The sequence below is a fragment of the Hesperophylax consimilis genome, chromosome 4 (assembly GCF_061612785.1).
Source record: "Hesperophylax consimilis isolate HC1 chromosome 4, BYU_Hcon_1.0, whole genome shotgun sequence".
Classification (NCBI taxonomy): Eukaryota; Metazoa; Arthropoda; class Insecta; order Trichoptera; family Limnephilidae; genus Hesperophylax; species Hesperophylax consimilis.
The window spans coordinates 2,767,319-2,911,497 of NC_142839.1; the positions used below are offsets into that span (position 1 = coordinate 2,767,319).

The 144,179-nt window shown below is 33.7% G+C and overlaps 1 protein-coding gene across 1 annotated transcript; it reads left to right on the forward strand.

The window, feature by feature from the left end:
- The first annotated feature begins 3,938 nt into the window (after window positions 1-3,938).
- On the forward strand, window positions 3,939-101,737 carry Wnt6 (Wnt oncogene analog 6). Its single transcript, XM_089651220.1, has 5 exons — window positions 3,939-4,209; window positions 9,877-10,020; window positions 54,539-54,759; window positions 98,576-98,928; window positions 99,394-101,737. Exons 2-5 carry the CDS (start codon window positions 9,959-9,961, stop codon window positions 99,853-99,855), a joined length of 1,098 nt encoding a protein of 365 aa, XP_089507346.1. The 5' UTR covers window positions 3,939-4,209; window positions 9,877-9,958; the 3' UTR covers window positions 99,856-101,737.
- The last annotated feature ends 42,442 nt before the right edge of the window (window positions 101,738-144,179 follow it).

Here is a 144,179-nt window from a genome sequence, read left to right on the forward strand (position 1 = left end):
AGGTATGGAATTACAGCTTACCTGTAAAACAAATATCAATCATATTCATTCAGTTGATAATTCGTTTGTTAAATAGTTCATAAAAGTGTATACGACCAAAGGCATAGTGAAAATTTCAATCGAAGACGAAATGCGAAAATATTAAGATTTTTATGAACACGTGTTCCGAAATATTAATAAATTAGCAATATTCCCAACAATTTTTATAATATTTATTTTACTTCTAATAATTTATTTATCATTAACTGAATCTATTTTAAGTATGGAATTACAGCTTACCTGTAAAACAAATATCAATCATATTCATTCAGTTGATAATTCGTTTGTTAAATAGCTCATAAAAGTGTATACGACCAAAGGCATAGTATTCCTTACTTATATCAAAATCTCAAAACTATCTCAGTAAGATATACATGAATAGGCCGGACCACACTTACAATACTCGTTTTAGGTTAAATGAAGGACTAATCTTACCTAAGTTAAAAAAAATTTGGGCAAAGAATATATGATACCTAATTGCTTAAATGTTAACTGACGAAATTTAAAAAAATATATAAATGTAAAACCAACCGTTATATTGAAGACTTGGCCCATAGAAATAAATGTACAAATTTAAAACCGACTGTTATGTTGAAGACTTGGCACACAGAAAAAAATGTACAAATGTAAAACCAACTGTTATGTTGAAGACTTGGCCCGCAGAAAGAATTGTACAAATGTAAAATCAACTATTATGTTGAAGACTTGGCCCATATAAAGAAATGTACAAATGTAAAATCAATTGCTATGTTGAAGATTTGGTCCACAGAAAGAAATGTACAAATGTAAAGCCAAATGTTATGTTGAAAGCTTGGCCCGCACAAAAAATTGTACTAATGTAAAACCAACTGTTATGTTGAAGACTTGACCCATATAAAGAAATGTAAAATCAACTGTTATGTTGAAGACTTGGCCCACAGAAAGAAATGTACAAATGTAAAACCAACTGTTATGTTGAAGACTTAGCGCGCCGAAAAAGATGGTTTGTATTAAACTATTATCTCTAATGCAAACAACTTCTAACTGAATATACATATATTTTTATAGTTTCTACATATTATGTTACATATCTTTATGCTATACCTTTTATGTCATTAAATAGAGTTATATTTTTGTTAGATATTATCACTGATGACCACCACATGCATGCTATATAAAATGTTTTCCTTTTGTTATCTCTGTTTTCATATAAGCATTATTTGTACATTTACTCGAAAGTAGGACCTAATAATAATTGGATTATTTGTATAGCGCCGTTTTCGTGAGAAAATCACCTCAACGGTGCTTAACAACTTAATTTATTCCTATAACTTAGACTTATAACTAATTATTTTTGGATTATAACTAAGTTTCATATCTAAAGACTTATAACTAGTGGCTTATAACTAAAATTAATGTCGAGTGATTTACAACTAAGACTTTTAACTAATGACCTAAAAATATACATATTTTTATGACCGAGTGGGTATTTACTCAATACCGCTGTAATACGACTTAATTTATACCTACGATACATGTACATATCTCCCCTGAGACCCAACGTTAAAGCACCGTTGAAAAACTACTATAAAGTGGTTAAATGGTACTTCTCTATTCATATATCATTATTTCTTATTATACTGTGTTATTTTTCTTTTTAAAATAAATAAATAACAAATTTACTCGGCTCATAAGTAAATAAAACGTATTGTTGCAAATTCTCATTGAAATTAACATTTAATTAGCTTTCTTTGAACGGTGATAGCACGTTTATATCATTTTTTCAATAATTGAAATTCACTACGTTGAATAATAGTATTTAAATTATAATAAAAATCATACTTTCAATAAAAAATATAAACAAACTCTGTTAACACCACCATTACATTTATTTATTTATTTATATAGCATATACACTTTTTTTAAAGAGGAGGAGTTCCAATTGCAATTGTTCCAATTTAATATAGGCATGCACTAAAAATCTAAATGTCTAAAATTTTGTATCGGCATGCACTAAAAATCTAAATATCTAAAATTTAATATAGGCATGCACTAAAAATCTAAATGTCTAAAATTTTGTATCGGCATGCACTAAAAATCTAAATATCTAAAATTTAATATAGGCATGCACTAAAAATCTAAATGTCTAAAATTTTGTATCGGCATGCACTAAAAATCTAAATATCTAAAATTTAATATAGGTATGCACTAAAAATCTAAATATCTAAAATTTAATATAGGTATGCACTAAAAATCTAAATATCTAAAATTTAATATAGGCATGCACTAAAAATCTAAATGTCTAAAATTTTGTATCGGCATGCACTAAAAATCTAAATATCTAAAATTTAATATAGGTATGCACTAAAAATCTAAATATCTAAAATTTAATATAGGTATGCACTAAAAATCTAAATATCTAAAATTTAATATAGGTATGCACTAAAAATCTAAATGTCTAATATTTAATATAGGTATGCACTAAAACGCAGTTTTTAATAAAAAGCTTATCAACCCAAGTAATTCTGGATTATCAAATTCATTACCTAATTAGAATTTAATATAGAAATACCAGTAATAGGTCAGTGAAAATCTTTCCGTCTGATGATTTACGCATGTTCAGATCGTGTAAAATTGTGTCGTAGTTCAACAAAATTTATGCAATACACAAATAATTTTTATATACTTTTGTATACTTTCAAAAGCTTGTACCAACACGTAATTTGGGTGGGGAGAATTGTTCTCAAGTTGACTAAGTGTGCAATATTCGATGGGTAGCGACGAGATATAATTGTCTGAAAGAGATTAATGAAAAAACACTGAAAAAAACATTAAAAACGACATAGAAAACTAATATAGAAATGAATAAATAACTCTAGTTCGCTTCAGCACCCAGTCACCCCAGTGAGGAGGACTAAGAAATACAATTTACTATACATAAATTTAATATCATATTTTGTATGTACAATGTTTAAATAGTCGCTATAGTAAAATACAAAAAATTGCCCCCGGTATCTCCTAATGACACAATTTATAAAACGCTTACACGGAGAAAAATTATTATTGCTAATTTATAAAGAATCTCTTCAAATTATTGGTAATTTCGATTAAAAGGGTTTAAAAAATTTAATTAAAAATTGCTGGCCGTAATAATGAATTAACAGGTCTCCTAAAAAACTTAGTAAATTACGAAAACATTATATAGTGACAATCGGAATATTTTTGCATTGCAACGACAATTCTTTGTGTCGTAATAATATATTATCAAGGTAAATCGAGAAAAGCAAAAGTACTGTTAATTTATCGCTAGGCTGAAAATCGATTCCTCTCCGTGTAGGGCTTTTCTAATAAACGTGTAATAAACAACCAGCAACGTATCTTAAATGGTTGTTTATCAGTGGTGTAAAAGTTGAAGCACGTTTATTAGTAAGGATTATAGTCTGCAGAAAGACATTTGCGCGACTCTGCTACTTGTGACGTTTTAACGCTTGTGGAACTTGCCGACAATTCTTACCATTTCTCCTGACACAAACAAATAACATGAAAGGATTTCATTTTCGTGAAATCCTTGTCTAACATTTTTTCTAGGAAAGTTCCGTAATATCAGGAACACATTTAAAATCAAACAATTTGTAGTGAAGCGTTCAAACAAATTGGCATTAAAGCCCGCGCGCTGATTGATTCCGACCTGTTTAGATAAAATATTTGTTTATGTTAGCATTATTTAATCCCCATTACCAGGCGTGCAGATTATCCAGGAGGTGTCTGGATTTCCCGGGAGAAAATTCAGAGTTCGAATTGGCGAGAAGAAAATGCCGCTCGTTGCCGCGATTACTGATGATGTTATGTTGGTTTGTTGGGGGGCAGGGGGAAGGGGGGCGCGGCGGACAGCCCAGCCCGTTCAGTCCGCGCCAGCTCGCACGCCGCGCCACTCGCAGCATCTGCAGTGCCGCGCCGACCCGCGACCGAGTGCCAATTGACCGCAAAACACCGCCAAAAGGCCATTCCGGTTGCTAGTGAGGAAGCCAGGAGTCTCCTGATTGTTATGTGACCCGGGTGCTGCGACCGAGTTCCGCCGGGATCGCGTCACGCCGCGCCGACCGCAGCAAACCTATCAGCCTACCGACCCGTCGCCTAGCACCAACTCCACTCACCAACTACCACGTGGACCGGTGATATCACCTTTGAAAGGTATGTGCCGCCATTAACTTCGAGTTCACTTTTACTTTCATACCGTAATGTTTGTATTCTATGATACCGTATGTGATTGAAATGCACTCAATATACCCTCCGGTGAAGACCAAACAAGGGACTCGCTGCAATATAAATATTTCACTAAATTAATGCCGGTACTTTGATTAAAAATCTAACGAAACTCCGAATATTTGACTGGTTGGTATGTATTCTAGTATTTCAAATATAACACAGTACTTTCTTTCAAATGACATACAAAAACCTATATTACGAAATACTGAGATAAATATGACTTTTTATGCGCGTTTATATCAGCAATCTTGAAAGCTAAATTTCATTTGAAAATGTTATGTTTGTAAGAACAAAATACAACTGTTTACATTGGGGGAAATTGAAAAATATACACAAAGTAGGTTATTAGGTAGCTGGGGTTATTTAACTTAATTTTAATTTAATAAGTCGGCAAACGTCACTTCAAAATAATAAAACATGGCGGACAAACATTCATTGACACGGGAAATTTTGTACTTCGATTGAAAAAATTGTACTATAATACGTCTTTTGCCATTTCCTCCGACGTAAATAGTTGCAATAGTTTTAAACAAGTTAACTAAGTATATCATTTGTGCGTATTAAAGCTCCGTAGTAAACGTTCAAAAAGAAGAAGAAGATTATTCAAAATGGTCGCTTAAATTAAATTACGATTATAATTAATTGGCGTAAGAGAAAAGATTTAATAAAGCATGACTTATTTAAAATAGAGCAATAATCTCTCCACAAATGACTTGATTAACATTAAAAGAAACAATTTTTTTTCATACTTATAACATATTAAATAACAGATAATTTGCCAAGCATGCTCTGTTTTTTCATCGAGCAAATTTCATATAATTATTTATTCAAGTCAATACATGTTAAGGCGATGCACTACGTCGTGGAATATTTTAAATTGAGCCGCTATCAATAACAACCCTTACGTAGATGGCGATAAGGTTTAAATTCCCGCTTAACACCATCCGCCTGTTTTGATTTATGCAAGAAAAAAACATGGCCAAAAAGTGCTTTTTATTATATTTTGTGGATGTTCAGGAATAAATATTTTATTTTTTTTCGATCATTTTATAAATAACTTAATTTGCCACATTATACAATAAAATCATAACCGAAAATGGGTTCGTAAGAAGGAGATTTTAAACTTAAAAGTAGTTTTCATAGGACTTATACATTATTTTTTTCTGGGCTTGTAAAAAAACTTATTTAAAAAATACTCGATTATTTCAAAGTCCAAGATGTATTCTACTCGCAGTATTTAATTAAAGCATCTGAAACATTTCTAGGTGATCAAATTTTCAAACATCGCCTTAAATAGATTTTATCTTAAAACAATAACATTTATTTTTTTAAGAGCTTTAATTTAAGGATAAAAGAAACGTACGTAATAATGTACGCATTCAAAGGGGAACTCTTGGACGAAGAGGGATTGTTTTGAAGAATTATGTCTTTGTTTACATTGGGCCACGTGACTGATTGATAACGCCAAAGCTGCATTAACTCGTTATGATGATAAAACAGTTTGTAGCAGCACCACGATTATGTAGATTAGTTCAAAACATCTCGTGATTAGAATTTTATTGTCTTATCTCGTAAATTAAATTATTTTATGAAAATACACTTTTTGCAAGTTATGATTTAAATAATTAAGATGAATTAATTATTTGTTTGCGCCCGTACATACGTAATATGAATATGAATAAATAGTTTTGTCAAATACAGCATGGGATGGAATCACCGATAAAATAATTTATATTAATTTTTCCAAGCATAGCTTGCAAAAAGTGTATTTTCATAAAATAATTAAATTAACGCCGTCGCATAGATTGTAACATACGTTACGTTTCCCAAGAAGTACGCAGAGTACGAAAAATCTACCTTTAAAAGTGTCATGACTTATTTCTTCCAATTCTTCACAATTTAAAAGACAGTAAAATTCTAATCACGAGATATCTCAAACTAATCTACGTATTCTTGGTACAATTAAAAATTGTCTTATCATCTCACAAGTTAAATGCACCTTTGGCGTTATAAATCAGTCACGTGACGCAATATAAACAAAGACATTCGTCTCCAGAACAATCCTTCTTCGTCCGAGAGTTCCCCTCTCCTTATATATCTAACCCACCTGTAATTCTGTTATCTAATCAGTTCCCCTATCTCCTCTCATATAACTTTCCGTGTCAGTTCCTCCACAGAATGGGCTACTTGTGGTATAGTTTTTTTTATGCTTTCACTATCGCTAGGTTTTCCGGTTTCACAAAATGAAACCCAGTTTTTCGATTGTAGCTTACATTTTGTTAAAGAACACTGAAAACTTTTAAAATGGTCTGACGGACTCCAAAGTAGAAGTGGAAGGTCCTCGATCATATACGTTAATCACAGTTATTTCAGAAACCATTAGAATTTAACTGTGTATAAAATTAAAGATTTTAATCATAATTGTCTGATTCAAACATCGAATAAAAAAGAAAACTAGAAGTGCCTTTCTCCCTGACATCGTAGACTTTGAATTTTAAATTTAAGCACCAATTGGGTAAATATTTTGATCACGAAACACGCAAGGCATTTCTTGTGCTATTTATTCTATGGATTCATAGCTTCTTAATTTAACAAGTAAAATCTATATACATTTTAATCGTGAATTTAACCGAATAAAAATCTGAGATAAATCATGAAGAAGAATAGTACTAAGCTTACCTTAATTGTTATCATACTTTGATATGTAATTAAAGCCTTCTTGTAACTATATTCCGTGCAGTTAAACACATAAACCTAGGCATGCAATCTAAATACAATCGAGTATCTAAACGATTCCTTCCTGATAATATAATAGTTCTAGTTGGTGTGTTGAAGGTGATTAAACTCAGTAAATCAGGGCTGTATATAATTCCATGAATAATTTTAAAATTCCATAATAATAATAACAGTAATACAGATACATTCTTCAAATATCTACTAACTAGTTTACAAACTGAAAACTATGCTTTGAATCTATGTATGTGACAAAAAATACTACTAACATAATTAAAACAAAAAAACCTGAAAACAACTGTAAAAGTACACACTATACTGTTCGAGAGATTAGCTGAGACTGAATCATAGGAAGATATATATCGCCAAGCTACGACCAAACTGTACCTACTACCAAAGCTGCTGAGCCAATAAAAATGTGTGTTTGGTGTCTAGATGAAAGAAAGGCTGCGCGCGCACCGCGGCTGTGCGAAGTTGCGATTTGCGGCAGTACACGCAGAAAAATGACTGTCGTAAATTATCGGTAATTCCGATTGAAAACGGGATTACAGGTCTTACGATAAATTAAGGCGATGCACTAGGTCGTGTAATATTTTAAATTGAGCCGCTATCAATAACAACCCTAACGTAGATGGCGATAAGGTTTAAATTCCCGCTTAACACCATCCGCTTGTTTTGATTTATGCAAGAAAAAAACATGGCCAAAAAGTGCCTTTTATTTTATTTTGTGGATGTTCAGGCATAAATATTTAAATGTTTTTCGATTATTTTATAAATAACTTAATTTGCAACATTATACAATAAAATCATAACCGAAAATGGGTTCGTAAGTAGGAGATTGTGAACTTCAAAGCAGTTTCCTTAGGCCTTATCCATAATTTTTTCTGGGCTTATAAAAAGACTTATATAAAAAAATACTCGATTATTTCAAAGGCCAAGATATATTCTACTCGCAGTATTTAATTAAAGCATGTGAAACATTTCTAGGCGACCAAATTTTCAAACCAAAAACACATGATTTTGCGTTACTACGTATGGCATTGCCTTAACCAGTTTCCTGTAAAGCTTTTTAATAAATTACTAATATATTATCACGATGTCAGAACACTTGTTCATGAAAAGCCGAATATTTTTCGTCAAAGTCATTATATATATATATCAAGACGAAAATATTCAGTTCGACATCGTAATTTACCAAAAGTTTTTCAGGAAACCTGTTGCTCTATTCGTTAAGGCCTGCAATCTCGTTTTCAACAGGATTACAAATAATTCATAAAATAATAAGATTCTTAATAAATTGATCAACAGCAATTTTTGTCCGAGTATGTGTGAACGATGTTGGCGACACTTTTGTGCGCCTGGTTTCAGGTAAATTAATAACGGGCCATTGTCGATCTTCCCTGTTTTGATATTTTGAAGTTGAATATATAAAATCCAGCTTTGAAAAAATCGGTCGCTTCTCCTCCCCCCACCCCTCTCCTTCCCGCTAGAGCCATAAGCAGGTACTTAGTCGGAGTAACAGTGACCGATTAAGAAAACACCGTTAAATATTCAAATTGACTTTAATTGGACCACGATAAAGATATTTCGAGTTTTTAATTAGTTTTGTCCGCAAACTACGTGGGAGGTTGGACAGAAAAATATTAAAATCCAGTTTTAAATGATTGTTTTTAAGGCTTACGAAATGCTTTCGATCGTTGCTTGATCAATATGGCTTCTCGTGAACGTGTTTTACCGTTTATTTTTTCGTATTTTTGTTTCTCTGTGTAATTTCTTGAATCAGTTAAATATTTAAAAAATAATCAAGTTATCTCTGTATTATTTAGTGTTGTATTTTAGTATTTTTGAGAGAAATTATGAATAAATCCTCATATTTAAACTATATTTATATTTATCCTCACTGGGATCTCCCGTGCTGAGGATTTTATTTAAATATTAATGAAATTTAGTAGCATGGATAATATTTAGTAATTTTAAATGATTTAATTCAGTGTTTTTTAGAAATAATTATAAATATATTACATGGAAAGACCAGTCTCCGTATTTAGGTTTAAAAACTTCCAATTCTGTATTTATTGACTGAGCCTTGCTATTTCCCGTTTTAAATCGAACGTGTTTGTAAATTAGTTTGTACTTTCCATTTCCGGTTCAAGATGATGGCCGTTTTAATGGCCGGTTAAGTTTTTTTTCTAATTTGCAATCGTCATGTTTATTAGGGCTTTATTATTAGCACTTTTCATTATTATGGCTCTTAGAAAAATGAGTACTGCTAATTGATTAAGAATCTCTTCAAATTAATGTTAATCCGGTTAAAAACCTGATTGCAAGCCTGTGACGAATGGATTAACAGGCTTCCTGATAAAATTTTAGTAAATATCGAATACACTATCACGGCCTATAAAGGCCTGCAATCTCGTTTTTAACCGGATTATCAATAATTTAATGAGATATCAATACTCATTTTTCTTCGTGTAAAGAGAGTTCAAAAAAATAATTGGCATGGAGATAGTGAAGTTTATTAGGACAAATTGTATAAATAAATTTAATCGTAGGAAAAAAAAAGAAGATTGTAATTTATTACTAACCGATGTAGCAAAGTCCGTTTTCGTTTATCCGTCTGCAAATTTATTTGTTACGTTTCGGTTCCGTTTTCAAAGTGGTGGCTCTTTTCAAAACTGTGAAATCTTCATGTAGGTATTTTAGGACCTACTTAAACATATTAATTTTCAGAGGAAATATACTTTTTTTGACACGAGATCTAGGTACTGTTCACAGAATTACTTTGTAGTAGATATGAAATCGCTTGTAGTCAAATTTTATTTTGTTTGTTCTGTATTTGAATGTAAATTTTTGTTCCAGCTCTTGGACGTAGTGGTATGGGGCGGGGGCGGGGGCGGGATTGTTCGGGGGTGCCTCAGTGAGTGGTGCGGGGGGCGGGAGGATGAGGGCCGCCCTCGTAGCCGCCTGCCTGTTGCTGCTGGCTCCCATCACCGGATCCTACCAGTAAGTAACCACTAACTTTTCAATAATTTTTCCAACGCTTCATGTTCTCCTGATACTTTTTAATGGTTAAACGCCTGAAAATTTATTTGTTCAATTTGTTGAGATATTATTTTTATGTTTATTACGTTACCGTTTATTGACTAGAAAGCCGAAAGTCGCGGATTCTTATCCCGGCGTGCGCAAGTAAATTTTATTTGAATAATTTGTGTTATTTCATAATATATTAATGAATAATCATATATAGTGTACTTGCGGTACGTTCCAGGATGGAAGATACTCTCAGTATCGCCCTAGTTTAAGACTATCAATCAGAATTGAAACGTTGCTTGAAATGGCTTTATCCGTGTTTGGTGACAAGATCTGAATAGCCAAGTACTCCCCCACCTACCTCTTCCCCTTCTCCTTTCCCTCCCCACCTTCAGCCTAACAACATACCCCACTTGGGGATGCCATGGTCTCACTGGCTCCAAGCGGTTGGGAGCAGTTGGGAATCTAGTGCGGTATTCATATAAAAAAACCTAAGGCTACTCGCCTCATTAGACGATATCTGTTCTGATGTTCCAAAGTTTCATGCTTTCTTTGACAGACTATCCTACCAGGAATCGTACTGACATCAAGCGTTCCAGGCTCTCTATGATAGTGAAATCGATAATTTTACAAAACAGGCGTAACTACCGACGATTTTATACCGATTTGCCAAGCACGTTCGCGCCGTTGATAGCCAGTAATAAGATAATAAGATAATGCAATATCTAATAAATCGATATACGCTGGCAACACTGGCGAATCTGTTTACGAATTGACATTCCTAAAAATCAGACTTCTACGTAAAAGTTGAAAATTTTGATTTGAAATAATAACTTAATTAAAGATAGGCAGTCCGTACATACTTTTGACTGTAAAAAGAGGAGTTAATTAGTGCACGAGGTCTTTAACCATAACAAATAACATTTGTTTCTCCTAGTTGGTACGGAATCAATTGATTGCGTCTAAGATGAATTAATTGAGTCTATCGGGTATATTTCTTTCAATTTTAAGAGCTTAGTTAGTTCACCTACATTTATTAATAAGCCAGTTATTTCGCAACGAACGACGTTATTTGACAGTTCATCTGACATCTTGGAAGATATTTCACAACGAACGATATTATTTGACAGTTCATCTGACATCTTGGAAAATATTTCACAACGAACGACATTATTTGACGGCTCATCTGACACCTCGGGAGTCGCGTTGAAAGCAGCGGCTTCATATTCTGACCATGCTCGCAAATATCGCTTACTGACCATAGATATCGTATTTCGTCAAAATCGTATTGATGAGGTTTTACTGATCTACCGTGCTAGATACCCAGATCCTCATAAGGTTTTTTTCATCCTATTCGAAAAATGAACAGAGGAAATTTAACAAGGATATAAAACTGGTTGTTAGCACTATTTAAAATCCCCATTGCTGCAAAATGAAAAACGTTAAAAAATGCTACGACTGTTACCTTTCAAATGTGGTCTACGTGACCATCTTATATCATAAGATTAACGTCTTGAATACTTCAACATTAATACACTTAGGACAGGTTGTTTTGGAGAATTTGAATAATTCATCAAATATCAACGTTCATTTTTGGGTTCTGTCAAAGTCCTATTCAAGTTCTGTTATTATATCAGTATAGGCTAGTTGCTTGACAGAACTGAAATAAGAACAGAACTTTAAAAAATCTTTCACTAAACTTAAAATTTATTTTGAAATTTGAATCAATTTGTTCAAATTCTCCGAAACCACCCGTCCTTAAAATTAGAAGTCAATTGATTGATTTAATATTTTTACATAAAATAATTCACGGTAATCTGGATATTATGTCTTAGCAATATTGAAGTAAATATTCCAAGTTCCTATTATTTAAGGCGCCATAGAACGTGCCACCTGAATACATTTGTAAATGATATTGACCACTTTAGCCCACTGCCCCAAATTACCGACCATACATAGATATTGTGTGCTGAAGTAGACATTTTGGTCGATAGTTATTTATATAGATAAAAAAAACGTTCTGCCATTGCTTAAAAATGTCTAGCAATTGTTGAGCTAGTTACATTGTGCATCAATCGTGTCACTTTTTGTGTTTCTCGTGCTTCTCCTCTCTTGCCTCTCTTTGTAATATTTCACATTTTAGTGAGTTTAAATATAATTTAATGGCTTTATAATTTTATATAACTTAGTTTTTAGAACTAGATTCTCGTGTAAGTAAGGGCATCTGTAAAAACCTTGCATAAATAAATACATTTGTATACAAATCCACCTAAATTTTTTAATTAATTATAGGTAACATATAATACCTTTTTGATACGGTTTTCAAGGTTGTTCCGATGCGTCTTTTGCATATAATTGAAGAAATTTACAGACCTGGAGTTCTGCAAGAGAAAAAAGTCGGTGACCAATTCTGTCTGTGCGCTTAGTTCTTCTAAACTACGGAAGGTTAAAATATATAATACATGCATATTATATTTATAGAAAAGTCTCGGAGCAACGCTGGGTACACATCAGCTTGTTTAGAACAGAAGACGGCCAATAACTAAAATGCTCTCTGGAAATTAAGCAATTCTACATAACTTTCAAGTACTTACCTAATAATAATTTCAATACTTTGACTTCAAAGCAGTAAGTTTTCTGCATGTAGGCATAAATCATAATATTTATTGTTAAGCGCATGACTATACACTATTCCAAGTTAGTTAGTATTCAGCTAAGAACAGAGCCATAACAAATGTTAATAATACCAGGACCGATGAAAACGTTTACTAATAAACTAATACGTACCTAAGTAGTGAGTGATAAGGAAAGAATAATATCGTGATGAAATTCTAGAAGAACGACCGGAGTCGAGAGATCAACTTTACTTTAAAGAGGTCGCAGTCTTTATTTATAAAGTATCTTATTGTATTTCAATCATGCTACCTCTACTGCATACAATATACCGAACAAATCAACATTCATCTCAGTTTTCTATTCAAAACAAATATATGAACGTGACAGTCGTTTATTTGTGATATTTCCATGACTATGGAATAGTGTGGATGTCGCAAGGCAAGAGGCAAAGAGGCAAAACATTTCCATCTGCAGTTACGCAGTTCTTCTATTGTACGTCTCGTGTTCTCTTTATGCTGACAATTATCGTGGCTACTTGCTACTTGTTGATTGTGACATTGTCACATACGCGGGACGAGCTTTTAAGATATTTTGACAGCCATTGTCGCGCGGTACCGTACGAGGCTTTACCGCCTTCCGTACCGAGGAAGATTATTCACATCGCGTGAGGTCTAGTAGGACCCGTAACGTAACTAATAACTACATGCATTTCGCTTTCAATTTTTTGTTATGTTCTTTATATGCTCACATTCTTTAGTTAATGTTACACTTACGCAACACATTTTCAACAGCAATACATCGAAATGGTTTTAGTGGTGTTTGGTTTGAATAGATCTGTAAAGGCAATTATTTCCCAATCTTCCTATTCCTCTCACCCCTCCCTTCAGCCTCACAAATACCTCAATTCGGGATGCTATAGTCTCACTGGTTCTTGTGCAGTACTCGTATAGTAAAGAAAATACATTGTACCACCAGGAAAACATATCGAGTGGTAAACAATTCGGCAGGTAAGTACCTACTGTAACCGCGGTGGGCCAAACACTTTAGACTATGCACTCCTCTCGCTTCCTCCTTTCCTCTCCCAATATTATGTTGTAGAGGATGTGGGTTACATGCATTAACATTGCTTCGATAATTCAATTATCAGCGTTTAGAAGCCTATCACGGTTTTTATTATACTTCAAATACAAATGTAAACCTCGACAGACCGCTAATTAATTTTTGACTCCTACATTTAACCAAATAGTTTTACAATATTAAGAGGTTGAGATTTTTTTCAGAAAGTGTTGCTTCTACATATCTACACGCGAGTGTAACAGTAATCTGATGAAATCAGAATTTATAATGTGAATAAGACGAAATCACTGCATACATCAGGAATATTTTTTTATGTAAGTAAATGGTCATTTTTGATACTTAAAAATATAACATCAAAACGGGTTGAACCTCGTTTTAATTATTATTAAATTAAAGAGCAGTTTTTAAATTTTTATTTATGAAAAACAACCATTTGTAGATGAACACTCATTTGGCCTGGAACTAAAATTTTCAATCTCTCGCTGGAACATTGCTCTCAGAATTGCATTAATTTCTTCTGTGATTCTTCGCAAAATATTAAAGTTGGGTAGTATAGGGTTACGAAGTATAAAGTACAACTTAACCTTTTCAGTAGCTCCTCCGTAGCAAAAAATCAGCAGACGTTAAATCTGGACTCCTCGGTGGCCATTTGATGTTACCTCGGCGACTAATTATTCTTTCAGGGAATAAATCTTGAAGAGCATCTAACGAGTCATTTGTTACGTGGGAAGTGGTTTAATCTTGCTGAAATAATGTGTTGCGGTTGTAGCCAATCTGGTTTCTGGGGCCAAAAAATCCCGGATCATATGGCAATATCGATCGGAACGATATTCTGAGACACCCAATATTACCAATAACGTCTTTTGCATCTACGCAAATCGGATGAGGAAATTAAATTAAGTAAATAGGAAAGTATTTACCTGTGTTTCAGGTAAATTTTGATCAAACGAAATTACGTATAGATACAGCAAATATTAATGTAAGATATTCACAGAAGTTTAAAATAACTTTTAGGTAAATAAATACACGTAGGAACTAGGAACATAGGAATACTACTTGAAACCTGGTTGTTTATTTATTGTACATATTATGAGGAACATAAACACCTCGATACACGGTTCAAAGTGGCCTGTAAAGATCTTTACTGCTCATCTTTGCTATAGCAGCTTTATGCGTAATCGAGCAAATCGGGCTGACAGGAAAATAATCCTTGTCACCTCTGGCAAGGTAATTAGCAATTAGTAATGTCTCGACTAAACCTGCAATGCTGGTAGCAGTAGGCACTGAAAATCCTCTAATGGTCACAACATTGTCATAGATTAAGTCTCATTAATTTACAAGACAAGCGGTTGGTAAATGAGCTACAAGTTGATATGATCGTTGTTTTGTTAAATTGAGCCACTGCGCTTAGTACGCGACGCTTAATTTATTTAATGATCCGCTGTCGCATTAATCGGCTGTAAAATGCAGCGCTGCATAATAATGCACATTGTCTCGGCAGCCAGTCGTTGATTGATGTTTTGATTTGCATGGGATAAATGGTAGTAATTTATCGTCTTTACAAGTCTCGCAGAGTCTTTTGAAATATAATTATGCAAATAGAAATCTTGCGCGCATTAATTTGGCGTGAATAGCCATTTAAGATATCTTACAAAGTGTAATTACTGGAAGATGGAACCAGACGCACTTTGGATAAAATTGCCAACTTTGGAAATCATTTATTATTTATTACATAAAGTTACATACTGTCTTTCAAATTTCTCACTATATTACGTTTATGTATTACCTATGTGAAATCTTGCGTAACTCATCGCCTTGGGAATTTTAATTATAGAACTTTCTGAAAACCACATATATCCAGGTGTAGGTACAAACTACGCGTGAAATGTAGGGGAATCAATTAGAATGGAGAAGTTATTACTGGTGCATAATAAAATTCTACATGATTCGAAAACACTACCAAACCAGTTGTGCTGCTCGTGGGAATTGGGGATTAAATGAGTATAGAGAAGCAATTATTCTTAGAAAAAATAAATTTGTCTTAGTTATTCTGAAACGGTAAAAATCAAGATTTTATTCTCTTATTATTAATATATATTCATTAATACTCGTAATAAAGAAAATGTTTTCTGATTCAATCACAGCTCTAAAAGTGCATTTTGTTTGTATTGAATGTATTTAAAGAAGTTTTTTAGGTGAATATGCTTTTTCTACTTGATTCGAAAACGGCATAAACAAAGTAGGTATGTAATTAAGGATTTGATGAGTAATTTATTCTTATTAAAGACTAGCTGACGTGTACCTATCGTCGCTCAACTTTTTTATAATGTAATATGCATGTAAGATATATATAAACCTTCCCTAAATGTACTTCTTCTTCTGGAAATACTCTAAGTGTTGGTGAAACCCCTATCAAAATTCGTTGCGTAGTTTATAAGAATTAAGCACACAAACAGACAGACGCGAATAGCGACTTTGTTTCATTCTATTTAGAGATTAATTAGTAATTAATTCTTTGTTTATTAAAGATAATGTATCTTATTCTGCCTATAACGGTGTTCTTACATTCCAAGATTAAAAATTTACTAATATATTTCTTCTTTATTCGAAAACAATACAAATCTAGCTGTGTTGCTAGGAAGAAAGAGTTATAATCTTATTAAATACAATTCATCTCGTTTCGTCGGTACGGTGTTCTTATTTTATAAGATGCATGAGTTATTGCGTAACCATTTGACTCTATATATTTATGTGTATTAATATTAACTGCATTGCAACGACCAATAAAATATAAATTGCAGTTCAGTGCCCGGTCCCCGTTTCCACTCGACACCAGTGCAATAAATTATCTTGGGATCTCCTAGAGATGAGACACTGTAGATGCGGCGTAGAGAGAAGACAGTATAGTAGGTCCAGTAAGTTCCTGGTATTCTTCTTCGTTCGCTTTATTTAAGTATTGCGACTAGCTTATTCCTTTGCTGGATGCGAATATATCTGGCACTTGGCCGAGGACAGGGACAGACTGACCACTGAAATAGGCTTAGGAATATTTAAAAACTTTCCTTAGTACGAGGCAATGGGGTATTGCCATAAACTAATGTACAGAAGATTTAAAGTTAATTGTTATTTATTTATTTATTTATACGCCCATTGAGCTTTTACATACATAGGTAATAAAAAAATAATATTCTGAAGATTGCAAGTTCACAAAAGTAATAGTAAAAATACATATAACCATATCCATTTGACATATTATAACAGCAAGTAAATAGTACAAAAATAAGAATATTCCTACTCCTAAGTTATACAGACTTAAATTATTATTATTATTTTTTTTTATTATTTTAATATAGATCATAGTTACATTAATACATACATTTTTTTGCAAAATATAATATTTAGGTACATAATTGGTCATGTATACCTTATCAGAAAAGAGGAGCTCTTGTGCCTGATAAGGGAGCCACGATTCTTACTTCAGTGATTCAATGTTATGTGTAAAATATAAATATAATATATCCATATATTTTTTAATATGAGTTTTTTTTGAAAAAAAGTTTGATTTTATTGATTTGTTCTTGTTGGTTCGTAATACAGCGCAATTCGGAAGTTAATAAGAAATTAGTTAATAAGAAATGTAAAGTTTATATGTAAATGCTATGTAGTGGCAGCAGTAACATGATACAATACGACACATAGTGTATGAGGCCTGTGAGTAAGAAAGCTAACGAAATAATTATTATTGGCAGTATTGTTAACAAATATACTGCGTTTGACTGGTTGTAGTGGCCTGCTAAATCGAGGGCGATCGGTCAGCCATTTTACATAGTTTATATAAAAATATATTGTGCAGATTATAAATAAAGAATAGCAAATCAATAATATAACATTCACCGTTAGACATATAAAACCAAACAAAAAGCAAATATAAACATGATAGTTTGTAGGTATAAGCCTGTTTTGCCTGTTTTATAATTGTTCTATATTTTATTTTGTAACCGTTCTGAAACTATGCGATTTTAATATTTTCATTCCATTATTGATTTTAAAACCGATCTAAAATTACACATTTCTGAACTGTTCACACTGGCTGCAACGTCATTATGACAAAGAAAACGTTACCGGCTGCTAAGACCGCTGTCACCGACTTCGGCCGGTGTAACGTCAACAACGTTATATACGTTTTGGCGGCAAATCAAAAATGGTGCATTTTAAATAGTCATGGAAAATTTATATGTCAACATAAAAATAAAATAAATGTATCGTTATCGTTTTTTATCTTAATTTTTTTAAACTATGTACAAAACAGTTTTATCATTTCAGGAACTATGTACTTAATTATTTAACTGAAAATGAATGAAACCTTTTGCAAAATTGTATTTTTCTACGATATTTATTTTTAATTTTATATCAAATCCGTACTGTAGGCCCTAAGGTTAAGCTAAAAGCCTTTTTGGGGATGCTGTGTAGGGGGTCTTCTTAAGGCGGTGTGTAACGGAAAATACATATTATACCGATCGAATAAAATAAATCCTTCGATACAGCAGAATAAAGACCACGAATTCAGCTTTTTTTGTGAAAAAAGGACAAGAGTCCCAACTGCTCCGAACCAAGCCAGCGAGACTATGACATTCCCAATTGGGGTAAGGTTAGAGGTTGAAGGTAGCAGAGAGGGGAAGGAGATAGGGGAAGCGGAATATGGGCAAGTACCTGACTATCCAGACATGGTTTCTAAATACGAATAAAGCAATTTCGAGCATCGATTGAATTCTGAATGGTGGTCGTACATCAGGGCGGTACTGAAAGTATATTACACTTTGGAACGTGCAGCAAATATACTATATATTATTTTAAATGAATATATTTTGAAATGTTAATAATTTTGAAAGCAACGTTTTTTGGAAAATGACCTTTAATATCCCAAATCCTGGTAGGTACCTATCCGTTAGCCTACCACGCCATTACATCCCTGTTGAAATGAACTTAGCTTTATGCAGCAACCAATTAATATGAAAATGACTTTGCATGATCCTAATTAAATGGTTTCAAACGTAAGTCAACAAATGGTTCCATGATAACTCAACACAGTGACAATTCAACACACTTTTAAAAAGTGATATAAAGTCATTAGAAACGATGAAAAATATTTTTTTTAACCTAACCTACTTAACACAGTTAAAAAAGTTTTTGTTTCATCACTTTCCATGACTTTATATACCTTTTTAAAGATGTGATGAATTATCATTGTGATGATTTATCCGGTCATCGCAACAAATACCTCCAATTTTTCATTTGAACTACACATTAGACTATATGTTTCCAATAATTGTACCTACCCACCTTACTTCGAGTTATAGTAATTCCTTACATCATTCATGTTCATTTCGTGTCTGAAACATACCAATGCTTCAGTTATTCGGACACGAAGAAAAATTAGTAATGCTAATTAATTAAGAATCAGACCTTTAACAAATGAATTACTCACTGAAATGGGTAGGTACTCGGATCACTTGACGGTGCCATGTCTTCAATAGGCATCACCACTGTACTTAATACTTTATTCAGTTATTAAATATGTAGATAACTATTTACTGCCAGAACTCAAAAATACCAAGATATGTTTATCTGCTTTGTTTTGAACACAAAATTTAAATCCATTATTATTTCCTAACGTTCATATCAGTTTCAGCCAAACCATGTTAAAAGTGGAAGATACTCTCAGTATCGCCCAGGTGAAATCTATTAAGGTTCGAAACGTTGCTTGAGATGGCTTTGGCCGTTTTGGTACCAGATCTGAATAACCACTTAGGGTTAGGTACATACCCACCTTTTCATCATCTTTCTATCCCCATTTTCTTCATCCTCATAACATCCCCCATATGTGAAGTCCTATTGGCTCCAGATAGTCAGGAACAGTTAGGACTCTTGTTTGGCATTTACATAAAAAAAACTACCCACAATTCAATTTTAACAATGAAAAACATGAATACATTTTGTCATCTGGCATCATTCATAAATTTCCGAGAAAAGAACAACCGTATTATCAAATAAAAAATCTCATTAATAAACTACCGTTTACGACTGCGAAGTTTCGTTTCCCACGCAAAAACCGCAGACACGTGACCTCTTTGTTTTGCCTTTGTTATCTGACATTTGTATGACATAATAATACATCGGACATTTTAAACATTTTCTAAACAATTTTATACATTAAGTACCTACCTGCTTCACATCATATTAAGTCCAAGGATAAGTTTATTACATAAGATAAGTATTATGTTTTAAGATTAGAGTAATTAGAATAAATACTATTGTCTCGGTTTTATTTCAAAAATAATATGCATTAGCGTTGCGAAATGTCCGAGTAGAAGATTTATTATTTATTAAAATTACTATTTAAATAGTACACAACAATTTTGCATCATTATAGTGATTTATAGCGATATTAAATTAATTAATTATGTCATAAATCAGCGATGAAAACATTTTTTTAAAAATTTGATTAGTGTTAATGATCCATTCGGGAGTGTAATTCAATAAATTTAAAATATCACAAGGCTATGTTTGATTTTATAAAACCGTAGTATAAAAATACATACGAATTTTTATGTACTTGCACATACACATATATAGAAATGGTTATCGTAATAAACAAAAAATTCTGTAATCATCGTTGTTTAATACCCTTCCAAAAAAATTCAAAATAAATCGCCTGCGGCGCGTTTTTACACTTTAGTGCATTTAATAAACATACGGATAAAAACGAGTGTCGCTAATTTATTAAGAACCTTTTCAAATTATTGCAGTTCTTTAACGGATGACCTAACGGGTTTCCCGATAAACTTTTAGTAAATTATCTAGTTCTAGTAGTTTACTAAAAGTTTATCAGGAAACCTGTTTATTAATTCATAAGGCTTGCAATCCAGTTTTGAGCCAGATTACCAATAATTTGAAGAGATTCTTAGTAAATTAGCAACACCCCTTTTTGTTCCGCTTATCTTCCAGTGGTAAAAAATATTGATTCCGGTCGCATGCATGTTAAATTAATTGTCATATTATTATTGATGGTCAGTAAAAAAAATCAAAATAAATCGCCTCTGGAGCACTCTCATTTGGTATTATTACTGAGAAGCAACAAGTTGTAAGTGCCAATTGTTAAAATTATCACTTCAGGACACTGACTCTGACAGTATGTTCAATTTACTGTTAAACTACATTCAAGAATCGTCACTGTTTGATATCTTCAAAATACTTTCTGAAGTGAGCCTGCGGCACGTTTCTGTGGTCAGGTTAACAAGTTGGGTTGGTTAAATTATTATTGATTCCAGAAAATTACCTCACCGATTAAAAATTTATGTGTGCACCCAATAAGTAAAACTGATTTTACGATTGATTTAATAAATTCGCTGAGAATTGAGATGAAAGGAGAGATAGAAAAAGGGGGTACTGGTATCAGAACCAGAAGGTGTCTCGCCATAGTTGTCAGCTTCACCGTTCCCCGAGCGTGCAATATAAATCAGAGACAGAAGCAATCCACGACTGCTCAACGTGGTAAGGACGGGAAGAATTACAGTTTTCAATGTATTGAATTCAAGAAAAACTCGTCGCGTACATCTTCGAGCGGATCGTAATTTCTGATTAGGGCACGCGCAATAAATTTATCAATGTTCCCCGTCTTTGTTACATTTAAAATGTTTAAGATTAGCTGCAGAATTCCAGTCCGCTGTGACTTTTCAACAACATGGTTAAAAGAAAGGAAATTCCTGATTCAGGTAAAGCTTTACTATTGATCAATTGAATGGGTGACAAGGAACAATTTGGATACACAGGAACTGTAGTGATATAAAAATAGCCTTCAAGGATCGGAAAATTTCTCAATCTTCAGCCCTTTATGAGATGGCATTTATTGTATTCATTTCATTTGACATTAATGATAGGTATCTTGCTTTTCAGTGTTTGCTATGTCCACCTACGCGAAGCTGAAAACAAAACTCTTCAAATAAAATAAATACCTAATTTCGATCAAATATTAAATAAATGTTTATCTAGCATCTAAGTGAACCTATAGTTTATATAATTATCTCTAAATTTCTGTGCTTTTTATTCTTATTATGTTGTCTTATTAGAAGTGCAGTCACAAGGAGGATATCTATAATTGGTTTTATTTTTGCCATACTACACATGTACAAACTGATCAAATATAAATTGTCGATTATAAATTATATTTCATATTGTATCTCGTTTTTTTACTATAATTGTTAACATTTGTATGCACTTCTTTTCTGATGGCAAAACTCAAAAGGCAATATTTTTCTTTGATTATTGTATTCTTAATCAAAAATTTATTTACAAAGATAATATTTGAAATGAAAATTAACTTGTCGACATGCATTTTTGTTACATCTTTTAAATATTATTATTTTTAGAAATTTTGCATCATCGTAAAAAAATAGTGTACATCAGTTTTGACTAGTCATTGGTTTTGACATTTCAATCAAAAATTGTAAAGAACGCGTTCTTTGTTTATTTACAAAAAATTATTTGATAAAATACAGTAAAAAAATATTTGAAATCCATTTTCAAATGATTTGAAGTGGCCCAAGGAACATTCTCATAGCTTTAAAATATTTGCACGTAAGTAGCCAACACTTGACAAGTTGCGTATAGGTACATAAGTGGCGGGTAATTATCGTGACTTTGCGATTACAGTGTAAGATCTAACTGGTGACTAGTGCCATCTGCAGAGTGGCCAATTAGTCATTGTTAACCTGAACCGGGTTCATCCCTAATTATTTATCACGCAAAGCAGTGCTCCAGGGCGTTGCGTCTTCTTTATAACTCGCAGTACCTACCTTGTTGGGTACACGAAACAATGTTAGTTGGGTACCTTCCATCTGCTACTGGACGCTAATGAAAATACTGCATTAACTAACTAACTAACTAACCATCACGCCGTTTACTCGTAGGTGTAGGCAGAGAGGACGGACCGCCAAACAACTTGGTTTTGGCACATACTCCTTGCCTCATTGACATTCATACATCGCCTCATACATACTCTTCTATTATTCTGACTCTTGACATGACCCGACTCAAGTATCTGATTCGCTTCGTCGTGCCATGTCTTCCTCGGGCGTCCCCGACTTCTGCTACCAATCACATTTGCATCGTATATTCTCCTTACACTCCTTTTTTCGATAATTCGCTCTACAAGCTCAAACCATCTAAGCGTCCCTTTCTTGATCTTACTCATTACGCTAACATAATCCTTGCACTATACATACATTGTTTTAACACACATACGCCTCAGGGATCTCATTTCTAGAGCATTCAGTCTACTTTCATCCTTTCTCTACCAGTTCCATGCCTCACTTCCTTACATCAGGGTAGGCGCCAGCACTCCATTGTGGACTGTTAGCTTCGGACAATTTATTGTTAGCGCCAACTGCGTTCAGTTCTCCATTAATGGAGTTACCTGCATTTACCCTACTTTCAATATCTCTTGTTAGCCTTCCCATCTCTCGTAAACATACTCCTTAAATACACAAACTCATCCACCTGCTCCAAGTATTAAAATTATAATAAATCAATTTTAACCGGATTACCAATAATTTGTTATCAACTCGTAGATACCAAAACGATAACGAAAAACCTAAAATCTTTTTAATAAAAGATGTATAGTTTTAATTAAAGCAGATATTTCAGTAATTGTCTGATAGATTCACACTAGTGGTTGATACTCCAGTTAGTTCACTTTAGGTTTAATGTTGGCTTAATAAAAGTTTCCCCTCGGTTATCGTTTCGACATAGATGTAAATAACCACAATTATTATTATTTCTGGAAATAATCTCTAAGCGTCTCGCGTTGGGAGCGATATTAATATTTGTAGGCAAGTTTAATTAGTGCGAAACGCGTGTTTGCGGACATGGAAACATAGGAAATATCTATAAATCATATTGACATACCAAATCTAAATATGTCTTTCGGAACTGATGTTAACATACCTACATCGGTCGTTTGGAATATTAAATTATTTGCAGATTATTATTACTCTTACACTCAGCAAAGTTTCCTTCACAACTTGGGATAAGATTTATACCGTCTTCTGCCGAGTGCGAGGATGTTATTAAGTTTAACATAGAGAAAATAATAAAAAAATATATATAAATTGGTGAAAAAGATGCTGACCTTGAACGCGATGATATTTATGAGTAAATATAATATACAGCCTACCACCCAAATACAATAAAAAAATATATACTACAAGGACATTCACAGACATAACACAAGAAAGTGCGATGAAATTAGACAACCAATAGAGAACAAACCAAATATACAAAATAGTTGACAATACAGTGTATCCGGGAGTAAAGTGCGCTAACTTCGGGAGGCGATTATACGTGATTGTAGGAGTAACAAATATAAATAACTTCAAAATTACAACTTTTTTTCACATATGTGAGGTACAAACTTACCCTTATAAATTCGCTGTGAGCTTGCCGAGAACGCGGTGGCAACATTTTGATCAGCCCGTAACCATTGAAACCGCATGAAAACAATAACATTAGGCCGAGAGTTTGACGTTTACAATTACGCTACAATATCGTATGTTTTGAAACAAATTCGAGTTTCAGAGAATTTAAACAGTTTATCAAATTTAAAATAAAGTTTTCTGAAAGTTCTATTCAAGTTCTGTTATTATTTCAGTTCTGTGAAGCAACTGGTCCCTAACTAAATAACAACAGAACTTAAATAGGACTTTCACAGAACCTGAAAATTAACATTGAGTTTTGATGAATTGTTCAAATTCTATGAAACAACCCATCATAACAAAATGTAGTTATACTTTGGATGATAAAAATATTAATCTATTAACCATTTAAATAATTTAACTTTTGATCAATTCAATTTAACGAATTTTCAAAATTTCCATTTTTCATGTGTATTTACATCATATAACCCGTAAACTTAATGAATGTCTACCATTGATATATTATAAATTAGCAATGATGTCTACCCATCCTTCGTGGTTGAAACCGGACATTCTCACAGTAATTAAAATTATGCCCAAATAAACAATGTTAAAAGTGACTTTTTGGAGAAAACACTTACTGAATAAAGATGTTATTTTAAGTAAGTCTTAATAAATGCACGCTAAGGACGGGTTGTTTCGGAGTATTTGAATAATTCATCAAATTTCAACGTTCATTATCGGGTTCTGTGGAAGTCCTATTTAAATTCTGTTATTATGTCATTATAGGCTAGCTACTTTAAAGAACTGAAATAATAACAGAACTTTAAAAAATCTTTCATGAAACTTGTAAATGAACTTTGAAATTTGAAGAATTCCATCATAAGATAAAGACAACTACATCAACAAGTATACAAGTATTCTATCAAAAAAATCATTCTTATATAAAAAACAATATGGCTTTAGGAAAAAATCAAACACACTTGCGGCAATAAATGACTTAATCAGTAAACTTAGAAGCAGCATTGATGGTGGAAATTATATTTTATCCATACTAATTGACCTTCAAAAAGCCTTCGATACAGTAAGCCATGACATACTTCTCAAGAAACTCGAGAAAATTGGTGTAGTTGGTCCTGCTCTTAATCTATTCAAATCATATCTTAGCAACAGAAAGCAATTCGTTAGCATCAATAATCAAAATAGCAACCACCTACCAATAAACTACGGAGTTCCGCAAGGATCCATATTAGGACCACTTCTGTTCCAAATTTATATTAATGATATCTCCCAATTAGATTTAAACGGTGATATTTTTTTATATGCAGATGATACTGCAATTTTCTACTGGGGTAAAGATTTAAACATCTTACTAAAAAATGCACAGAGTGACTTAGACAAAATTAACAGTTGGCTCCAATCAAATATATTAACAATGAATGTTAAAAAAACAGGATACATGATTTTAAGCTCAACTCGTAAAATAATTCCTCCTCATTTACCCTTAAAAATTGAAAATAACAACCTGCAAATCCTGATACAGGAGAAATATCTTGGACTGTGCATTGATAAACACCTAACTTTTAAACAGCATATTCAAGATATTAAAGATAAAATCACCCCCTTAATTAGCGTATTCAGCCGGATATCATTTCTGTTACCAAATAAAATTAAAAAAGGTCTATATTATAGCCTCGTACACTCACATTTAAACTACTTGGTTGAAATCTGGGGAAATACGTGTGAAACATATATAAACGAACTACAGGTAACACAAAACAAAGTAATCAAAAAACTATTTCACTTCAAACCTAGAACATCAACAAAAAAATTATATTTAGAAACAAAACTATTAAAATTAAGAAAATTATATGAATATAATACATGTCTCCTTATTTACAAAATAAATAATAAACTCATACATTCAAATACAGAACTCATTAAAACGTCCCAAGTACACACACACTTTACACGGCAACACAATAAAATACATTTAAACACGATACATACTCATTATGGCAAGCAATCCATTGGTTACGAGGGAAGCAACATATATAATTGCCTCCCAGACGAAATTAAAAATGAAAAAAGTATAGGTATATTTAAAAAAAAATTGCTCAGTTTCATGCTCAATCAACAAAACAATGAAAGTGAATAATATCGGTGTGTAATATATTTATATTTATGTGTAATATATATGTTATTTCTAGTTAAATAAGTGAAAAATGTAATTTTCTTTTATCTAGAATAAAAATATTAGAAAAAAAAATTTTTTTTTGATTAAAACAAGTTTTTAAATTTAAACACTGCTAGTTACATACAATTATCAGATCATTTGCGAAAAAATGAAAGTTATCGACACGAAGGGCGGCAATTGAATAGACTGACGAAACGGCAGCTTTTGGACGCGGGACGGTAGATTTAGCTACAGCGCAAAATAATAATGCCAGCCCCACACAGCGGACAAATTTTACGTTTTCACATAGAATTTTTCTTCCGAATAATCTTAACATAATAATCCTGACATCCTGTATAAAGGAATGCAATATTATAAAGCGCTGTCATCAGTAATCACATGAAAATGTAATGATGTATGTTTGTAAGTAATAATAATTTAGAGTTTTATAAACTTTGATAATATTAAAAAATAAAAAATCTTTATTGTAATAAATTAGCAACTATAACTAATACTTGATGTGAAATATAGTGTACAGTGATACGATATATAAGTGGATATTAAATTAAATACATAAATTAGATACATAAAGTGAACAATAGAAAAATAATAACGCTAGGTAATATGTAGAGAATAGAAATGCATAGTTATAAGTAGAAATTTTGCATTGATCGCCAGGCTGTCTGTCTCGAGGCAGTAATTTTGCAAATTATTTTAACCTATCATTACTTTAGATCCAAATTTTAACATTGTTTGAAATTTTTTTGTGGATCACTAAATAAATAAATAAATACTGTTATTTTTATAAGCAATAATTGTTCGCCTGAAACACTCATCCACATTGAAAAAATCTCCTGATAAAAAATACATGACGCCAACGGGACTCGAACCCGTGTCCATTCGATTTCCGGTGGTGATTTGCTCAGTGGTCAGAGCTTTCGACCGGAAATCGAATGGACACGGGTTCGAGTCCCGTTGGCGTCATGTATTTTTTATCAGGAGATTTTTTCAATGTGGATGAGTGTTTCAGGCGAACAATTATTGCTTATAAAAATAATTGTTATCCTTTGTGCTATGCATAAATAAAATCTTGTCTTAAAAACATTAATTTATCAAAAAAATAATAATAAATACTGTTAATTATTAATGACAATATTAGCTATTTTCAAACGAACACTTTAAAGAGCAAAATATACGGTCACATCTAGTCCCTGAATATGAACCCTGGACCTTCGCCTTGTCGGGGCGTTACTCTACCAACTGAGCTAATGGGACCCTATTTCTTTAGATCATATATTAATGTAAGATATTTAGAATTACTACCAACATTTTCTTCATTTTCTGTTTTAAATGTTGCGTTTAAAAATCGCTAATATTGTCTATACTGTGTTATCGTGTAACTCACTTGGCAGGAACTACTGCAATTGACATAAGTATATGTGTTCGTGAGTTGAGAGTTGATGCATTATGCACATTGAGTAAGAAAGTAATTTGTATAGTGTTGATCATATTTTTTAGTTGAATGTAAATAAATATTCACGCAGTAGGTACGTGATGGCTGGCCCACTTTCCCGGCATCACGGAATGTAGGACGGCAATATGGGGGAGATGACGTTGATTAAATAAAGTCATCTGTGATTATAGTCCAGTCAGCCTGTGTCGTAGAACACCATTTAGACCAACTAAATAGTATAAAGCTAATTTTTTCCCCATCGACTACTACTATTTAGACAAGTGTTTAGAAAAAAGTCCCCGCCCCTACCCCCCTTGCTTCCCCCCCTATGCCCCCCCAAACATGAAAAGTGTAAGGGTTTCGTAAATCGCGTCTATCTCAATTATTAAACAACATATCGGATTGAAATTTTTTTTATTCTCTTTGCTGTAACATTTTCTGCAAAAAAAGTTCAGTTAACTTTCGTCGTAACTTTTACCGTTTGTTTGTAATTCGTATGATAAGGTAAAAATTTGTATTTTTTTTGGCACATAATTTTATATTTTGTCACAGAACTTTTCAGGCCGACATTTTATGAAAAAATATTTCCTACAAAAGTTGTAGCCCCTGTTATTACCTTTAAAATAATATATTTTAATGTGTACTTTATGGCTAGGAAACGCCAAATATCAACCGTGAAAGTCGGGATGTGACATCAGAGTGTACTGGCCTTGAGGAGGGGGTTTCGGGTTGTTGCATGCAGAGTGACTGATGTCAAGGCCATAAATAGGTCAGTTACGGAAACCCGCCAGACAGAAAGGGTCGCGTCGCGAGAGTCCGTGTTTCGCAGTGACCAACCACTTTTCCTGAAAGCAGTAGACATTGTTGCAAGTTCTTCTACAGAAAGTGAAATATCTGGAGTAATCGTCAGACTAGGCGGATTCCATCTTCTAATGAGTTTCCTTGGTTGCTTAGGAAAGTTTATGGAAGGTAGTGGAATCGAAGAAATGTGGACCTCTGTTTATGGAAAATCAACGATTCCTCACCTTATGTCAGGACATGCTTACGCAAGGTCTTATAGAGCTCACACGATGACCCAGGCAGCTTTGATGTTACTGCTATTCGAGGAATGTTCATCTCTTAAAGAAATGATTACAAACGACTTTAATGATATTCATATCCAAACAATTAACAAACAAACAACTGTTGAAGACGCCATGAGAGAGTGTAAAACAAATGAAATAATGACAAGACTAGAAGAAGTGTATGAAGATTTGGTTAAAACTAGTAGAACTTCAAAACTGTGGCTACAAGAGTTTAAATTAGTGAATTTGGCTCTAGACTTTATTCTGGCAGAGAGAATCGGCGATTGGAATTTGCACATTAATACAGTCAAGCAAATGATACCCTATTTCCATGCTGCTGGACATTTGCTCTACGCCAAATCCGCACACATATACTTACAACAAATGTTGAGTCTACAATCGAAGATGTCAAATGAAGACTTCGAAAGGTTCGTCAATAAAGGTTTTTTTACAGTTCGGCGTACAGATGGATTTTTTATCGGTATCTGGACGGACATGACCATAGAGTAGACATTAATGCGATCATCAAAATCCATAGGTGGCCTTACTCATGGACGATGATTAAGCGAGAGGACGCTAACCAAGTTCATTGCTTGCGCTCCTGCATCCCTACAAATTTGTGAGGCTTTCGAGAAGTTCTCTGGCTGCTTGACTCAGTTTAACGAACAGCACACTGAACTTAGATGCAGTAGAAGAGAAAGGGACTTGCAAGATATTAATAAATTTCTCGGGTGGCTGCGTATCCATAATCCTTTCCGACAGAGCAACGATTTAATTTCTTTATCCCCTGGTCTAGTAGTGACAAGTTCGAGTGTAAACTGTGATGAAGCGTATGATGTAGGAATGAAATGCTTGAAAGACATCGAAGGAAATAATTTTGCAGATGTTAAATTGAAAAGAAAAAATAAAGTTTAAACTATAGGCTCCGTAGTAAGTGGTATAAATGTGAGATCTGAAGAAGTGCCAATTAATCCTGATCAGCTGTTTAATAGGGTTATATGTATGTCTCAAGGAACAAATAATCTCAAACAATACTTCAACTATGAACTTAGCCCATACCCTTTGTCTTTATTTGAAAACAATAAAATGAAAAGAAAGGGAACTAAATCCAGTCTTATGAAAATATTTGAAAAGTGGACAGTTAGCAACAAAGTTTTTAAAAATTTGCCCCCAAAAATATATGTAGTAGATGGAGGGTATCTTTTGCAAAGTGTTATTTGGCCTGACAAAGTAACATATAGCAGCATCATAGAGAAGTATGTTGATACTGTAATGAAACGGTATGGGAAAGATTGTCATGTTGTGTTCGATGGGTATCCTGACTATCCCACCACAAAAGGGGTCGAAAATATGCGGAGAAGTAAAAAAACATCTCTAGAAATGAAATTCAACGTTAATATGGAATGCTCTGTGAAGCAAAATGAATTTTTGGCAAATCCAAAAAACAAAAGCCAGCTTATTGAACAGCTCTCTCAGAAGCTTAATGAAGCAAACATTCCAACCATTGTGGCGGAGGAAGATGCAGATACTAAAGTGGTCGGAAGAGCAATAGATGTCTCCCAGATTCAAAGTGGGAGGCCTGTAGTTGTTGTCGGACAAGATACTGATCTTTTCGTTCTATTGTTAGGGCTACCACAGTGTCAAAATGTGCAACTATTCTTTCACAAACCCTCTGGCACACCATCAACGTATGACATCAGCAAGATTCGTGAAGAGATTGGTGATATGAAGGATGTGGTATTATTTTTGCATGCTATCACAGGATGTGATACCACATCTTATTTATTCGGCAAAGGCAAAATTAACGCGTACAAATTGCTAAGTTCATCAAATGATCTCCGCACAAAAGTTTTACAGTTTTATGAAAAACAGGCAGACAAAAATATTCTCAAAGAGGTAGGAGAGGCTTTTGTCTTGAAACTATATGGATGCACAAGGTCTGCAAGTCTGAATGACAGTAGATATTCAATGTACCTTAAAGCTGTTGCAAAAATGTCATTAAAATCCAAATTTAAAATGGCGTCCCTCCCTCCAACATCTGATGCTGCTGAACAACACGCCTATCGAACATACTATCAGATTCAAAAATGGATTGGAGATAAGGAAATCAGCGCTACGGACTGGGGATGGATTTTAACAGACAACATGCTGTACCCAGAGCACTCAAAAAAACCACCGGCACCTGAAGAAGTTATAAACTTAGTTTCCTGCAACTGCAAAAAGGCTTGCAAAAATAATTGTAGCTGCTTTAAAGCATCACTTGATTGCACAGAAATGTGCGGGAGCTGTGGTGGATCATGCAGCAATGTAACTTTGGTTGAAGTCGAGGAAAATGAAGAACCTCTCATGGAAGTTTAGGATATGATCAAATTAAGATACCGCAATTATTTTGTTCTAAAATAACATCTTTAAAAAATATTACATGCATTTTCAAACCAAAAACTATTTAAAATACCTATTTTCGCTGTATACAAGGACTTATTATTATTTGAAACAAATTTAAAAAGTGGGGAATTTAGGTTTCACCGAGACTCGATTAGTTTTATTTATGGAAAATGCAATAGTGTACCTTGAAGATAAAAAAAACACTATCACTATACAACAATATCTGCATTGCAACGCCGCGCCGGCCGGCCCCACCTCGACCGAACCCGCCATGATAATCTCGCTGGATCTCCAACAAAGTAAGTACTATTTTATATCATTTTAAAGGTAATAATAGGGGCTACAACTTTTGTAGGAAATATTTTTTCATAAAATGTCGGCCTGAAAAGTTCTGTGACAAAATGTAAAATTATGTGCCAAAAAATATACAAATTTTTACCTTATCATATGAATTACAAACAAACGGTAAAAGTTACAACGAAAGTTAACTGAACTTTTTTTGTAGAAAACGTTACAGCAAAGAGAATAAAAAAAATTGCAATCCGATATGTTGTTTGGTAATTGAGATAGACGCGATTTACGAAACCCTTACACTTTTCATCTTTGGGGGGGCACAGGGGGGGAGGCAAGAGGGGTAGGGGCGGGGACTTTTTGCTAAACACTTGTCTAGATGATAGTAGTCGATGGGGAAAAAATTAGCTTTATACTATTTAGTTACATATAAAAACACAGGCTGACTGGACTATTATTTGAAGCGCCCAGTGGCGGTAAGTCTATGGTTTAACGAATTAAAAGGACAAAAAAAATCATTTTCATTCCTTTTCCGCAACAATAATAATGTTTTTTCGACCATTTCTATAGCTCTGTTTTCGTTAGAAAATCACCAAGGGCGCTTAAGAAATTAATGGGTAGATACAATATATACCCTACCGCTTACTAAAATGACTTTTATTGATTATACTAGTGGCTTATAACTAAGATTATTAGCTAGAGACTTACAATTAATAAGACTTAAAACTAGTGACTTAAAACTATACATATTTTCATGAAGGATTTTTTTCACCATAGCTCCACACAGGCCTGAGTAAACTAATTTACCTCTAGGCCCACTTAATATTTGAGGATGCTGTGTGGAGGGAAGGATGGAGAGAAAGATCTGCGAAAGAAAAATGTATGAGGGGTGGGTAGGAATCTGGGGGTCAGTGTGTTCAGGAGTTTCAGAGTGTTTCAGACGTTTGAATTCATCCCTCCCACCGTGCTAAAAGGCGATGATTCGAGAGAGTCCCGCTGGAGAGGTAAAAAGACCTCCCTCAGACAAACCTCACCCCATGAAACCGAGAACCCGCATGAGTGTTGGTTATCCAATAAATGGTTGCCAGGGCAGCGGTATCTAATCGTAGATGTGAAATATTCCAGTGGCGTGCCCCTGAAAATTATCCGTGAGCCTCTGCCCCTTCCCGCGGGCTTTATCAGACCAAAACATCTCTTAATTTTTACCGTTTTCAATTTGGGTCTTACACGAACACTCGACATTAATGTTCGCCATTAAAGCTGTGTGGATGTTTAAATGTTTACACACGAATCAGGCAGGAATTAACGGGACAGGCTGCAATGGCAATACTGACTAGAGTGGCCAGTAGCTGCACTGACAATAATGATACACAGGTACATATCTACACGTGGTGAGATGCTGTAATCTGGTAGTCGCATCTGTGATGGATCAGTGATCTTGTATTAGGTTAGAAAGAATTAAATGGTTTTAAATATTCGAGCAAATAATAGGGTATTTTCACTGTTTATTTATGTTATAAATTAAATTTTTCGACATCCGTGGTCTAGCAATTCAAAGGTCGCGGGTTCAAATCCCGGTGTGTAGAAGTAAATTACAACTTGGGAGGAGGGTTTGCGTACCGCCGCCCCGGGAACCATTTATTGGAAAACTAACAGCTCTGCCATAGGTCACCCCAAGTGGTTCGCTACGTTTTGTGATTTAGCAGGGGTGCTCGGGTTCATCGGGTGAGGTGTTATGTGCCTGCCCACCAACTGCGTGGTGTGCCAGATTGGGGAGGCTGGTTTGTGGAGACCGTTTGACCTCTCCAACTGGTCTCTTGACCCATCGCCTTGCTCGGTAGCGGGAGGGATATATTTATGTCACTCCTGGACACACTGATGCCTAAATTCGTACCAACCCCTCCTACCTCTTTCCTTGCCGGAACTTTTTCTCCTTAAAAAGACCCACCACACAGAATCCTCAAAGATGACATGGGCCTTGATGGAAATCGTTTCCTTCAAGGCCTCCTGTGTAAATGTAAAAAAAAAATATTTGTAGAATTTGTCACAATTCATTCATTAAAAAAATATGTATAGTTCCAGGTTCCACTTTCCAGAGCTGAAGATACCTACTCTTAGTATCGCCCTGGTGTAATACGGTTAGTGTATTTCGGTTGTCTGTGCGTTGGTCTGTTAGTCCTGCGTTATCGTGAAATCTGGTTACATGAACTGTGTAATTTACTGTGAATTTAAATTTAAATTTAAAATATTAAACAGATTTTTTTAGAAATAATTTGGCAGTAATAAATTAGTTACCTACCAACAGTATAATATTTAAAAAAAATATCCTGTTTAAAATTGGAACGCCAATATCGTAAAATGACGACAGAAAATATAAAATTTAAATAACCTCTATATATATAAAAAAAGTAGGGGATACAAGCATAATAAATATATATACAAAATATTATTCACAAGTTGTAGACTAAGTTTAAAATAAATATTGATTGAAAAGATATGAAAGTATAGCTTTCTTTTACCTACATTCTGTGCAGTTAAAAATATCCGCCACATCTGTTTATCTATCAATAACTTCGTGTAATGAAATGCTCAGTCCTGTTATTTTGATTTTGGAACGAGTAGCTCTCGTAGGCATATGAAATTCAACCAAGTTAATTTAATCAGGGCTGTCTATACTACCATTTACAATTTTGAACATAAATATTGTAATAATTATTTTAATCTAGGTATTGATTTTTTGTAAAAACTTGCAACTTTGACGTTATAACACTTTCCCATCCTTTGAATTTATGGCTTAGTACGTAATATATAAACAAGAAAATATTTAAATTTTACGTCTTGTCTTGATACATTCATCAAACAAAAAAACATTATCGTACTGCTATCACTATTCTAACCCGCGCGTTACTCGCTACCGCCCAAACCGAATAAACCCACACAGCGTTATAATACGTGCGTTATTATACCGCGGGTTATCGGTATCGGCTATATTGACATTAAGGAGGAGGCGACAATGCGACATTACGCGACGATTATTGGCAATGGAGCTGCCGTGTGCGGTACCGCGAGCCAACCATATCCCATACTGGCCGGACGACCGCCCGCCCTCGCCTCTTGATATGATAATGTATCGAGACTGAATACTAACTTGGCTAGTTACCGCGCCTTGCCTGCTTACCATACAATTAAGACATAGAATAAAGAACACAAGAAATGTGGGCGTGTTTTGTGAGACAAAAGTTTGACAATTTTTTGGGTAAATTTCAAAACATTCGTTTCATCATTCATTAGGCATTATGAAATTTTCATTTCCATCAAATATCGCCTATACGATGTCAGGCAGTGCACGGCGAAAAATGGGTATTGTTCATTTATTAAGATTCTCTTCAAATTATTTGTAATCCGGTTAAAAATTGGATTGTATTCTTAATCTAATCTATTTATCGTTATTGAGTTGTGTTATCTTTTTGAGTTTTTTTCCACTGTGCAACTATTAAGGTTCCGTATTAAGAATTAAAAAAAAGAAAAAATTGTTTTGAAAGGGAGATATGTAGATATGAATGTTAGTTATTGCTTATAATTATTTGTTACCCTTTATAGTATGCATAAAACCTTGTCTTATAAACATTAGTTTATCATTAAAAAATAATAATATATTACAAGTCAAAAATATTTCACCAATAAATGAAGATATCATGTGTCTCGACGCCATCTAGTGAGAAATTTAGCACTAACAAAGCCTTTCCTACAAAAATAAAGTTGGTTGTTTACAGGTGGAAAAAATACACGGTGTCCGGAAACTCGTAGTACAAGCGGGAAACTGGAGAATCTACACCACATGGGGAACCCAAAAAAACATAAAGTTTTTTGATTTGAGCATTTTCAAAAAAAAAAAAAAAAACCAAAAAAAAATATTTTTCGGCTATTTTAGGGTTAAAGTTTTTTCTGGTGTTTAGGGTTGAATAACAGATGTTTTAACCCTGCAGAGCAGAAATATTTTATGATTACACCGGGTTAAATGAAGGGTGATTTCAAAATAATGCTTCAAATCCGAGTTTCTTCATTTGTTTTACTTTCAAATAGTTTTAATTAGTTGGGTACTTTGATCTTCAGTAATAATTTATAAGAATTTGATTAAAAAAAAAAAAAATTTAAAAAAAAAAAATCAACTTCAAACTCGATTTACTCGATAACGAAAGCTCAAATAAAAAAAATATATACTACAAAATCGACTCCAAATGTGATGTAGATTCACCAGTTTCCCGCTTGTACTACGAGTTTCCGGACACCCTGTATAATAAGCAGTAATTATTGTTGATTGAGGTACTAGTACTCTATTGAATCATTTGGCGGATTGGAAATAAGCCGACATAGCCCAGTGGATACAGAGCACCTGACCAGACATCAGAAGGCACGGGTTCAATTCCCGTTGGCGGCATTTATTTTTACTCGGGAGATGTTTTCAATTTGTATTTCGGGCGACTGATTATTGCTATAATTATTTGTTATTAATGTTAGAGGTAGCGCGTTGATATTTAAAAAGAAAACGATTCTAATTAATAGGCGTAAGCGAAAATATTCCAGAAAGTCTATTTAAAATAGATCAAATATTTCTCGTCAAATGTCTAAAGTAACCTTTAAAGAATCACAGAGACAATTTTTGCATACGTAAAACATCGTAAATAACAGAACCCAAAATATTGTAATTAGTCTTTCGACTCGGCAAATGTATAAGGGTTATCTTAAAAAAATAACACTTATTTTTCAAGAGTTAAAGTGTTCAAGGGAGGTATGTACACAAATCGGTGGAAATCCGGAATGCATCTTGAAGATTGGGGCAAGGAACGTTTTGGCTGGTGCCGTTTTGGTAGGGAACATTAATCGATACAAAATCATATGTCTGTGCAGCCCCCCATTACAATAACCTTCAACCAAATAGAGATATTGCGAAAAACGTCATGTACCCAAACGAAAAGTTGTCTTTTTATGATACACTTATTTCTTATAATAGTAATACTCAACGAAATCTGAAGATTATGTAAAATTAGATTCATTAAATGTTTAGTTTCTCCTACAAACCTCTCGTTTCCTCCCAGGAATGCAGGTATAATATAGGAATGAACTGAAGATCATCGTATCGCGATCTGGCCGCGCCAGGAATCCGTACTCGTTTTACTCGAATAAACAATCTGATGGGAGATAAGGCTGTATGCATTTATTCATCTGCCGGAGTGCAAGCGGGATTAATTTCAATACAGCCACCGGTGGACGGACCCAGGACCGAGGAAAACACGTCCGACCAGGGATGCCTGGGACCAGAGACGAAGGTACTCGTGGTTTATATTCTGTAATACCCACACCTACCTCGGGGCTTAGGATCACAGGGGCCTAACTACAAAAACTATTATTTTGAGTTTCTTTAGTTTCGGTAATGCCATAATCATTTTTATTGTAGTTTAAAAAATACTGTTTGGCACAACAATTGGGCATACAGTTGGGCATATGACATAGACATATGAATATTAGTAGACCTGCCCTAAGTGATTAAAAGCGTATTATCCCCACTCCCCATACCGGTTCCATTGGAGCCGGCTGTGCTCGCGTATGGCCTCAAGTGAAATTTGAAAACGTGACGTCATCATTCTTGTGCGAACTATGGTCGAGGCATCATCGGTTCATTTTACGAAATAACATGGCAAAATGTTGACTTGTACTATGAAAACTTGTAAAAATACATGTGAAAAAGAGAATAAACCCAATTGTCGTATTACATTCCATATATAAGCATTATTTTACTTCATTTTAAGCATATTCACATCGTATAATATAGATCAGTTTTAGAAACATATACTATCACATCGAGAAACGTCTGGACGCGAAACACAAAGCTGGTTGGTTGCTGGGAAGTAAATTATGAACATTTATAAAAGTGTCTTAACTAAATACTTAAACGAAATATTCGACTCTGAAAATAGAACCGAATTTTTTTGCCGAATTTGGACTTCGCAAATTTGTTCATAACGTGGCGAGTAATTTGCGCTGCCATGTAAAAATGTCTATTCATTCAAAAGCAGATTTTACTTTTAAGAAGTAAATGGTGATATTATAATGCGAGATGCCTATTTACTGTCAGATTGATTTATTGACGAATCACAGTCAGCCTTACTCCCTTCGTTCTTCAACAGTTGATTTTACTCCTCGCCATTATCTTCTCGTCTATTAATTCCTATGTCTGTGGCATATGAGCATTTCAATCGGGCTTATCGTGGTTTGCGTTTATCTAAAAACGATGTTTTTGCAGATACGCCCCTGTTATCCTAAACCCCCGACCTGATACTGGAGAGATCATAATATTATTCAAAGTTTCTTTAAAATGGGGTGACTATTATTCAAACTATCGAAATCTATTTAAAATAAATTGCGTATTTGTTTGGGGAGTCAAACAAATTGCTGGGGGACTTATGAATGGTTTGTGAAAAAGTTTTGAGAATGTGAGTATCTGATAATTTTTTGCATTTTTAAGGTGGAAATATAATTGTTGTATTGTAATAAGCATTTGTTTTACTTGATCGTTGATCGAATAGGATGTATTTGTCTAAAGTACTTACTAGATTGCAGTGATTTCGAGAAAAAAAATGCGATCATAAATAAATATAGCATCCAAAAAAAAAATGCGTTAAGAAAGTGAAGATAATGTTGGTAGTTGGTATCCTTATTCGAACAGGAGCTTGAACTACCGGCCACATGTAAAACAGTGGGTAAAAAACTATGACAAGGCTTAACTTAGTTAATAAGCTAGCTGGAACAAGCTGGGGATGTGACGCAAACACGCTCAGAACAGCATCCATTGCTCTGGTTTTCTCAACGGCTGAATACTGTGCTCCAGTATGGGCTAGAAGCGCCCACACTTCCATGGTAGACGTTCAGCTTAATGCCACAATGCAACCATCAGCGGTATTTTAAAATCTACTCCTCTCTCTTGGCTCCCAGAACTTGCAAACATAACCCCGCCAAACATCAGGCGAGAAATTGCAACACTGAGGGAATACAAGAAGCCGCTGCATAAAAGCGCAATACCGTTGCACGAAGATATCGTCTCCCACCCGGCATGCCGCTTGAAGTTCCGAAAGCCCTTCTGGGCGGAAGGAGAGAGGCTCCTCCGATTACCTCTCACTCCAGAAGATAGGTGGAAACTTGAGAACCCCACCGAGAGACAGCCTGGGTTCTCATTGCCTCGCAAAACCTGGTCCGCCATCAATAGGTATTCTCATAGCCGCTGTGCGTACATGATGCACAGATGGGGCCTTAAAGAGTCGGCGATGTGTGAATGTGGTGAGGTGCAGATCACCGAACATGTGGTCAACGAATACCCGCTCCATTCATCCCCTGGCGGAATTGACGATGTCCACATGGCGACGCCTGAGGCCCTAGGCTGCCTCGCAGACCTAGATGTTCCCCTCTGACCCCCCCACCATACGAAAGAAGAAGAAGAAGAATTCGAAGTATAATACAGTTAAATATGACCGAAGGAAAAAGGGTTGGATTATAGAGCAGCGCCCTGGCAAGCCTAAGGTCCTGGGTTCATTTCCTAGATGCAACCGTATCACTAATATTGGCTTCTATGATTAAATATTACAATTTGAGGTTCTACTCATTAAGCTTTTTTTTCTAGTTCATTTTATATATGTATCTACATATATTATCACGGACACTACTTAATTTTTTGCAAACTTGTAAAGATGCTTGTAAACCTAAAAAAATAAAACAATATACCTAGTATAAAAATATTCACATATGACATATACGTTCGGTGCTCTGATACTAGTAATATATAAGTATCGTAAATTTCCTCCAGCGGTTGTCAGAAGCGTCTGAAAGCGAAAAGAAAATCACATAACTTACTGTTCACTGCAATGATGATAATAAAATCTCATCACGAAGCAGATAAATAATATAATAACGGCTTTACAAATCTTTTCGCACATAATTCAAAGCAAAATTTATCATTATTATGCGGAGTTCATTTCATTCATTTCTCGAGTTGATACTTTCAAGCAATAACGATCAAGAATTTCTGGTTTGAGTCTCGGCTATGCCCGTAGAAATCAATATTATTAATAATTATTTCTCTCTTAGTTTGTAGAAATGGCAATGGGTAAGAAGAAATGAGACTCCCTGCTGATGGGAGACGCGTCGTATAATAATATCATCGTACAGTTGACGCAACGGTGGCTTTTTCTACCACCAGAAGAAGTGCACACAGTCCATAGTGATTTGTCAGCCGTTGTATGATGGCCACAGGGAAGCTGTGTGGCGAGACTTAATCTAATAAACTATGGAAATTTAACCTCCTGCGCGCGTACTGTTTCTACCGGGGCGAACCGGAACTTTGCGCTAGTTCATCTATCCAATCTATGGACCCAGTGGAGCCAGTGAGACTATGGCATCTCCAATTGGAGTATGTTGTGAGGCTGAAGGTGGTGGGGAAGAGGAAGGAGGGGAAGTACCTGGCTAATCAGAGCTGATCGCCAAACACGGCAAAACCATACTAAGCAATGTTTTAATTCTGAATGGTGGTCTTACACCAGGACGATACTGAGAGCGTCTTTGAACCTGCGACCCCGGCTTGCTAGTCGATAGTCTTAGCCCTCGTCCACGAAGGCCATCAAATTTAATATGTTTGACATAATATAGTATCTTAATTGTCAGATTTAAAAATAAAAACATTTTCTAATTAACACTCTTCAGACATCGCATTCCTGATTTGGCTGTCGAGGGAAGATAGAAGTTTCATGAAGGAATAGAGTAAATTATCAAATATTGTGCCTACACGGAGAAAGATTTGTATTGCTAATTTATTAAGAATTTCTTCAAATTATCGGTAATCCGGTTAAAAACGGGATTGCATGTATGTACTTACTCCTCCCATCAACACAAGCTCCTGGAGCTCACTTTACAGAGTACTAGAATAATTAGGAAAAAAATATTTTGCATACTGTTATAATTTAAAATCTTGTATTATTTTGTAATAAATATATTATCAAGGCAAATGCAAGTGAGAGAACACGTATTTCGATATATAAGGAATTTACTAAAAGTTTATCAGGAAACGGCCTGCAATCCCGTTTTTAACCGGATTAAAAATAATTTGAAGATTCATAATAAATAAACAAAAGGAAAATATCAAATATCTTGGTATTTACTTCAACCGTTATTTAAAATGGGACAGACATATAGAGTCGGTAAAAGGAAAGCTAAACAAGTTGATTTACTTTTTCAAAAAACGTAAGAAATATACCAAACATATATGATATAAAGAATATGTACCTCGCAATAGCACAATCCATAATGGAATACGGCATTATTGCCTGGGGCTATGCCAGTAAAAATACAAAGACACACTGTATAAAGCTCAGAAAACCTTAATAAAAGTAATACTAAAGAACCTATACTAACAACCACTTCAACCATATTCAAAAATTCCCAGTGTTAAAGATTAAAAAATTATATTCAAAACAAATACTTACTTTCCTTTAAACACATTTAAAACTTCACAAATTTCTTGCAATACTAGAACAAGACATGCACACCAACTACTAATACCAAAAACCAACACATCCTTTGGACAAAAAGACTACAGATTCCAGGCTATAAAACTATACAATTCACTTCCAACACAATATAAAACATCTAATCTTACAGAATACAAAAAACACATATGGAACTGGCTACATTCCTTTTAAATATTTAATTTTGTTATATTTCGCATTTGTTTTTGTTAAAACTATGTAGAAATCGATATAATATTTTAATTTTTATTGTTTCTCTGTGTAACTAATCTCCAATGTATTGTTTATTATTATATAACTTTACAATTGAAAAAGTCCTCCACAACACAGGTGAACTCTTAGCGTGGAGGACAATGTACTATACCTCTGTAATACTAATTTATTTAAGAATAAATAAATAAAAATACTCCTTTTTTCCGTGTAAATTAATGTTTATGAATTATGATAAACATTCGATGCTTCTTGCATTGAAAGGGTTAATATAGGCGCTGCATCACCCAGCGAGCTGATCATGCGAGGAGGTCCATGACAAACCAGTTCCAGACGGTCGGTTAGCATTCAATATTATCCTTAATTTTCCTTCGAATAAATATTTTAAGTTCCGAAGTAAAGTCCTTAATTTTATATCTCAAATTACTTTCATTCTCGTAAAACAATAGTTTAAAATGTGCATTCAAGTATTCAATAGAAAAGGTACCTGCCTTACCGTGGCGGATCAGATGAACAACGCTGAATTTTTGTTAATTTATTTAAAAAAAAGTTTTTTTAACGTACTTGTCGAAAGAAATTAAATTATGAAATTAGTGTTTGAGCTCGCCCATAGCATAGATGGCAATAGATTAGCCCATAAGATTATCCATTGATGGCGTTAGCTGTGGAGAATAGTAAATTAAGTGAGAACCTCGTGTTCGAGGTACATATTATACCAATTGCGTGCTAATTAAGATATCAGAACTATTGTCAATCAATCACAATAAAAGTCCAAGAGTTTTATTGAAGCCGGAGTTTTATTAATTGAGAGTTTGTGAGAATACCCCGAAGATACAAAAATTGTAAAGAGCACATTTCGTTACATCGTAGATGATACTGTCAATATAACCCTGCCTAAATTCGACCATTCGATAGGGGTGATTTTTCACAAAAACGGCGCTATATAAATTATCCAATTACTATTTTAATTATTTTACAGAAATGTAACGAAACTAGAAATGGCTGTAACTATGTTCATTAACTAGCTATATATATTTAGATATTTACCAACCGTCCTATGCCCCACCCTTCTCTTCCACTTCTACTCCTATGGAAATTCCACAATTTCACAACTCGAAACAGTTGAGAAAATACAATTAAAATACCGTGATTTTCGAAGGTACGAAATATTTTTACAAATTACATAACTTTTGGTAATCGATAAAATGACGCGAAAAGTGATAAAATCTCCAACGAATATAAACCACACTTACTCAAAATTGAAAAACAAATATCGTTAAAGAGAATTATCACCGACCGTATAACGAGTGGCGTATACTGCACGAGATCAACATTGCCTCGAACAGCAGAGAGAATAATTTTCCTTTTCAAAAATTCAAAATAATTCAACAACTGTTCGGTGACAGTCCGTCAAGCGGAGCGGGCAATAAATCGTCGCAGCAAACAGTTGCAGGCGCGTCCCCGAGGCCCCCAAGACATCTCCTGACATCTGTGGATGTCCTGTGAGACAGCGCCGGCCACTTTGACCAGCTCAGGTCCAGCAGGCCTGAGGCTTGAGACCTCTATCGCCTCAGATCTGCCAGCAATCTCGCCAGGAATTTATTAACAAGTGAATTTCGAAACCAGAGAATCACGCATTTAAAAATGTTAAGAATTGGCAAGGCAAAGAAATATCTTTGAAAAGACGGAAATGAGCTGAGATAAGGTTTTGATATACGTACTTGTACTTGCAGTGCGTGTACTTATTCAATCTAATACTGATTTATTCTCAGTGTTTGTTAGGTAATCCCTCATTTTTGAAGGAAATAAACAAATTTTACATGACACAACGCATCATTCTTTCACGAGTTTAATTATTATCCACAATTCGAATGAAAACAAGTAAATATTATTAATTATAGCAACATATTTTAAATACTTGTAAATTTATAGGAAAAAGACAAATTAGCCTTTTTATTTGTCTTGTATTCGTCTCACTATACCACTATAAAAAAATCGGCCATCATCATTCTAATATCCACATGAACTCGGTTTTCGCTTCATTAATTTACAAGTGAAGTTTATTAAATCTTAGAAAATTACTCAAGGAGCAATATTTTGTTTACATGCTCAACCAAGCAAATGTAGTCAAAGTCTCTCCCTTCTGTTTTATACTTAACTTCGATTTAAATTATTACTAGCACCTTCGTCAGTCCTGCTCGGTACTCTCATTAGAAATATTGATTGAATAACGATAGTTTGCAATCGTTGGTCAATATTATGAGGTGCCTGGTTCTAAGTGCCTCTTCATTTCCCACACACAATGCCATCTTAATACCATAATAATTGTCTGCCGTCTGTTTGTTTGTTTGTTGTTTGTTTGCTGCGGTTCTTACGCCTGACAGCATTGTTGACTGATACCGGCGGCGAGCATAGAGTCAAGAGGCGGCAACAATTGACAGACAATTGCAAGGGCTCCCATGTAAATGAGCCAATATGGCTTCCATAAATCCATCCGCGTACCTCCGCGGGAATACTATACCCTGCACTGAACACTATATCTACCCCGTACCTGTAAAACTATACACTATAACCCACAGTCCGCCGCACATTTGCACTGGGAATACTCGGCCAAGCCGCCCGCCCAATAAAGAACCCTCGGATTGCGCTATTGATGTTGAATCGAATTGCTAATTGAAGTCAACATTGTTGCTTGGCATGCACATTGCACAATTGTGTGGAAAAGCGATGGCCCGTGTCCGAGTCGGGGCTAAACAGCTATGATTTATGCTAATTTGAATTACAATCCGGAAAACTTATTTTAATGATGAGATGCTCTCAGCAAAAATCATACTACATAAAGGGCATATTATTAATATGATAATTGATTGAGCTTAGCGGAATACTGTTTTAACTCGACCAAAACACCTCTTGGACGCGAGATCTACTGTTCACAGCACTTCTAGTATATTACCAAGGCAAGTTAGAAACTTCACGTTTGCAGGAAACTCAAAATCAAACTACTAACCTCAAAAGTTTATTACCCAGATGAAAAGAGCTTAATTACAACCAAGTAGGTACTTAATTATTACGACTAACAAAATATTGTTTGTTAATAAAACTAGATAAACAATGGAAAAACAGTTTAATAATAATCGAATTATTAAAAAAAAAACTGATGGTTTTGTTTACGAGCTTACCAAAAATACTAAGAAAAGCTTTATTTTTAATTGAATTTAAAAAAAAAACTATTATTTTATGTTCTTAGTTCTTACCCGTAAGGGTTTCACGTACATAAAATACCAGGGATGCAGAAAGGTCTGAAGAAGAACGAAGAATAAAGTACAAAGCCTTTAAGCGGTCCCAAAAGTACCAGGAAAGCTTGCCGCGCAGCAGGTTGTGCGTTGTGTGGTGCCTCGCGTCATGCTTGTTTGCATGTCGCTCTAACGGGCAGTTCTTCCCGCGGATTTATTTATTGTCCGACGTCATCATTTTTCCTTCGGAGGTCCTGCGCCCCGTTAATGGACATTTGCATTGAATCGTCCCACAGGATACATGGCTATTTAACGTCGCAACCTCCCATAATCGGCGGACAAATCAACGGAGATATTATAAATAGCTCTGTCCACTGAGATGGCTGACGTGGCGCGTGTTTATTGTTTGGTGAACACCCCTTTGTTGGGAGTTGAGAGGGTGACGTCTTATCTTGAGGGATGGTACTCAATTAGAAAATTATAATATTGTATTTGAATTTAGGCCTTAAGGCGATGCACTACGTAGTGTAATATTTTAAATTGAGCCGCTATTAATAACAACCCTTACGTAGATGGCGATAAGCTTTAAATTCCCGCTTAACACCATCCGCCTGTTTTGATTTATGCAAGAAAAAAACATGGCCAAAAAGTGACTTTTATTTTATTTTGTGGATGTTCAAGCATAAATATTTTTTTTCGATCATTTTAGAAATAACTTAATTTTCCACATGATACAATAAAATCATAACCTAAAATGGGTTCGTAAGTGGGAGATTTTGAACTTTAAAGCAGTTTTCATAGGCCTTTACATTATTTTTTTCTGGGCTTATAAAAAGACTTATCTCAAAAATATTCGATTATTTCAAAGGCCAAGATGTATTCTACTCACAGTATTTAATTAGAGCATCTGAAACATTTCTAGGCGACCAAATTTTCAAACCAAAAACACATGATTTTGCATTACTACGTATGGCATCGCCTTAAACAACGAAAGTTTTACACTTCCTAAAAGTTCTCACGGTGATACTTATTCTCTTTGAATATGGCTAAAAATACTAATTACTTTATTCATTCTAAATGGAGGCGTTTATAATTATTATAAATACTTGCGCAGACCCATCAATATCACTTGATATTACAACTGAAGGATTTATGAAACTGAAAGTATTTATGAAATATTTGCCTCAGGATTATTCCCTTTCAAAAGCAAAATTTGTTTTTTTTTTTTGAAAAATTAAATATTGGAGACCTCAGAAATTTACCATTCTTATTAAAAACATTTGAAAACTTTTAAAAAATATGATTTTTGTCAAACAATTTATTATTATAAAATATTAAATAGTTCTGGTACCTTTATCAGTACAAATTTTGAAAAATTAAAAGTTCATGGAACCTGAACCTTTCACGCATTACGTAGGAACATTTCACATCACCTTACGCATGCACCGATGAACCGACAACCGAAATCATTATGTAAGAAAATAATGAATTATTTTTTAATCGTAGAACCTCTACAATAATGATGCTATGTTACCAAAAAGTTGAATAATTGATTAATTAATCTTCTAATAAATGTAAAATCAATAGCAATGGAGAGTAAAATAGCAAACGTAAAATCATTTCCAGTACTTTTACTGTGGAGAAAGTGTATTTATCTGAAGTGACTTGCCAGGTAAGTATGTTTTTCTGTATCTTTTTGGACATAATAAAATTAAATGGACGTTAGGAACTCGTAATAAATTTACAGCGCCCTTCAGGTGATTTTTCACAAAAACATCACTGCAAAAAGTATCCAATTATTATTAATATTAGTGATTGGGGGATTGAGTTTTTATTTTGGTACTTCGATAAACAATATGCAGGTAGGTATACGGTACTTTTAATTGTATTATAACAATCTGATATTGTTTTAAATGATCCAAAATGAATAACTCACTTCGAAATAGGTATAATTATGGACGGGTAATGGATATTATTATGAGCGCAGCTTGGTATGATTTGAGATTTTCACGGCCAAAGGTATTATAGTGATTTGTTTTAGGGGTATTATGCCGTGTTGCGCTACCTCCTTCTTTGGCGAAAGTTTGAACGATTACACATCTGCCCTGATGATGGACACTGCAATGTTGTCCAAAACGTTGGCTAAAGAAGGAGGTAGCGCAACACGGCAAAATACCCCAAAACAAATTACTGTGATGAACACAGGTGTTTAGTCTAAACCTGATTAATGAAGAAAAATAATTAGATCGCAGACACATCACTCTCACTGCTTCAGCTGTAAAGTCTGCCCACAATGCTTACTCTCGCTTCAGCTGATCGCCTGGTATTCCATTTGTAAGAATATTAAAGAAAACCGGTAAAATACGCCTAAAATTTATATGCCTTATTGATATGATTTGAGTTTTTCACGACGAGTATAATGATGAATATTTTGGGGTATTATGCCGTGTTGCGCAATTTCTTTCTTTTTCCTCTTCATCATCAGGGCAGATGAGTAATGTTCTTCATTCTTCGCAATACGACATAGTACCCTCAAAATAAATCACAATAAATGAATGCGGTGAATTCTTCCTATTGAACCTTCCCTAACACAATCTATCCATCTAACTTACATTTATATAAAGTAGAGTATGTTTGGCTGGCGGTTTTTTTTTTTGATTTTTATACAAATCTACAGTTTTATTTCGAAATTGATGAAACTTAGCACATTTGACCTTCATAATAAGAGAAAGTTCTTTGTTTACTTGAGATTTCCATACACCTACCCAACTTCCTTTTCCCACCCCTTAATGCAAAATGTTGATACTTCTTATTATTCTTTAATGAAGATTTCGTGAAAATCCTATCAACGCCAGCGCCAATGACTTCATATATATAAATGAACCCGATTGCCTCGAACATTCTTCAAACACCCAGAATTTCATTAATTTCATACATCTTTTGGAAAGTAAACGGCCCGTATCCCGAGTTACCTGAGAAAGTAAAGTCAACCATGAGAAGTTCTGTCCCTCGAATCAGAGTGGAGGTGGGGAGTGTATCAGATTCTTTTATACCAGTTTGAAATTTCTTGTTATTTTATTGCCGCACTAATCTGATTATGTTCTTTTGGCCTCACTAATTACAGAAAAATTAAAAGTTGTTCGAGATAATGAATGACTGCAAACACTTCTCCAGTCGATTAAAAGTGACGGCGGTAATAAATTATGATAATTTCACACGGCTCCTTCCTCTCAGCGGACTGACTTTACGGAGGTGACCAAATTTTCCTCACCATTAGTTTTAATTACCCACTTTTATCAAAGTGAATAACTTTTTTATGAAAACTCGTTCCGTGAAATATATGTATCCTTTGGTATTGAAATTCTTGTTCAACGGGGCGAACTGTTTGGCTCAATGGGGGATGCTATAGTGGTATTGGCTCTTGGTATATAATATATTCGTCAAATAAACCATCTGCACAAATATTGTTAAGTTCTTGAATCGTAACAATTTGAATTATTGTTATTGGTGTTAGAGATTTGTTGTTTGAAGTTAAAATTTAGAAATTATTAATTCTGTATGCGAATATATCTATAATGAACTTCGAATGAGGTAATCTATTTACTTATGTTCATGTTTACGCTGTTGCCCTTAAGATTTTTACCCCTCCATCGTTTTATGTGGTACAATTTAAAAAGGGAATCATAATTATAATAAATGACATGATGAGATTCTGTTTATTACATGCAAGGACAAGAAGTAGTCTCATTTCACTTTCGCCAAACTCTTGTTCAATTTGATATGATTTATATAATTATGCAAAGAACACATCCTTAGGTATAAGAAAGTGAAGTGAGGAAGTCACAGAAGCGATTCCGGGTCTAATTATGTAATATTTTGTTGTCATCCAAGAGACTTGAGGGGCGATTTATACTTTGTCCTTATCATTAAAATTAACGACTTTTTGCTAACTGCGAGTCCGGTTATCTCAAGATTATTAGGTTAAGCACAATAAGTTTAAGAAGAACCGAGTTCTTCCACCAGGAGACTCTAAAAGCTGAATTGCTGATCATCAATTTCTAAGAGCACAAAAGCGCCAATATGTGTGACTCTTACAACCAATGAATTTTAACATTTGTGATTCAGAATCAAAGGCTGTTTCGATGTATCAATACTATCCAATGCCAGCGTCCATAGTTCAAGTAGCATTTTCAATTAAATAAACATTTAGTTGACATCGTGGTCACAACAAATTCGTAGACCGAACTGGTACGAAACTCCTACATAAGTATGATTCTGGTACAAGATGATATAGAGCTGTTAGTCGATATCCATTCAATATTAATTAATATTAATACATATTGGTCACGTAATGGCTTCAACAAACTGACATCTGTTAAACAGATTGATGGTTATCAGTCAGGCTTTTTGTTTAGCTAAACTTCTCCACGTCATTTCTGAATGAGGTTTCGTAATTGATGTGCGCATTCAAATTCAAAATAAAAATACTTCACCTGTAAATTATTTCTTTAATGGGTATTGATTTTAACTGTATCAATAATTATCAGTGATCTTTAATATGGCTGAAATATTATTATAGCCCTTACCAAAATTACGAATATAATGCAAAATTTCTAAATCGAAAAAATGTGTCGGGTGTTATACATTGCTACATTTATTTACTTACATTTTAAAAAGACTCAAAGATAAATATATGTATGTAAGAAAAAGTATATGATTATATACGAAGGTATTTATTTTATTTTGTAAACCAATGTAACTCTAATTCTTTAACTATATTTTATTTTTATTTGTATTTTATATATTTTCCTTATAGATTTATAAAATAATTTGCATCCATCTAAATAAATACTCAAAAACAATCAAACGTAACGTACATTATAATCTACGCTTTCATAGATGGCATTAATTTAATTATTTTATGAACACACTCTTTGCAAGTTATGCTTTAAAATTCTTAGACGAATTATTTGTTTGCTACATACGCAATATGAATATGAATAAATATTTTTTTCCTTATATAAACTCTATTATTTCAAGAAATGCAAACAAATACCATATTGGATTCAATCACCGATACATTATTGTACGTTCAAAAACAAAAATAACGTGCACATAATGTTTTGACAAAATTTTTAAATACGGATTGAAGACGAAAGGGTGAAATGTAAAAAAAAAACACGGATTGAAGATAAAGGGGTAAAATGTTAAAAACACGGATTGTATATAAAAAGGAAATATAAGGAAGATTAAAGGGTGAAATGTATAAATCACGGATTGAAGATGAAAGTGTGAAATGTAAAAAACACGTATTGAAGATGGAAGGGTGAAATTTAAAAAAAACACGGATTGAAGATGAAAGGGTGAAATGTATAAAATATGGATTGAAGATGAAAGGGTGAAATGTTAAAAACACGGATTGAAGATAAAAGGGTGATATATAAAAAAAAACATGGATTGAAGATGAAAGGGCGAACTGTATAACACACGGATTGAAGATGAAAGTGTGAAATGTAAAAAACACGATTTGAAGACGAAAGGGAAAAATGTCAAATAAAACAATCGTTAAGCAGTTTTCATTGATATTTCATAATTAGATTAGGTTAATTTAGGTTTTCAATCACTTTTCTATTTAAGTGAATTGGTAATATTGCCAACTTCATTTTAAATTCCAATTTGAAGGGTGATGAAAAACATGTTTGTCTCTCGTCCAGCATAACAAAATAATATTTTATATAATTTACACATTATGACATTATCACAGAACTGACTGTGTGTTTATCAAATGTGCCATATATTCTTTAACGGGGTGTGGAATCTAATCCTTTTAGCTCAATAGTAACAATACTAAGCTAAAAAACTCTCGATTCTCTAAAATCGGCATTCGCCCCACGGTGAGCGGTGAGCGGTGTGCGGTGAACGGATAACGGTGAACTCAGAACGGAGAATTCCCCGGATTCCTCGGCCGCCACTCGCGCTTAATGAGGCCATTAAGTAATCACACGCAAGGAGTATTAAAGCTCACTTTGTTTACAAGGCGTCTGTCGGCGGGCCGGGATCTGCGATCCTTCCATCACTCCTCTGAGTCTCGGCCTAGAACTAATAAACACTCACTCCCAGGCGCAGATCGGGCCTAGCTGCTAAACTCATACTAGAGGTAATTGCAGATTTTTATGAATTTTTCCATTCTATTATGCGTCTTGTTTTAATTCCGTTGATGCATTTGAATTGTTTTTGTCGACGAGGGAGATATGTTATTTAGGCTGTAGGTACCGTTACTATTTTATTATGGGTTTTTTAAATTTTTCTGAAAAAAACCTTGGCGCAGCCGGAAAACTGATAAGTTCTGGTTTTTAAACAGTTTTGTAAAATTCAAAAGTATTTAGATAAGGATGATAGAAATATCCTGTAAACGCATCTATTTCGGACCATATAACCCACACGGTGAGAAATTGACAGTCCTTAATACAACATCAATTTAAGAACGTTTGATTTGCCTTGAATATCACGATGATTCAAAGAATTTTTGTCACAATAATATTTGGATTTTCATAAAAGTATATATGAAAACCTGTTAATTCATTTTTAAGGCCTGTAATCCCGTTTTTTACCGGAATTACCAATAATTTGAACAGCTTCTTAATTATCAATATTATATATCTAATAACAAGAATAATATGACAAATCCTCACGTACCGCAGTTTTAAATACTTTTGAGAGAATTGATCTACTAATCTACTAATTGATAAGGCTTTCTGAGGAGTTTGTATTGTAAATTAATCCTGAATTTTGAACATATATACTGACGACGCTCCGGCCCTGTTTTATAAAATAAATGGAAAAGTGACGTGATACTAATTCACCTGCAACTCGTCTTGTGATTAATAGTTTCTCGTGAATTTTGCTCTTTCAATTAAATTTCGCGTTTTATATTAGGTCAAAGATCAATTTAATGTATATTTTCTCCCACTTAAAAAGAGAAACATAATTAATATATTGAAGAAACCAATATAGCAACAAAAAATCTGGGATACCGTGGTTTTACAAAGGTACAAAAATAAAACATTATTGTTTAATTAACTTAAAACAATCCTTATCTAGTAAAGCAACTGAAATATGACATTCGATTTTTTGGTTAACTACAGATTATACGATTTTTATTTTTTAATCCTTTACATTTTGAATGTTTACTATGTGTTTTCGTGTCATACTCCCAGTTTATTAGATTTTGTTTCTTCAAGTGATTATATATAAAATCACTATGAAAATTGAATTTACGAAGGTAAAAATGAAAAATTTGAAGTAATGTGTTTAAAAAGAAGTGTGTAAAGAATGTTATGTATTTATTTATTGCATCTTACTATACATAAATCCCTTTTTTTCTCAACAAAACCAGTAAAAATCAATCTCACTAGAGCTAAGCCTGTATCGAGGTTAACAATTTACATTTGAATGAAGCAAACATAGAGTAATCACAAACATAAAGTAATATTACATACAAATAATTACATACATATCCTTGACCACGTAAACAACTCATTAGTAAACCGTCTATAAAGTATAAACCTCAGATATAATACTTCAACACTCCTTTCAGAAAAAATTGCGATAGATAAAATTTAAATACTTTAAGAAGTTATAATTAAATGGCAGTACGAGGTTTTCCATCGAATCCCATCCCACTCCTTACCTATCGTAACTTTCTTGCGTCAAGCTTCTGTCATCGCCTCAGCCCCGATGTTAGGCCAGAAAATGAAAAAAAAAACTGTTTACATCTCTTTTCCTGAATGCGTTTATAAAAATATCGACCTATAAATAAATTGATTTAGTGAATCACCTTTACATTGAAAAAATAAATATTTTTTTGAAAGTAAATCTTCATTTTCGGTGTGAGAAAAGGGTAATAAATAGTTTTTAAAATTGAAAGTATGACTATTTAATCACGCGATATTCAGACACAAATCAGTTTATTATGTTAATGAACGTTTTGTTTGTAATTGATTATAATAAATTAACTCTGCATTTTTTCGCTGCGTACGTTAACAAATAATGACGAAATAAAATGATTCAATAATTTACCGTTCGCACGTAAGAGCTTTTACACATGTATGAAAATGTTATTAACAAGGCGTTGTTTATTTTTTTTATGCGAGTCTCAACTGCGCCCAACTATCAGGAGCCAGTGAGACTATGGCATCCTCAATGGGAATATGTTGTGTGGCTGAAGGTAGCGGCGAGGAGAAGGAGTTGGGAAAGAGGAATGTGAGGGAATGTGGCTATTCAGATCTGGTCACCAAACACGGCATTTCAAGCAACGTTTCAATACTGAATGGTGGTCTGACGAGTATCACAGCGATACTAAAAGTATCTTCCACTCTTCTCTGGTGTTAATTTTATATTGTTTAGCTGTAATAATATTCTCTTACCTACATACTAGTATTTTAATTTCCACAACATTGGGACATAATCCATGAAAAGCTGCAAGAGCTTGCTTAACATTTAAAAGTTCATTGATCATTTGAAAATCTTTATAATAAATATTGTTTTGTGTTGGCGATAAATTTGTCTTAGCAAGCCTTAAATCGTTGCAGCTTCTCCTAGGATATACATAGACTGTACTATTAATATTGAATAGTGTTTTTTCTGAAATAATTTTAAATGAATTACGAGGTGTTTTTTTGTTCAGTTGAGTAGTTTCGATTTCAGTCTGTATTTGTTATCAGTATATTATCTATTTCTGATCTCCCTATGTTTTGTATCTGTTTTTTTATTTGAGATTTACTGTAAAACTATTGTTGTGAGTTTTGAATGAGAGTGGGATTTTGTTGTAGAGTTTAGTACCATAGTATAGGAAGCTTTTTGCCCAAATGTTGTGTGTTGTAGTTGCTTGTTGGATATGTTTTTGACCCTGAGATCTGAGAGAGTTAGAAATATCTTGTGTTTTGTATTTTTGAATGAAGAGGAATATTGTTTTAGAAAAGGGTTGTTTAAGTGCCACGATGTCAAGTTTGTTGAAGATTTCATCAGTGCTAGTTCTTACAAGGACTTTCAGAATAATATTCAGTATGGCGTTTTAACTTATAATATTGAGTGGCGTTTTTATCCTACTATATCTGCTACAACACAATATAGACCTCATGCCTCTGTTCTGAATTATTCCCATTTTTTAATTTGTGTTTTATTGCTCAGAAAAGTAGTGTTTTAAACCATTTTCATGTTTAAACCATTTTTTTAATGTGAAAACTGTTTTAAGGTTTAATTTCCCCTTTGTCCTACTCAATAGTCAACTTATTTAGCATTTTATGTTTAGGTTTTAATTTATTTAGTTTAGATTTTATCTTTCTTCTTTATTCAGTTGAGAAAAAAGAATTACCTAAAGTTCATGCTCGTATTTCTATTCAATTATTATTTTTATCCCTTTTCATAAGGGGAAATCTAATGTTATCATTTTGATTACCAATGCAGCGAAATTGTAAAGAGAGCGCCCCTGAGGTGATAACTCACAAAAGCGGCGCTATAAAAATTGACCAATATTATTATTATTATTATACATATAACGCAGAAGTAAATAGTGGACGAAATCGGGGACGAATCATAATCCTGAGTCGGGAGTCAAAGAGGGAAAATGACAGGAGTGTATATAATGTGAATGTGATCATTCACATTCAGCTTCATAGCTAGGACAGATAAATGAAAAGACAGATTTGTGTGGAGGCCTTTCCTCTCTGCTTACCTCGTCGGGGGTGGTGGGTTATTTAGTTATTTTAAATACCCGATTATCAGTCAAAATAGGAAATAGAATAAGTAGCCAACCTGGTCGCGATCCTAGAATGCAATTCATGATAATTCATTTATTGGTTAATGTTACATTTCAAATACAATACCGTACCTGCTTTCGCCATTATATTCTATATAAGTGAGCAAATTAGAATAATTTGTATTGTTCAGGGCCGCTGGCAACCAGGTGGTGATGGACCCCCGACTGATCTGCAAGAAGTCTCGGAAGCTGCGCGGAAAGCTGGCGGACATCTGCCGTAACGAGACTTCGCTGCTGAGAGAAGTGGCCAAGGGGGTGGCCCTGGGATCGGCCGAGTGCGGCTTCCAGTTCCGCTCCAGGAGGTGGAACTGCACCACCGTCAGGCGGAGCATGAAGAAGATACTGGTCAAAGGTGAGTTGAATTCTTTCATGCAAGTTCCGATAGCTGATTAATCCAGGATTGAGATACGAGGAAGGAACAGAATACAGATTCAGTTTGGCAAAATATATCCAGAATGATGCTATACAACCGTTCAGAGAACAAAGAAAATACTGGTCAAAGGTGAGTTCCAGTAGCTCCAAAACTATCCCAGTTCTACAGCAATTAATATAACTAAACAACATTTACGCTTATGCCTATCACTTGTTGTATGTAACATCATGGACACCTCATAACATTTGTCTTCAACCCCGGAGGCCTCTACATACTCTGTAAGAAGGTCGAAGTATTTACCATTTCCAATGAAATAAATGGAATATATCTGATTGTACCCAAGAATTAAAAAGTAATAAAATACGCTTTCAAATTTTATCGTTACAAATAAACATATAATTTACAAAACATTAAAAATTTTAATTAAGACAAGAAATTAAAAAAAAATGCTCATTAAATTTTTTTTGTTTCTTAAATTACTGAAAACGAAAAAAAAACACACTTATTTTAGTTTACAAATATATTAAAAACGTTATGGTCACCTTACTTTTTTGTGGTTTCATATAAAAGTAAATAATAAATTCACGAAGTTTCAATTTTTAATATTTCGTCGGAACCTTTAGTTTCATAGAGGTATGCTTTAATTATTCTGTGGTCATCTTCTAGATTTCAATAAAGCGTGGTGTTTTCTCTTTCTAACACCATATACATCAAATTTTTCATCATGACCAGACGAGCTGTTCCCAAAGCGAACAAATTATTAAAACAAGGCGCTTTTAAAATTAGACTTGAATTTTCTTATCACATGTTGTTCGACATGTCATTTAACAAAGCTTCTTAGTAAGATCTTTTATTACAATTGTTTTTTAATCCATCATATCACAGTATTAATAAAACTACATGAACTCGTGACCTTTAAAGGTCATATTGTGCTGGGGCTACACAATCTACACATGCATGAGCACCAGAAAAGTGTTACAATCCCGAGAATGGGCTAATCTCGAATGTGTTTTAAATTATACACTCATAACGCAGGAAGCATACCCAAAGTCATAAAATAACAACATAAAACATACCAACGGAGCCAGCCGATTATCAAAAATCCAAGAAATTAATGGAATACACACATTTATCTTAATTAGTAGACACCATGTTCATTAAGTATTATCATTCGGGAGGTGCTCTTGGAAAAGTGGAGAGGTTGTTGATGTGCTTCTTCATACATTCTGTTATTTATGTATTTAATTTTAATTTAGTGCGCCCTACTGTCGAATTTCGTAGCCATCTCTGGTCCGGAGCCCCTAAATACCTGAAAAAAACCCTTGACTCTGTGCAGAAACGGGCGGTCCGTTTGATAGATTTTAATCCAATCTTAACAAACGGACTGCAATCTTTAGAGCACAGGCGTCAGGTAGGTATGCTGTCCTTGTTCTATCGGTATTACAATGGAAGATGCTCTGAGGAACTAGCGTCATTGATCCCTTCGGCACTGGTGCGTAGTCGGGATACACGCCAAACGCGCGCCCAACATTTGTACACGGTTGACATTTGTCACATGAGAACGGGTCGCTTCTACGATTCGTTCTTAAGTTCAACAGCTCGGCTGTGGAACGAACTGCCGGCCTCTGTGTCTCCTCCCTCCTACAACATGGGACTCTTCAAGACCCATGTTCACTCCTTCCTCTCCACAAAAATACCTTCCACACAGCATCCCCAAATATGTCATAGGCCCTGAGGGAAATTATTTTCTTCAGGGCCTCCTGTGTGGAGTTAATATAAAAAAAAATAAAAAAATATCAACGGTATAAATATACCTACCATAAACAATAATTGCACGTCACAGTATACAAGCATAATCAAATACTTGAAATATATATTTTAATTACAATTAACTGTGGAAATTGATCCAAGCTCTTGAAGGATATACAATTACATTCAAAATATAATATACAAATATGAGTAACTAACTAACTAACCATCACACCGTTTCCCTCACGGGTAGGCAGAGAGGACGGACCGCCGAACAACTCTTCACATTCATACATCGTATCATACATACTCTTCTATTATTCTGACTCTTGAAATGGCTCGACTCAAGTATCTGATTCACTTGATCGTGTCATGTCTTCCTCGGGCATCCCCGACTTCTGCTACCATTCACATTTGTGTTCTATATTCTCCTTACACTTCTTTATATCTTTCTAAGTTTCGATAAGTAGGATTAGGTAACATTAATATTGATTGAAGTATATGATATTATAGCCTTCTTGTACCTAACTTCCGTTCAGTTAAATAGAGCCGCCGCGTCTGCATATCTATTACTAACTTCATGTAATCTAGGTAGAAGCGAATTTTTTAAATTCTCAGTCCCAATATTGATACATTTAAACAAGATTTAGGAACCAGTTGATCTCGTAAACATATGAATTAAATGATGTTAAGTAAGTACGGGCTGTATACACTACCGTTATTTTTTATTGGAAATACATTTAAGCCAATAATGACACCATTGTATCAAAAAATGTAGTCCTTCTCTAACATACGAGAACTAGAGTAATTGTTGTTAAAACCCTCAACAATGAAATTAAATTGACAAGTTCCGCAAAATGTTTGCTTATATTAGCATTTGATAATTATCTATCATCGGTTCATCAGAAATCAGCACCAATCAAATAATAACTAATGCAAGGCATACGATTTCTTCGAGATTTTAACGAAAAAATTATGTACATTTTTGTCGCTTTTGTTGCCCTCATCGCATTTTGACATATTTTTAAGACAATTCCATCAAAAGCGTAACTTAAAATAGATGGGATCCTAGTGTATCCCCTCGTAAATCCGAAGTTCCTATGAACATTGCCGAACACAAATTAAAAATGGCATATTAAATCTTGACTGTTTTTGTAGATCGCTGAATTTCGATTACTATAAAGTGGGGATATTTCCCTCAACCTTCCGTAATTTGTGGAAAAATATATCTTAAATATTATATTATAAACAGTTTAAGAACACACGGATATGAACTATTTAAATATATTTATTTTAGAGGTGAATTGTGAGATTTTAATAGAGTTTTAACAATATGTGTATTTTTTATTAAATATATATTCAAAAATATGTCAAAAAGTAAAAGAAATTCGTTAATAAGTGTTTTTATTTATTTTAAATACAAAATAATATTTCCTGAAAAATGATATTTGCTTGGTTAGGAGTTTAGGAGTAGGCTTGATAGTGGGTCGGTGGTTCAGAGCCCGCAGAAGATGAAGTAAATTTTTTACATGTATTTTTGTTATTTGTTTTTGGGGTGTTATGCCGTGTTGCGCTAACTCCTTTTTTAGCCAACGTTTCGGACAGCATTGCAGTGTCCATCATCAGGGCAGATGTGTTATCAATATAAGCGCAACACGGCATAACACCCCAAAAACAAATAACAAAAATACTTTCGGCCTTGAAAATCTTAAATCATATTTTTTTTAAGTATTGTTCATGGTGATGAAGGCAGTTATCCTACTGACTTACTCTTGAGTATGCTCGGAATGAACCATCTGCGAGTCAGGAGGGATGTGCATATGGCATCAGATTTCTTTAGAATGATTCGTGGATGGTTCGAAAACCTGACCATCATAATAATAATAATTATATTTGTATGATTTATTTAGCGCCGTTTTTGTGCAAAATCACCAAAAGGCGGTGTACAAATATATAATACACTTTTACAATGATCTACTAACTATATATGGAGATAATATACAGTACCATACTTACCTAGTATGTCAACTAACTTGTCAATTGGCATACCGGTGAAAAGAGCTATCTTGTTAAGAATTACTTAGAATATTGATAATTATAAATTATATATACAAATTATAAAAGAAAAAGATAAATATCAATTTTTAAATGAAAACAGAACGCGACTTAGACATGTTTTTCTATGCCCAAAACTAAATACGTCTTTTGCACAACATCATTATACTTACCAGGGAAGAACTTTTTTCAATCGTCTACCAGAAGAAATCAGAAGCATTAATGATAAAACCCAAATACTGCTCTCTGTCAAGAGACACTTTAAAAATATTCTGAAAAAAAAAACTACTGTCACTTAATTAATCTCACAAATATCCCTAGTTTTCCATAACTTTCTTTCTTTATTAAAATTTATTATATTAATATATTATCCTTCACTACTATCAAAAAAAAATACTACAGCAAACATACATTTATGTACAATGAATTATCTAAGTACTAACTAACAACAACATTTATGTACACTCCCCTTCCATGCACAAGCAAATGCTTTCAATGGAAGAGTAGTAAAAAAACCCAAGATGTAAAATGAATTATGTACCATGTAAACTTATTATTAAAAATAAAAAATTATTCCAAAAAAAAACAAAAAAAAAAAAATTGATATCTTTAAGATTTAAGCAAAATTTAGAAGGCAAGCTTTTTTGCAGCTAATATAAAATCTGCTTTTATATATTTACCTAGATTTTTTTGGATTATGCACGGCTGATAAATGGCCATTAACTGTAGGTACATTAATAATTGTTTTTCAGTTGCATAGGATTCATGGAGAATGTATTATTAGTAAGGCTCTTATTTATCTTTTAAAAACTAATTTAAACTTTATTTTGTCATGTTATTAAAATTAATACAATGGTTTAATTTAAATTACGATTTGGTCATCGCACAACGGCATAGCTACGGCATAACCCATAAAATACTAAAGTACAAACAAGTTAATAAAAAAGTACATATATACACGGTGTCCGAAAACTCGTAGTACAAGCGGAAAACTGACGAATATAGGTAAAAATATTGAGTCCGAACATTGAATTTTTTTATGTCAAGTTTAATAAAATTCAATCGAAGCCTAAACACGACATTTAGTAAAAAAAAAGACAATTTTTTTTTGTTGTGTAATGTGGATTCAACTAATTTGTCACATGTACTTACTATGAGTAAGCTAAAACCTTACATATATTTAGGTACAAATACTCGGAATTCGTGAACATTCCTCACCACTCTCTTTATCATGGTTTTGATAAAAGTCTGCGATAAAAAATAAACAGCAGTAGTAATACCGATGGGGTAATAAGCGCCGCGTTAATTACTTGGTCATTCCTGTCCATCAGCCAATAATAATCTAAGGGGTCTTTAATAAAATAGGGTCCCAATCTGGGGGCAGCCATCTTGTTATCAGTTTTGATGCAATTAAAAGGGGCCCACTGATGGTGATGACGGTTGGAAACGTCGTCGGTAGCGAGGGGCCGCTCAATTCGGGGGTCCATAAAGATAAAGGCCGAGTCGGACCACCGAGCAGGGGCAGGACCACAGGGTGTCCTGGAAATCCTGTGGACCCGTGAACCTGCACGGAGAAGACTTACTCTTGTAAAATATTGCTAATTTATTATAAATCTGGTAAAACTGTTCGAATTCCTGTTGAAAAGTGGACTGCATGTTTTTAACAAACTATCAGTAAAACACGAATGTCGGAATATGTATTCATAAAAATTTTAATATTGTCGCATTTCGTCGTTATATTTATCAGGAAAAACGCAGCTGCATGAACACGTATTTCGATATATTCTTTTATTAAGAAATGGCTTGCCATGAAGTTTTTAACAAAATTTTAATATATCAGCCATTCTCATTTTTCTACGAGACCAGGCACTGAAATTTTTAAAACTTTTAGATAGCCATATTATAAATAGCACTACCATAAGTTTATTAAAAAAGATTAAACAACATTTCTTCTTTGACAAGACTGATTAGAGTACAGGTCTGGGCGCGCGACCATTAAATCACTAAGTCAGTGCTACCGCTAAGTAAACTTCACTGTTTAAAATAGTCTAATCAGTCTGTACATAGTACATAGGTAGGTCTGATGGATGTGTAGAGAAAAATATTAAAAAAAAATTTGAATCCAGACAAGCGATTAAGTTATTATTATTTGAAATTACTTTGGCTTTACTTTTCCAGGCCATTTTGAAAGTGGAACTACGCAAATATGCTACATCACATGATTTTTGACGGAATTAACTAGTCTTATAGGGGATTTGTGTAGAGATACTAAGGAATCGTAAAGTTCTAATGTTGTTTATATAATGAATAGCGGAACTGAAAATAAAATATACGGTGTAATAAGTTACATAGATTTTATTATGTCTAGTGGAATAACTCGTTGTGAAAATTTTCTTAGGTTTTAATTATTAAATTATTCCACTATGAAAAATATCAATTCTAGACTTGTAAAAAGTCAATAGATGTCGCACAGTAAAATAATAGTGAAAATATTTATCCAAGACACTATCCAGATTGCATTTAGTTCGGGTAGGATTTTTCAATCATACAAGTAGATAGTAGCCAAAAAATGGTTCCATGATAAATCAACACAGTGACTATTTAACACACCTTTAAAAAGTGATATAAAAAAATGGAATAAAGAATTTATTATTATTATTATTATAAAGACATTAAAAACGATAAAATTTAAACCTATCCTAACCTAACCTAACCTACTTAACCCAGTCAATAAAGTTTTTGTTTCATCACTTTACATAACTTTTTAAAGATGTGATGATTTATCCGGTCACCGGTCAAATTAGCTCAGTGGTGAGAGCAATTCCCCGACAAGGAAGAAGATCTGTGTTCATTTTCTTATTCGAGAGTCGTTACATTTTTACATAACATTTTTTGTTTGAGAGTCGTTAATATTTTATTTATTTTTTATAATATTCATTAAATTATATGCAAGGAGGGTTTTGACTGTCCAACTAGGAGGTTTACCGTTTTAGGACAGTCAAATTACAGGTTTCAAATTATCCCAGAGAAATACAGGATTTAAGAATAGATGAAATAATTATGTAAAAGCGAAGATACGATTAGGCGTTCGTGAAAGATAATTATCAGATTACATTTTTTAGTAATATTTCAGAATCAGTCCAATACAGGAATGCGTTATTTCAACATGAATGGTAAGTTTATTTATAATAAATATAAACTATAAAGTAAAGCAGACCCGAAGTTTGTTATATAAATATGTGAACAAATAGTTTGTTCACATGAAATAACTTAAGTGTGGTTAATAGGTAATTAAATCAACTTCTTTAAGGTATAAATTGCTAAATTATCCACATGTTACACAAATGGACACGTTATATTGACTTGTGCCATTACAACTTCATGATATGTCCATTTTTAATATATCATTTAGTAAGCAGAGCATGCGAGCTTCTAGACTTCGTACTTAGAAATTCATATTCGTTTCACAACTAGAAAACACTGACGTTATTATATAACACATTAGTCTTAAGTGTATTGCAGTCAAATTCCTTTGGACCCCACACGAATTCGAAGAATCCACGAGAAATTTTAAAGATTTTTATTTTGGTGTCTCTAAGGACATTTCTCCTGGCTATACCCATCTATTTATATCTTGGGTATGACCAATAATGACTACTTCTTAGTTCAGTGTAGTGTGGTTAAGTCGAGGAATTGTTCTGCCTAAATATTTTTTTCTTAAAATAAACCGATATGTATATCGAACTGAGATTCATTTTCTATGAATGGATGTTTCATGTTGGTCTCATATATTCTAAAGATGCGTTACATCCAATATTATGACAGTTTGAGGACACAACTGAGTGATTCAACCCCAAACACACACATAAAACATGTGGGAGAGAGTTTTATTGATAGACAAGACATGGCGTGGATCGGGTTATATAGTTTATCGAAATCATCGATATATGATTTTTTCATTTTTGTCTTAGTTTGAACGTCAAGTATACACAATTTCATTAATAAGTTTCAAAATTCTGCTTTGAGGGTTGCGAAAAAGGGAATGGTTTTTAAATATCGCATGTCAACAGTGACCTTCCTTTTGTTTGGAAAGTCTAGTGTGAAAAATTTCATCAATCTCGGAACAAAAATATAAATCTCGGTATAAAAAATCAAATCACATACAACACTATTATGTGTGTAAATAGACAGATGTAGATAAGGTGTGTGTTTGAAGTTGAATCATTCAGTTGGATTCTCAAACTATCAATAAAACACTCTACCGCATATCTCGGATCCAGATAATTCGGCTACCCGAAGAGATTGAGAATCTGCGGTCAATGTTTGAAAATCTAGAGATAACGTATGTCCGCATTCTCTTGGCAGGTGTAATATCGCGCAGCAGACGCAACTGTCATAGCCCCGTACGTGCTGCTGCCAACACAGCATTAATGCATTCCGGCCTATCCTATCTTTGGAATTCGAACACTCGCAATCTGCAAATTAAGATATTTTATTAATAATCAACCAAATGATTTTATCTTGGACAGGATGGACTGAAAAAAATATTAATAAAAAATAATTTTATAAGTAGGTAATATCTTTTTTATATATGTAGGTAAAAATACACTTTTTGAAAAAAAAATCGGTACCTACCTCCTTTAGTAATGTATAATAGGTACTACATATATACTAGTTTCCACTAACACTGTCTGGAGTCAGTGATACTATGCCGTCCCCAATCGGGATATGTTGTGAGGTAGAAGGTAGGGAGGGGAAGGAGATGAGAAGAAAAAGGTGTGGAAGTACCTAACAATTCAGATCTGGTCACCAAACACGGCCAAAGCCATTTCAGGCAATGTTTCAATTGTGAATGGTGGTATAACACCAGGGCGATACTGAGAGTATCTTCCACTCGGGAACGTGCCTCAAATATACTATTTATTATTTTATATGAGTAAATTGTGAAATAACGAAAATTAAACAAATAAAATTTACTTGCGCACGCCGGGATAGAGTAGAGAGCCTTACACTTCGACCACGGAGGCCGTCAAGTTAGTCTCATATTTATAATATGTGGCAAAAAAATTGTTTTATTTTTATTTTTTACGATTGTTTAAATTTAAATTAGGTATATTTCAAAAAGCTCGTAATGGAATGCTACTAATTAGAAAATTTTGGAGAGAAAATTTGCAATTTTTATAAATAATATATTAATGTTCTCGCTGCCAGAGAAAACAAACAAACAAGAAATAAATGTCGTGCTTTGAGCTGGCGTTTTAAATGCTCCACAACTCCCGATGGAAATGATTTTAACTGATTATTGAGCTGTTAAAAGTTGGGTTGATCTGAAAATTCCAAACGGTATTACTCATAGTTGATTAATATTCATAACACCAAATTCACTGTTCGGAATTTTTTTCTACTCCAGACCAACTGATTTTTTGCTTTACAATTGAGATTAGTTTATCAATTAAGAATATAATAATAATAATAATTATATAAAATGTTTATTTGACAATAATTTTTACATGTTTGTATATAGTTAGTACACATACATTTAGATGATTATATTGCCAAAAGGGCAACTGCTCAGCTGTACATTCCGGATTTCTCCGGGAATGTAGCTGGTTTTCAGCAGTGCCTTTAATATAATGTGTTATAAATCGTTTAATTTAAATAAAACATTTTAATTAATAATAATAATAATTCAATTTTTCAATTAATAATAAATTTAATATAATATAATATTTTAGGTAATACGGTAATATCTATCATCTTATGTGAAAACAGAGTTTTTTTTTTAAATCAACAAAAAATAATTCAATTTTTAATTAATAATTTAAATAAAACATCAAAATTCAAACTAATTCAATAAATCAAATATAAAAAATACAAATCTTAAAAATAAAATAAAATATAAATTCAGGATTAAATTTACATAAAATACACAGAGAAAATAAAATAAAAAATATTAAACTAAACATCATATAGGAAATTATTTAAATTAAGTATTTTGGCATCTTTTCTATATATTATAAATACAACCGTATTTTTTTATTAAAGACGTCACTTTTGCAAGTTAAAATTAGTATTTTATAAATTTTATAATAGAATTTTGCGTCATTTCTTAAACATCATCACAGGTTAATAATTGATTTTAACAGAGTTGTTTTGGGCGAATTTATGTGACAAGTCGTTCGTTTTAAGTGCCACTTGGCAACTTTGGGCAAACACAGGCAATAATCTTCTGATAAGAAAACCAATCATTGAGATTACTAAACGATATCCTTAACTAAATGGCTCTTAGATCTGTACCAAACGGAGAAGAAATACAAAAAGTTTCTGGAATTTATAAAAATGTTAATCGCACTGTCTCCACCTTGGGGAATAACGTGTGTATTAGTTATGTCTTTTTTGATTCGGTGGTGACATTTAAGTTCGAATTATTTATTTTGGGTTTAGTAAAGATCGGGGAAAAGGTAGCAATATTGGTGTAGGCGATCTTCATTGATGAAGTGAATGAACGAACTTTATCTTGATATTAATGAAAAAGTCCGACCACACACATCCCACTTGCTAAATGTGGGGAAAACTAAAAAATGTGTTAGCCAATAAAAATACTTTGTTTTATTCGAAGGTTGTAGGTAAAAGATTGTATAAAATGATAGTCAAATCGTTGCTTGAGAAAGTGGCATCGTTTAAGACTAGGTACCTTTACAATGCATAGATATTGATCGTAGAAAAAAAATTCAAGACGGTTACAAAATATAATAAATGTAATTAAATAAAGTAGGTAATACGGTAATATCTATCATCTTATATGAAGACAGAGTTTCTTTTTTAAATCAACAAAAAATACTTCCACATTTCCTGTTTTTCGTTACACTCAAAATCATGCAAGAAGGTAAACCTCCGAATTTATAATACACACAAGGAATACCTTCAACGCAGATTTGAATGGAAACTGAAATAATAATAATAATACGAAAATAATTTTTTTATAATCTTTCTTTTCACTCGCTCAGTAGCGAACTAGCTAGCGAGTTGGAATCATGTGTTATTTTGCGTGACGTGTTGCTTGCGTTCTATCGTTTATTTTTTTAAGCTGAAAAAAGTGGAACATAAGTATATATTAACATAAAAACAGACACACACACACACCACAAAATGCAGGACATCATATACCGATGTTACTGAAGGTTGCATATGTTTCAAGTTGACTATCAGCCGCTCCTTCCCGGGTAAGGTTTTCTGCGGTTTCCCTTACTCCATCAGGCAAATGCGGAAGGATTCCCACAAAAGGACGCAGCCGAATTCCCCCCCCGATCCCAACACAACACAAACAGACACGTATGTAGTATATGGCCGCCGTTGGTCGCTGGTGATGTTGATGCTGGATAATACATGCAATTTTAGTAGGGTTTTTTGGTAACAATTTTTTTCCCTACCGAGAAAATACAAGGCCTCTAAGTCTATAAAAGCCAGGTAATATTTGAATAAACCCATATGAGGTAAAAATTGTGAGGCGCATATGACGCCGTTCTATTTGTATAAAGAACATTAACTTTAAATTCAGTAAATTTAAATGATTCACCACTTCATGGAATATAAGAATCTAGAAAATAAAAGATAGATGACTGCCAAAACGCAAAGATACTCGCAACTAGTTCCTAGCAGTGATGATGACACACGGCTAGTTAACTAGCTTATAAACCAACACGCCAGCGAATGGCGAGTAAATTAGCCCGTCTTTTTATTTTACTCGCTGATTTTTTACAATCGGATAGTACACTAGCAGATTGTAAAAAAGCCGATGACACGGGGCCAGTTTACAAGCTGCTAGCGAACTCGCTGGCTTGTAAACTAGCCCCGTGTCATCGATGCTTTAGCGGCCAAATTCCAAATGTTACACAACGTGTAGCATCCCCTTAAAATACTTATACTCGTAACTATAGAACAATTTTACATTTTTTATTCCGCGATTCAAGGAATTTTCATCTCCCTTTTTCACTGTATTTAAAAAGATAAAGACCCCCTTGGAAATATATTTTACTGTGCAATTAACCTTTTTTATATTTACCCTACACAGATCTCCGAGACATTCTCGTTTTTGTGATTTCCATTTAATAAAATTGATTAATAATTTGTATTTTCAATGGTCGTTATTGTATAGAATAACAAAGAGAGACTTTATTTAACAGTTGACATATCTGACACTACTGGAATCGGCATTATTTGCGCCACGGATCCGAAATCCTTGCCCGTGATCTGCGACTGGATGCATCTCAAGTTCTGGAGATGCATGCGAAGTAGCTTTTTTCCGCGCACGCATTCCGCCCGAACAATGGGCCGGAGTGACGGCGGAATGCGTTACCCTCTCCCTTACCCGCCGGGGAAATAATGTAAAAAACCGGGATATTGTAAGTGAAGACAAAATTAAAATTGATCTGAACTGGGAATCTAAATCTGAATCTAATTAAATAAATAAATCTCGTGAAGTAAATCTATCAGTGAGGTATTCGAACAACCAGATTTCTAGCGAGTTTTTAAAGCTTTAGCCCTTAAATTTACAGCTTTTGTTTACCTATATAATATGGACCGTTTCACTAAACATATATCCACTCTTACTTGTAAAATTCCCTAATACCCTGCTGCAGTGTTGGTATAACTATACGAGCAGAGGGCCGTACACTGCTCGGGTTAAAATCTTAAGTTATTATCATACACTTTGTTCCAAATCTCAAAAACATGGTCATTTTGTTATTTCGCGTTTCATTGTTAATTTCACGTTTCTTCAAATGACATTGGTAATGTCATTAATCCTGTCTGTTTGGAATTGCATTGAAATCCGGCCAATACGATTATGCGTTTAGTATCTGCTTTGATAAATTGATTTTTCGACATTAAATATTCCCATTGAAAGTGCTGCAAATGGGTATTACCTTACTGCTTTTTTACATTTTCACTACGCGACCGATCGATATTTGTTAAATATACCAGATTGTTAGCAAAGTCCGACATCTCTATCTTAGGACGATCGTAATACGTTCCTAATCCTAGTGGTTCAGAAGGTTTACAAATCTGTCAGCTACTAGTGCTACCGTATGAGTAACATTTTTTACTAACGCGTTTCTATCCCCCCGTATTACCGAATATGAGTAAAGCTGATATTGTTCTGAAAATGTAGTCAGAATGTGATATTTAAACTCGATCCTTCAAATTGCTTGCTAATGGCCTGAGTAAAGTTTTATTGTATCGCTTATCAAAAAAAAATCTTTACATATTATATTCTGTTTTTACATAATATTATGTACAATGCATCAAATAAAATAACTGCAATCTTTGCAACGACGAAATTATTAAGGTTTTTGCGGTCAACTTGTAAGCCCTGTTTTAATAATAACGAAATAAATCATCGATCGCTCGATTCGAAGGTCGTAATAGTTACTACGTAACAAGCATATAATGTGCTCTTTCGACAGATTTTAAGCAATCAAACATACTGATTTCGGTTGTCTGTGATGTGCATTATTCCAGAGTGAAATTATTCACGTTCAAAAAACTCAAATTTAAGTTTCATTTTCAAAACTCCTTGTGTGAAGCGTAATTCAGACAAACGATAAAGTAAAATAATATTTTTATCAACTTTATTATTTATAATATCCTATTTTCAAGGGTTTGCTCTAGTTTTCTCATTATTTATTTAACAAAGTTTGATTTATTTTAGTCCTGTTCACAAAAAAAAAGAGTGTAATTATTCAGCGATATTTTTATTGTATCCAGAGTTTTCCAATTAAATGACACGATACAGCATCAGGCATCAGAGTACGTCTGACGTATTCGTCCGTCGCCGTAGCGTTTAGACATGTCCCACATATCTCTCTCATCACTAGTGGCCGGCCTGCGTCCGGCGTCCATCGTCCATCCATCAGGTGATGGCAGTCAGAGTTTCGGGTTCGGGTCTCGGTCCTCGCCTGTTTAGTTGGGGCTCGACGCAAAAAACCTCGTCAGCGGGTGAAATATTGCCCGGGAGGAGACAGCGCGGCTGGACCTAATAAGATACGGTGCATAATGTCCCCAAGGTTCATATCTGACATAGAGACGAGGGGTTCAATTGAAGGTCGGACGGACTATACACACTCGAATATAGCCACAGATTATTATACAGAAACTAATACCGTAGTAACAGTTGTGGGCGCTGCATAAAACGGTCCATTACTGAAATATATAAAAAATGCCTCGAAAAGGGCTGAGGTCCTGGGTTCAATTCCTAGATGTGACTGAATCTTTTTCTGTTTTTTTTTTTTAAATTTTCTTTTGATAGTCAGTAATATTTTCTTTTTACATTCAATAAAAAAGTTTTACTCGTTAAGTTATAAAGAAATACAGTTAAATAACTTACAATTCAATTCATCGGCAAGATATCAAAAAACTATCAAAATCCCAAAACTTAATACAAAGCACACACAAAATACCTATCTCTATCTAGGTATAACATATTTTAACATCCTTCGATTATATCTAAAAAATATTGAAGATATTCAGGAATTTAAAATAAAATTAAAAAATTACTTAAAACTACTATAAAAGTCCATATCTTACTATTATTATTATTTCATTCAAATCTTGAAACTGTATTATTGATAAATCTTGCCTATTTCTTACTTATCCCTTTGGTTTTGCAAATATATTATTTACTTACTTACATGATTCCATATAATTGAGCTAGGATTCACTCACCAAACACAAGAGCCTCGTCTCTTTATGGTGAGGAAAAGCTATTATTATTTACCTTTATAACACTGTATAATATGTATAAATTGTATATTTATTGTAAAAAACATACAAATATTAAATAAATAAAATAAAAAAATGAAAAAGTTATAAAAAAAATAAAATCATCCTAAGCTTGTAGAAATGTCAATAGATGTCACACATTAAAATAAAAACGCAAATATTTATCCAGGATGCTCTCTAAATTGCATTTAGTTCGGGAAGAATCTTTACATCATTAATTAATAATAATAGCATTTATATAGCGCAGTTTAATGTCATTTCAGTTCAACTACGCTTTACTATAACAAACTTAAAAACGGTAATTTAGCATTAGTGGTCATGTTCTTAAAATTATTCCTACAGTGTGCCTTACCCAATACATATCTAATATTATAACACTAAATATACTGTTTATACAAAGCGATGACAAAACTTAAAATAACAATAACACCAAGAAAGGACAAAATATAACAAAAACATAATATAATAGGGGAATATAAGCAGTTTGTGCTCAGAAATGAGAATATTCTGAGCAGACATTTAAAAAAGGTACAATAAGGAGGCAACCGAAACCTAACAATTAACGGTAGTTTAAAAATATGGCTTTTTATAAAATATTGAAAAGAAGCTAAGATTTATGAATGATAAGATTTTTTAAATAATTATATTTTTAAAGCCCGTTTAAATTCAGCAAATTCTGGAGAATAATTTACACGAAAAGAGCGATCATAGTAAACGGCTCGATTTGACCTAGAAAGTTCGATTACACGATTACTAACATCTAGATCTGCTGTCCTTAGAGTAAGCTGTCTATCTCTTAAGTTTTGTCGGACACATAGTTCCGATATATTAGTTTAACATTACATGAAGATGGCTGTCAATAAAAACAAAAAGTAAAAATGTTAAGGAATTGAAGATGTTGGTAGTTCTTAGTCGAAGTACGATACAGTTAAATATGACCGAAGGAGACAGTGTCAAATATTTTCATCTCAGTGCCAGACCAAAGCCTGAGCAAGGCTGAGGTTCTGGGTTTAATTTCTAGATGCGACTGAAACTGCTTCAAATTTTCGTTTTGAGTCGCTAATATTGTGTTTAATGACCAAATTTATAGACTGATTCTTATGGGGGTTTTACTTACATAGAAAAGTTAATAACACTTTCTAACCCAAAGATCAAATTTTACATTGATAAAAAGTTCAAGGTTCAAGTAAAAAGGTTGATTGAAGGTCGTTCCAACTATGCACGAACAAATACAATGATGGTTGTAGTCCTTGTAGCCCGTTAAAATCTGTCAAATGCTGAAAATTTGTACTTACGATGGAGATTTAAATGTTTATCATTACATTTTTCATTCAAATATTATGTATACTTACTATCAACTTAGACGTGAGAGGTTCAATAAAGTGAAGCTCGGACAGACTATACACAAATAAATGTAGCAACGGACGCAGCCTAAAACAGTCCTTGGCTGATATTTTATGTTATTTATTTATTTATGTCTATTCTTGAATACACATTTTACAGATGATTACATTGGTTTATATTGTAGTACAGAGAAAAAAGTACAGAAAAAGGTATAGGTAAAAAATAAAGAACATAGGTTGATATAGGTAACTCTGTGTGTGGGTGATATTGTATGTTACGTGAACACCTCACTAGGAGAACCTGTGCTGAGGTGTTAACGTGTTTGTGATTAAGTGTGACAGGTATTTATGTATTATAGTAGAAAGTTTTTTTTTTTTTCACAGATATATATTGAAACATGAAAACACACATTTATATATGAGTGTATGTATTTTTGGATAATTCTTGAAGAACGTGTATAGTATTTAATTGTACTTATTATATTTTGTTTATGTTTGGTTTGGCATTATAATCTTTTGAATAAAGTGAATATCTTGATTTTTTATCCAGGCTACGATATGTTTTTTGAGAAAGTTTGTAGATGTATTTGAAGTCATTAATTGTTTCAAAGTAATGGGCATACTGTTAAAAAGTTTGGTTGCGTAGTATTGAAAGTGTCTTTGTCCGTGTGTGGTGTGTGTTATCGGAATGTTCAGTGTTTTATTTGTTGATGACCTGGTTTTTATTATGGCTTTTGGTTGATTTGTAATATGAAGATTATTATGGATGAGATGTAGGAGAGCAGTTTTGGCGTAAAGTTGTCTTATTGACATGACGTCTAGTGTTTAAAAGATTTTGTTCGAGTATGTGTAGAATGGTACTTGCAGTATGAGTTTTATCATTGCCTTTTGAACTTTTTGAATTGGGTCAATTGTTGTGTTTGTAGCGCTTTCCCTTATGTCACTGAAGTTCATATATAAGAGGCCTACGTAGGTAATTATTAGTTTACTGTGTATGTTATGAATGGTGCGAAATGGTGCGAAATGTCTCCAAGGTTTAAAAACTAGCAACAAACGAGCAAAATGTAGCAACGAACGCAGTCTAAGGCTGGCCGCATACATACGTTTTCCGTATTCGATTTCCGAATTCGTTTTCCGTATTCGGAATTCCGTGAGACTAGCGCAAACGTTCGTTTTTCTTCATTCGGAATGTATAAACGTCAGTACCAGTGTTGCCAACAAGGGCGATATATCGCCATTTAGGCTACTCAGAGCGAGAATCGGCGCCGAAAAAATCTAAAAGGCGACTGGTCGCCAATTAAGCTATTTATTGTTTTTGTGTTTAATTCGTAGAACTCCATTTAATTTTTTTATAAATTTAATTTAGATTAAATTTGATAATATTATTATTAAGTTCTGCAAGTGTTTTAGTTTTTTATTATTGTGACAGCTGTTTCGGCTTACAAGGCCATTTTCAAACTGTGGTTAGTCCACATTGAGACGACGTTTTTATACTATTTCAAATTTAAATTTTGAAGGTGCATACATTGATTTATTACTGGTTACACCGATGACATGATCTATTGTTGGTTAAACCAATCTATGTTTTCCCCTCAGTAAATGGTAATGGGTTCTTAATTATTTACTAATGACTTTATTGCTATGAATTATTTGGGTGCATTATACTGCTTGGGTTTTGTGAAAATACTAAGAAGTGGTGAGTAAATTATTTTCCGTACTTTATTAATTAGTGTTAAATTTGGGTCATTCGTTCGTTTATTGATTTCTAATTGTTCAAGTAAATTTAATCTAATGCCCTTTTTTTCTATATGCAATGGTTTAGGACCCTTGTTGTTAAGTGGGGTATGATTATTCACCAAGAGATGTTCTGCGAATTTTGAGGATGTGTTTTTATTATTATAACATCGTATATGTTCTTGGAATCTAGTTGAGAATGCCCTCCCCGTTTGTCCGATGTAAGTGGCGTTACAATCGGCGTGGTCACATTTTAATTCATATATGCCACTGTTGTTGAGTATAGGGATTTTACTTTTAGAGTTTTTAAGGCTTGTTCCTAAATTATTGTTTGTTCGAAAAGCTATATTTAAACCACATTTTTTAATTTCTTTTGCAATTTTTTCAGATATTGGGCCGAGGAATTCGAGACATGCAAATTTTTCTATATTTTTGTTATTTACCGGATATATTAAATTGATTTTATTTTTATATTTCTTATTTTTTATTATTTTTTCAATGTTATTTGCCTCATAGCCGTTATTAATCGCGATCGTTTTTATCGTTTCCTTTTCTTTTACATAAGCTTTATTGTCTAAGGGAATGTTAATGAGTCTATGTACCATTGAATGGTACGCTGATAATTTATGAGACCAAGGATGATTTGAATTTGAATTTATTGTTGTATCTGTAAAAGTTGGTTTTCTAAATATTTCAAAGGTGTGTTTATTATTACTTTTACCAATTGTCAGATCTAAAAAGTTTATGATTGAAGGTAAAATAAACTTTTTAGATCTGACAATTGGTAAAAGTAATAATAAACACACCTTTGAAATATTTAGAAAACCAACTTTTACAGATACAACAATAAATTCAAATTCAAATCATCCTTGGTCTCATAAATTATCAGCGTACCATTCAATGGTACATAGACTCATTAACATTCCCTTAGACAATAAAGCTTATGTAAAAGAAAAGGAAACGATAAAAACGATCGCGATTAATAACGGCTATGAGGCAAATAACATTGAAAAAATAATAAAAAATAAGAAATATAAAAATAAAATCAATTTAATATATCCGGTAAATAACAAAAATATAGAAAAATTTGCATGTCTCGAATTCCTCGGCCCAATATCTGAAAAAATTGCAAAAGAAATTAAAAAATGTGGTTTAAATATAGCTTTTCGAACAAACAATAATTTAGGAACAAGCCTTAAAAACTCTAAAAGTAAAATCCCTATACTCAACAACAGTGGCATATATGAATTAAAATGTGACCACGCCGATTGTAACGCCACTTACATCGGACAAACGGGGAGGGCATTCTCAACTAGATTCCAAGAACATATACGATGTTATAATAATAAAAACACATCCTCAAAATTCGCAGAACATCTCTTGGTGAATAATCATACCCCACTTAACAACAAGGGTCCTAAACCATTGCATATAGAAAAAAAGGGCATTAGATTAAATTTACTTGAACAATTAGAAATCAATAAACGAACGAATGACCCAAATTTAACACTAATTAATAAAGTACGGAAAATAATTTACTCACCACTTCTTAGTATTTTCACAAAACCCAAGCAGTATAATGCACCCAAATAATTCATAGCAATAAAGTCATTAGTAAATAATTAAGAACCCATTACCATTTACTGAGGGGAAAACATAGATTGGTTTAACCAACAATAGATCATGTCATCGGTGTAACCAGTAATAAATCAATGTATGCACCTTCAAAATTTAAATTTGAAATAGTATAAAAACGTCGTCTCAATGTGGACTAACCACAGTTTGAAAATGGCCTTGTAAGCCGAAACAGCTGTCACAATAATAAAAAACTAAAACACTTGCAGAACTTAATAATAATATTATCAAATTTAATCTAAATTAAATTTATAAAAAAAAAAAAAAAAAAAAAAAAAAAAAAAAAAAAAAAAAAAAAAAAAAAAAAAAAAAAAAAAAAAAAAAAAAAAAGCCAATTAAGCTACTTCAAAAACATCAATTTTAAACATGTCCCGAAATTCTATAGCCACCCCTCCCCCCCCATGTAATTTATTTTTCAGGGGACAAATTTTATATTTTCTTGAAATTCTCTAGCCACCCCCCCCCCCCCCACGAAATTTTTATTTTCACGTAAAAACATCAATTTTAAACATGTCCCACCTAACAGCAAATTCGGCTACTTTACGCTACCTTATGTATGAGAAACGGCGATATTAGGTCAAGATCCGTTGGCAACACTGAATTACGAACGGAAATTTCCGTACGTTTGCGTCAGCACAAACAAACTGTATGCAATAGCTGCGTTCCACATGACGTCATTAGGTTTTTTCCATTCGGTTTCTCCGAACGCGCCGGCTCGCATTCGGAACGTGCGTAAGGAATTTGTTCCGTTCGGAACTAAAACGAACGTGTGCGGCAGTTAATGTATTTTCTACTGATTCCGTGCATTCGGATGTCCGAATACGGAAAACGAATTCGAAAATCGAATACGAAAAACGTATGTATGCGGCCAGCCTAAAACAGTCCGCGGCTGAAATGTCATACATTGAAAGGTTTACGAAGGTAATTATTACTTTACTGTGTATTTTTTAATGTAATCCATGAAGTTGAGTAAAATAATAATGGTGTAAAATGTCACCAAGGTTCATATCTGACATATACGACAGGTTTAATTATGAAGGTCGGACAAACTATACCTATACAAACCAATGTAACAACGAACGCAGCCTAAAACAGTCCATGGCTTAAAATGTTACATTACTGAAGCTCATACATAAGATAGGTTTATATATACTTTTACCAGCCTCAGAACAGACTTTGTCTAGTGAGGAGGGTAAGGAGAAAAATCATGTATGTACATAAATAATAATAAATAAACGCCCGGGTTGCCGGCACTGAAATTTGAAATTTGAAACTACATTTTTGACAAAAAAAATAAATTTTAACATACACAAAATAACACTAACAGACCAGTTAGACAAGCGTACAAAGAAAGAAACTACCAATAACATGCTATAAAAGCTTTCAACAGTGTAAAACAAGAAATTCAAATTGAGGAAAGTAAAAATAAATTCACACACAAAATTACAAAATGGATTAAAGAACAAAAATGACAATATTACCAAAATTTCATAGCATAAAATAAAAATAAAACCTACACGTAACACACAAAACCAATATAAACACACATCACTCACAAACACACAAGATTATTTTCAATGTATTATTTTTTAATTTTAAATATATTATTATGTATTATGTATTTTTAATTTTAAATGTATTATTTTCTCTTTAAATGTTTTATGTAGATTATATTTTCATATTATAAAATGAAGGCCTCAGCACGGGCAAGCCACCCAGTGAGGCCAACATTACTGGAAAACTTAAAATGTAAAAAATATTGTACCAAATAAATAAATAAATAATAGATAACTATCAATGTACTGTGCCCGTTTTAGTGTAATCTATGAAGCTGGATATAATAAAATATGGTTCAAAATGTCCCCAAGGTTTAAAAAATAACTAATATAGCAACGGACGAAGTCTTAAAACAGTCCGCGGCTGAAATGTTATATTACTGAAGTTCATACGTAAGAAATCAAGAAAGGCTTATACTTGCGTAGTTTCTTATTACTTTACTTGGTATTAGGTCGTAATGTATTTAATCTATAAAACTGGACATAATGAGATAGGCTGCAAAATGTCTCCAAGTTTCATATCTGACATGGACAAGGGATTCAAAAATAAAGCATGAACAAACTACACACAGCTCGCAGCTCATATTATCTATCGGGAAGTATGGAGCTTTGAAATATCCATGCACAGTAAGGCATTTGTTGGTTAAACTACTTTTTTCCAACATTAAGAGGAAGCTACAAGCCAAAAATGTATTTATTCTTGGTATACCTTATATTGTGGGTAATAGGCATTAAAATTGCTTGACAAACGGAGTCTAGAAACTTTCTATTTCAAGCACAAAACTGGTTTTTATTTAATTTGTAAATAATTTTATAAGAAAGCAAAAAATTTAATCAAGTGAAACTGTCACAGATAATCATAGCTTTTATACTATATTTTTTGAAAGTTGTTTGCTTTGCGCGTTCGTACATTTTTATTGAAAAGAAATATTAGCTTATATTTATATTTTTATTAATTTGCATTCTACTCATGCGAAACGATAGTAAAACCTTCAATTCATCTAAAGCATGTTTTTTGGTATTAATAATGTGCACCAATTTGTTATAAAGATTAATCAAAATAGTGATTTAGTATTAAGCTTTGCCTTAACGTGCTTTTGAAGCTTTTGAAGAGAAAATATGAGATATATAAACTGCACTTTAGCGTTTGTGATACAATGTATACAACATATGTGCTATTGTTGATGGTAGATACATAAAATATAGTGTTATTACTGTTTGGAATATTAGAACGTTTACCTCGACATGGGAATCGCTTGCAATCAGCGAACGATGATTGAAATTAGCATATAAACGTTTGAATATCCCTACCTCGGGTATAGAGGCATAATCAGCAATGCGAGTAATTTATTCCCGATCCACAGCAATGCGGTGAATACAAAGGCAGCAGTAATGAGTGTATGTGTACTTATACCTCCAACTGTCTGCGGACCGCGTGTCCGAGGGTTGACAATCCCTGACTACGTAAAAACAAACATTTCTAAAAATTAACTGTTCAGATTAATCATTGCAATTTTAAAAGATTTAAAACAAAAACCAACCAGAATCAAATCGTAAAGCGAAAAATTTCAATTTTTGAAATACGAGTATTGATGTAATAAAGTAGATATTTCTGTGGCACTGTTTTTATGTAACAATTAATCGTAGAATATTAATAATCGTAGCATCCCTTGAGGAGACAATCCAAAATTATAATCAAAGCTTACATAACAAAATAAGATAATTTAAAAAAAAGGTTTGAATTATTGTCAATTAAATATGAATTTTCACTAAAATATTCATAAACTTGTCTTGATGAAGACACCATGATAGTAACGGAACTAGAAGACAAAAAATATTTTTACTGAAATTTAAAAAAAAAACAATGACTCTTCACTCACTTCACTTATGTCCGTAAGGGCGATACAAAAGAGATTTTTTGCCAATTTGATCATGTCATATTTGTTTAAATACTTGACAGGACGCCTTATTCATTTATTTGGGTATATTTATATTAATTTCATTTTCTTAGATGAATAAAGCTCTTAACTTATAAACTCCAAATTAAATGCTCCATGTTTAAAAATCCAAACATAAAGCTATAAGTTTAATTCACCTAGCTTAAATATCCAACCTTAAAGCTCCAGGCTTAAAGCTCTACACTTTAGTACCAAACTTAAAGCTATAAGTTTAACACACCAAAATTATAGATCCAATACATGTTAAATTCATCAAGCTTAAAGATTCAACTTTAAAGCTCTTTTAAGTTGAAGCTTTCAGGTCTAATATTAAAGCTCCAAATTAAATGCTTTGAGCTTAAAGCTCTGAGGTAAATGCCCCAAACTTAGATATTAAAAATGAAAGCTTTAATCAAAAAGCTAAAACAAATCCCGATATTCTAAAAATTATTGATAATAATTTGATTTGCTTTTAAAACATTTTAAAAATTAAAGGTAATTATTTTGCGATATTAACTCAAAAAGCGTCGTTGCAGTTCCCAAGCCCTTCAAATAAGATGAAATTCCGTGTGGAAGTCTTTGTTAGGCCTGCGCGGTGATTACAGCGCATTCCCTGGCGCAAGGGCGCACAAGGACGCATTCCGCGCAATCCTACAACCTTTTGCTACTTCCTCAACTCCAGTCCAATCCTAGGAGAACCGTACTTGATTTTCATCCACCATAGAATACTCCCTAATAGTATTTAAAGAATTGAGAAAAAAATAACTAGGAACAAGAATTTTTTAGTGATTAGCTGTAATTAAATTTTATTTAAGATGATTGTGCACCAACTTTTAAAGGAATTTGATGTAAATTAAACATTTTAATACGCGATGTATTGAAAATACGTAACAATTAGCTCAAAAACTGTTTAAGGTTACGTATTACGTAAGGGCCTAAGATTATATTATTAGGGTCTGAAGGATAGTCATTAATTAAATATTTTATTTTACAAAAACGAACAACAACAAAGAATCTTTAATTTTCAGCTGAGAAACCAACCGCCCAAACCGTCAATGCAACCCTAACTGTCCAATATCTGGTGATTTAAAAACATAATAATAAAACATCAAAAATATTACCGGAGAACAAAATTTTCGTTTACTCCAAATAATGTCAGAAATTAATTACATAAGTCCGGGGTCTAGTATGGTGAAGTGGATAATTTTACAATATAGGATCGACAGGCGTTGCAACCGATGATTTTACACCGAGATCCCGAGCACGATCGCGCCGATGATAGCTATACCGATATTGATAATGCTACAAATAAGAATTCGACATATGCTGGCAACACTGACGCAATGAATTGACATTCCTAAACATCAGACTGCTACGAAAAAGTTAAAAATACTATTGAATTGACAATGTCGAATTGAAATTATAACTTTAAAATACAGTGGCAGTGCGCGTGCACTTATTACACTAAAAAGGGTGTTAAATAATTGAGGTGAGGTCTATAGTCATTACTCATAACTAATAACTTATGTTTCTCCAAGTTGAAATGGAATTAATTGCATTAATTAAGTATTTGGATAGTGTATACGGTTTATTTCATTGCAAAAAGCTTAGATAGTTCACTTTCATTCATTAATAAGCTAGTTATTTTGCGTGACGAACGGCATTATCCAATAAGTTGTGCATATTGACCGCTTATCTGATACCTTGGAAGCCGCGCTAAAAGCGGCTGCAGTCTACCGACTGTCGGAATCATATTCTGGCCGTGCTCGCAAATATTAATAGAAACTCGTAGTACAGGCGGGAAACTGGTAAATTTACATCGCAACACAAACAATATTTTTTTACGAATAGGGCATTTCAATTTTTAATAAACCTTTTTACGGCAACGAAGAGTAAAGAATTTACTATTGTTTCAATTTTAAAAGCTGACTTTTTTTTTTTACAAATTTTACCTCAAAATCTACTCCAAATTTGGCGAAGATTTAAAAATTTCCCGTTTGTGCTACGAGTTACCGGATGCCGTGTGTATTCAATATTTTGATATGTATACAGGGTGTGGTATTAACTTAAGGTGATTCTACATGATAGATTCTACATGAGAAAGTTGGAATTTCGAAAAAATTTATTTAAGTTTTCTACTTCTAAAATCATGTAGAATCACCCCCTGAAGTTAGTGCACTTTACCCCCGGACACCCTGTATATCATGATATTTTCGAACTCTTCGTTCAGAACTTTTTCGTTATCCTTTAAGGTGTCACATAAAAAACACAGGACCATTTATTTTGTCTAGGCATAAAATAATACTTTCCGTTTTGTTGAAAAGAAGATATTTTGCTTAAAAAAAGACTAAAAATAAATATATACTTAAAATCAACAAAATAATCTCAATCTCAACGCTATAAAGATGTCCAGTTCTCTTTCAAACTTTTTATTTTTTTAACCCTCTTTAGAGACTACTGATCTATGCAAATTCCAGCAACCAATGAGATTACTCGCTCTGTGCACCGATCACCTGTCTCCCTCTAACACTAAACGATCCCATTAGAGGGAATTACACTTGACACTGAAAATAGATCGCTCCGTCCTTGTCGTGCTTAGTAGCAATCGAAGTATGCAAATAAAGGGATGTTCACGTTAAACCGTTCTCAAATATGTTACAAAATAAATTTCCTAATCAAATCCCATATAAAAAAAACGATCCAATGACCGGATATATTTAATTGAAAACATCTAACCCCTATGTAACCAACGTGTAAAATAACACAATAATCATGTGTAGATTAACTCTTTTTCTCTGCGTTTTGTAGATACATAAAGTTATGTCTTGGATTCTAGATTTTTTCAATGTTTACAACCTGAATTTGTAGAATTGTTTTGGTAGTGAAATTATGTCATTTTGGCTAATTAACCCGTTAATTATTAGGAAACCAAATTTGGTCCCAAACATTTAAAGGGCTTATTAAACCATATCGAAGCAGGACGGCAAACAAGCCGAATACTTCTTCGAACAGCTGTTTAAAGTGACATACCCCACAAGGGAGGAATGGGACACGGTCCCAGGTCCAAACTACAAACAGGAACTAATCTGGTTCACAGACGGGTCTAAGATGGAGCTAGGAACAGGGGACGGGGTCTGTGTACAGGGATCTAAGAGAGAACTCAGTATACCTCTAGGAATGCACTGCACTGTGTTTCAAGCTGAGATGAAAGCCATTTTAGCCTGCGCACAGGAGAATATGAGTATCGTGTACAGAAATAAGAACATAAATATATGTTCGGATAGCCAGGCGGCCTTAATGGCACTGGAAAGTAACCGATGCGACTCCAGACTAGTGATGGAATGCAGGACTACCTTTATAGAACTGGCGACCATCAATAAAGTAACCTTGCTCTGGGTACCAAGACATAAAGGTATTGAGGGCAACGAGCAGGCTGACGAACTAGCAAGGAAAGGGGCGAAAGCACCACTTGCGGGATCCGAGCCGGCCGTAGGAGTAGCAGCTTGCCACACCAAACTACATATCAAGAGGTGGGTCAAATCCCAACACTGGAAGGAATGGAAGAAGGCACCCGGAATGAGGCAATCTAAAGTACTCATAAACGGACCGGACCCTAACCGAACCAGGCAACTACTCGATATGGACAGAAACTCACTGAGGGAACTGGTAGGACTATTAACGGGACACTGCCATCTCAGGAGACACATGCAACTGTTGGGAGTGGAAAACACCAACATCTGTAGGAAATGTGAAGAGGAGGAAGAGACTCCAATTCACCTATAGTGCCAATGTCCCGCTCTGCTGGGAATAAGGCTCAGATACCTGGGAAGACACAGTGTGGGACCAGAAGACATCGCCACATATCCAATGACAGCCCTGGTAAACTTCATAAAAGGGACCGGGTTACTGGCAAGGGAATGAGGTAAAATGGGAGATAGTACAATGGGCCTATGGCCTAAGCGCTCGCAGGGAACGTAAGTAAACCGCCTCCGACTTTAAAAAAAAAAAAACCATATCGACTGTGGTTTGGTAAAAATCTTCAAGCCACATAATGAAAACTTTGCAGCACACCATAATAATAAATATTTAAAAATTCTAAAAAATAATTGTAATCTTAAAGTTTATACAAAGGAATATTATTCGAAAATTTGATGTAAAATATTATCTATTTATGAGTAATTTCATGCATAAATTTAGTTTTTAGTATTAAAATTACCTTAATCAGCAAAAATTAATTACACAATATTGTACTCAGAAGACTATTGCATATGAAACAACTATAAAGTATAATTCCCAAAGAAGTGTTGCTTGGAAGGTTCTTTAATCATTTCAAAAGATAGCTCCCAAAAACGTGGGAAAAATTAGTTGCAAGATGCTAATTCTGAAATTGAAATATAAGATCGACAAAAATGACGTATAATTAAGTTGGAATGGTCAAGTGTAAGTAAGTGGGTTCGATTATTTTTTTTCTGTGTTTTATCCTGTTTCATGTTTCGTTTAGCTTTATTGGTATTGTTTCCTTCTTCAGTGATATATTACGTTGGTGGTCATGTTACTGTTTGAGTAAAATTATATACTATTTTGTATAAATGCCGACTTCGATTCTGAACCACCCCAATGTGTCACGAAACAATCCTTGCATGTGACGTGTGCAATAAATCAGCCAATCAGGGTGCTGAGTTCGGCTTCACTCCTTTTCCCCGCAAACATTAAGTTTATTTTCATTCATTGGTAGAATATTGGGTTTACGAATTTCATTGCTTTTCTTATATATAACACAGATAAAAAAAATTGAATTGAAACGCTGCTTAAAGTGGCTTTTGCCGTGTTTGGTTGCCAGATCTATAGTAGTCAGATACTCACCCACCTTCCTCCTTTACATATCCTTCCCCTCCCCATAAGCTTCAGCATCAAATATACCCCAATTGGGGATGCCATAGTACCTATCACTGGCTCCAGACGGTTTGAGAGCGGTTAGGACATTGCGGTGTTCACATAAAAATAATATTCTGTTATTAATTGCTTCGCCTTACTGATATATTAATGCAAATAAAAAGTTTCATTAGCAGTACCACTAAACAACAATGTAAAGTTTTTCGTCGTTTTCTATCTCACCCGACCGCCACATTTAGATATTACGCGAGCTGAATGCGCGCGCATCTTTATTTATCTATTTGCTCGGGCTGCAATCGAACGCACTGCGCAGTGGACGTAATAAATAAGGTCCGTATCTGTGCGCAGAAGGACCCAAGGAAAAATGCGGTCCCCATTAGAGCCCGTCCCGGGGTGACAAGTGCACGGGGCCCCTTATCGAAGGGGGTGATTATCGAAATACGAAGAAGCGGACAAATATGTACCTGCACATTACAATGTACATTCGTTCGCGTGTTTTCGGTTCATTAATGAATTGAGATTAAAAGTAGTATTTATAATGATTTGAGAATATTTAAGAAACCATAGTAATTGGATTATTGGCATTGCAATTGGACATTAAAATATTGCCACTTCAATTAGTGGATACGGACCCGGAGATTAAGGAAAGGCTATAATAACAGGTAATCCGGTTAAAATCAGGATTACAGACAGTCTGCTGATAAATTTGATTCAATTATTAATAATATCGGAACATTACTAAGGACGGGTTGTTTCGGAGAATTTGATCAATTCATCAAATTTCAACGTTCATTTTCGGCTTCTGTGAAAGATTTATTCAAGTTCTGTTATCATATCATTGTAGGCTAGTTGCTTGACAAAACTGAAATAAAACAGAACTTGAAAAAATCTTTCACAGAACTTGAAAATGAACGTTGAAATTTGATGAATTGTTCAAATTCTCCGAAACAACCCGTCCTAAGTTTATAAGGAAACCTCTCGATGCATTCGTCAAGTGCTTTTGCTTGTCAAAAGATTCTTAATAAATTAAAATTATTATTATTATTATCGTGTAGATACGTAGTGGAGACATAATTGTTTTATGTTTTATTACGTTGGGAATAGGAACCTACCGATAGTAAAGCATCAACCATAGGTATAAGTAATAGGTGCATATATATCAGCGCAACGAGATGGACAATAGTAATTACATATTATTTTAGCCGATCCTTTTTTCATACAGATCCCCAAACTATATCGGTACCCATATGAAAGGTCTTTTCTTTAAACGATCATTATTTTCATACTTGCAATTTCATACAGTTAGTGGTTGCCGTTATAAAAAAAAATATTTTGATACATTGAATGACAAATTGAATCTATTCATCGATTACGTGAAAGCATCTGTCATTTGCCTTTGCCGTTGTTTCATTCAAAATTAATAATACCGAAAATTAAAACAAGTTCATAATATTATAGTTTTTTAATCAACATTTTAAATATGATACAAAATAAACATCCAACATTTTCACATAATATACACAGACACAATGGCAGAAGGAAGATGTCAAATAATTTCCCCCTATAGACTGTGCGAAAATCTGAAAATACGACTCATATTGAATGGTTATTAATCATAAGCTATATAAAAATCTGAAAAGACGACTCATATGGAATGGTTATTAGTCATAAGCTATATAAAAATCTGAAAATACGACTCGTATGGAATGGTTATTAATCATAAGCTATATAAAAATCTGAAAAGACGACTCATATGGAATGGTTATTAATCATAAGCTATATAAAAATCTGAAAAGACGACTCATATGGAATGGTTATTAATCATAAGCTATATAAAAATCTGAAAGTACGACTCATATGGAATGGTTATTAATCATAAGCTGTATAAAAATCTGAAAAGACGACTCATATGGAATCGCCATCAATGTAGCTGTAAAAAATCAGAAAAATCGACCCATATGGAATCGCCACTAATCAGCAGCAGAGTGGTTTAAAATTGTAAAATAACCTTTGAGGCGCCCTTGAGGTGATTTTATATAAAGTTGAGCGTTATATTTGTAGAGCGCCCTTGAAGTGATTTTCCCAATAACGTCGTTATAGGTACATGTTATTGACATATTATTTTTTGCATTGCTTCCAAGTAGTAGCTCCGATCCTGAAAGCATTTTAATGCAGCGTTCACCCTCCGAATCTGCAGGAGTAGGTACCTACTCAGTGTATTCACTGCACTGGTGTAATTGAATAAATCGGCTCGGTAACCAGTAATAATTGATGGGTGAACTCAATTTATAACTGCGGTTAATCTTCATCGGCCGCCTGTATACATTATCCGACGTTAATTAATGTTAATGCGGACTGTAGGATCAGCGAAACCCCTTTACTATGGCCGCTCTCAATCTCAATGTCACCAAGTGTACTCTGTACCTGGATGATATACATGCACCTTTATTTATAGTGAAATCGTAAGAATACGTATCCGCAATTACCCTTTTAAGTTTTCTCCTTGAGTAGAAATTATGCTAAACAAAAATAAAATATGCACACGAGTCTTTTGGGTTATAGAGTTGACATAACTGTAATGTACTGCTGTACTGTTTTACTGTGAGTATTCAATAAATGCTTTGGTTCGTCAAAGATTATGAAAACTTTATTATTGTAAGATAATTACATTGAATTCCTTGTAAAACATACTTCCGTTCTATCAGAGTCTATTCTAACGTTAGTTATTCTAGCGAGGGAAGCAACTAGACTAGAAGTGAGCTCCCTACCTGGGGATTAACTAGCATCGGCTGTAGGTACTAGTAAACATTTGGGTACAACCGACATGCGATCTCTGTCACCGCAATATATGGAAACACCTTAAAACTACATTAACTGGGTAATAATACCTTAGGTGATATCGAAACTACAACCAAATAACACTACAACCACCTAACTGAAGTATTCGATACCTTTGATTTTCATGTGTGTAGAAACACACTAATTTTCACTTTTCTAAATTTAAGATTAAAATTCTAAAGAAGCGAAGATATCAGTGCACAATGGATTGCTAGTGCCTACCCCGATGTATAGCAGTGAGGCGTGGAACTGGCAGGGGAAGGATGAAAGTAGACTGAACGCTGTAGAAGTTAGATCCCCAAGGCTTATGTGTGGTTATTACCATTTATAATCTTGTGAGGAATGTGAAGATTTGTCAAGAATGCAAAGCCGTTGTAAGCGTATATAGTAAGATTAGATTAGAGCTAATGAACAAAGAAAGGTGTTCAAGGAGGATATTCGAGTATGAAGTAAATTCGAAGGGTAGAAGAACCCAGGGAAGCCAAAGAAAGACATGGCAAATAGTGACACAAATACTTGAGTCGGGCCATGTTAAGAATCAGAAAAACATGAGAATATGTATGAGACGATCTACAAATGTGAATGGAGCATGAAGTTGTTTGGCGGTCCATGTTCTCTGCCTAACCCAGCGGAGAAACGGCGTGATTAGAATTTTTTTGGTAACATGTACGATGAATACCTTCATGTCTTCAATGTTCAATTTATTTATTTTGATAACTTACCGTTAGATTTGGCAAGGTATAAACTACCTAGTATAACAAGCTTTCTTTAATTTCTTATGCGTAAGCTGGTGTTAAAGTTATCTAAATAGGAATGCCAATATTTTGCTGTCGATAGCCCAATACTCCAACTAGGTGGGTTCAATGGATTCTTAAATAATCCCAAACAATTACGACGATTACTTTTAATGTATCTTATTTTACTTTACTTTGTGCAAGGAGATTGTCTATGTAAGTGTATCAACTTAATATGATTAACGTGTCAATTTTTGTTTGTCGTTATTCTAAAATCTATTTTGTGACTTTTGACTGAAACGTCATGCTGTGATGAGATATCTTAATATTTGGAGAGTTAATTAACATTTTAAAACTCTATAGCTACGATTGAAAACATAACGATTTAAATATGGTTGGGTTGAACTAAATGTCCACAGGGCAAAATTAGTTCAAATTCCATGTTTCCAGAAGTCACCGTTTTTGCTATCAAAAAAAAATATATCTGCATTATTAATCAATAGGTGTTCCATATATTTGTTTTAAAATGGATTGGTTTATCCGAGACACTATCTAGGTTGCAAACCAATTCTTTCAAACTTTTAATCATTCTAAAAGATATCTGAAAAAATGGGAAAAAATTAATTGCAATATGATTTTGTTAATTCTTAATTTGAAATATGATATTGACAAAAATTACGTACGGTCCCAATAGTTGGTTAGTGGTGTCGTCCCGATAGATTATGCCATCTATAACAAAAAAATTATTATCACTCCGAAAGAAGAGCAGACCACGGAGAAAACCGAAGAGGATATTAAAAAACAAATTGATCCAATTGAAACAGGAGTGATGGGAATAAAAAATGCAAAGGATGGTAAAATAATTGTTACATGTAGAAATAGTCAGCATATTGAAAAACTACAGGAAGACATAAAAATAAAGTTCTGTGAAAAATATACAACGAAGATCCCGGATAAAAGATTCCCATCAATAAAAGTCGTTGGAGTAACACATAAAATGGATGAAAAAGAAATCGTTCAGAACATAAAAATTCAGAACGAGTTTCCAGAAGAACCACAAAAAATGGAAGTAACTGTAATAAAAAACAAGAAATTAAAAACAGGAGAAGAATATATAATATATTTGGAAGTAGATACACAAACACATGGAATAATGTTGCAAATGCAAAAAATAAATATTGGATGGGAAAGGGTCAGAGTATTTGATGCATTTGACATTAAGCGCTGCTATAAATGCTACGGGTTCAACCATAAAGGGAGCGAATGTAAAAAAGACTCCTTTGTATGCCCTAAATGTACAGGTGGTCATAAAAGTGAAGAATGCAAGGCTATTAGAGGAACAGAAAAGTGTAATAATTGTATTAATACTAAAAACAAGTTGAAGATAAACCTAGACTCAAATCATCCAGCGTGGAGCTTCGAATGTCCAGTATACAAAAGGAAATTGGAATTGGAGAAGAAGAAGGTAAATTTTTTATAAAATGCAACCAACTGCAAGGAATTATATACTTAAATATTCAGAGTCTGATATCGAATAATGAAGAAATCCAGATACTAATAGAACGAAATGATCCTGCACTTGTAATGTTAAGCGAGACTCACATAACATGCGATATTGAAGATAGCGAAGTTACTTTTGAAGGATATACAACAATACGCTGTGATTCCTACAGTAGACATACAGGGGGAGCAATAATAATTATCAAAAAAGACATATTATATGAAGTTATTTCTAACACACAATATGAAAAGAACTGCTGGATACTTGCGATCAGGATAACTTCTGGATATAAGAAAGGAGTATACGGAGTAATTTACCATTCTCCAAATGCAAGTACCAAAGACTTTCTATCATTTATAGAGAACTGGTGCACCCAAAACCTAGAAGATGAAGAAAATAATATCCTAACTGGTGACTTAAATATAAATTTCAAAAATTTGAATGATACATATACTAAAAGACTTTAAAAAATTATCCAAGCATCGGGAATGAAACAACTTGTTAAAAGTGAGACACGAATAACGGATAAATCCAGGACGTTAATTGACCTTGTCATATCCAACAGATTAGATTTGAATGTAAAAGTTCTAGATGAGCCAAAAATAACCGACCATAACCTTATACACATTACAGATAACACAAAAAGAACTAATACGAAAACCAGCAAAGAAATAAAATACAGAAATTATAAAAAATATAACAGTGAAAGGTTAATTGAACTTCTGGGTGATATGAATGAACTTCATCAAATGGAATTTAATGAAAAGTCTAAATCATTAATAAATAACCTTCAAGAAGTAATCGACCAGTTAATACCAATCCAAACTACTAAAATAAGAGGAACAAATAAATGGTATAACATAAAACTACAATCAATACAATATGAAAGAGATAGAATGTACAAAATTGCAAAAATCTCAAGAAACTCACAAGACTGGAAAGCATTCAAAAATGCAAGAAATAAATACTCAAAACAACTGAAAGTTTGTAAGAACGATTACTTCAAAAATAAAATTATCTGTGAAAAAGGAGACACTAAAAAAATGTGGAAAACCATAAAAGGATTAATGCAAACTGAAGATAAAGGGATGAAACATGACATTGAATTTCCACATCAGATACAGGGTAGCATACAGAACTGCTTCAACAAATATTTTGTAAACAGCATAACGGAATTACATCAGAGTATACCATTACTGAAGGAAGACAACCGCGTGAGAAATGTTCCCCTAAACCGAGAAAAACTTGTGTTTAAAGAGATTGATGAAACATATCTTTTACAGATTCTAAACAGCACCAAATCAAAAGAGAGTCCAGATGGAATAAGTTTTACAGTTTTAAGGGATGCAATGCCAGTGATAGGACCTCATCTACTGAACATAATAAATGAATCGTTAAGAAGTGGAAAATTTCCAAACACATGGAAAACATCTATTGTGATCCCGATTCCGAAAGTTGTTAATACCAGAAAATGTGAAGAATTTAGACCTATAAATATGTTACCAAAATACGAACAGGTACTAGAAATTGTAATAAAGAAACAACTCGTTGAGTATTTGGAAAAACATCATATATTATGTGACGAACAATCAGGATTCCGTAATAATAACTCTTGTGAAGCTGCAATAAACATTGTGATTGATACATGGAAGAAAGAAACAGATAATAAAAAAATCACCATTGCAGCATTCTTAGATTTTAAAAGAGCATTTGAAACGATAGAAAGGAAAAAACTTTTGGAAAAATTAGAAGATATAGGTCTTTCTGAAGTAGCTCTAAATCTTTTCAAAGAATATCTCCATGAAAGAAAACAGGTAACAAAAGTGGAAAGCTCAGAATCAGAACCGATAGAAAACAACCTCGGTGTTCCACAAGGGTCGGTATTAGGTCCAATTCTATTCATTATTTACATTAATGATATAATTAAAATCATAAAACATTGCAAAATTAGATTATTTGCAGACGATACATTAATCTATATTTCATGTGAAGAGTACACAGATGCAATCAATAAATTAAATGAAGACCTTCAAAATATAGCGAAATGGCTGAAATTAAACAAATTAAATGAAATTAAGTACCTAGGTGTGATACTAGATTCAAAACTAACTTTCGCAGCAAATTTTGAATATGTGCTAAAGAAGGTATCTAAAAAAGTCAATTTTCTTAGAAGATTAAGAAATAAACTAAATGGAAACACTACAGAGCTGATTTATAAAACTATAGTTGCTCCACATTTAGATTATTGCTCTACTATGTTATATTTGGCCAATGAAGGAAACTTGAACAAGCTAGATGTTATACAGAATAGAGCTATGAGATGTATACTAGGAAAAGGAAAATACGCAAGCATAGATCAAATGAGAGAACAGCTAAATTGGATTTCTATAAAAAAGAGACTATTATATAATGTGTTAATTTTTGTACATAAAATCATGAACAACCAAATGCCAAAATATTTTAAGGATGAAATTGTTTTTAATAGAGATGTTCATAATTACGAAACCAGAAATGTAAATAGGATTAGATTGCCACATATGAAAAAAACAAAATCACAGAACTGCCTAATGTACAAAGGACTAAAAATGTATGATGAAATGCCTGAAAGTCTGAAGAATGAAGGAAGAATGAATGTATTTAAAAAGAAATGTTATATTTATTGTAAAAATATGTAAAATTACAAAATGAAATATGATCTTGTTTATATTAGTTTATATTCAAATGTATAAACTAACTCAATAAATAATAAAAAAAAAAAAAAAAAAATCTACATTCTATTTAAGATGGCATAATTCTTCTAGCGAAAGTGATTTTAAACATAAATTAAGCCTGGGAAACCTTTTATTATGTTCAATTCTCAAGGTTATTAATCGCACATCAGTTTTAATGTACAAAAAATAATATTTTCATTTTCATCGTGCAGTAACTTCGCCAGTGAAAGTTGGCATAACGAAGAAACAAAAAAATTCGCAATTGAAAGGTTCCATCGTAAATTTTCATGGAAAAAACAACAAGAAATAAATCGTTATATTGTACTGGGCGTGTAATCGTTGTCCGTACACGTCACGTGAGATTTACTGCCCGACTGTAATTCACGGTAAATATCGAATCGCGGGAAAACTGTGCCGATATAGCGTGCCCTCTGCCGGCGATACAATGGTCATCAACTTTTATCATGAAGGACGGAAGATTTTAAATTAATAAATAACTAAACTTGTTCGATAATTTATTGATCTAGTAGCTCTCCGAACTGATGATCTCGCGTCCATAGAAATAGGAGTAAGTTGTATTTTTCTCTTCCATTAACCCCACACAGGAAGCCCTGAGAAAAATAATATCCCTCGGGTGGTATGTCATCTTTGGGGATGCTGTGTAGGGGGTATTTTTAAGAAAATGAAGGTCAGGATGTGCTGGGAAGGAAAAAACTATGAGGGAGGCGTAGAAATCGGACGTGAGATCTATCCCTCGCGCTGCGTCAGAAAGGTCAAAGCGTCCCTTAAAACCAGCCTCTCCCGATCTGGCACCCCACGCAGCTGGTGAATAAATTATACCTACTTTATGTTTAAAATAAGGCATTACAATGTTTCCAAAGAACTATCTTATTATCTCAGTGATATTTACTTTTTCAAACTTTCTTCAGGCCCTGCCTTATTCACCCAGTAAAGTGGATGCAGCAGATTTTCTAAAACGGAAAAAGAACGAACAAATAAATTTACAAACAGATTAAATGCCAAACGGTCGAGTTAAAACATAACTTAGGTTAGTTGAGGAGTCCGTTATGTGGTTTGACAGCGATGCATGCATTTTCGCAGTAAAAAGTTTTTTTGAAAGCGCGCAATATAATAAATGGCGTTATATTAAAAGAGTTTAAAAAATAAATTTTCAAATCAATTACACATGTTTAGAAAATTATGAAAATAGCAACATTTAAAATTTTGCTGTAAAAAAACGAAACAAAAATGAAATAGTAAAAAAATACATAGAGCTTTCAAGAGAATATTCTTGTGGTAAAATCATTTAAATCATAATTGTATATGAAAAAACCTTAGCAATCCTTTTTATCGTTCTTCATAAGCAATCTGGTGTACTATGGTACGCCGTACTTGGACTTTTATCCAGTTTTTTGTTTTCAAAGCTTACCCTCCACCAGCTGAGTGGGGTGCAATGGTTTGAGGAGACCTCTCCAACTCGTTTATCGACCCATCGCCTTGTGCCGCAGCGGGAGGGATAGATTCTTAAGTTAGTCACTCCTGGACTGATCCCTAGATTCCTATCCACCCAACATACATTTTGTTCTTCCCAAAACTTACTCTCCTTCCTTTCCTTAAAACGACCCTCCACACAGCTTCCCCGAAAATGATAAGGGAAATTATTTTCGTCAAGGCTTCTTGTGTGGGGTTGATTTAAAAAAATATATTTAAAAAACCGATCATATTATTATACTTGTGTTCCCAGCAAGCCATTTTTTCTGTCTATCCAGAGTTCGCCTTCATAATAACATTATGACAGCTTCTCCGTTGAATACTGATTGTTGAATGTTGAAAGTCTCTGGCGTCACGGTTGAATGGGTCGCGGACAACACCTGATGAGAACCGTGATGAGAACACGTTCCAAGCGGACAGTCGATGTGTGGTCCCGACACGGGTTCGCCTTATCTTCGCGAAATTTAATTTCTTTTTGTCTTCGATGCAAATTTCGAAAGCTTTAAAACCGGAACGGAGCGTAATTCTACTCACAGGCGAGGAACGGACGAGAACGGACGAGAACCGACAGAGAACATAAAATAAGTAAGAAGTAACTCTTCAGAAGAACGGACAGAAGTGTATTCTATTGAACGATCATCTCAAATTATTATATAATCTCTGTTAGTTCTTTATTTTTTTTCTTCGAGGAGTAAATCATAGTGAAGCAAATCTGCATTGTGAAGCTAATTGACTTGTGGATGGTAGAACGTGCTGGACTTGACAACACTTAAGTAAAACCTGGCATGACCATGACAAGGCTTTTTACAACATAGTTTTGCAACTGAGAGCCCGTTGTAACGTCTATTTCTATTATGACTGAGCGTTGCGAAGTCCTGTTTTAACTTGACGGTTTGGGATTTCGTCTGTCTTTAAATTTGTTCCATTTCCGTTTTTATCCCGCCAGAGATCGCACGAGCGTGGTTCCTTGTACGAGTTGTCAAAATGAAATTCTTAATCGATATTAGATATGTACCTACCTGCCTAAATAATAATTTAAAAAAATGGTATTGAGATGGCGACTTTTTTTAATACAAGTTGTAGAATTACTTATTTGAAATTTATAAAAAAAACTTTAGTTGCGGAGACAGTTGCGTTGCAACAGTTGCAGGCATAAAAATGCATTACGGTATGTGGAGCTGCCATGGAGGTGCGTGCACGAGAGACTTTTTAGTTGCGGTTGCCGGCAACCGCAACTTTCTCTGCAGACGAACGATTATATCTAAAGTCTTCGTAGAGTGTTCCGTATTCAAATTTCACACATACGACCACATTTCCTCCAAACATAAGTGATATTTTAAAAAAAGTTGCCACAACTAAAGTCTCTAATGTTCGCACTTAATTTGAAGACGGCGACTGCGACTGCGACAAAATAAAGTCTCTCGTCTGCGGTCTTTGACGAATTCAGAATAAAATTCGATTTCAGAATAAAATGTGTTTTTGATAATTTTCCGAGCATAATTTGCAATTTTTTTCTATCGAGGGAATTTCATATAATTACCGTTTCGGCTCTATAAATGTATATACTATATTTACTTTTTTTTTAGGAACTAAAAATCTTAAACGGGGCTCCACTTGTAAATCTAGTGTCTGATATATTTCTCTGAATGAATTTTTTTAGTATTGAATGAACGTTATTTGGATTATTTTTGACAATTCATGAGATGGTACAGTGAAAAATACATATTTACTGATTTTTAAATCTGTACGGTCATAATATTATCAGTTCTCATAATACGTTTGGAGAGATGTCCGACTGTAAAGATGTTGCGTCAACATTGTATGCAATAATAATAATTGGTATTTACACAAAGACTCATAAAGTTAACAATTCCAATGCATCTTGTTGATCCTGGTAACCTTCGACATAAATTATCATTTCATATGATTGTTCGCAAAGATTGACGAGGATGCTTATTGCTTACATAACTGTGCAAATAATAAAACAACGACGCATAACATTTAAGGTCTTAAACCTCAAAGTTAATTTACGTGCTTTCATAATACTTAAAATGTTTTCTTACGGACGTTTTTCACACGGTTTGTCAATACTATTACCGTCTTACTCAAAACGGATAATACGGAGGGATAAGAATAGGTTAGCAGAAAACGTTACTCATAATCAAGCGCATGCATACTGCGTGTATCGGTCGTAATACCGCAGAATTAGTGGCCGACAGATTTTTAAACCGCCCGACTATCGTATTAAGATGAAGATCGCGGACTTTGTTAACAATCTGGTTAATTTGACAAATATCGATCGGTCGCGCAATGAAAATGTAAAAAAGCAGTAATACCCATCGATATTATCTGAAGAATCGTAAATTTGGCAACTAAATGCGAAATGTGAAAATGGCTGTGTTTTTGAGGATTGGATCAAAGTGGTGCCAGTCTAAAATAATCTTGCGTGAATATTTTAACCCGAGCAGTGTACGGCGGCGGCGGCGTATTAGGGAATCTTCATAAGTATTAGTGTAGTTTTAAAGTTTTCTATACGCCGTACGGATGCGCGTGATTATGAGTAACATTTGCTACTAACCCGTTCCTATCCCTCCGTGTTATCTATTATGAATAAGACGGATAAATTATAGAATAGTACATGTCGAGAAACATTTACGTAGAACTGACTAACCATCACGTCCTTTCAGGCAGAGAAGACGAAACGGCAAACAACTCGATCTTGGCAAATTTTTATTTTTTTTATTTTTATTATTTTAATATAGATCATAGTTACATTAAATCATACATATTTTGCAATATATCATATTTAGGTACATAGTTGGTCATGTATACCTTATCAGAAAAGAGGAGCTCTTGTGCCTGATAAGGGAGCCACGATTCTTACTTAGATTCAATGTTATGTGTAAAATATAAATATTATATATATATATATACATATATATACATATTTTTTTTAATATAAGTTTTTTTGGAAAAAAAGTTTGATTTTATTTATTTGTTCTTGTTGGTTCGTAATACAGCGCAATTCGGAAGGGAGATTATTGTAGTTTTTTATGGCTTGGTAAATATAATGGTTTTGCATTTGAGTTGTTTTAAAGATTGGCGTAATAAATTGATTTCCATTTCTCATCAGTTTGTAAAATTCTTGATATTCTGTGTTATTTTTTTCTTTACACATTTTTATAATTGAAGTTTGCTTAAATATATCATCAATATTTGGTACTGGAAACAATTTAAAAAGCAATTTTGTTGGGAAAGTAGAGTTTTTTTTAAGTATTACCTTTATAATAATTTTTTGTGAGACTTTTACTGAGTGTAGGTTGTTTTTATAAGATCCTCCCCAACCTATGATTCCGTAAATAAGCAGGGAGTGGACAAGAGCATAATATACATTTTTTAGTATTTTCACATTTAAAATATTTCTTAACCTAACAAATATATATATACATTTCCTTATTCTCTTTACTAACTCCGTAATATGGCTTTTCCATTTCAAATTTTCATCGATGATCACACCAAGATATTTAATTTCAGAAGAAGAGTTGATTACAGTACAAATAGGATTAAGTAGTTTACAGTTGACATTGTCACAATTTTCATTATGGATTATGATATTTACTTTGTGTTTAGGTATTTTTTGTAGTGAAAATAATACATATGTTGTTTTTTTGGCATTAAGTGTGAGTAGGTTATTATCAAACCATGATTTTAAGATATTAATACATTCATTTGCAAGTTTGTTAACTAGTTCCCATGTTTGACCTTTTATTAATAAGACAGTATCATCAGCATAAGAGATTAATTCACCTTTGATTTTCTGTTGGAAAATGTCATTTACATACATTAGAAATAGTAATGGTCCGAGGACCGTGCCTTGAGGAATGCCAAATGTACTTGTTAGTGGTGTACTAAAGGTTTGGTTTAATTTTACAATTTGAGGTCTCTCTGTTAAGTAGCTTTCTATCCATTTAAGAGCTAAGTGGTCAATGCCATTTTCTTTTAATTTTAATATAAGTCTTTCATGGGAAATGCTGTCAAATGCTTTCTTTAAATCAATAAAAATTCCTATACATTTATTTGATTTGTCCAGGGCACTCTGAATACTAGATGAAATTTTTGAAATGGCATCTTGGGTACTTTTTCCCTCTGTGAAACCGAATTGATTTTCATTTATAATCGAGTTTTTTTTTAAGAATGCAGTTAGTCTTTTTTTAACAATTTTTTCAAAATTTTTCGATATATTAGATAAGAGTGAAATGGGTCTATAATTAGAAATGTTCTCCGGGCTACCGGACTTAAATATTGGAGAGATTATGGTTTTCTTATACGTGCTCGGGAAAACTCCTGTCTTAAGGCTATTGTTTATAATATGAGAGATTGGTGTAGAAATATAATTTTTAATGATTTTTAGTGTTTTTACAGCGAGACCGTCAAATCCCGGAGCAGAACCACCTCGCATTTTTGATATAATTTGTACAATTTCAGACGGATTGGTTGGTTCGAAGAGTTCAAGTTTAGTTTCTATATTCGGAATATTTTCAATATACATCTTATTTATTTTTTTCACGGTAATTTTTTCTGCTAGACTCTTTCCGATATTTGCAAAGAAATCGTTAAAAGCGTTTGCTCCTTTTTTAGGTTCTTCAATACAGTTAATTATGTTATTGTTTTGTATTACACTCTTAATAGTATTACTTTTGGTTTTTTGTTTATTTTCCATGATTTCATTGATTATATTCCAAACTTTCTTACTGTCATTTTCAGAATCATCAAGTTTATTTTTATAATAATTTTCTTTCGTATTTTTTATGAGCGTGGTTAATTTATTTTTGTATTCTCTAAAATGAACATTTAATTTAATGTCTAGTGGTTTTTTTTTTGTTTCTTTATAAAGCCATTATTTGTGTCTTATGGACACAACAAGCCCATGTGTTATCCACGGTTTGATTTTACGAAATTTTGCCGAATTTCCTTTTGGAATAATTTTTTTTGAATCATTTATAAAGTTCGTTAATCTATTTTCAAATATTTTACAGCACTCGTTGACGTTATCACTTTGGAGAATATCTAACCATAATTCAGATGACAATTTATTTTTCAAAGATTCGATATTAACAACAGATATTTCGTTCTTATTATTAGCAGTTTGTCCGCAATGTTGGTTTATCGCCTGAGGTATTATTGAATTAGAATTAAAATTAAAAAACTTTTTCACTTTGTTCCACTTATTTATTATTACCAGGACCGGTTTCATCCTACTACGGACATTTTCAGACTGGTCAGTCTGAAAATGTCCGTAGTAGGATGAAACCGGTCCTGGTAATAATAAATAAGTGGAACAAAGTGAAAAAGTTTTTTAATTTTAATTCTATTACAATGGAATTCCACCACGAATTAACAGTGCAAAAACTAGACTTATTATTGAATTGTAATGTAGCAAAGTCATGTAATGGTCGGTAATTGAGGTTTTTATAATTCCCGAGTTTAAATTATTTATATCCTTGATATTTGTGAAAATGTGATCAATGCATGATGGACGTTGCCCATTGACGTTTCTGGTGTAAGAGTTAATACACGACACATAATTCAATTCCGCCATCATATTTAAGTAATTATCTTTATCGTTCGATGTATAATCGTGCGATATGTTTAAATTAATGTCACCTAAAACTATTGTATTCGCGTTTCTGTAGTTTAATAACACATGTCTTAATTCTTCAATAAACAAACAGACAGTAGACGAGTGCGTTCTGTATAGAGAGATAATATCAATTTTTTTGTTATAACACTTCATTTGTACATGTAAGCAGTTTGTTCCATTCACATTAATTTCTTCCTCGCACAATATGTCACAATTATTTTCTAATAATAAATACTTCTTGCCTTATACACACTCTTCTATTATTCTAATTATTGTCATGGCCCGAATCAAGTATCTGATTCACTTGATTGTGCCATGTCTTTCTCGGACGGCAGATAGTTATGTAAAGAAATTTTAAAATACGTGTACTCATTGAAGAAGAAGATAATACATATAAATAGAAACGAATCATGAGACAGAACAACACACATAAAATATGAAGGTGAGGGTCGCAAGTGGGGATTGAACCCAAGGCGTCTATCTACCGGGACAACACTGATAACCACAGATTTATTGAGTCCTGGGTATTGTCGGTAACTTGTCATCGTTCCCGAGGAACTGAAGATCGCTAACGCAGAAACAACGGTTTCGATGACTTAGTAGGGGTGCCCGGGTTCATCGGGAGAGGTGTGTTCAGGATGCGCCTGCCTACCAGCTGCGTGGCGTATCATATCGGGAGAGGCTAGTTTTGTGGCGACCCTTTGACCTCTCCAACTCGTATCTCGACCCATCGCCTTGCGCCGCAGCGGGAGGGATATATTCATACGTTCACCACTCCTGGACACACTGATCCCTAGATTCCTACCCACCCCTCATACCTTTTTCCTTCCCAGAACTTCTTCTCTTTCCTTTTTTTAACAAAATACCTCTCACACAGCATCCCTAAAGATGACAATTATTTTCCTCAAGGCCTCATGTGTGGGGTTAATGTAAAAAAATATTCAGATTATTTTCCGTCATTTTAATTTAAGAAATGCCAAAATCATCCTCAATTAAATCTATTTTTGGGAGGGCATCTTTTTGCAGGATAAATAGACTCAATCGCCAAGAGGAGTTAATGATGGGTGAAAGTTGGATGTGTCCAGTTCATGAGAGTAATTGTCAGAAAAATCTATTTCAGCCGTGGAAGAATTAAAAAAAGAAGAAGAATTATTACGTTTTTGAAAGTTAATATTAATTCTGTCCTCTTTTATTCCAGATACGAGGGAAACTGGCTTCGTGAACGCCATAACCGCCGCTGGAGTCACCTACGCCATAACCAGGGCATGCACCAACGGTGACCTGGTCCAGTGCTCCTGCGACAAGGGGGGCAGAGGGCGCAACCAGGGAGCCCTGCTGGCCCCCATCCCCGGGGCGCCCTCGCCCTCCCCGCCCACCGCAGCCGAGGGGGGAGGGGGAACCCTGCCCCCCGGGGACTGGCAGTGGGGAGGTTGCGGGGACAATATTAGATATGGCTATAGGAAGTCCAGAGACTTTATGGATGCCCGGTATAAAAAGAGAAGCGACATTAAGACGCTGATCAAACTGCACAATAATAATGCAGGAAGACTGGTAAGATTCATATTGACTGCCTTTTACCCTCCATTCTGCAATATTCTCTTTGTTATAGGTTGAGCTCCTCTTCATTCTTGTCTCCCATACTTGAGGCATGACAATCGATAGAATAAAATTATTCATTTAGTTTCCACCATTTCACTCCATTCTTTCTTCAATTTTATGTTTGTGAAAGAGAATCTACTCAGGTCTATTTGATTCGAGCCACTTTCCTTCAACACACTGAAGACGGGTTGTTTCACGGAATTGAACAATTCATCAAACTTGAAAGTTAAACTTTAAATGCTGTTATTATTTAAACACTATGAAACAACCGGACCATAGTGAAATATTAACAGAACTTTCACAGAACTTGAATTTAAATTTTGAAATTTAGTTGTTAAAATTTTGTTAAACTACCAGTACTTAGTATATTGGTATAATTAACTTTCTTCCCTTTGATCCACCTTATTTTTTCAACAGGCAATCAAGAGCTACATGCGGCCAGAATGTAAATGCCACGGTCTATCAGGTTCCTGCACGTTGAGGACCTGCTGGTTGAAAATGCCCCAATTCAGAGAAGTCGGAAATCGCCTCAAAGACAAATTTGATGGAGCTTCGAAAGTCATAGCAGGCAACGATGGAAAAAGCTTTATACCTGAAGGATCCACGATAAAACCTCCTGGAAAAGCGGATTTGGTATATACTGAAGAATCTCCAGACTTCTGCAAACTTAACCATAAAACTGGGTCATTGGGAACTAAGGGTAGGGAATGCAACTCTACTTCCCAGGGCGTTGATGGATGCGATCTTCTCTGTTGCTACAGAGGCTTTACCCAAAGATCTGAGAATGAGACTGTGAACTGCAGATGCAGGTTCAAATGGTGTTGCGATGTCACGTGTGATGAGTGCGAACAAAAACGAGAAATCAACACGTGTCTTTAAACAATGATCTGAATATTATAATAAACCCGGAGATGTAATCATATAAACATGGGATTGTCTGGCATAAGAAGAGTTTAGTAGTCGAGATGTTGGTTTGAAAATGAACAATGTTGGAACTGAAGTCGGTGAAGCTACCAAAGATCGTAAAGTGAGACTGTTTAAGCAAAGTTGAATATGTATTTGATTAGTGTTTATCATTTATGTGTAAGGATTGAACAGTATTAAGAGTAGTGTTACATCTCTGCTGGTGCTAATTATAATACATATGTTTTCTCAGTGTAAATAAAATAGGTTAAGCTTTTATAATAACATATGTTCACTAATTAAACAGTCAAATTAACTAAGAAAGTCATATCATTAAAAAAAATTATTATAAAAATTTCTAGTTTATAAATACTGCTAAATATTTTCTCTTGCAGCCGTTTCATTTACAAGGAGTAATAATGACTTTGAACATTGATTAAACCAACAATACATTCTGAAACATATGCTTAGTAACCAAAAGCAAGTAAATGAAACGAATTTATCGATAACAATTCGAAGGGTTAAGAAGCTTCTATGCATTGAACTTTAGTTTGATGAACTAACGAAGTTTGGTTTATCTAACACGAAGAGTTTTTCGGCTATCATAAGATACGTGACTAAATATATTTAACTACTGTCAAACGAAATAAAAGTCTAACTTAACTAAAATACCGTGAAATGTGTTTTCTTGAACATTTAACACAGTACCTACCTAACATAAATAAAGTCATAATAATCACGATTTATAAATATTTGTCTTATCATCTAACATCTTTTTAGGTCCCTATCAGAATCTTTTTAACTGGTAACTATGATGTTTATTTTTAACTTTCAACATATTTTATATTAATATTAACTTATTTCTCGCTTTCATTTTACACCATTGTACGTCTCGTTAATTCTAGAATATTGTTTCCAGCGTTTTGTTTTTTCTTGGTCGTTACTTAGACAATGTGCAAAATAGAGGTCACTAGTTTATGCGAGCACTCGTAAATGCAAAACCCGTTTTGTCATTACTAACAAATAACAAGTGTGGTGATAATTTCTAAGGGATATTGTTAGTCTTAACGATGGTGCTAACAATTAGACAAAAGAACAATTAAAACGTGCCTTATTTTACTGTGAACTGCGTAGAAAATGCCTTTTCTATGTTAAATGAATGTCACACTCATTATTATCATGTAAAATTAACTTGTAGCTGAAAGGCATGATAATATTTACACTATTCCCTTGCTATCAGGAAGTAAACCATACCGTGGCTGGGAGATATCTCGTTTGCAGCCCCTTACATAACTTAATATGGTTAAAAACGGGATTGCAGGCATTTAACGAATGAATTAACAAGTTCCTGATAAACTTTTAGAAAATTTCGACTACCATAATACGGACATGTGTCTAGTGCGGTAGTCGAAAACTGTATTCAAATATATTTTATGAATAAAAAAAAAAATATATATATATATATATATAGTTCGAACATGTGTTCCGACGTCGTGATAATATTTTCGCAGCTTACTAAAAGTTTATAGGGAAACTAGTTAATTCATTCGTTAAAGAACTGCCATCCAGTTTGTAACCGGGTTACCAATAATTTGAATTGATTTTGAATAAATTCGAAGTACTGATTTTTCTTCAAGAAGTAATAAAAACACAGTAATTTCGTAACCATTACCTAAAGCAAGAAAAATTATTTGTAGCCAATAGCAAGAGACATGGGTATGTAAATAAGTGTATCAGTAAAAATGTATTATGAAGAGTGCTTGTGATTTTATTTTATAAGCTTACTGTAATGTTTAACATATTTGTAATAATTATAATGTGCGTACTTATTTCATCCTTTTGTCCTAATTATAAATAAAGTTACATTTTACAAAAATCTATTCAGAAATTTATTTTAAAATCAATAAGCAAAATTTACATGAATATGTGCAAACATTCAGGAAATCCACACCCATAGTACAGTTGGACGTTGAAACCCCAATTGGGGAATATTTGGGAAAGGAGAAGGGGTAGGGAAGTACCTACCCGGTTATTCAAATTTGGTGCAAATGTGAACATAAATTTGGTAAAGCAGTAGGTATCATAACAATTGAGAAGAAATTATTGAACCGAAGCCAGAAGAAGCGTACAATCTTAAACGGTGAGCAGATGATTATTTTTTGTCAAGAATTTCTAGGTCATCATAATTGTTTTTTTATCTCGCAATAACACGAACTAAAATATAATTTTGGAGATAAAAGACAAGGTGCCATTTGGCTTGCTCAATATTTTGTTAGCTAAATATACAAATAAGTAACAGTGAATTTCTTATCACTGAAATTATTCAAAAAATTATAACATTTAAAATCAATTATATAAAAAAACACTAATCATTTATCGAACCAGCTCATTATTTAGGTAGAGCGTGCCGTATATAGTAAACACGGTACACATATACATATATACATGTTTTATTTCCAATCGATACGGACGTTTATATACCGGATGACCCCCAATCTACTCTATATGCTCCGGGGTCAAAAAGATTTCACGGCCCTGCCGGACAAGGACACCGAGATGCAGAAACCAAAAGATGAAAGAGTTGAAAAAATAACAGACCCAAACACGTAAACCAACACACCAGAACAATTGTTGAGACGAATATCGATCTTGCGCCGTTAGTTTTAAGGGGTATTTTTGTGTGAGGTGTTTTTGGATGTAGCGTAGTTTCGAGATGACGTTCTCATCTCACGAAGTCGTAATTTCGGGCCCTGCCGTTATTAGCTCGGAGCAACACCCAAATAATTGGCGGACCCGCTTGAGACCACCCAATCGGCCCGCGACCGGCCAATCGAACGCCGGATAGAGTAGGTACCGGCTGTGAACCATGTGGGACCCCCTTGGCACGGGAACTCGTGGGACCTGGCCGATATGAAGGTGGTGGTGCCATCGAGAATTATCTTATGTATCGATAGGTACAACATCACATCTTATACCTTACTATGCAGGTGGTCAAAAGAAGAACTAACAAAAGGACATACTTTTTATAATAAAACATGAATGAGAAGAAGAGATAAGGAACTTTTCTTTGAGCAGTTGAAGGACATTATGCCGATGACAACGATTAGGTAATTGACAAATACGAAGCAGTTAGGTAAACTGAAATAGTAAAAAAAGTCAAATAAGTGGCTCTGACCTCTTGAAAGTTGCACAGATTTTCATGGTCTCAAATTAATAGGTCATTTTCATTTCGCTTCAGTCATTTCTGAGCTATAACTTTTACCATCTAAAGAAGATAAGAAAAAGATACGACATGTTTCTGGTTGTGCCATATTTGTAAATTGTTTAGATAATCCCAAAAAAATTGTTAATGTAGATTAGGCTTGGTCTTGTCCTATCTTCGAATGTACTTTAAATATAGGTTATATATTGAAAGGAACTTGTAAGGAACTGATGGCTACGATTGGGTAACTACAAATCAGATTAAGTTATCTGAAATAAAATGAAAAAACTGTCAAATGAGTAGCTCTGACCTCCTAAAAATTGCACAAATTTGTATGTCTCAAATATATAGGAAAATGCAATCCATATAAATTTATTTTATGCCATTTCTATCACGAGCTATACATTTAACTATCCGTTTAATATGTCAAAAAGAGCCAGAGACTGGTAAAAAAATAATACAAGTGTTTTTCAGAATTTTAAAACTCTTCAGTTAATCTCACAAATTTTGTTAATGTGAATTAAATACCTGGTCTTTTCGCGTCTCCTCAAGTATCTACTAATCGCTCTAGTCTCGTGGGAATTACAACTTACTTAACGATCAAGTGGGTTTAACTTGTAAGTTTTATTATATTATGTAGATCCATATTATAAACCCATGACATTACTATAAATGCATTCCTTGTCTGGTAGTTCTGAATCATCCGACCATTGAATCATACTTAATTTATACTGGGTAGGTAGGAGGTACTCTGGTATGACCAGAGTATAGATTTTGTCATTGCTGTTCGTATAAAAATATAAAAACGAAAAAATACCAAATAGAGTAAAATCTTTAAATGATTCGAGATTTTCACGGCCAATAGAATTATAGTGATTTATTTTTGCGCAATTAATATTTCACAAAAATGAACCATAATAGTGAATTGCAGAATTCCGCTGCAGGTTCAATGAAAAGAAAATTAAAATAACACTTAGTTTCAACTTAATTACTACAAGAAACAACTATTTTCGTCTGAGGAGGAACTTTAAAAAATTCACATGTCTTGAGAGATTCGACACCATCTTATTAGTATGATTTGACGTTTGTAAGGTTAAGTTGAAGGTTGGTAAATAGGTACGAATGAATTATTTAAATAAAATAAAATACTTTTTTGTTTTAAAACCACGATATTTATTAATTTAAGAACCGACCGGTTTCGCTTTACTTAAGCATCATCAGGGTACAAATTAATACTAAACAAGATGTACATAATGTGTTCCCAGTTCTCCTTACCTCCTTACCACCATGCCAGTTGATGCTTTGTTTCTCCCGATTTATTGGTATAACCCATTAGTCTACATAATTATCTGGCGGTTTTTCCATTACTTGTGCACTTATGTTAATGTATTTTATGACCGTCTTTGTGTTGCTTATATTTGTATCATGTTGTCTCCCTCTATATTTTGTTATATATATGCACACATTATGTACTTCTTATTTAGTATTAATTTGTACCCTGATGATGCTTAAGTAAAGCGAAACCGGTCGGTTCTTAAATTAATAAATATCGTGGTTTTAAAACAAAAAAAGTATTTTATTTTATTAAATATGTCAAACCACAAAGTGATTGCTTTCTACAATAATAATTATTTAAATAACTCAAACTATAACATAGATATAGATAGAACCTAACAACCTATTTTGATCATGTTTGTCCATCTACCCCGACTTAAATAGTTTTATATTATAGTAATTCAATTGAAACGAAATGTTATTTCAATAAACTACGCGTATAAAGCGTGCAGTGGATTCTGCAATTTTACCATAAACATAAACACATTACATGACAGTATCTGAGAGAAGCCCGAGGACCTTCTCTGTGGAGAAAATACAAAAATATGCAAATTCAAAGACAAAAATGCAAAATATAAAACATAAGTTCTTCTGCAGAGTTTGAAAGTCATATCTGGTTTGGAGCAGGATCCAGGATGTCCAGGAAGACGACTACTTTTAACTCTTAAAGGACAGATTGCAAATCTTCGAACGAGAGAAGTAAGTCAAGTAAAAATACTGTATTTTTTTCTGTAGAATCATTGTTTGCCTTCCGAATTGGTGCGGAATCTGGTGATAAGGTGCCTAATATTAATGGCAATTAAGTCCGCAAGTAAAGGGTAGTTTTGGCAACTCGTTATTTGTTCATGGAAGGCTATGGAACACTTACTTGTGCTTGCCATCTTCTACAGTGTGATTTACTCCACCGTCTCTTTAAATATACCTTCGTCCCCGCATTTCTGAAGATATCTTAAGAAAAATAAATTCGCGGAAGACGTTCCTTTACGATGTTATAAAAAAAACAGGTCAAATAAATTTAAAACTTTCATTGATTAAAAGTTTTCTTGTAATTTTTCACGTAGGTATATGAAATTTGCAAATCTGCTCATTAAATACATTCGATAATTGTGAATGTTGTATCAATTTCACTCGGAGTTTGATGAGATTGATCTTTCTTTTGGCACACAACACACCTCCACCTTCTTATCTCTTCTGGAGGTATCCTCAACCACTCAACATCTCTACCTACCAAAACTTAAATTAGTATTTGAGTCCATACTTAACTAAACTGAAAAAATATTTTTTAATAAAAAGGTAATCAATTCTAGTACAAATTTTACTACATTATTTATTTATGTTTTATATTATAAAATGTAGGCCATTAAAGAATTTAATTTTTCATAAATTTAGAGGCAACTCTGACAATTATTTGTGAGTTTATATATTTTTTTAATTACTTTGGCTTATTTAAAACGCAAATATGACGAATAATATAAAAATTAAGCTTCAATTTAAAATAAAAACGATTGATTTACGTTGCAATATAAATAAGTCACATATAAATTAAAATCTCTTCTAAAAAAAGGCCTTTTTTACAACGTTTAATTTTTGTTATTTAATTTTTAAATTATTTTAAAAATTACAATTAATTCACAAAAATGCCTCTTAAATCATGCTATTTAATTTTTTTAATTACCTTTTTTATTATTTAAAACACAATTAACTTTCTTTTAGTTAAGTATTTTGCCATCGAATCCAAATTTATGTTTTGCATGAAAAAGGCCCACGCAGCCGTTCGTTATGGTCAAAAAAATCTGGTCACCCTAGGTAGGCAACAATTTACTTTGCCTTCAGTGCACAAATAATATATATTTATACAAAATGAAACAAACCTCGGCGACTTAAGGTATTCAAGCAATAGTCGTAGATTTTCCCGATATGGAAACATTTTAAATGGAGAGACCGTAGCGTATCAAACACAAAGCGTAGTTGCGCTTTCACCGAGATAAAAACAACCCGGCAAGGGAATGCCCGGTTAACCTACGACCACTTGTTTATCTTAAGCATTTAATATTATTATTTTACTGATCATGTTGGATTCATTCTTTAACTCAAGGGATTAGGTCTTATAGACGACATGATAGTTGGTTATTATTTTTTTAATGATAAACTTATGTTTATAAGACAAGGTTTTTTTATGCATAGCAGAAGGATAACAAATTATTATAAGCAATAATTAGTCGCCTGAAATATCCACGTTTACAGGTGAAAAAATATAATAAGCAGTAATTGTTGATTGACGTACTAGTACATATTGAATAATTTGTTATCTTTTGTGCTATGCATCAAGAAACCTTGTCTTATAAACATTAGTTTACCATTAAAAAAATAATTCTATTTGACGAGTCAAAATATTTCACCAACAAATGTAGACGTAATATATCTCGACGCCATTTAGTAGGAAATTTAGCACTAACAAAGCCTTTCCCACAAGTTACTTTTGTTTACAGGTGAACAAATTTAATAAGAAGTAATTTACTAGTACCTACATATTGAATTATTTGGCGTGTTGGAAATAAGCCGGCGTAGTGGTCCAGAGTACCTGACCGGAAATCATAAGGTGCGGGTTCAATTCCCGTCGGCGGCATTTATTTTTACTCGGGGGATATTTTCAATTTGTATGGATATTTAAGGCGACTAAATATTGCTTAAGATAATTTGATATCCTTTATGTTGGTGGGTATTTAAATTCATGCAACATGTATAATTGTGTGCTGTTTCTAAAAAAGCTATTTTATACTTTAAATCACGCAAATTGAACGATTTATTAAGTACCTTGAGAAAAACACAGATTTGAACATTGGAAAAACATATCGGAAACTTTTCTGCTCCCTACCGTCTGGAGCCAGTGGCACTATTGCATTCCCAATTGGGGTTTATGTTGAGAGGTTGAAGGTAATAGTGAGAGGAAGGAGATGGGGAAGAGGAAGGTGGGAAATACCTGGCCAAACACAGCCAAAGCCATTTCAAGCAACGCTTCAATTCTTAATGATGGTCTTACACCAGGGCGTTACTGAGATTATCTTCCACTCTGGAACGTGGCTGGTAATTTTTAAAGAATTACCAGCCACGTGGTTCATTTTCTTGAAATACATAAAACATATCCTTAATCAGGAATGTGTGTTTTTAAATAAAAAAATATTACATGCGTAACTTTTTTTGTGTTTCATTAAGATTGTGAAGGTAAAAAATAAACAAAAAATACTGATATCTCAATGCTTTATTGAAATTCATGAAACAAAAAATATTGATATCTCAATGCTTTATTGAAATTCATGAAACAAAAAATATTGATATCTCAATGCTTTATTGAAATTTATGAATCAAAAAATACTGATATCTCAATGCTTTATTGAAATTCGTGAAAATCGTTGAAATTTCAGGTAGGCTTCTACTACTTACCTACCTTTGTGTTTGTCAAAATTGTATTCTAAATGTAAATAGTTGTCTTTCCTTAAAAATGACTGGATTTCTTTTCAAATGATACCAGGAAAAGTTCCTCAAAATGATTTGGGAAATACATATATAAGTAAGTAATATTTTTATGTTTTAATTCAACAGCCTTGAAGACATGAACATAAATGCACAATGAGCCTTCAGCGGGTACGCTTACCGAGTTGTTACAAGGAAATACAAGGCAGTACCGAAAGTACTCGCTACATAATAATGCTTTAACTAACCTCGAAGTTTCCTGTTACCTATGACATCCGGCGAATTTCCCGCCCGTTAATCTCTCCCCGCGCATGCGCAGATCCGCCGGGGGGCGCAGACCCTTCCCCTCGCCCTCCCTCCCGTCTCCGCCCCCGCGAAGGCATAAATTATGCGCAAGGCATATTATTTATGTTCGAGCCGCACGTACATTATGTAATTTCTTTATTGAATATTATACCAACATCCCAGCGAGAGGCGGATGGAGATGTGGTCCAGATAAATCCGGTCGGATCACGATACAGTCGTGCCTGATGGTTAACGAACTGTTTAGAAGAAGATACTAGCAAGATATCAGATGCACTTTCTAATTCGCCCCTTATTATTTCAAAGTTAAACAAATATTTTAAAATCTAATAAATACCTGTAGATATAAAATTTTTTTATTATAAAATATGTACATACTCGTAGTCCAAGCCGGAAACTTCTGAATCTACATCACATGTATCACATAGGGAAGACAAAAAAAAATCGATCTGAGCATTTCGATTTATTTATATTTTTCCAATCAAAAAAGTTGATTAAAACACTTTTGGAGCCAGGTCCACACTTCGAAACATTTTAAAATACATTCATTGGTAGTTGAAATTAACTCCCTAGCGACCGTTTTTTTATAATTTCACCCAAAAAATCCTATTTCGGACTATATTTACTCGTAAATAAAGCTCAAATCAAAAAAGCTATACTACGAAATCAATTGCAAATGTGCAAATTCACCAATTTCTCGCGTGTACTAAGAGTTTTCGTACACCGTGTCGTACATAAGGAAATAATAAATGACTTGCAGACCAACGCTTGAATCGCGAAATAATGACTTATAATTCTATTTCATTTTATTGTGTTCGGGTAACCATAAAAAATACAGCTTTTTAGCTGTATATACATCATTATATATTACATCATGTTTTTTCTACATAGTTGTATAATCCAGAGAAGTTTTTGCCGTATATTATACGAAAGAGTCTGTTTTGATAATATACCATTTATATAATGTGTAAAAACGGAAACATGTGCAGTACCTGATCAGGAAAGCTCACGAGAAAAGTTTTGATTCTTATGGCTCAGAAAAACATTTTATAATAATTTATTAGATAACTAATAAATACATCAAGGGCCTTTTTAAAAAATTTATTAGATAACTAATAAATACATCAAGGGCCTTTTTAAAAAATTTATTTAAATTTTTACAGAACTGATAAACAACCATTAATGTGTGGTAAATGGTTGTTTATCAGTTGGAAAAAATCTAATACACTTTTACTAGTACACACGTAATAAATAACCATTTTCCATTAAATTTGGAATACCACAAGGTTACCCCATAGGTCCACATCTTTTCCTGAAATCCGCTAGATTTTTTTCGACACCTAAAGGAGTTGTTCTTTTGACGCCCTTGCACTTTGATAGCCAGATTATTATTTTTACAATCGATGGATCGATTGAATGGACCTGTAAATACGCAGCACAGGTGAACACCTAAAGCAAAATACATCCCATATGAAAACACCTACTAATAAATTAATTTATCTTTCACCAAAGCACCATATTTAAAGATTTATGTAAACCAAGAAAATAATGATTTTATCGTAATATAATATCGGAACGATGATTTCGTACAAGAAATTTTAATAACGCATTTAAAGAAACTGGATAAAAGAATTAAATAATATATTACCTCAAATATGATTTAAGATTTTCACGGCCAAAAGTATTTTTGTTATTTGTTTTTGGGGTGTTATGCCGTGTTGCGCTAACTCCTTCTTTAGCCAACGTTTCGGACAGCATTGCAGTGTCCATCAGTGGCCCTGATGATGGACACTGCAATGCTGTCCGAAACGTTGGCTAAAGAAGGAGTTAGCGCAACACGGCATAACACCCCAAAAACAAATAACAAAAATATATTGCCTGTTCATGTCGTCATGTATTTTCATTCCATTTAATACCCAACAGAGGAAATTAGTGAAAAGATATCAATACATTTCATTTCACAATTTGAAAGGCGGGTATTATAGGTACCGCCACCCCGGGAACCATTTATCGGATAACCAACACCCCAAGTCTCCCCAAGTGATTTGTTACGTTTGGTGACTTAGCAGTGGTGATGAGGTTCAAGGGGTGAGGTTTCTCCGGGTTTGACGGTGGAATAGTCTGCCCACCAACTGCGAGGCGAGACTAGTTGAGGGAGATCTTTTGACCTCTTTGACAGGTCTTTCTCCGAACATCGCCTTGCACTGCAGTGGGGGTGATGACTTCATACGTCCGTCGCTCCTGGTCACATTGACCCCCAGATTCCTATCCACCCCACATGCCTTTTCCTTCCAAAACTTCCTCTCCTTCCTTTCCATAAAAATATCCTTCACATAGCATCCCCAGCATACCCATCCTCTAAACCCTGAGGATGTTTTCCTTTGTGGAGCTAATGTAAAAAAAGAGCGTTTCGCTTCTTTTCTCCCCCTTCTGCCCTTCGTCTAAGCTATTTTCATTATCCCTATTTTATGAACAATAAACCTGCTGGCTTCTAACAGAGAGATTTTTGTGTGGTATCCATATAGTAGGTCGAATGAATTATTAATAACTAATAAGCAAATGATATTAAAATGGGTATTATTCGAACTGCTGTAGGTCTCGTTCGAAAATCGAAAGTACGCTCTCATAAATAAAATAAATAAATGATTACAAACTATTAACTTCCACAGGAATGCGGTCCTACCTAGTGATCATATGCGATCTATATAAATGAAGACATTAACATCTCATATTATTAATACCATTTCTTGATCACGCAACTCGGGTAAGATGAGATAAGTGCTCTGCGTATGGCCATCTAACTGCCCAACGAGTAACTGGATATTAAACTAACTGATTTGCTCATCGGGATGTTGAACATGCAATGCCATTTGAAAAGGGTTTAGCAATGTATGGTATACCTTCAGTCTTTTTTTATCTACGGATCAAGAGCCAATTTAGCAATTTTAGTATTATAGTTTTGGATAGGTATCCCATTATTTATAACGATATTTTTACTGTGTTACCTACGCCATTCGAATTTTTACCATAGAAGTATTGAAATTCTAACGGTCAATGATTACTTTCAATTAATTAATATCTGACGTTTCTGGAAGTTTAATCATCGCACACTCAACGGATTTACAACAACAACAAAAAAATGTATGTGGCAGGTATTTTAATTTGATGTAACAATGTTTTCAATGATACAGAATTGCGATTATTTAAATTACACGAAAAGTAGGTCGGTTTAATAAAAATTGCAAAAAAAGATTGCTGGAGGATGATTGAACAATAGGTGCTATATTCACAAATATACATGAATTCAATTCTAGAATCTAGTGTGTAAGATTCTCTCCATAGTACATAATGTCACGATATGAGACGATAATTGAGAGTTAAAGTAAATTGCTTGAAATGGGTTAATCTAAGTTTAGCTACCAGAACTGACTAACCAGATACTTCCCAGCCATACTCATCCCCTCCACAATTTCTGTGGCTATATTACTAGCAACTCACAAAGTTAGTTGGGTTCTCCAAGAGATGTCTTTAGTATTTAGGTTCGCCCCTCTAGTTGATAATAGAGATGAGATAGCTTATAGGTTTCCACCAAAAGAGAGATTTTGAGAGCATAAGAGAACAGCCGTTAAATATTCTGACTTTCTTACACACTCATTTTAATTAATAAGAGTTTCCAGTCTAAAAAAGGAAAGTGTTTTGTTAGGAAGAAAGCATTTCATCTACAAGAACCAATCTCAACAAACTGGCGCAGCCGGTGGAGTACTCTCGTGCGGATGAAAAAAAAGTTCATTCCGACTTTCGTTTCGTACCGACGATTGGTACTAGGAATGGACTTTATTTTAACAAGAAGAAAAGTTCTAGAGATCGTGTTTATTTATCACAAGGAATTCTAGGAGTGAGGAAAGAAACCTTTACCTGTTAATGGTAATAGTTTCTTCCGGAGTTCTAGTGGTTTCTGAAAGATTTCGGGAGCACTATAGTTCACAGATATACAGGTTGCGGCAAAAGTAATCACCCTATTGGAAAACGCTATAACTTTAGCAAATGGCGCCAAATGTCAATTTAGTTTTGACATTTTTGAAGTAAACAAACGCAGAATACAAATTGACAAAACATGATTCGGTTTACTTCGCAAAAACCCGGAATATCAAGCAGTACCAAAGTTTATCATAAAAAAAATACAGCATAAGAACATCGGGTGATTACTTTTGCCCCAACCTGTACATCTTACAAGCACCGTTTATAAGAGATTTCCACAATACGAACTTTTTTGCAATCACCACACGACACTATTTAATTTACATATTTAACTTGGGGATGATAATTTGCACTATTTTATGGATTTTTTTGAGATTACTTATTACGAAAATTCGAACAAAAATCGTCTTCTTTTTCAAATCTTCTTTCTTCTAAGGAACAACTTCTAAAAAAGGAACAAAAATAAGCGATGAAGCAATGTGAGTAGGAACTGGAATTTGGAATAATCATAAATCTGCAATATAACCTATCTTTTGACATTTAAAAAGAAAACATAATATTTGATTAGCTAAAACAAAACCCTTGGAACAATAATTGTAGAAACAAACCGAGGCGCTTATCCGTGGTGGTCTATAAATTTTCTGAGCATTAAATCGCGGTAAAATAATGCAAATAATAATAAATACATCCGATAATGTAATAACTTCGGCCGAGTCATGTTTTCCATGTTAATGCGGAGTCACGGGCCAGCATAGGTTACTATATCATATACTTGTATAGGAATGCTATAAGACTGCACAAGGGGAAACCCTGCACGATCGATCTTTCGATTCATATTATTTAATTCTATTTAATATATATTCAATCATACATATCTTTCAATGGGAAACATAATGCTCTATTTAATTTTGTTATGAATTTAAATTTTTTTTACGAGCATTTGAAATGTAGATATAACCGCATCTTTAAAATACCTGAACTGGTACCTGATTTAGGAGTTCTTCATCGAATGGCTTAGTACTGCCAAAGTGTATAAGATGTAATAGTAATAAAATTTTGTTGCTTCTGAGATTTAATTGCGGTTCTCAAAAGCTAACTACCACGTTATCGGTACCAACTACCTACGAACATTTGGACGTACATAAGTTATCTTACATTCAAATTATTGTTAATTTAAGGAAGGTAGGTACTTTAAATGTGATTGTATGAATTTTTACGTACTCCCCTTAGATTAGGAGATATTTAAATAAATGCATAGGCTTTGATATTTTTGTGCATCTCGGGAATTGTCATTTCGGACGATCTTCGTGGTCGAGGGGTAAAGTTATGACTATAAAGCTGAAGATCGCTGATTCAAATCCCCGGCGTGCGCAAGTAAATTTTATTTGATTAATTTGTGTTATTTCACAATTAATTAATTAAAAATAACATATAGAATACTTGCGTCACGTTCCAGAGTGGAAGATACTCTCAGTATCGCCCTGGTGTAAGACCACCATTCAGAATTGAAACGTTACTTGAAATTGCTTTTGGTTTGACAAGTTCTGAACAGCCAGGTACTCTCACACCTTCCTCTTCTTCATCTCCTTCCCCTCCCCGCAACCTTCAGCCTCACTACACACCCCAATTCTAAATGCCAAGTCTCACGGTTGGGAGCACTTCGAACTCTTGTGCGGTATTCATAAGGTTCAAAAAGCTAATCTTACGCTCAAATTGTAACAAATTTATGAAAAAAAAATTTTTCGACATGTTTTTTTTAATTTACGGCAAAAACAAAAAAAAAACAGCTGTTTTTGCTGGATAACGCCGGGCGCAGGGGTTCACCGAGGTCGTAAAACAAAGGATATATCCAAAATTCAAAACTACCCGGACCTAATGCAAGGAATTTTGCTAAATTGACTGGACTATGTCGAAAGGCAATGTTCCTGAAGCAAATGAATTTTTTATAATTACTTTCAGATTCACAAATACTACAACTATAAAACTTTAGATTGATAATTTTAATTTTAGTTGTAAGTTTCTACATATGTAAACATATATATATATATATGTCATTACGATAGTAGTTTTAGGCCTTAGTCGTAAGACAGTAGTTATAGGCGTCAGTCGTAAGTCACTAGATATAAGTCTTAGAGGTAAGTCACTAGTTGTAAGTCAGTAGTTCTTGTATTAACTATTTCAGAAATATATTTGTACAGCGCTCTATTTCTCACGAAAACGGCGCTATATAAATTAGCCAAATTATTACTATTATTATTATCAATGGTTTTTCATGGGTCTTCGCCATTAATGTATAAAGGTTGAACAGTAAGATTATCAAACCCATTAAACGCTTTGTTTATTAACAAAGTATGTCGCTGGTATCATGAAACAAGTGTTTATTTTTTTTATTTTACTGAACTCAAATTAATTATAATTGAAAATCTGAAATATTTGGCGTTTAGTATTTAAACTTGGGAGAAAATAATAAATTGCTTAATGTGTTCGAGATTTACACGTCCGAGTCGTAAAACTTTTGTATCGCATAAACACAAGATACTAAAATATTTTTTTAATGTTACGATGCGGTAGACATTTTCTAAAATACTTTAAAGACTACTTAATTGACTTGTCTAAAATCGTATAAATGTTACAAAAAAGAGTCAATGTACCGATTATTAAATTTTAGTTTAATTTAATTGCTGTGGTATATTCGCCACTTTTAATTTATGGCCATGCTGTTCGGTTGTAAATCATTATTTTATATGGGAAACTTAAATATTTATTAGAAATCGTTAATAAAATGTGTAGGTAGGTACCTGCTATTATAGTAACTCACTGGTCATGTCATAATTTTATGCAACACTGTAAGTAAATTATTTTCATTCACTTGAAAATGTCGTTAAAATTGCAAGTAGGTACATAGTAAATATCATCAAATTTCTCGTAAAGTATATAATCTATTACGAAATGCCCGCCTACCTATTACAGAAAGCTATTTAAGAGGAACGGGCGGCCTTTTCATACAAAACTTAAATTTGGATTTTTCACTTTGTTTTTAAAATACCGAACAAAGCAGAAATATTTATATTTTTTATGATAATTAAATTAAATTTTTCAATTTTTTATAAAACACCGAACCAAACTGAAATAAATATTATTATTATAATATTTAAAAAAATTAAATTAAAAACAAATTACAGCATTTTGTCTGATCGTGTATTGAACGATTTGATATCACTGTCTCTAATTAGTTCAATCTACGAGTGTACAAAAATATCAAAATAATGTCCCGCATCGAATCTCCAAGCCCGATAATTCGATTTAATCGGCGGCCAGTCGATTGATCCGACCCGATCTGGTTCCCACGCATCGATACCGAATCGACACACGAATAAATGCACCAGGTCAAAGTCAGAATTCACAGTGAGTGCAGTTAATGAATACATCAAGGATTAATTATTTATTGTTCTGGTCCAGGGTGGGCCGGAGTGCGGCCCGTGATTTGTGTGCCCTGGCGGGGCTCATTAGGGCCCGCGGAACCTAAATCATCTGTGTGCCAGAATCTTTGTTTATGTTGCGGGCGCGATTGGGATGATTCTCCCCGAGGCGGCCCTGAGCTTGAGATCCCCTTTACACTTTATAGACGGGGCACTTTTGAATTATTTTTCAATTGATCATTTTTCAGGGAACATTTTTTGACTAATTTATATACTTTTTTTCTAATAATTACTTTCATGGAATGGGATTGCAATGCTTTTTCTTTGTAAGAAAAATTATAAAAACATTCGAATAAGTGAGGAAAATTATTTTTTGGAGAAATGGAGGAGTTGTTGAAACTACGTTTTTGATGGGATAGTCTTTTGTATTAAGGCGATGCACTACGTCGTGTAGTATTTTAAATTGAGCCGCTATCAAAACAACCCTTACGTAGATGGCGATAAGGTTTAAATTCCCGCTTAACACCATCCGCCTGTTTTGATTTATGCAAGAAAAAAACATGGCCAAATAAAGCCTTTCATTTTATTTTATGGATGTTCAGGCATAAATAATTTTTTTTCGATCATTTTATAAATAATTTAATTTTCCACACTATACAATAAAATCATAACCGAAAATGGGTTCGTAAGTAAGAGATTTTGAACTTTAAAGCAGTTTTCATAGGCCTTATACATTATTTTTTCTGGGCTTATAAAAAGACTTATCTAAAAAATACTCGATTATTTCAAAGGCCAAGATGTATTCTACTCGCAGTATTTAATTAAAGCCTCTGAAACATTTTTGGCGACAAAATTTTCAAACTAAAAACACATGATTTTAAATTACTACGTATGGCATCGCCTTAAGGCATAGCAGGCTTCGTTGGATTGACTAGCAATTTTTATTTATTTTTTTCAAGTAAGACACTTCCAGGGTAACGAATAACCCGAAAATATAAGAAAATCCCCTTCTAACACCACAGTAAGCAGAAAATGTTGCTTGGAATTGAACACACTACTCCTGGGTGGGAACGAAACGCTATGTCAATTATTATATATAGCTTATTCATAGGTTCACACGGATTGTAAGAATAGGTCAAAATAAAATAATTAAAAATACATTAAATGTCTAGAATGATACATTAAAAAAACTTCATTTAATCAAGCGAACAAAATAATATATATTTACCGAACAGAATTCGATTACACCAATAAATAATCAGCTGCAATAATTATTATGTTTTAAGGATCACGTCGAATTAAACTAAAATACATATTGTTAAGTAATTACTGTGAAGAAAAGAAGAATGAAAACTGTATTTCGTAAACCCAGGTCAATAATGTGTTCTGCACGAGACCATTCAGAAGATTTGTGCATGACCGATTAAAATATGACAGATATTATTTGATGAAGTTTATTAATTCATTGATTAATATTCAAAACGTTACTTAACATAAATAACTGATATATTATTTATCTCATCAATATTATTTAATTAATCAATCACCATAAAATTATTGTGTTACGTGTGTTACATTTATTCGATAATTGAAGGAATAAATATTACTCCATCGAAAAGATATGATATATATGTTTAAAATAGTAATTTCCTGCACTATTTACGAGTATAATTTCTTAAATATTGTTATATATCCATGTAAAAGCCTTAATAGGCGTAAAATAAATAAATAAATAGATCAACGAAAACGAAAAAAGCATCAGAAGAAATAAGGTTTGTTCATAAAACGACGATTCCTAGAGCTGCTATCACAGTGTGGTATTTTTTTAAATTTCTTAAATTTTACATAGTTTCTCTTAAGATTTGAGTGTTAAACAATGGCAAATACTTTTAACACTAATGTTGAAGAAGTAATTGTTATTTCATACGCCAATGAAATCCAGAATAATTTGAAATTCACATTAGCGTGGACCATACCTTGATCCTTGTGGTATTCCTTTGTTGAGATTTTTGCTTGATGTGTTAAAGCAATTTGTAAGTTCCGAATAGCTGATAAACACGTCACAATGCAACAAAGTTAACACAAAACATGTTATTAACGGGCTAGTCATAGATGGTAGTTAATTATAATATTACTCATGGCTCACAATATGTCTGAACCACGCGAAGGTCAACAGGCAATTTGGCTGAAATTTTTGGCAAAAAGCAAAACGTAAATTAGCGGTTTTTATAAGACATGCAATAATACGTATAATAATGCAGACATCACAACCGTCATCTCACAACAATGAAGGATCGTATTCATTATACCTATTGCAAATATTGTCTTTTTATTTTATATTGAAAGGTGTATGAATAGAGTTTTGCCAATAAAAACACATCTCATGATATGATAATTACAGAAATTAGATAAATTTTAAATTAGGGGCAGTCCAATAAAAACATAAATAACAAATGCAGCGAAATTAATGATCTTCGTAGAAGGAAAAAAACGGTGTTTTGTTGAACTTGAAATATTCATTCTGTGGCATTTGATGTATAAGCATATTAAATACGACTATTTTTAATCGCAATAATAAATTTTTTTGATGATGTCAGCGATTTGTTGATTCGAAAAATCGATATGTATGCATTATTTAGCTACGCATTTAGCTCGGTAAAGTCAATAACAATACTTATTGCAATATTTTATTATATTTCCATGCCAGTGCGTTTTTGTCTCCAAGGTTAGCCAAAATTTTTGCTTGATCATCTGAAGTTTGCTTTTCTCATTCAATCACATTCAATTTGATGTTAATACTTTTACTATAAAATAATTAATCTGTTTGTGTACCCCACAAAAAAATTCCAGAGCTCTCTGAGCTATGGCGTCCAAAAAATATTACTTTTTTATTCAGACCCTCGCGTCATTTCCGCTATGAGGTATGACACATTAAAATAAATATTAAATAAATGCACGGATGATGTTTTTCAACGTTCAATAATAATAAAAAACGAAAAGAAGTGTTAAATGTATGAGCAATGTACTTACCGGTTCATTATTAACAATCATGTTCGATAAACTCACATTAGGATTTTCCACATCAAACTGATTAAAAGTAAGTACACAGTGTAAAGAAAAACATTTCTTCCTTACGGCACGATACACTTGTAAGTCGAACACGAGTACACGTGCCATAAACTGTGTTCAAAAGCAACTTGAGTGAAAAATATTATGGCTTAAAAAACCTATATTCATATAAATCAACAAACGCCGTTTCTGAATACAAGTTAAATTATATTTAATCATACGTAAAATTAATAAAGCGCTATTTAAAAACGTTTAATACCGTGCGACACTCAAATGTCCCGTGATTGGTCAAATGGTTTTGTGAGTGGGTCAATAAACTTTATAAGATTTCGATAATTTTGGCGAGCAAACCTTAAAAATTATTTCAACTGTGAAATAGACATATCACAACAACAAAAAATAGAGGTATTTAAGTAAGAAGGTGAACAATCATAGTAATTTCTTTGAAAAAATTACTGGATTCTTTATTTGCTTAAAACGCTGATGGAATAAATGGATTACTTCTCAAATTGAAACAGCCCAAGCCAAAAGTCCTCAAAGCAATGAATAACACCTCTGTTTTTATATATTTCAAACGACCACTCCAATTCTGTCCCTCTGTTCTGCCTCTTTGGGATTTTGTTTTATGCTTTCTCGTATCAGATTATATAAGTCCGAAAGCTTGCAATTACGTTACATACCTGTTAGTTATTTACAGGGGCCCCAACATTCCCATAGTCAACTCCCAGTACATTATTATTCTCATTCTAATCTAAAAGCCAGGTTATATCTGCGAGTCGCAAAGTGGAAATCATTGCGATATTAAAAGCTCGTAAACATTCTATTTGTATCGCGTTATCGTGTGTAATTATTGAACAATAAATTATTACGCTGTGTTTCCTATTGCTTATGTCGTGTCTATTTGTATATCTTGTTCTTATTCCGAGGTCTGCTTCGCTTTCATTAATTGAAAGTTATTTATTTGCCAATTTGAACATTTCATTTGACCGTTTGATAGATAATATCCAGTTAAACAGATTGATCGCTAAACGCAAATTATTGCTCGTGATTAGTTCTTTGACAGCCACTAATTGAATGATTTTGTACGTCGTATATAAAACTACATTATGCAATGGCTTAAATTATTGTATAGGTAGTTTAATTCACGGGGCTAACCACTTATTGGAATCAATCAATGGACGGATATCCTTCAAAAGGTGTTTGATTTTAAGCTTGTGTTAATTTATTAGAATTATACCAGTATTCCTGCAGTCGCTTTTAAAAACTTTTCACTTATTAACAAAAAATATTCTGTAGTCTGTAGGTACTGTAAAAAACGTGTGGTACATCTATACTATTAAGTTTCATCTGTACATTCATCTTTGCATCTACACATACATTTATAAAATATTTGTTTGTTTGTTTGTGTGATTAAGTTACAAAACCAACACCGTGGGTGAGTTCGATTGTTGTCGTTGAGAAAAAAAATCGCAGTTACGAATTTGTCTAGACCCGCAAAATTTGAATAGAGCTATTTGTAGAACACATTATCCAACGCCTTTGATGGACGATGTTAGATTTAAAATTAAAGGGGCAAAGGACTTCTCAAATTTAGATGCATTCTCAGGATTTTGGATGATACTTTTAGATGAAGAAAGTCCGGATTTTTCTACTTTCCCAATATATATACCTTTGGCAGGTATTAATATCTAAGACTTCCTTATGGAATTAATTCTGCCCTTGAATATTTCTCCATGGAAGACATGGAAGGAGTAATTTTGTATGTCGACGATATTTTAGTATGGGGAGAGGATAAAGACACACATGACAAGAGACTAGAATATGTTTTTAAAAGAGCCAGAGAAGTCAATTTAAAATTTAATCAATGTAGATATCACTTTGGTTTACAGGAAGTTACATTTCTAGGTCATATTTTTAGCAGTCAAGGAATCAGACCAGATGAGTCAAAGATTAGAGCAATACGCGAATTACCAACCCCCACTTGTAAAAAAGATTTACAACGGTTTTTATGCATGATTAGTTACTTATGGTCCTTTATTAAAGATTTGTCGAAAGAAACTGAAATTTTGAGGACTTTGTTAAAAAAATATGTATTCTGGATCTGGGATGCTAACCACGATCAGTCCTTTGTCAATTTAAAGAAAATTATTAGTTCATCCCCAGTACTTATTAACTTTGATATTAACAAACCGCTAAAATTATCTGTAGATTCTTCACAGAGCGCAGTGGGCGCAGTTATTCTACAGGAGAATAGACCAATTGCTTATGCATCTAAAACATTAACATCTAGTCAGAAAAATTATGCACAAATAGAGAAAGAACTATATGCAATTATATTCGGTTGTCAAAAATTCCATCAATATATTTATGGTCACTTGGCAGATGTAGAGACAGATCACAAACCATTGGTCACGATTTAAAAAAAATCATTAGCGGAAGTACCTGCGAGGTTACAACGGATGATGATGTCACTTCGATGTTATCATCTTGATGTCAAATATGTACCTGGTAAATGTATGTATATTGCCGATACCGTTGTCTGATACAGAAGTAACAGATGCGGCAAAAGAAATTGATATCCACATTAATTTATTGATGTCAAGTCTAGCCGTCTCAGAAGAAAAACTGAAATCAATAACTGAGGCGACAAAACACGATCAGTCGTTATGAACTCTCAAGAAATATTGCAAAAACGGTTGGCCGTCTAGTAAAAATAAATTCGAGTGTTGCGTTAAACCGTATTGGAATTTTCAAGCAGAGATACACATTGTTAATGATTTGATATTTAAAGGACCTAGTTTAATTATACCACTAATTAAAATATGTTCATAAAGGTCACTTAGGTATTTTTGTTATTTGTTTTTGGGATGTTATGCCGTGTTGCGCTAACTCCTTCTTTAGCCAACGTTTCGGACAGCATTGCAGTGTCCATCATCAGGGCAGATGTGTTTATTTAAATAACACATCTGCCCTGATGATGGACACTGCAATGCTGTCCGAAACGTTGGCTAAAGAAGGAGTTAGCGCAACACGGCATAACATCCCAAAAACAAATAACAAAAATACTTTTGGCCGTGAAAATCTTAATTCATATTTGTCACTTAGGTATGTCAAAATCAAAAAAAATTGGCAGAAATATGATTTTTTGGCCAAATATCAACTCTGACATTCAAAATGTTGTCGATCAATGTCAGATTTGTACCAAATTCAAACCTAACAACCCGTCACAGCCTTTTTTGCCACATGGTGTTACTAATTTTCCATAGGTAAAGGTAAAATGTGTCGATTTAATGACTTTCAACGACTCAAACTATCTTTTTGTGACTGATACCAAATATATAATACATAGAAAATTCATTGCTTTACAATTATAACGCGGAAACTGTTATCAAACATTCAAAATCTATATGTTCACGTTATGGGATACCGTTAACATTAATAAGTGATAATGGACCACCATTTCAATCAGTCATTTTAATTTTTTTTTTGTTATGAGTTATGGATATTTGATTATTTCGTTATGGATATAGAACATATCACTACCAGTCCAAACTATCCTCAGTCAAATGGTCAAGCTGAGAGTTCAGTAAAAAATGGCAAGAATATTTTAAGAAAATGCCTTGAATCCAAAACCGATCCATATCTCGCAATGTTACATTACAGAAATATTCCGATAAATGATTTCCCATCCCCTGCAAGTCTTTTAATGTCACGCCAACTGAGAGGTAATTTACCAGTAACAGCCAATCAACTCAGACCTAAAGTAGTACAATTTAAAGATTATGAGATAAAATTTCAAAATCGTCAGAATAAAATGAAAATATTTTTTGACAAAAGGTTCGGAACTTGGCTGAATTAATTTTTTCATTTTCATGATTACCTGCCACTGTAGTAGAAGTAAAAAGTTGCCCTAGGTCATACTTTATAGAAACTCCTGAAGGTTCTAGGTAGCGCAGGAATAGAAAGCACTTAAATTTAGACAGATCACTTCAGGAATCACCATCGCTGTATTCTGAAAATAGTTCATACAAGGAAGGTGAACCTTTTGGCAATGATCTCCATTCCGTCGCATTCTATCCAAGTCCTACTATTCCTGAGGAAACGACAGGCAATGAGACAAGCATTCGAACCCGTTCCGGCAAAATTATTAAAAAACCTGATAGATATAATTCATCAGATTATAATTAATTATTTACTGTATTTCATTGCTATATTTGTTATTATGTTACTTGTATGTTGGTTTGACTTTTTCGTTTTTTAGGAAAAGAGGGATGTTGGATATAGTAACACTGCCTACATTTCACTTCCTAGGCAGGTTCACTGCCTACATTACACTTCCTAGGCAGGTTACATTGGATATAGTAACCTGCCTAGGAAGACATGGCATGACCAAGTGAATAGTACTTGAGTAACAGTACTTGAGTCGGGCCATGTCAAGAGTCAGAACAATAGAAGAGTATGTATGAGACGATGTATGAATGTGAATGAGGCAATGAGTGTGTGCCAAGACCGAGTTGTTTGGCGGTCCGTCCTCTCTGCCTACCCCTGCGAGGAAACGGCGTGATGGTTAGTTAGTTAGTTAGTTAGCCTACATATTATCTTTGTCTATAATCTATGCCCAGATTGTCTTTGCTTCTGAACTTGTTCCTGTCAAGCACTTGTTAAACGATTATCAATAAGAGTGGTTTATTTATTAAACTCAATACAATTATAATCGTATTCTTATTTCACCACAATATAACAGTTTGTTCCCTTTAGTATCAAAAAGTTTGTTCTAATTATTGCCAGTAATGTTTAGAGAGTAGATTGAATGATAGAAAAAGTCGGGGACGCCCGGGTAAGACTTCGCACTATCTCTGCACAGAAATGAGACACGGAGTCTTACTTTACTCCAAACCATTCATAGCCCCGAGCAATGCCGGCTACACGTCAGCTAGTATAAAGAAGAGCGGCGTTGGCATGGCGGCATGGCGGCATGGCGGCATGGCGGCATGGCGGCATGGCGGCATGGCGGCATGGCGGCATGGCGGCATGGCGGCATGGCGGCATGGCGGCATGGCGGCATGGCGGCATGGCGGCATGGCGGCATGGCGGCATGGCGGCATGGTGGCATGGCGGGGTGGATTTTTTTTATAGAAATCTTCTACCGAAAAGTTTTCTACCCTTAATCTTCAAAACATCAGGAAGGTCCCCGTCCACGTGATATTTCGAAAAACCACCTCCGCTCACCTTTCCGACCTCTTAAAAGAGAATGTTGATACTTCTTAATGAATTTTTGACACGTTCAAAATAAAAGGAAAATTACTATTGACATCTAATTCCCAAAAACTCTGAGGAGACTAGACTAGGCAGGAGACTTATAATATAGCCGTTTTTCTGAAGCAGACACAAACTCTTGAACGGGTGAGCTCTGACTTATTTGTTCTGAAAATACACAACTTTTCAATTTTATCGTGAGTTATTGAGCTTTGAAACCTTAATTAAAAATAAGATGTCACATAGTTTGTTCCGTATTTTACAATATTAAATAGATGAGATACAGGTTGCGGCAAAAAGGACAAAGCAGTTTTGAAGAGCTATTAAAATTAATCTGGGCAACAGAAATGGGGTTTGATAAATTTTATTCAATATATGTTGCCGTTTTATGCATCAAGTCCTGAATATGACATTAGAAAGATGATAGCCGCCAGCAGCGATACATCGATGAAGGCGATTTCTGAAGTTTTCGTCCGCATTTTGGCACATCTCGACGGTAATAGCGGCGATTTCCTCCCGAATTCGATCCTTGAGTTCTTCCAAGGTGTAAGGCCGATGTTTAAAATCTTAGATAGCCCTACAGGAAGAAGTCGCAAATGGCAGCCGGAAGGCACGCTAGGTGGTGATGAAATATCGGCAATTTTCAATTTTTCATTTCTGGACCAAACCATAGAAACGACTGAAAACGGTACGACCCTCCCAAAAATGAGACCCCTCCCAGGTTCCTACCCTCTAAACACGGAGGCACTAGCCCTGAAAAACTGTATCCCTGAATCATCAAAAAAAAAGAAAATTTAATGTGAATTTCTGCCCTCGACCACCGACCGGGTAGTATCAAAACGTTCAATAAAAATGTACTTTGCGAACACAAAATTTCGAAAACAGCCTTTTACACGAATGAAATTAGTCTAATGGAGCTGATATGCAAAGCGAATGGATATTACTTAATTGCCTTCTCTTTGTTTTTAATTTAATTAGCCACCCAAAATTTATTCTTGATTATACCACCCATGTTTTATTATATTTTATTATCATATCAAATTTAATTATGTCCAAACTCAATATTATATCACTCCGAGTTAAATGATGACAGTTGAATTCAGGTACGAATCCCCGAGATATCACATCTACATCAGCATCCGCCATTACGGCCAGCTGTCAACTCCTCAAAATTAATGTTCATAGCCAGCAGGTTGGAGGAGCTTCCAAAGAACATCAACAATTAAAATTACAAGGTTACAAAATTATTATATAATTATTAATTTAATATCTTAAAAATGATTATTGTATAAACCACTAGTGATTTATCTGTCACCAAAAGATATGTCCTCATGAAACTCAGACATATAAAATAAACAGATTTAGAACACCTAGCTTTTTCTCTGCATTTAAAATTTATAAAATGGTTCCCATATAATTTGAAATAATTCTATAAAAATCATAACCGCCAAACAAACGTTTAACCCTTCAGATTTTGACCAACACGTTTTCTTTGAATTTCGGAATTCTCCCTTATTTTTGAAGTTGTCGGTAAATTAAATACTATTTTAGAAACTAGATTAAATTATCTTTGAAATATTTGCATTTGTTTATTCTAAAAAATATTTTTTTAATATCAAACGTCAAAATGTTAACAAAAAAACTTACCTCGACATTTTCACTCGGAACGTCCATAATTTTGAATAATTCAATATTTATAAAACATATTACTTTTGTGTAAGTAATAAGTAATAAAACTGTCATTTCACTTTTTATACCGTTTATACAATTAAAAAAAATTAATATTTTTCTAACTTTAACTGTCAAAGAAAAAATGCCGAAATTCGTAATTATGCACTTTGACATTTTTTAAATTTTATCCTTGTAATAATGTATAAATATTTGATACAAACTGTGAAAAATAATTATTTATCTTTTCAATGACGAACATATCACATATCTAGGCATTATATAAAAAATGATAAAAATACATTTGTAATGTATTGACGCCCTGGTCATATCTGTCCTTTAGAGGCTATAATGGAATATGATGTTTGTGGCTAGTTATGTCCTTCCGAGGCCTGAAGGGTTAAAGTGTTTTTAGTTTTGTATATTTGTGAAAACAGTTTACAAGAAAAAAAAAACAAAGTTAAGCGATTTTATTTTTAATTGTAAGTCCGTTTTTTAAATTAAAATCTAAAAAAATTCTTCAAAATCCGCATTTAATTTTGGATATGTTTTTTAGAAACAATTTTGAATCTGCATACTCTTTGCGTCATGTTCATTCATCCATTGTCTCATACATATATTTTAATGCAAATCTAACTTTGGCTCGTTTGATCAATCCAAGTCTTTCTGTGACACCCCACTTCTTCTTCTATCTATTTAAGAGTCATTTTATCTATACTCCTTCCATCCATTTGCTTGACGTGACCTACACAATCGCACGATATTTTCGATCCCTTCATTTGCAATATAGTATTGTTCCTTGTAGCTACATTGGTTTTACCACATATGGGGATACTCTGGGATCTCAATTCAACTGCATTCAGTTCACAATGAATTTATCCAGCCACTGCCAACTTTACGAGTCCCAAAAAAAGTTTTATTTTTTTATTTTAAAAAGATTTTTACACATTTATGAACTACGTACCTCATTTCAAGAGAAAACTTTCATTCAAAATTACGATTCCAGTATAGAAATTTTTAAGGGAGAGCAAAGATAAAACTTTATTTTTCAAATAAAACTTTTGATTACTCTACACATACCAAACTGCTATACTTACAGGTAATATTGTTGTCATTTTATTACTCCATACCTACACGACCAAGTAGTTCGTCCGTTCGCTTCAGAAGAATTTAACATACCTACCTCTAAACCACGCGGTTCGCCGCCCGCTTTCGCAGAATCAAACTATCGCTGACCGTGCGGATTATCAAGACGCAATAAAACGTGTAAAAATGTTTGTCATAAGTCAACCGATAATTTTCCGCTCCGCTCTCTATAAATAAAATCTGTGAAAACAAACCAGTACCAAGAATAGCATTGTGTTCCAAAAGTGCGAAGTGCGTTCCTTCCACTTTAATTTGCAACATATTTCTCCTTATTGCAGCGGTTTATTCACACAGAATCTTTCATAATTAAACGTTCCTTCGATTTACAGATAATTACATCAAATTACACCCTAACTTTCATCTGGCTGAGAATTTTTACTAATTTTATGTTCTTAGAACGCTCCTCGGGAATCTTTGATTGCCCAAAAATAACAAAAGGTCAAGCCGGAATATTGGCCGCGAATATGTCGAATCATCGCCGGTAATGCACACCATCGTCTCCTTTGTCCGGTCCGATTTCCCGTCCCTAGAACAATGGGCTGAGATTCCTGCATGTCAGGTGTATGGAGCAATCCCACAGGGCCTTTTGTCTTACGTCTAATGGAGGCTGACAAGACACCCGGGACTCTCTAGGCCCTGGGCCCCGTGTTCCCCGGGACAGTCGTGGGCCGTCACACGTCAGGGAATCCGAGAATTCCTTGACTAAGTGCTCAAGTTGACCGTTTGGGAATCATTCGCTTATTTACGTACACGATGTAGTAGTTACGTTATGGCTCTTTCATTATATTCCACTGGAGATTGACAGGATTTTGCTGACTCTCAAGATTCTTTGCGAGGAGTCATGGGCCGTCATAACACGTCTGGGAAATCAAGTGTACATGAATGTACTGATAGGATGTAACATGCAATCTATCAGGTACTTCTTGAAAACCATGACCGTGATGGCTTCCTCGTTAAGTCAAAGGCTTTCACTATGATATCTGGAATATCTAAAGGATGAAAAGGAACACAAAAAATGCGTTCTGGGCGTGTTTTAATATCGAAAATCTGACCAATTTCGATTACAGAAAAGGGTTTCGTCATTATTCTGAAATTCAAATGAAATGGCAATTTATGATATCAGGCAAATGTCAGAGACAAAGTGCTTGCTAAAAGAGCTAGACCCAAAAGGGAGTAAGTCAATGGCTACAATGGTTTCCATTCAAATCTAAATAGATACGGTGGAGATAGCTCTGACCAAGCGCATACCCCAACCAATCAATATTTTTTAGGTTCACGATGTAATTATAACTGGTGGCTTTCTCGCAAATAGTCATTTGACGGAGAATCTGAGAATTTTCTGAATATCAGTGCAAACATTGACCATTAAAGAATTTGTTGTTCGTTTTTTACATTTTCAATGTAAAATGAATATGGTGACATTTGTCTTATCTCGCCAGGATATTGACAGTACATTGGTGACTTCCTGGCGAAAAATAACAAGAATTTGCTCGACGGAGAATTTAAAAAATATATGGCTAAGTAAACACATTTATGAATCATTTAAAAAACTACATATTAAGTTTCCGGTATGACGGTAATACAATAGTTTGACCTTTGTCTGAACTTCTCTAGGAAACTGATAAGACGTTTTTTTTTACAAATTTTAAAAGATTACAATTTTGGTGATTTTCTCTACCACCCTACTAGGTTCATGACCGTATTATGGTAGTCGCACATAATTTATGTAAGAATAACAAAAATAATATTTTGTAGAAGAAATAAATCATAAGGGAAAAGGATATGGTAAAAAAAATAAAAAAAATACATATTATAATTATAATAAAATGGTATTTATAAAGTGCAATTTTTTGTCATTTAACTTCAGGTGCGCTTTACTATAGCAAACTTAAAAACGGTAATTTAGTATAAGTGGTCATATTCGTAAAATTATTCCCACAGTGTGCCTTCCCAATACAGATCTAACAATATAACACTAAATATACAGGTTAGATGATTATATACAGTATATAAACCACATTAGAAATAAAAATACAGAGTTAATTGATTGTAAAAAGTTACTTAAGATAATATAAAAAAATATATTTAAAGTAAGATTAAAATACATGCAAAATTATACCAAATTATTTTATATAGACTTTTCAAAATAAATATACTAGAGTAAAAAAATATGTTACAGGATGAGATTTTATTTGACGAATTGTGAAATAACACAAATTAATCATTAATTAATTAAACTTAAAATAATTAAACTAAAATTAAGTAAACTTAAATTAATTAAACTAAATTAATTAAACTTAAATTAAGTAAACTTAAATTAATTAAAATTAAATTAATTGAACTTAAATTAATTAAACTTAAATTAATTTACCTTAAATTAAGTAAACATAAATTAACTAAGCTTAAATTAAGTAAACATAAATTAATTAAACTTAAATTAATCAAACATAAATTAATTAAACTTAAATTAATTAATCATAATTAAAATTCAATTCAATCACCACAACACGGGCATGTGCCTAGCTTGGTGGTTTTAACACACTTAAAAACTGTAAAAACCAATAAAAAAACACTGATAAAAAAAAAACACACACAATTTACATGTGCTCGAAGGGATTTCTTAGCCGATTCCTCATAACTTTTTTTACTTTACCTTTTTAGAAATTTAGCCAGACTTATAAGCAGCAAAGTAATTTAGTCATAATTCATTTGCACGCAAGTAACTACCATATTATAAACTGCGGATAATATCAATAATGTGATCTTGAACGAGTGATTCGCGACCAGGCCCGGCGTCACACGATCAGTGAGCGCCCCGGGAGAAAATTCCTCCGTGAACCAGAGGTTATATACCCCCAAATTCCATCTTAATGATTCAATTAGCCAAACTGAGATATCCCTAGAGCGAAAAAAAAACGCCCGGTAAAAACCGTCGGAGAAGCGTCCAGAACAGAAATAACAACCCGCACGGCTTCTCAGTCTGTAATCAAAGATATGTAATTTTCATCGTGGGGAGGTGTGAAGACCAAATGTTTATTGAAATGGAAAGGATACAGCAGGATGATGTAAATGTGCACTTGAAACTTATTTTTATTTATTTATTGGATAATTTGTATAGCGCCGCTTTTGTGAGATATCACCTCAGGGGCGCTTTACAGTTGATGCAGGTATTACAAAAAATTAAAATATTACAAAAATAGAGTGGAGTTAAGTTAAGTAAAATGAAGTATAGGAACAGGTGACACGAAGATAGAAGATGGAGACTCTGCAGCAAGAATCCTAGGTGGTGAAGAAACTGTGCCAGCTGCTGCAGCGAAAGTATCCACCGCGTCCACCAACAGTGCCAGCACGAGGTTCGTCATCCGTCCAGGTATGTATCTGCTGCTAATAAAGCGCTGATACACTATCCTCTCACAGATACCAGACCTTGGCAGCACCGCTGTGACGTTCTAAGAAGATAGAAGATGGGGACTCTGCAGCATGAATCCTAGGTGGTGAAGGAACTGGACCAGCTGCTGCAGCAAGAGAGTCCACCGCGTCCAACAACAGCGTCCAGGTATGTATCTGCTGCTAATAAAGCGTTGACACCTCACATTGATAAGAGACCCTGGCAGCACCACTGGACGTTCGGCAAGTCCATCATTTATCTCCATGTAATCCTGTTCCTGGTAATTGTTGAAGTGGTATATCTAATTTGGTGCTACAATTTTGACAGCTAACAACCAACTAAATGACCATCACGCATAGGTAAACAGAGAGGACCGACCTCCAAACACTCGGTCTCGGCACACGCTCCTTACTTCATTCACATTTATACATCGACTCTTTTCTATAAGTGGTTCACTTGAACTTGCCATATCTTCTTCGGGCGTCCCCTACTTCTTCTATCGTTCACATTCGTGTCAAAACAAATCAAAATCAAGTGAAATACGCACAATTTTTAGGTGACAAGGTCTTTAAAATCTATGACGGGTGTGGGGAGGCAATCGCGACCAAATGAGTGACAGTTTTGTCGGGGTACTTTAAAACTTCAATAATTCGGCTACAAAGAAACATAGCGCTGCCTCCTTAGACTATTTTTAAAGAGAAACATATCTAAGTGTTGTTTTAAAGAGAAGAGTATGTACAGAACATACGTACTAAATAAATGACCTTCAATTATTGCGGCTTAGATTCCAAATCAACGTATTCTCCGTGTTATGGATCATTCTGAGTGAGTCCCCAACCGAGAAGATTCCGGGCGCATCTTGACGATGCATTAGAGGAAATATGTTTAATATATTAAAGGGAAAAGGCGGTTGGTGGGACCGATTACGCCGGCCGACGTGTGAATAGGAAGGACCGGCGCGGGCGGCTGGGTGGTCCATTGATGCCTTCGCAGCATCCGACACATCGGTACCTACTCGAGCCGCTCTCGAGCGTGTGAAAGTGCAATTATATTACCTCGTACCTACCTAATATTATAGCTCATACCTTATAATGACAAGCCTTGCGGGGTGAGGCACTGCGATCCGTATAAAATTTTGAGATCACTCCAGTGTTATGAGATATTATCAGTATTCATAATCAAAAGTTGCGTGAAATGGCAATGTCTACAAATGAAGTCAAGTTTAATGACAAGATTGGAATAGCCTGGATTTTCCTGGTATTTTTTCTACTCTATCTCTTTCCCTTCCCAAGTCTCAAAACCAGTTCCATGATAACTCAACACAGTGACAGTTCAAAACACTTTTAAAAAGTGATATAAAGTCATTAGAAACGATGAAATTTTTTTTTTAACCTAACCTAACCTACTTAACCCAGTTAATAAAGTTTTTGTTTCATCACTTTCCATCACTTTATATAACTTTTTAAAAATATGATGAATTATCATTGTGATGATTTATCCGGTCACCCTCAAAACCATACAATAAAGAGAAACACGAGAAATACGACGTGGGCGAGTTTCGAGATCCATAAGTCTGACCATTTTTCGCATAGAACCGTGTTTCATCTTTAAGACGATGTAATTATAAATCCAAATAAATCCAAAATCTTAACATTACCATTAAATATTTTAATTTGAAGGTCCTGTTTTTATTAATATGAAATATAAATAACTTGCATCCGTAGGTATTTATCCCTCTAGAAACATTTGAGATTTTAGTAATAAGTTCATCAGAAATAATTAAAATGTGAGCGTCGAGCAAACCCGTTATTAGAGTCTTATGTCGCCTTATCTAACTAACTAACCATCACGCCGTTTCCCCGCAGGGGTAGGCAGAAACGACGGACCGCCAAAGAACTCGGTCTTGGCACACACTCTTTTCCTCATTCACATTCTTACATAGTCTTCTAATAAACTCTTCCGTTATTCGATCGTACCATGTCTTCCTCGTGTGTGCCAGACTTTTTCTAGCATTAAAATTCACGTCATATATTACATTCTCCTTACATTTCTTTCTTCATTCTTTCGCTTTGCTAATTTTATTTCGATCGAATGGAATGGCAATATACTTTGCCAGGCAAGTGTAAGAGAAGCACAATGCTCCCAAAATGAGAAACAACCAAAGGAAAAATTCTAGTGGCGACATTGGTTTCCATTCAAATCTGCATGGAAGGCTTTTCTAGTTATATATTATATAATATCTATTCAATGCTTGCAATATCCCATTTACATCCCCTATATTATATATATATATCTTACACAGTGTTGCACCCTGCATTATGCCTTACACTCCGATCACGCTTGCTATATTATTGCCGGAATATTGCAATGAACGTCAGCTCTGTGAGTCAATTGTAATTAGTCAAGTGGTTACGTATATTTCCTTTTTTTTTTACATATTATTATATCAAACATGAGAGCTTTTCACTACCTTGATAAAAGGAGCTTTTCTATAAATGTACATTTACTTCCCAAAAATAATTTTTTTCACAAAATAAATGTTATTTTTTATTGAAGAAGAAGATGATACTAATATATCTAAACGGAACGTGAAACAAAACTAGACACAGAAAAATAAAAAAAGATAACGGTGTGAACTGGAAATAAAATCCAGGATTTGTGTTTTACCTGGACAATGCCTCTAACCACTCGGCCTTTGAGACCTAATTATTAAACGTCATTTTTGTCGATCTCACATTTCAAATTAAATTAACAATATTATCTCCCAACAAATTTATTTCGTATGTTTGACAGCCATTTTTGAGTGATTACAAAGTTCTAAAGTGTAACCTGGATAGTGTCTCGAAAAAATAAACTTATTTATTTAATTAAAAGGGGTACCGATTGACTTTTCTGGAAGTCTAAATGAATATTCCATTTTTAATGGAACAACTTTTATTTTAAAATATTATATATATAATTTATTATGTAATATATATGTGTATTACATTGATGGGTATAACCTTTAAATTTTTTTAAAAATAAAAGATATTCCATTAAAAATGGATTATTGTATATTTATATATACAGTTGTGTATATATATATTGAACAAGATAATAATACGTATAAATTTAATCGATATTTGAAACAGAACAAGAACAAAAAATATTTTAAATCGTCGTTTGAAATTACCTTTTGATGAAATGAAGTTAATATAATTTAGTAAGTTTTAAAAATGAATCAAATACATTTATTGGTTTTTAAAATGAAACCATTAAACTCAATTAAGGAGTTCATATCGTTGAGTGCAATTTTTTTACAACTTTTGTCCAAAATAAGTGGTTGAGATAGCCGTTAAAATATTAAGGATCAAACTGTGGGTGTATTTATTACATCGATTAGTTATTTTTAATCAATAAAATTAGTATTTTAACTGTCGCACACTTTTGAAAAAAAAACATAAAATTTTGCTAACCTATAAAACTATTTATAATAATTTTTGGATATCAGAGCCCAGTCAATTAAAAATTAATTAATTCGATTTGGTTCATTAAATTTTTCAGGTCAGCTGTAAAAACGGAAAAAATAATTTGAAGATAAATCACATTTGGTTTATAATAAATAAATTTCAATTTTACTTAATTGTTCGCTTGATTGTTATAAACAAGTAATTTATACCAATAATAATTATTATTGATCGGTCAGTGGCTGAGTTGGTAATTTCTCGGCTGACTAAGTCCTCCATTACGACACAAGCAACATTTTCCGCTTACTTTGTTGGTAGTAGGAGATTTTCAAAATTTTTGTTAGGTTATTCTTATCCCGGGAATAATTGTGTTTCTTTTAAAAAAAGTCTTCACAATCAGTAAACACGTGGGGTAACCGTACGCGGTGCGTAAGTGTACGCTGCGATATTTGCGAGAAATTCGTGCATGCTTCTGCACGCTCGCTACTCAATTCTGTAGAGTGCCGCCTTTTGTTCGTGATGCTTTGTGATAGAACGGTATGGTCTATGACAATTTTTAGTAAAATAATTTAGGTTTATGGAGTAAGTGTGTGAGGGTAAGCATACGCGCTTACGCGTGTGCGCACACTTATCATATTATTTAGATATAATAATATTTAGAAACATACATTTCATCTCTCGTTCAATTTTTACAGTTGAATAATCCGTGTGTGTATGCACACATACACAGCTGTGTAACAGCTTCTGGATAGGTCATTATGAACCTAACAGCAGATTGAAAGCAGATTGCGAACACTCATAGAACGGTTTGTGTATACTTACCTCGCATACGGGTCAATATAATATGTATTTTAAAATGTATATGTGATAGTTGTGAGTCTTTACATTTGTAAATATACTCGTTTATGTCATTAAGACAGTAGTTATAACCCTTAGTCGTAAGTCACTAGATATAAGTATTAGGTGTAAGTCACTAGTTTTAAGTCAGTAGTTAAGTCATGAGCCTTAGTGGTAAGTCACTGGAAATAAGCCTTAGATGTACTCTTAAGTCAGTTGTTATTATGAATTCTATTCGTAAGCCAGCTGTATGTATTTTTCAATAAGTATACTTGTACAGCGCACTTGAGGTGATTTTTCACGAAAACGGCGCTATACAAATTAGCCAAATAGTATTATAATAAATATTATTATCATTACTAAGTGTGGACAATCAGCATGCATGTGAACATTTTAATGTAGCTCTTTGATTTATTTATTTATTATTTTATTTATTAATCTTAAGTTAGCTCACATCTTCGTGTGTGCTAATAGTTTTATAAACATATAAACATGTACATTGTTTGGCAAACATAATCTTTCTTTAAATATTTCAATAAAGTCACAAAAAAAGAAACATTAATAATTGAGATAGACATATTTTCTTAATTCATTTTTGAACTTATTAATATTTTCTATCACAGCAATTTCCTTTGGGATTTTGTTATAGAGTTGAACGGCCTGGTACATCAGAGATTTTTGAGTGCTTGTTTTTATGAACCATGTGTGGTTTTATGTTTGTTTAAAATGTTCAATTATTAATCGAAAGAAATTGAATAATAAGAATATAGCGTTTAAATATAAACATTATAATGTAAAATTTGCGTACGGTTACCCTACGTGATCTAAGTATAAGTGTGTAATTATGGGTATAAGTGGAGCGGTAATTTAGCCTGATACTGCCTGATATTGTCTGGCAGATATTGGCTTAGTGATGTTGACTGGATGTTAAGATGTGGAGGGGATGGGAGGGGGGTGAGGGAGACAGAGGGTAGACGATTAGGGCACCTTTCGCGCGATCCGCTAATAATGGACCGTTGTGTAATGAACGGCCCCTGCTCCAGTCACGCATCCCAGTGGTGGAGAAGATATACTCATACTCTCTCATTTTATGATGTTAAGTTTTATCACTGATATGAAAACATTTTCCTGAAGATATAGAGAAAATATAATAAATGGTACTTTTGTAATTCTATTCTGAAAAAGCTCCGTACCAGTGTTGATAACTCAACTAATTCAAAATATGCTAGAGTGATGGGAAAAATATGCTAGAAATATGCAAAATTCCTTTAAAAAATGCCAAAAAAAAGTCAACATAAATTTAACTTAGTATTTGTTGAGAAATAGAGTGATGGGAAAAATATGCAAGAAAAATGCTAAATTACTTTAAAAAATACCAAGAAAAAGCTAACATAAATTTAATTTAGAAATAATATCAGTGAAATAAAATATCAATATCTTCATCTTCATCTTCTTCTTCTTCATTAACAGCAGCTGATGTGGAAGGCTGAGAGACGGAGTCGTAACTTTCTTTGGTCCCAATGCAGCGTAGTACTTCGTCAGGAACAGTGTAAGAATAACAGCACTTTCCTGCTCTCTTTAGGCCAAATCTCACGTACAAAATGGCATTCGGGGTTCTCACCGCCAAACGATTTCGGAGTTTTGTTTTGACCAGACTCATTTGGCTAAATACACGTTCAATGTCCGCATTTGAATGCGGCAATGTTAAAATAGACATTGCAAACTGACATAAATCACCGAAGGGGTTATTATTGGCTGCATCTTTATATTGCATGACTTCATTCCAAAACTCTACAGTGGATGTCAAGGATTCCCATTTAATGTGAACTATGTTTCTCCATTGAGACACCAGTTTTTCAATCGATATCATTTTTGTTAGTTAAAAAATTGTTCTTTTATTATTTTCATGTTTATGTAAAAATAAGCCAAATAAATATGCTATAGGCTAAAAGCATAATAGTTATGCTAAACATGGAGTAATTATGCCAAATTTAGCATATAATATGCTAACTTGGCAACACTGCTCCGTACTAGGGTGTGGTTTTTGAAGGCCAAATTAAAGTCAGCGACGAGAACGATTTTAACACAAAAGGAATATTTGACCAGTAAGAAAATGTATGTAAGGAGAATATATGACGCGAATGCGAATGGTATAAAAAGTTGGAACGCACGAGGAAATCTTCCACCTCTAAGTCCTCCATATAAGATATGGCACTGTCAAATTTACTTGAGTCGAGCCGTTTTAAGAGTCTGAATAATAGAAAAATGTGTAAGAGACGATGTATGAAAGGAAATTAAGCAAGGAGTGTGTGCCAAAATCGAATTGTGTGGTGGCATATCCTCTCTGCCTACATCTGCAAGGAATCGGAGTGATGGTTAGTTAGTTGGTTATCACACTTGTGCTTTAAGAGAAACTCTACATATAACTTACTGCACTCAATTTACTTACTTACTTACTTACTTACTATACTAAAAGTCGTCTCACGTGCTATGTTTAACTGTGTCATTATCAGAGGTGTGCTTTATTTCATTTGAAATAATTTTCTTAAAACCATATCACATTTTATATTTTCGAATGTGAAATTATTGACCTATTTCCATATTGCATTTCAAATAGTTTTGGGTACCCATTTTGCACATCTCATTGTAACAATATTACTATAACAAATATGTGATTTTGAGATTACAACAGATCTGAAACGAGATAAGGCAGGCGAGGATAAAACATCCTGCTAAATCTGGAGACCAGAAGGAAAGCGCCCACGGGAAGAACCCTGTCGAGATGAAGCTATTATTTAGAAAAATAACACAGAACAACAATGTTCGGAACATAGATAAGAAAAAATGTTAAAAAACGAGAAAATTTTGATATTTATATTGAAAATTAGTTGTGGAAAATCATTATTATGATAGATTGAAACAATTTTAAACGTTTTTTAAGCTTGTTTTGAAGGATTTTCAAAATAAGTGGAAAAGGATGACAGACCACGCTATATTCTAGTGGCTTGTCCTATTTCAGAAAATCGCTCGCAATACATTCCCATTGGCGTTGTGTGATATGCTGAAATAGGCCAAGCCATGATGCGTATAGTGTAATCTGTCAGCAACATCAAAATTGCATCAATATTTACTTCAATTTCAAGCTATCGCAGGGTATTCTTTTTCTAATACCCGTGAGAATGTTTCGTAAGTAGGCAATATGACTATTTTTTATCAACTAGTTTCCCGTTTTACTTTTGGTATCGAAATTACACTACAAAATGAACATTCATTATCGAAACACTAATTCAAAATAATGTATTCGTATAAAAGAAGTGTTACTCCACCCCTGGGGCCCAAAGAGCGAACCTAGAGCGAGATGGCCATACCGACCACCCAGAACATCTCTCTATCTTAATATAATAATTATTTGCGGGCATTTATTGGTTATTAGTTATTATTATTTGTAAAGTTGTTCCTCGCCCAGCGAAAATAATAACCGATTGTGGCTGGTCACGTGTGCTTCCTATTTCTTTATTGTGTGGATGGTTTTTTTCTTCTTCTTCTTTTGTGTTTTGTTTCACGGACCGCCGAAGGTTAGATTGAGATATTTTTGGGGCAAATTGCTCAATTAATGACGCCCTGGGTGTTATTGTGCCTTATTTATATTTATAGCCCCGGAGACCATTAAGCACGGGATTTGGGAAACAAATTAGGCTTGGTTAAGTTGATCGTCAATGTACCAAGGTTGTACGCACATGATCAATTAAATAATAAATTCACATATTTACATAATTTTAAGTAGGTATATCACAGTTCCATAGCAACTCACGACAGGACAAAGTGATATAAAGCCGTGCAATGATAAATTAAAGGGATGAAAAAATGTTGTTGAATTGCCACTGTCCTGAGTTATCCGGTTACCAAATGACTAATGCAAAAAAGGTATTATAAGTTACGAAAAAAGGTCAGTTAACCCAACCTAACCTAACAAGTTTAGCCTACTTTTTCATAAGAACACGTGCTCCGACTTCCTCATAACGTACTCGTTCTTAACTAATAGTTATGAATTTTGTCAAATCATTTGTTGTAGGCCTACAGTCCCATTTTTAACAGGAAAACGAATAATTTATCCAGATTATTAATAAAAACAATATTTCATAGCAGTAAGATTTCTCCATAGAACATTACCAAAAAGCCACGTATCACAGTGGCTCTCAATTTCAACAAGTCTCAAGTTCACTTTACGCTACTTAATTTGTTGATTCTAACCACCGATCCCTGTAATGTACCCTCGAGGCGGTTGTTGAGGAAAAGCACCGTCACCGCGAGCCCCGAGGATGGTGAGCATCCTTCACGCCACCGCGAGGTAATTATGACGTTATTACACTACCCGGACGGGTACTTTACAAATACGATTTTAATAACAATAATCCGAATAATAAATTAGGATGCTGGGAATGAAATGAGGAGAGAAAAACCAGATTACTTTTATGTAAGAATATGTACAATATGACTGCATTATGTTATTTATGACTACGTAGATATAATAAATAAGACTCTTCTTATTATGAATATTTTAAATAAATACTTGTCACTCTTTTAATACAGCGTATATTATGCAATACGTATCCTATTGCAAAATCAGATTGGCCCAAAGATATATTAATTGTACTGCCCCAAAAATGCAGATGGAGAAAACTATGTATTGCTAAATCAAAAAAAAATAAAATTTATTATCTAAAAACTGGATTGCAGGCCGTTTCCTGAAAAACTTTTAGTAAATTTACAATATTTCGGAACATGTGTTCATGCACCTGCATTTGCCTTGATAATATACAATAACGAAATATTATGATTTTTATGAACACGTATTCCGGCATTGTGATAATATATTCGTATTTTACCAAAAGTTTACTACGAAACTTATCAATTCTTTCGTTAAGGGCCTGCAAGACGGTTTTAAACTGGATTACGAATAATTTTAAGAGATTCATATGTTGGCAATATCCAATGTTAGTATTGTTTCCGTTTAACATTCACTAATTCACCTTTAAAGGAGACCGTGTTGGGTCAAAACACTCTTATAAATTTTTAATTAACGTTTAATTTAAACTTTCACATCTAACGGTTAATTCTGTTCAATGACATATGTTATATTTATACTTTGCTTATAACTCCATTTTATATAATTTTTCGTAGAAAATGAATACTTTGTATAGTACTTAATTTTAAAATCTTAAAACATACTTATATGTTCTATAACAGGTTTTGTGGGAGTTAAAAAAAATATTATAACAGCTCCAATGTAACAAAAATTTTATACATATATATATATTTTGTCTTTAATGTCACAATTTCAGATTTCAATACTACACCGCAGGAATTACAGCCAGACGGAATTACACATGGATGAAGTTATGTACTCTTGGAAAAAAAACTTATTTATATACATCTTCTGAATTTATTTCTTTAGTTGGTTAAGATGTTTTGGAGTTTGAAGAGAATTCTAGGGTTTGTGAATCTAAAAAAAATTAAAATTGAAAAAAAAAGTTAGGTCAGGTTAGTTAATTCCAGTAGGCGTAATTCTCTTCATGTGTAAATTTGTCTAGCGTAATTTCATACGAGTGTAATTCCGGCTGTAACTGGTATGTGAAATTCACGCCTGCGTAATTTTGACATGTAACCTATGCCAATGTACGGTATGATTGTATACGATACGTATGAATATTTTTGTTTAAAATTAAAGGTAAAATTGTAATTAATTTCTTATACTGTTATTATGAAAAAAAGGCCTGTTTACACAACCTAACCATGTTTAACCTACTTTTTTCATAAGAACAATATGACTCCGTGCAATCAAACTATTATAATATACAAAAATGTTTGTAATAAATTTGTCTCTATGTACGACGTGACAATGTAATATGACATCATTTCGGAATATTTGTGCATGATGAATATGAATGTGCATGGATTCTGTGTTATAGTATTCCTGGGAATTTATGTTAATAATCTCACATTCGAAAGAATATAAAATAATAAATTTAATAAAATGGAAAACGAACGCATTTTAAAGGGAATCTTTTTTTGTTTTGCATTTTGCGTTATGAGGCCCCAAGAAAAATAACTTCCCTCAACCAGTCTCAAAATCTGGCTCGTCATAGAGTAGTAGTATCCCACCGCCAAGACTTAGACAATCCTCACCCTATGAACCCGGACCCCTTTGCTAAGTCATCAAACGTAGCGATTACTTGGGGTGACCTATGGCAGAGGTGTTGGTTATTTAAATAAATGGTTAACTGGGCGACGGTAAACACACCCGCCTTCCAAATAAAAAAAGCCTTAAATTTAATTAAACGTTAAAAGTACTAACCGCTCTCGGGAGATAATATCACGTAGATCTTAGACAAAGTAAGGTTTTTATCTTTACTTATAATTCAATACAACTGTTGTCCACCCCTGGAATAGGATCAAGAAGTAATGACGACATACTCGGATAGGATATAACAGGCATGAAATGAGGAATTCCTTTACAAATCATTGCGGTTTAAGTCATTTTATCAGTGGTGGGCAAGACCGAGGTTTCGTGATTTGTTGAAATGCGTTTTTCGCACAAATCTTATTCTAATTATAATTACAATCAACTTTCGTAAATAACACATACCTACACTGATTAATATAATCTACGGCACTATAAAGCATTTATAATGTTGAAAAGGCAGCAAGGTAAAATACATATTTATATATATTTATAAAGCATACATATTTATAAATTTGATTTCTTTAAAAAGAAATTGAAAAAAAAAATAAAAGAAAGACAAACATTCCCGGGTTACGAATAACCAGACAATATTTGAAAATCTTCTACTACAATCACAGTAAGTGGAAAATGTTGCTAGTGTTGTGATGGAGGACTTGGCCAGCTGAGGAATTGAACACACTACGCCTGGGTAGGACCCAAACGGATGTCAACTCAGCAAACGAACGGTCGGTTTTTCAGTCGTTACTTGTATAATGCATTTACTACGATAATGGGTTCAAACTTGCTATGAACCTCAAATGAATTTAAATGTTTATTTTTACGTCACATAGGTACAAAAAGGGATAATTAGTATATTTTTTATCGTTTCTGGAATCTACCACAAGTAAATTTGGTCGATGTGTTTTTTTTCTTCTTTTTCTTTAACAGTCGAAAATATCGTTTCTTTCTTACTACACTACTACGTCGGAACACCTGTTCATAAAAAATCTAATATTTTCGTATATTTCGTCATTGTATACTCGTATAACCAGAAAAAATGCAGGTGCTTGCACACGTATTAAGATTTATTAGGAAGTTACAAAAAGTTTAACAGGAAACGGTCAGCAATCCCGCTTTTAACCGGATTTTAATAAATCAGCAATAATTTTTTTCCGTGTACACATCCAATTAGGTACTAGCTCTCTACTAGGTAGGTACCTGCTGAAAGACCACCCGAATCTAAATTTTGTTTTAGTGACTTTAGCCGTGTTTGATGACCAGATCGACAGCCGGGTACTTCCTAACTTTCTCTTCCAATCTCTTTCATCTCTTTTCAGCCTCAAAACAAAGTAACATACCCCAAAGCGGATGCCCTTATCTCACTTTCTAAGGTTAGTTGGCAAGTTACCTATATGATTTTTTGTAGGTTTATTTATTTTTTGTTTCGTGTCCTACGCCCCTGGTAGTACAAGACTTATCCTCTCTTAATTGTAGACCCCGTGGAATAGGAAGGGTTGGTTTACACAAAGGAGTACGTCATCGGATCGGTGTTCTCTCGATGACGAGTGCATATCCCATTTTGAATCCGTCATTTTCGATTACTTTTTTTGAAAATCATTCCGCTTCTTAGAAAATCACACGGCGTCTCCGCCCGTGGAAGGAGATGTTGTTGGTCTAAAGGTCTATTAAAATTAATCGATTACGTTGGTTTTTTTGCTACCGTATTGAATGGGGTAAGGTTAAGTATTTCAATGACATTCTTGTCCCGTTTAAAGACCTCTTAATTTGTATACTATTGACATAGCGATGTTTGGCTTGTTCATTAGAATTGCATTTTTTGTTGTTTGAAAGTGTATACTTACAGCTTGAGCCAAAATGGAGACTTGATGAAAACGAATCAGGTAATCGGAATGAACTAACCCCCTTTTGTTTGTGAATATTCCGAGTTTGAACTTTAGTTAAAAATTACTACATTTAAATGTGTAGAGAAGGAAAAGCACTGATTTCGAAAATACCTTTCTGTCTATCAGGATTAAAAATTTTAAAATATCTATTACTGACTATTGAATACAAAGTATAGCAGTTTATTCACAGTCCTCCTCAATAGAGTTCTTGCTCCGAGGCGAACTGTAGGTGTTACATCGACATTTCTTCACCTTCATGTTTGTTGATTTCTTCATCTTCATCTTCATGTTTGTTGATTTTTTCATCTTAATATTCACGTTTGTTAATTTTTTCATGTTCATTTTTCTAGTTTGATGATTTCCTCATCTTCATGTTTGTTGATTTCTTCATCTTCATCTTCATCTTCATGTTTGTTAATTTCTTCAACTTCATTTTCATGTTTGTTAATTTCCTCATCTTCAAAATTTTTACTAGAATTTTAGTTGTTTAATATTAGTAACTTAGCAGGAAAATTCTTGGATAATATTGTTAACTTTTAAATTTTTAAACATTCAAAAGATTTAAAACTTTTTTTAAAGAATTTTATGAGAATAACGCACAAGAATACCAACTGCTCCCGACTGTCCGGAGTGGAGAGGAAGAAAAGGAAGGTTGGATAAGGTTACGTTATGTAACCTAATGAAACAAACACGGTTAAAGCCATTTCAAGCAACTAAGGCTACACTAAGCATGTCAAAAGACGGCTTGTTAGGAAGATGATGGGCATTAATCATTTTGATGTCAATATGTGTTTGCATTACAATGGGAATCGAACCTACAACCAGACTACAAATAAAATTTTGCTGGCGTTATACCTCGGACGCCGTCTTTGTTTTGAAAAAAACATAAACAACAGCATTTCCAAATAAGCACGCTTTTTCAGAGTCCATCTCACACGGTGCCACGACTCAGTTTATGACATTTTTCGTTACAAAAAAGGACAGGAGATGTTATCTTAGGAAGTTGAGCGCCGAGAGCGTCACAGGACAATGTCGGCCATACGCCACTTGCATCGTAATGGTAGAGAAGTAGATCGCCGCTGCGAACGAGTATGTAAAACGGGCTTTGCGGAAAGTATAACGTGATTGTTGGTATTTTGATAGCTTTGACAGATTGATTCAATTGATTCAATTTGACTTGTTTTAACTCTAAATCAGAAAATATGTTTGTATGAAGCAGCAAACGGGCATTTTCGCAATTTCGGCATTCGTTCGTATTTTTATTCATTGCATTTCGTTACTTTTACGTTACACTTATAAGTTTCCATTGATATAGTTTCGGAATGGAAGTAACGAGCAAAAATGTTACACACTGTTTTCTAATGTTGGTCTAAATTAACGTAAAAACTGTTTATTTTCTAAAAATACTTAATGCAAAATAAGACACTATATTTAAGATAGTAAAATAATTAATCTTACGCACCTAAAATTAATTACGAAATCAGACTTTATTTGATTGAATGCAGAGGTGGGACAAGTCATACTCTCGTAAAAATAAAGTAACTTTGGATCTAAACAATTGATTCACAATGTATAAACATATAGTAAATTTGCGGGACGTAGATACCTTCAGTATCACACTGGTGAAATACCACCATTAATTTATTTATTTGTAA

What these genes read in the sequence shown, in the direction of transcription:
- Wnt6 (XM_089651220.1), top strand. Translation starts at nt 9,959, where the DNA reads ATGAGGGCCGCCCTCGTAGCCGCCTGCCTGTTGCTGCTGGCTCCCATC. An exon ending in GAAGAAGATACTGGTCAAAG is followed by an intron (nt 54,760 to 98,575) that starts GTGAGTTGAATT and finishes CTTTTATTCCAG; the next exon opens with ATACGAGGGAAACTGGCTTC. An exon ending in ATAATAATGCAGGAAGACTG is followed by an intron (nt 98,929 to 99,393) that starts GTAAGATTCATA and finishes TTTTTTCAACAG; the next exon opens with GCAATCAAGAGCTACATGCG.